The following is a 144,179-nucleotide window of genomic DNA, read 5'->3' as shown; positions in this document are numbered from 1 at the left end:
AGTGATTATCTGCCTTTGATCAATGAGGCCATATGGACAGCAATTATTCACCTTTTCTCAATGAGGCAACATGGTAAGCGATTATCCACCTTTGGTGTTGTTGCACGAGGACTAGCCTAGGACTTAGCTTTGTTCTTCTATCCATTCCAAGCTTTTGGGATCACCCAATATAGGTTACCTTAAGCTTCCCCATGGAATGGTTACCATATCCTTGGTGGATGAGGGCAACCATATCCTTGGTGGATGAGGGCACCCCACACCTATCATGGTAAGCGAATATCCACATTTGGTGTTGTTGTACGAGGACTAGCCTAGGACTTAGCTTTGTTCTTCTATCCATTCCAAGCTTTTGGGATCACCCAATACAGGTTACCTTAAGCTTCCCCATGGAATGGTTACCATATCCTTGGTGGATGAGGGCACACCACATCTATCAAAATTTCAAGCCATGGTTATAGATGTTACCACAGTAATGGCTACCCTCGAGCTTCCCCATGGAATGGTTACCCTCGAGCTTCCCCGTTGACCCTTGTTGGATGAGGACATGCCACACCTATCAAAATTCCAAGCCACATCCTCCACTTATAAGCCATCACCTCACACCTGTCAAAATCGAAGCTACATCCTCCACTTACAAGCCATCACTTTAAGTAACTCCTAACACTCAACACTCCTCTTGCCCTCACCATATCGACTACCCCCTCAAACCATTATGGAGATCCAAAACCTCATTGGTGAAGACGAGAAGACCACCCCCCAAACTTCAACCTCAACATTTCTCGAGGGACATCACTAAGAAGGAGTTGGGTACCGAAGAGTACCTTGCCTAGCCAAGGAAAATACGATGTCTATGTAAAGACTTGGTATCTAACATTTAGCGAGAAGCCTATCCATGAGCAGAGATTTGCCAAGCGAGAGTCCCATATAATAGAGTTTTACCTAACCCCCCCCCAAGCCCCGTTGCATCCTTATTTCAAGGCTTCCTATGATGGAAACCCTTCTATTTAGGTGCCAAAAACCTCACAAATTGCACCCCAATTTCTAAGCCCAAAGAGAATCAGGTGACAGCCTTGAACACCATTTCGAGCGTACTAGCCAATATTTCGTTGGGTCCCAACCAAGTTGCTCTAGAAGTTCAAGGCCTCTATGAAGGGAACTCCTACCGTTGAGTTTTGAAGTCAAGAAAACCTACACCCTAGAAACCTTTACAACCACACTATTTAATGTCATAAAAGCCATGCCTCTGACACCAACTTAAAATTTAAGAAGGAATGGAGAGAGTAGTGGGTGTGACACCACCTTCAGAGAAGTCGGAGGAGTCCAATGCGAAGCAGGAAGAGACAGTGGTACCTTACCCTTGTGGAATCATACCTATTCTCATCAAAGAAGAGAGCCACCAAGGAGCCAACCCCAAAGAGTGTTGTACATACACTTTCCTGTCACCCATCATCCCTGTTTGCATTAAAGAAGAGCAACCATGGAGCTAAACCCATCATCCATATTCCCCTAAAAGAAGAGCCACCCATGGAGCCAAATGGCCTTACCCATCATCCATGTTCCCATCATCAAAGAAGAGATACCATAGAACCAAACCCCAAAGAGTGCCGTGCATACACTTCTGTGGCACCATCCAGCAACCCCAAGGCTCAAAAAGATCACCACAACCCCACAATAGCTGTGTGCCATGCCACAACTGAAATTAGAATGAAAAAGCTTAATAAAGCATGCCTGTTATAAAGCCGATGGGCAAGCGACTATCCGCCTCCTTTGCTCAATTAGGCCACATGGTAAGTGATTATCCGCCTTTGATCAATGAGGCCATATGGACAGCAATCATTCACCTTTTCTCAATGTGGCAACATGGTAAGCGATTATCCACATTTGGTGTTGTTGCATGAGGAATAGCCTAGGACTTAGCTTTGTTCTTCTATCCATTCCAAGCTTTTGGGATCACCCAATATAGGTTACCTTAAGCTTCCGCATGGAATGGTTACGATATCCTTGGTGGATGAGGGCACCCCACACCTATCAAAATTTCAAGCCATGGTTATAGATTTTACCACAGTAATGGATACCCTCAAGCTTTCTCATGGAATGGTTGTCATAGTAATGGTTACCCTCAAGCTTCCCCATGGACTGTTTATCACAGTAATGGTTACCCTCAAGCTTCCCCATGGAATGGTTATCATAGTAATGGTTACCCTCGAGCTTCCCCATGGACCCTTGTTGGATGAGGACATGCCACACCTATAAAAATTCCAAGCCACATCCTCCACTTATAAGCCATCACCTCACACCTGTCAAAATCCAAGCTACATCCTCCACTTACAAGCCATCACTTTAAGTAACTCCTAACACTCAACACTCCTCTTGCCCTCACCATATTGACTACCCGCTCAAACCATTATGGAGATCCAAAACCTCATTGGTGAAGACGAATACCACCCCCCAAACTTCAACCTCAACAACCCTTGAGGGACGTCACTAAGAAGTAGTTGGGTACCGAACAGTACCCTGCCTAGCCAAGGAAAATACGATGTCCATGTAAAGACTTGGTATCTAACATTAGCGAGAAGCCTATATATGAGCAGAGATCCCATATAATAGAGTTTTACCTAACCCCCAAGGCCCGTTGGATCCTTATTTCAAGGCTTCTACGATGGAAACCCTTCTATTTAGGTGCCAAAAACCTCACAATTGGCACCCCAATTTCTAAGCCCAAAGAGAATCATGCGAAAGCCTTGAGCACCATTTCGAGCGTAGTAGCCAATATTTCGTTGGGTCCCAACCAAGTTGCTCTAGAGGTTCAAGGCCTCTACGAAGGGAACTCCTACAGTTGAGTTTTGAAGTCAAGAAAACCTACACCCCACAAACCTCTACAACCACACCATTAAATGTCATAAAAGCCATGCCTCCGACACACCAACTTAAAACTTAAGTAGGAATGGAGAGAGTAGCGGGCGACACCACCTTGAGAGAAGTCGGAGGAGTCCATATGCGAAGCAGGAAAAGGCAGTAGTACCTTGCCCTTGTGCAATCATACCTATTCTCATCAAAGAAGAGAGCCACCAGGGAGCCAAACCCCAAAGAGTGTTGTACATACGCTTTCGTGGCACCCATCATCCCTATTTGCATTAAAGAAGAGCCACCATGGCGCTAAATCCATCATCCATATTCCCCTCAAAGAAGAGCCACCCATGGAGCCGAATGGCCTTACCCATCATCCATGTTCCCATCATCAACAAAGAAGAGATACCATGGAGCCATACCCCAAAGAGTGCTGTGCATACACTTTCGTGGCACGGTCAAGCAACCCCAAAGCTCAAAAATATCACCACAACCCCACAATAGCTGTGTGTGCCATGCCATAACTGAAATTAGAATGAAAAAGCTTAATAAAGCATGCCTGTTATAAAGCCAGTGGCAATGATGTCAAGGCTTTCACTATGGATGGGCAAGCGACTATCCGCCTAAGTGATTATCCGCCTTTGATCAATGAGGCCATATGGACAGTAATTATTTACCTTTTCTCAATGAGGCAACATGGTAAGCGATTATCCACATTTGGTGTTGTTGCATGAGGACTAGCCTAGGACTTAGCTTTGTTCTTCTATCCATTCCAAGATTTTGGGATCACCCAATATAGGTTACCTTAAGCTTCCCCATGGAATGGTTACCATATCCTTGGTGGATGAGGGCACCCACACCTATCAAAATTTCAAGCCTTGGTTATAGATTTTACCACAGTAATGGATACCCTCAAGCTTCCCCATGGAATGGTTATCATAGTAATGGCTGCCCTCGAGCTTCCCCATGGACCCTTGTTGGATGAGGACATGCCACACCTAACAAAATTCCAAGCCACATCCTCTAGTTATAAGCCATCACCTCACACCTGTCAAAATCCAAGCTACATCCTCCACTTACAAGCCATCACTTTAAGTAACTCCTAACACTCAACACTTCTCTTTCCCTCGCCATATCCACTACCCCTCAAACCATTATGGAGATCCAAAACCTCATTGGTGAAGACGAAGACCACCCCCCAAACTTCAACCTCAACATTCCTCGAGGGACGTTGATGGCACGGAAGCGGTAGAGCTGTCTACGCCTTTATAGGATGCCACACTTCCACACACGCATGCAAACACACTAGAACACCAGACTAGAGAGCATGAACAAGAGTTATATTTCAGAAAGGACCTTGACCTTTACAGAGGTGGATATCCCAAGATATCCCAGACACTAGCTTCATCAAGCACCCGCTCGCAATTAGCCCTCTCCAGCTCCTGGTCGCTCCAAATCCCTTTGCTCCTTGCTTCTCTGCAGCCGACCTCTTCGTTCTTTGCACTGCACCTCAGCTGAAGTCCTCTCTGCTACACCACCAGCTCACTGCCAGTCCCCAAAGCAAAGCACTCTCTGTCGCCTACACAACAGCCAGCCCAAACGGCTTCTTCTTCTTACGCGTGCCTTCCACGCTTAACCAGCCTGTCGGTTGTCCACTCTGTGTCTCACGTTCACCCTTTAGCGCCTTCTGCGCCCTACACTTTAAAGCCTTCCTTCCGGCTTTCTCTGTGAGCAGCATAGCCACACCTTCTTCTCTTTATGACTAGGGCGTCTCCCCAATCACCAACCAGCCCCATGTTTCTTTAGTCGCCAACCAGCTGCGCCTACCACCTGCTTGCCGACTTCACTCCACTCTGGCGCCAGCCATACCAGTCTTCACAGCAGCTCGCCTCTCCCCCACACACGTGAGCTCCACGCTTCAGCCCTGCTCCAGAGCTCCGTTGCTCTTCACTCCGCGGCCAGCACACTTCTGCGCTTGTGGCTATAGCTAGCCACACAAGAAACACACAAGGGGCCTTCTCTCCCCCGTCAGCTCCCAGCCGAATCCACCCACGGCTGCTCCAGCCACTACACAAAGCACCAGCGCCCCCCAGAGCTTTCTCTCCTGGCATCCAACCCCTTGCCAGGCAATTCCTCTGGCAGATCCTTGGCTTTTGTCCTGTGGCTACACCAGAGAGCCCACACCACTGCAACACCTGCAGTCCCCTTCCCTGAGTCTGTGGGTGCAGCTCACCACCCAAACACACGCGGGGCCTTCTCTTCCCCATCGGCTTCCAGCCGAATCCCCAAACAACACCTTCTCCCTCTGTACTTGGTTCGGCGCCCTCCAACAGAATCACCAGCTTCCAGAATGTCGTGCTGGCAGCTGGGTGAAGCTCCACGCCAACTTTCCAGAAGAAGGCCACGTTCATCATTTTATTTATTTTATTTTGAAAAAAAAGGCCACCATGTTCTCTTTTCACACCATGTCCAAGACAACTTTGGCCCCTCATTACCTTTTTTCTGCCCATGCCCTCCACCAACTTCACATGCGACCTTCCAAGTGCCCATTATACTTTTTGAGGCGCCCACACATATTCACACATCTGAGCAGCTGACATCTTCTCCAGCCGACCACGCTCCAGACAAGCTTGTGCTTGCTCACATCAATACCATCTACTCTGTACACCTGGCAATGCTCCCAAAAGCAAAACTTCACACACGCCATGCACACGTCCAAGCCACATCCTCCACTTATAAGCCATCACCTCACACCTGTCAAAATCCAAGCTACATCCTCCACTTACAAGCCATCACTTTAAGTAACTCCTAACACTCAACACTCCTCTTGCCCTCACCATATCGACTACCCCCTCAAACCATTATGGAGATCCAAAACCTCATTGGTGAAGACGAGAAGACCACCCCCCATACACATTATCAGCCTCTATTTTTAGCCACACATATTTAGCAACCCCCTTACTTCTGCTGAGACATTTATGTCCAGCAGCTGCACAAACAGAAACCATTTATCCCCCTAGATCAAACAGAAACCTCGGTGCATCTACCTTCCAATCCTTCAAGCATTTTCCTCCATCAAACAACCATTGATAGATCCTGTCATGACCTACTTTCAGCAACCCCCTTGGCTCTTCAAATATGGCCTCATCACCATATTCTACTGCATTTCCTCCTCCATACCAGCTCACATAACCTCGTGATGGAGACAACCACTCCTCACCTCTACTCCCCTCTAACACATCTGATTCCCACTCATAATCATATACCAAAATAACAAACATCTGATCATCAACTTCCACCTCACGGTCATCCAATCTGCAGCCCACATCATTGGCTTCCAACTGACCCTTGTTGGATGAGGACATGCCACACCTATCAAAATTCCTCGAGGGACATCACTAAGAAGGAGTTGGGTACCGAAGAGTACCCTGCCTAGCCAAGGAAAATACGATGTCTATGTAAAGACTTGGTATCTAACATTTAGCGAGAAGCCTATCCATGAGCAGAGATTTTCCAAGCGAGAGTCCCATATAATAGAGTTTTACCTAACCCCCAAGCCCCGTTGCATCCTTATTTCAAGGCTTCCTATGATGGAAACCCTTCTATTTAGGTGCCAAAAACTTCACAAATTGCACCCCAATTTCTAAGCCCAAAGAGAATCAGGTGACAGCCTTGAACACCATTTCGAGCGTACTAGCCAATATTTCGTTGGGTCCCAACCAAGTTGCTCTAGAAGTTCAAGGCCTCTATGAAGGGAACTCCTACCGTTGAGTTCTGAAGTCAAGAAAACCTACACCCTAGAAACCTTTACAACCACACTATTTAATGTCATAAAAGCCATGCCTCTGACACCAACTTAAAATTTAAGAAGGAATGGAGAGAGTAGTGGGTGTGACACCACCTTCAGAGAAGTCGGAGGAGTCCAATGCGAAGCAGGAAGAGACAGTAGTACCTTACCCTTGTGGAATCATACCTATTCTCATCAAAGAAGAGAGCCACCAGGGAGCCAAACCCCAAAGAGTGTTGTACATACACTTTCCTGTCACACCCATCATCCCTGTTCGCATGAAAGAAGAGCCACCATGGAGCTAAACCCATCAATCATATTCCCCTAAAAGAAGAGCCACCCATGGAGCCAAATGGCCTTACCCATCATCCATGTTCCCATCATCAAAGAAGAGATACCATAGAACCAAACCCCAAAGAGTGCCGTGCATACACTTTCGTGGCACCATCCAACAACCCGAAGGCTCAAAAAGATCACCACAACCCCACAATAGCTATGTGTGCCATGCCACAACTGAAATTAGAATGAAAAAATTTAATAAAGCATGCCTGTTATAAAGCCGATGGGCAAGCGACTATCTGCCTCCTTTGCTTGATTAGGCCACATGGTAAGTGATTATCCGCCTTTGATCAATGAGGCCATATGGACAGCAATTATTCACCTTTTCTCAATGTGGCAACATGGTAAGCGATTATCCACATTTGGTGTTGTTGCATGAGGAATAGCCTAGGACTTAGCTTTGTTCTTCTATCCATTCCAAGCTTTTGGGATCACCCAATATAGGTTACCTTAAGCTTCCGCATGGAATGGTTACCATATCCTTGGTGGATGAGGGCACCCCACACCTATCAAAATTTCAAGCCATGGTTATAGATTTTACCACAGTAATGGATACCCTCAAGCTTCCTCATAGAATGGTTATCATAGTAATGGTTACCCTCGAGCTTCCCCATGGACTGTTTATCACAGTAATGGTTACCCTCAAGCTTCCCCATGGAATGGTTATCATAGTAATGGTTACCCTAGAGCTTCCCCATGGACCCTTGTCGGATGAGGACATGCCACACCTATCAAAATTCCAAGCCACATCCTCCACTTATAAGCCATCACCTCACACCTGTCAAAATCCAAGCTACATCCTCCACTTACAAGCCATCACTTTAAGTAACTCCTAACACTCAACACTCCTCTTGCCCTCACCATATTGACTACCCCCTCAAACCATTATGGAGATCCAAAACCTCATTGGTGAAGACGAAGACCACCCCCCAAACTTCAACCTCAACAACCCTTGAGAGACGTCACTAAGAAGTAGTTGGGTACTGAACAGTACCCTGCCTAGCTAAGGATAATACGATGTCCATGTAAAGACATTTAGCGAGAAGCCTATCCTTGATCAGAGATTTGACAAGCGAGAGCCCGATATAATAGAGTTTTACCTAACCCCCAAGGCCCGTTGGATCCTTATTTAAGGCTTCTACGATGAAAACCCTTCTATTTAGGTGCCAAAAACCTCACAAATTGCACCCCAATTTCTAAGCCCAAAGAGAATCAGGCGACAGCCTTGAACACCATTTCGAGCGTAGTAGCCAATATTTCGTTGGGTCCCAACCAAGTTGCTCTAGAAGTTCAAGGCCTCTACGAAGGGAACTCCTACAGTTGAGTTCTGAATTCAAGAAAACCTACACCCGACAAACCTCTACAACCACACCATTAAATGTCATAAAAGCCATGCCTCCGACACCAACTTAAAACTTAAGTAGAAATGGAGAGAGTAGCCGGCGACACCACCTTCAGAGAAGTTGGAGGAGGCCATATGCGAAGTAGGAAGAGGCAATAGTACCTTGCCCTTGTGCAATCATACCTATTCTCATCAAAGAAGAGAGCCACCAGGGAGCCAAACCCCAAAGAGTGTTGTACATACACTTTTGTTTCACCCATCATCCCTGTTTGCATCAAAGAAGAGCCACCATGGAGCTAAACCCATCATCCATATTCCCCTAAAAGAAGAGCCACCCATGGAGCCAAATGGCCTTACCCATCATCCATGTTCCCATCATCAAAGAAGAGATACCATGGAGCCAAACCCCAAAGAGTGCCGTGCATACACTTTCGTGGCACCATCCAGCAACCCCAAGGCTCAAAAAGATCACCACCACCCCACAATAGCTGTGTGTGCCATGCCACAACTGAAATTAGAATGAAAAAGCTTAATAAAGCATGCCTCTTATAAAGCCAATGGGCAAGCGACTATCCGCCTCCTTTGCTCAATTAGGCCACATGGTAAGTGATTATCCGCCTTTGATCAATGAGGCCATATGGATAGCAATCATTCACCTTTTCTCAATGTGGCAACATGGTAAGCGATTATCCACATTTGGTGTTGTTGCATGAGGAATAGCCTAGGACTTAGCTTTGTTCTTCTATCCATTCCAAGCTTTTGGGATCACCCAATATAGGTTACCTTAAGCTTCCGCATGGAATGGTTACGATATCCTTGGTGGATGGGGCACCCCACACCTATCAAAATTTCAAGCCATGGTTATAGATTTTACCACAGTAATGGATACCCTCAAGCTTCCTCATAGAATGGTTATCATAGTAATGGTTACCCTCGAGCTTCCCCATGGACTGTTTATCACAGTAATGGTTACCCTCAAGCTTCCCCATGGAATGGTTATCATAGTAATGGTTACCCTCAAGCTTCCCCATGGACCCTTGTTGGATGAGGACATGCCACACCTATCAAAATTCCAAGCCACATCCTCCACTTATAAGCCATCACCTTACACCTGTCAAAATCCAAGCTACATCCTCCACTTACAAGCCATCACTTTAAGTAACTCCTAACACTCAACACTCCTCTTTCCCTCACCATATCGACTACCCCCTCAAACCATTATGGAGATCCAAAACCTCATTGGTGAAGATGAAGACCACCCCCAAACTTCAACCTCAACAACCCTTGGGGGATGTCACTAAGAAGGAGTGGGGTACCGAACAGTACCCTGCCTAGCCAAGGAAAATACGATGTCCATGTAAAGACTTGGTATCTAACATTTAGCGAGAAGCCTATCCTTGATCAGAGATTTGCCAAGCAACAGTCCCATATAATAGAGTTTTACCTAACCCCCAAGGCCTGTTGGATCCTTATTTCAAGGCTTCTACGATGGAAACCCTTCTATTTAGGTGCCAAAATTCTCACAAATTGCACCCCAATTTCTAAGCCCAAAGAGAATCAGGCGACAGCCTTGAACACCATTTCGAGCGTAGCAGCCAATATTTCGTTGGGTCCCAACCAAGTTGCTCTAGAAGTTCAAGGCCTCTACGAAGGGAACTCCTACAGTTGAGTTCTGAAGTCAAGAAAACCTACAACCGACAAACCTCCACAACCACACCATTAAATGTCATAAAAGCCATGCCTCCGACACCAACTTAAAACTTAAGTAGGAATGGAGAGAGTAGCGGGCGGTACCACCTTCAGAGAAGTTGGAGGAGGCCATATGCGAAGCAGGAAGAGGCAATAGTACCTTGCCCTTGTGCAATCATACCTATTCTCATCAAAGAAGAGAGCCACCAGGGAGCCAAACCCCAAAGAGTGTTGTACATACACTTTCGTTTCACCCATCATCCCTGTTCCCATCAAAGAAGAGCCACCATGGAGCTAAACCCATCATCCATATTCCCCTCAAAGAAGAGCCACCCATGGAGCCAAATGGCCTTACCCATCATCCATGTTCCCATCATCAAAGAAGAGATACCATGGAGCCAAACCCCAAAGAGTGCCGTGCATACACTTTCGTGGCACCGTCTAGCAACTCCAAGGCTTAAAAAGATCACCACAACCCCACAATAGCTGTGTGTGCTGTGCCACAACTGAAATTAGAATGAAAAAGCTTAATAAAGCATGCCTCTTATAAAGGCGATGGATGTCAAGGCTTTCACTGTGGATGGGCAAGCGACTATCTGCCTCCTTTGCTCAATTAGGCCACATGGTAACTGATTATCCACCTTTGATCAATTAGGCCATATGTTCGTGGCACCGTCGAGCAATCTCCCAAGGCTTAAAAAGATCACCACCACAACCCCACAATAGCTGTGTGTGCCATGCCACAACTTAAATTAGAATGAAAAAGCTTAATAAAGCATGCCTGTTATAAAGCCGATGGTAATGATGTCCATGCTTTCACTAGGGATGGGCAAGCGACTATCCGCCTCCTGTCCTTAATTAGGCCACATGGTAAGTGATTATCCACCTTCGATCAATGAGGCCATATGGACAGCAATTATTCACCTTTTCTCAATGAGGCAACATGGTAAGCGATTATCCACATTTGGTGTTGTTGCACGAGGACTAGCCTAGGACTTAGCTTTGTTCTTCTATCCATTCCAAGCATTTGGGATCACCCAATATAGGTTACCTTAACCTTCCCCATGGAATGGTTACCATATCCTTGGTGGATGAGGGCACCCCACACCTATCAAAATTTCAAGCCTCAAGTATGTTTACCCTCAAGCTTCCCCATGGAATGGTTATCATAGTAATGGTTACCCTCGAGCTTCCCCATGGACCCTTGTTGGATGAGGACATGACACACCTATCAAAATTCCAAGCCACATCCTCCACTTATAAGCCATCACCTCACACCACTCAAAATCCAAGCTACATCCTCCACTTACAAGCCATCACTTTAAGTAACTCCTAACACTCAACACTCCTCTTTCCCTCACCATATCCACTACCCCCTCAAACCATTATGGAGATCCAAAACCTCATTGGTGAAGACGAAGACCACACCCTAAACTTCAACCTCAACAACCCTTGAGGGACGTCACTAAGAAGGAGTGGGGTACCAAAAAGTACCCTGCCTGGCCAATGAAATTACAATGTCCATGTAAAGACTTGGTATCTAACATTTAGCGAGAAGCCTATCCATGAGCAGAGATTTGCCAAGCGATTGTCCCATATAATAGAGTTTTACCTAACCCCCAAGCCCCGTTGGATCCTTTTTTCAAGGCTTCTACAATGGAAACCCTTCTATTTAGGTGCCAAAAACCTCACAAATTGCACCCCAATTTCTAAGCCCAAAGAGAATAAGGCGACAGCCTTGAACACCATTTCGAGCGTAGTAACAAATATTTTGTTGGGTCCCAACCAAGTGTCTCTAGAAGTTCAAGGCCTCTACAAAGGGAACTCCTACAGTTGAGTTCTAGAAAGTCAAGAAAACCTACACCCCACAAACCTCTACAACCACACCATTAAATGTCATAAAAGCCATGCCTCCGACACACCAACTTAAAACTTAAGTAGGAATGGAGAGAGTAGCAGGTGACACCACCTTCAGAGAAGTCGGAGGAGTCCATATGTGAAGCAAGAAAAGGCAGTAGTACCTTGCCCTTGTGCAATCATACCTATTCTCATCAAAGAAGAGAGCCACCAGGGAGCCAAACCCCAAAGAGTGTTGTACATACGCTTTCGTGGCACCCATCATCCCTATTTGCATTAAAGAAGAGCCACCATGGCGCTAAATCCATCATCCATATTCCCCTCAAAGAAGAGCCACCCATGGAGCCGAATGGCCTTACCCATCATCCATGTTCCCATCATCAACAAAGAAGAGATACCATGGAGCCATACCCCAAAGAGTGCTGTGCATACACTTTCGTGGCACGGTCAAGCAACCCCAAAGCTCAAAAATATCACCACAACCCCACAATAGCTGTGTGTGCCATGCCATAACTGAAATTAGAATGAAAAAGCTTAATAAAGCATGCCTGTTTTATAAAGTCGGTGGCAATGATGTCAAGGCTTTCACTATGCATGGGCAAGCGACTATCCGCCTCCTTTGCTCAATTAGGCCACATGGTAAGTGATTATCTGCCTTTGATCAATGAGGACAAATGGACAGCAATTATTCACCTTTTCTCAATGAGGCAACATGGTAAGCGATTATCCACCTTTGGTGTTGTTGCACGAGGACTAGCCTAGGACTTAGCTTTGTTCTTCTATCCATTCCAAGCTTTTGGGATCACCCAATATAGGTTACCTTAAGCTTCCCCATGGAATGGTTACCATATCCTTGGTGGATGAGGGCAACCATATCCTTGGTGGATGAGGGCACCCCACACCTATCATGGTAAGCGAATATCCACATTTGGTGTTGTTGTACGAGGACTAGCCTAGGACTTAGCTTTGTTCTTCTATCCATTCCAAGCTTTTGGGATCACCCAATACAGGTTACCTTAAGCTTCCCCATGGAATGGTTACCATATCCTTGGTGGATGAGGGCACACCACATCTATCAAAATTTCAAGCCATGGTTATAGATGTTACCACAGTAATGGCTACCCTCGAGCTTCCCCATGGAATGGTTACCCTCGAGCTTCCCCGTTGACCCTTGTTGGATGAGGACATGCCACACCTATCAAAATTCCAAGCCACATCCTCCACTTATAAGCCATCACCTCACACCTGTCAAAATCCAAGCTACATCCTCCACTTACAAGCCATCACTTTAAGTAACTCCTAACACTCAACACTCCTCTTGCCCTCACCATATCGACTACCCCCTCAAACCATTATGGAGATCCAAAACCTCATTGGTGAAGACGAGAAGACCACCCCCCAAACTTCAACCTCAACATTTCTCGAGGGACATCACTAAGAAGGAGTTGGGTACCGAAGAGTACCCTGCCTAGCCAAGGAAAATACGATGTCTATGTAAAGACTTGGTATCTAACATTTAGCGAGAAGCCTATCCATGAGCAGAGATTTGCCAAGCGAGAGTCCCATATAATAGAGTTTTACCTAACCCCCCCCCAAGCCCCGTTGCATCCTTATTTCAAGGCTTCCTATGATGGAAACCCTTCTATTTAGGTGCCAAAAACCTCACAAATTGCACCCCAATTTCTAAGCCCAAAGAGAATCAGGTGACAGCCTTGAACACCATTTCGAGCGTACTAGCCAATATTTCGTTGGGTCCCAACCAAGTTGCTCTAGAAGTTCAAGGCCTCGTTGAGTTTTGAAGTCAAGAAAACCTACACCCTAGAAACCTTTACAACCACACTATTTAATGTCATAAAAGCCATGCCTCTGACACCAACTTAAAATTTAAGAAGGAATGGAGAGAGTAGTGGGTGTGACACCACCTTCAGAGAAGTCGGAGGAGTCCAATGCGAAGCAGGAAGAGACAGTAGTACCTTACCCTTGTGGAATCATACCTATTCTCATCAAAGAAGAGAGCCACCAAGGAGCCAACCCCAAAGAGTGTTGTACATACACTTTCCTGTCACCCATCATCCCTGTTTGCATTAAAGAAGAGCCACCATGGAGCTAAACCCATCATCCATATTCCCCTAAAAGAAGAGCCACCCATGGAGCCAAATGGCCTTACCCATCATCCATGTTCCCATCATCAAAGAAGAGATACCATAGAACCAAACCCCAAAGAGTGCCGTGCATACACTTCTGTGGCACCATCCAGCAACCCCAAGGCTCAAAAAGATCACCACAACCCCACAATAGCTGTGTGCCATGCCACAACTGAAATTAGAATGAAAAAGCTTAATAAAGCATGCCTGTTATAAAGCCGATGGGCAAGCGACTATCCGCCTCCTTTGCTCAATCAGGCCACATGGTAAGTGATTATCCGCCTTTGATCAATGAGGCCATATGGACAGCAATCATTCACCTTTTCTCAATGTGGCAACATGGTAAGCGATTATCCACATTTGGTGTTGTTGCATGAGGAATAGCCTAGGACTTAGCTTTGTTCTTCTATCCATTCCAAGCTTTTGGGATCACCCAATATAGGTTACCTTAAGCTTCCGCATGGAATGGTTACGATATCCTTGGTGGATGAGGGCACCCCACACCTATCAAAATTTCAAGCCATGGTTATAGATTTTACCACAGTAATGGATACCCTCAAGCTTTCTCATGGAATGGTTGTCATAGTAATGGTTACCCTCAAGCTTCCCCATGGACTGTTTATCACAGTAATGGTTACCCTCAAGCTTCCCCATGGAATGGTTATCATAGTAATGGTTACCCTCGAGCTTCCCCATGGACCCTTGTTGGATGAGGACATGCCACACCTATAAAAATTCCAAGCCACATCCTCCACTTATAAGCCATCACCTCACACCTGTCAAAATCCAAGCTACATCCTCCACTTACAAGCCATCACTTTAAGTAACTCCTAACACTCAACACTCCTCTTGCCCTCACCATATTGACTACCCGCTCAAACCATTATGGAGATCCAAAACCTCATTGGTGAAGACGAATACCACCCCCCAAACTTCAACCTCAACAACCCTTGAGGGACGTCACTAAGAAGTAGTTGGGTACCGAACAGTACCCTGCCTAGCCAAGGAAAATACGATGTCCATGTAAAGACTTGGTATCTAACATTAGCGAGAAGCCTATATATGAGCAGAGATCCCATATAATAGAGTTTTACCTAACCCCCAAGGCCCGTTGGATCCTTATTTCAAGGCTTCTACGATGGAAACCCTTCTATTTAGGTGCCAAAAACCTCACAATTGGCACCCCAATTTCTAAGCCCAAAGAGAATCATGCGAAAGCCTTGAGCACCATTTCGAGCGTAGTAGCCAATATTTCGTTGGGTCCCAACCAAGTTGCTCTAGAGGTTCAAGGCCTCTACGAAGGGAACTCCTACAGTTGAGTTCTGAAGTCAAGAAAACCTACACCCCACAAACCTCTACAACCACACCATTAAATGTCATAAAAGCCATGCCTCCGACACACCAACTTAAAACTTAAGTAGGAATGGAGAGAGTAGCGGGCGACACCACCTTGAGAGAAGTCGGAGGAGTCCATATGCGAAGCAGGAAAAGGCAGTAGTACCTTGCCCTTGTGCAATCATACCTATTCTCATCAAAGAAGAGAGCCACCAGGGAGCCAAACCCCAAAGAGTGTTGTACATACGCTTTCGTGGCACCCATCATCCCTATTCGAATTAAAGAAGAGCCACCATGGAGCTAAATCCATCATCCATATTCCCCTCAAAGAAGAGCCACCCATGGAGCCGAATGGCCTTACCCATCATCCATGTTCCCATCATCAAAGAAGAGATACCATGGAGCCATACCCCAAAGAGTGCTGTGCATACACTTTCGTGGCACGGTCAAGCAACCCCAAAGCTCAAAAATATCACCACAACCCCACAATAGCTGTGTGTGCCATGCCATAACTGAAATTAGAATGAAAAAGCTTAATAAAGCATGCCTGTTATAAAGCCAGTGGCAATGATGTCAAGGCTTTCACTATGGATGGGCAAGCGACTATCCGCCTAAGTGATTATCCGCCTTTGATCAATGAGGCCATATGGACAGTAATTATTTACCTTTTCTCAATGAGGCAACATGGTAAGCGATTATCCACATTTGGTGTTGTTGCATGAGGACTAGCCTAGGACTTAGCTTTGTTCTTCTATCCATTCCAAGATTTTGGGATCACCCAATATAGGTTACCTTAAGCTTCCCCATGGAATGGTTACCATATCCTTGGTGGATGAGGGCACCCACACCTATCAAAATTTCAAGCCTTGGTTATAGATTTTACCACAGTAATGGATACCCTCAAGCTTCCCCATGGAATGGTTATCATAGTAATGGTTGCCCTCGAGCTTCCCCATGGACCCTTGTTGGATGAGGACATGCCACACCTAACAAAATTCCAAGCCACATCCTCTAGTTATAAGCCATCACCTCACACCTGTCAAAATCCAAGCTACATCCTCCACTTACAAGCCATCACTTTAAGTAACTCCTAACACTCAACACTTCTCTTTCCCTCGCCATATCCACTACCCCTCAAACCATTATGGAGATCCAAAACCTCATTGGTGAAGACGAAGACCACCCCCCAAACTTCAACCTCAACATTCCTCGAGGGACGTTGATGGCACGGAAGCGGTAGAGCTGTCTACGCCTTTATAGGATGCCACACTTCCACACACGCATGCAAACACACTAGAACACCAGTCTAGAGAGCATGAACAAGAGTTATATTTCAGAAAGGACCTTGACCTTTACAGAGGTGGATATCCCAAGATATCCCAGACACTAGCTTCATCAAGCACCCGCTCGCAATTAGCCCTCTCCAGCTCCTGGTCGCTCCAAATCCCTTCGCTCCTTGCTTCTCTGCAGCCGACCTCTTCGTTCTTTGCACTGCACCTCAGCTGAAGTCCTCTCTGCTACACCACCAGCTCACTGCCAGTCCCCAAAGCAAAGCACTCTCTGTCGCCTACACAACAGCCAGCCCAAACGGCTTCTTCTTCTTACGCGTGCCTTCCACGCTTAACCAGCCTGTCGGTTGTCCACTCTGTGTCTCACGTTCACCCTTTAGCGCCTTCTGTGCCCTACACTTTAAAGCCTTCCTTCCGACTTTCTCTGTGAGCAGCATAGCCACACCTTCTTCTCTTTATGACTAGGGCGTCTCCCCAATCGCCAACCAGCCCCACGTTTCTTTAGTCGCCAACCAGATGCGCCTACCACCTGCTTGCCGACTTCACTCCACTCTGGCGCCAGCCATACCAGTCTTCACAGCAGCTCGCCTCTCCCCCACACACGTGAGCTCCACGCTTCAACCCTGCTCCAGAGCTCCGTTGCTCTTCACTCCGCGGCCAGCACACTTCTGCGCTTGTGGCTATAGCTAGCCACACAAGAAACACACAAGGGGCCTTCTCTCCCCCGTCAGCTCCCAGCCGAATCCACCCGCGGCTGCTCCAGCCACTACACAAAGCACCAGCGCCCCCCAGAGCTTTCTCTCCTGGCATCCAACCCCTTGCCAGGCAATTCCTCTGGCAGATCCTTGGCTTTTGTCCTGTGGCTACACCAGAGAGCCCACACCACTGCAACACCTGCAGTCCCCTTCCCTGAGTCTGTGGGTGCAGCTCACCACCCAAACACACGCGGGGCCTTCTCTTCCCCGTCGACTTCCAGCCGAATCCCCAAACAACACCTTCTCCCTCTGTACTTGGTTCGGCGCCCTCCAGCAGAATCACCAGCTTCCAAAATGTCGTGCTGGCAGCTGGGTGAAGCTCCATGCCAACTTTCCAGAAGAAGGCCACGTTCATCATTTTATTTATTTTATTTTGAAAAAAAAGGCCACCATGTTCTCTTTTCACACCATGTCCAAGACAACTTTGGCCCCTCATTACCTTTTTTCTGCCCATGCCCTCCACCAACTTCACATGCGACCTTCCAAGTGCCCATTATACTTTTTGAGGCGCCCACACATATTCACACATCTGAGCAGCTGACATCTTCTCCAGCCGACCACGCTCCAGACAAGCTTGTGCTTGCTCACATCAATACCATCTACTCTGTACACCTGGCAATGCTCCCAAAAGCAAAACTTCACACACGCCATGCACACGTATGTACACATTATCAGCCTCTATTTTTAGCCACACATATTTAGCAACCCCCTTACTTCTGCTGAGACATTTATGTCCAGCAGCTGCACAAACAGAAACCATTTATCCCCCTGGATCAAACAGAAACCTCGGTGCATCTACCTTCCAATCCTTCAAGCATTTTCCTCCATCAAACAACCATTGATAGATCCTGTCATGACCTACTTTCAGCAACCCCCTTGGCTCTTCAAATATGGCCTCATCACCATATTCTACTGCATTTCCTCCTCCATACCAGCTCACATAACCTCGTGATGGAGACAACCACTCCTCACCTCTACTCCCCTCTAACACATCTGATTCCCACTCATAATCATATACCAAAATAACAAACATCTGATCATCAACTTCCACCTCACGGTCATCCAATCTGCAGCCCACATCATTGGCTTCCAACTGACCCTTGTTGGATGAGGACATGCCACACCTATCAAAATTCCAAGCCACATCCTCCACTTATAAGCCATCACCTCACACCTGTCAAAATCCAAGCTACATCCTCCACTTACAAGCCATCACTTTAAGTAACTCCTAACACTCAACACTCCTCTTGCCCTCACCATATCGACTACCCCCTCAAACCATTATGGAGATCCAAAACCTCATTGGTGAAGACGAGAAGACCACCCCCCAAACTTCAACCTCAACATTCCTCGAGGGACATCACTAAGAAGGAGTTGGGTACCGAAGAGTACCCTGCCTAGCCAAGGAAAATACGATGTCTATGTAAAGACTTGGTATCTAACATTTAGCGAGAAGCCTATCCATGAGCAGAGATTTTCCAAGCGAGAGTCCCATATAATAGAGTTTTACCTAACCCCCAAGCCCCGTTGCATCCTTATTTCAAGGCTTCCTATGATGGAAACCCTTCTATTTAGGTGCCAAAAACTTCACAAATTGCACCCCAATTTCTAAGCCCAAAGAGAATCAGGTGACAGCCTTGAACACCATTTCGAGCGTACTAGCCAATATTTCGTTGGGTCCCAACCAAGTTGCTCTAGAAGTTCAAGGCCTCTATGAAGGGAACTCCTACCGTTGAGTTCTGAAGTCAAGAAAACCTACACCCTAGAAACCTTTACAACCACACTATTTAATGTCATAAAAGCCATGCCTCTGACACCAACTTAAAATTTAAGAAGGAATGGAGAGAGTAGTGGGTGTGACACCACCTTCAGAGAAGTCGGAGGAGTCCAATGCGAAGCAGGAAGAGACAGTAGTACCTTACCCTTGTGGAATCATACCTATTCTCATCAAAGAAGAGAGCCACCAGGGAGCCAAACCCCAAAGAGTGTTGTACATACACTTTCCTGTCACACCCATCATCCCTGTTCGCATGAAAGAAGAGCCACCATGGAGCTAAACCCATCAATCATATTCCCCTAAAAGAAGAGCCACCCATGGAGCCAAATGGCCTTACCCATCATCCATGTTCCCATCATCAAAGAAGAGATACCATAGAACCAAACCCCAAAGAGTGCCGTGCATACACTTTCGTGGCACCATCCAGCAACCCGAAGGCTCAAAAAGATCACCACAACCCCACAATAGCCATATGTGCCATGCCACAACTGAAATTAGAATGAAAAAATTTAATAAAGCATGCCTGTTATAAAGCCGATGGGCAAGCGACTATCTGCCTCCTTTGCTTGATTAGGCCACATGGTAAGTGATTATCCGCCTTTGATCAATGAGGCCATATGGACAGAAATTATTCACCTTTTCTCAATGTGGCAACATGGTAAGCGATTATCCACATTTGGTGTTGTTGCATGAGGAATAGCCTAGGACTTAGCTTTGTTCTTCTATCCATTCCAAGCTTTTGGGATCACCCAATATAGGTTACCTTAAGCTTCCGCATGGAATGGTTACCATATCCTTGGTGGATGAGGGCACCCCACACCTATCAAAATTTCAAGCCATGGTTATAGATTTTACCACAGTAATGGATACCCTCAAGCTTCCTCATGGAATGGTTATCATAGTAATGGTTACCCTCGAGCTTCCCCATGGACTGTTTATCACAGTAATGGTTACCCTCAAGCTTCCCCATGGAATGGTTATCATAGTAATGGTTACCCTAGAGCTTCCCCATGGACCCTTGTCGGATGAGGACATGCCACACCTATCAAAATTCCAAGCCACATCCTCCACTTATAAGCCATCACCTCACACCTGTCAAAATCCAAGCTACATCCTCCACTTACAAGCCATCACTTTAAGTAACTCCTAACACTCAACACTCCTCTTGCCCTCACCATATTGACTACCCCCTCAAACCATTATGGAGATCCAAAACCTCATTGGTGAAGACGAAGACCACCCCCTAAACTTCAACCTCAACAACCCTTGAGAGACGTCACTAAGAAGTAGTTGGGTACTGAACAGTACCCTGCCTAGCTAAGGATAATACGATGTCCATGTAAAGACATTTAGCTAGAAGCCTATCCTTGATCAGAGATTTGACAAGCGAGAGCCCGATATAATAGAGTTTTACCTAACCCCCAAGGCCCGTTGGATCCTTATTTAAGGCTTCTACGATGAAAACCCTTCTATTTAGGTGCCAAAAACCTCACAAATTGCACCCCAATTTCTAAGCCCAAACAAAATCAGGCGACAGCCTTGAACACAATTTCGAGCGTAGTAGCCAATATTTTGTTGGGTCCCAACCAAGTTGCTCTAGAAGTTCAAGGCCTCTACGAAGGGAACTCCTACAGTTGAGTTCTGAAGTCAAGAAAACCTACACCCGACAAACCTCTACAACCACACCATTAAATGTCATAAAAGCCATGCCTCCGACACCAACTTAAAACTTAAGTAGAAATGGAGAGAGTAGCGGGCGACACCACCTTCAGAGAAGTTGGAGGAGGCCATATGCGAAGCAGGAAGAGGCAATAGTACCTTGCCCTTGTGCAATCATACCTATTCTCATCAAAGAAGAGAGCCACCAGGGAGCCAAACGCCAAAGAGTGTTGTACATACACTTTTGTTTCACCCATCATCCCTGTTTGCATCAAACAAGAGCCACCATGGAGCTAAACCCATCATCCATATTCCCCTAAAAGAAGAGCCACCCATGGAGCCAAATGGCCTTACCCATCATCCATGTTCCCATCATCAAAGAAGAGATACCATGGAGCCAAACCCCAAAGAGTGCCGTGCATACACTTTTGCGGCACCGTCCAGCAACCCCAAGGCTCAAAAAGATCACCACAACCCCACAATAGATGTGTGTGCCGTGCCACAACTGCAATTAGAATGAAAAAGCTTAATAAAGCATGCCTATTATAAAGCCGATGGGCATATGATGTCAAGGCTTTCATTGTGGATAGGCAAGCGACTATCTGCCTCCTTTGCTCAATTAGGCCACATGGTAAGTGATTATCCGCCTTTGATCAATGAGGCCATATGGACAGCAATTATTTACCTTTTCTCAATGAGGCAACATGGTAAGCGATTATCCACATTTGGAGTTGTTGCATGAGGACTAGCCTAGGACTTAGCTTTGTTCTTCTATCCATTCCAAGTTTTTGGGATCACCCACTATAGGCTACCTTAAGCTTCCCCATGGAATGGTTACCATATCCTTGGTGGATGAGGGCACCCCACACCTATCAAAATTTCAAGCCATGGTTATAGATTTTACCACAGTAATGGATACCCTCCAGCTCCCCCATGGAATGGTTATCATAGTAATGGTTACCCTTGTTGGATGAGGACATGCCACACCTATCGAAATTCCAAGCAACATCCTCCACTTATAAGCCATCACCTCACACCTGTCAAAATCCAAGCAACATCCTCCACTTACAAGCCATCACTTTAAGTAACTCCTAACACTCAACACTCCTCTTTCCCTCGCCATATCCACTACCCCCTCAAACCATTATGGAGATCCAAAACCTCATTGGTGAAGACGAAGACCACCCCCCAAACTTCAACCTCAACATTCCTCGAGGGACGTCACTAAGAAGGAGTGGGGTACCGAAGAGTACCCTGCCTAGCTAAGGAAAATACGATGTCCATGTAAAGACTTGGTATCTAACATTTAGCGAGAAGCCTATCCATGAGCAGAGATTTGCCAAGCGAGAGTCCCATATAATAGAAATTTACCTAACTCCCAAGCCCGGTTGCATCCTTATTTCAAGGCTTCTACGATGGAATCCCTTCTATTTAGGTGCCAAAAACCTCACAAATTGCACCCCAATTTCTAAGCCCAAAGAGAATCAGGCGACAGCCTTGAACACCATTTCGAGCATAGTAGCCAATATTTCGTTAGGTCCTAACCAAGTTGCTCTAGAAGTTCAAGGCCTCTATGAAGGAAACTCCTACAGTTGAGTTTTGAAGTCAAGAAAACCTACACCCCACAAACCTCTACAACCACACCATTAAATGTCATAAAAGCCATGCCTCCGACACCAACTTAAAACTTAAGTAGGAATGGAGAGAGTAGTGGGTGACACCACGTTTAGAGAAGTCGGAGGAGTCCATATGCAAAGCAAGAAGAGGCAATAGTACCTTGCCCTTGTGCAATCATACCTATTCTCATCAAAGAAGAGAGCCACCAGGGAGCCAAAACCCCAAAGAGTGTTGTACATACACTTTTGTGGCACCCATCATCCCTGTTCGCATCAAAGAAGAGCCACCATGGAGCTAAACCCATCATCCATATTCCCCTCAAAGAAGAGCCACCCATGGAGCCAAATGGCCTTACCCATCATCCATGTTCCCATCATCAAAGAATAGATACCATGGAGCCAAACCCCAAAGAGTGCCATGCATACACTTTCGGGGCACCGTCGAGCAACCCCAAGGCTTAAAAAGATCACCACAACCCCACAATAGCTGTGTGTGCCATGCCATAACTGAAATTAGAATGAAAAAGCTTAATAAAGCATGCCTGCCGATGGATGTCAAGGCTTTCACTGTGGATGGGCAAGCGACTATCCGCCTCCTTTGCTCAATTAGGCCACATGGTAACTGATTATCCACCTTTGATCAATTAGGCCATATGTTCGTGGCACCGTCGAGCAATCTCCCAAGGCTTAAAAAGATCACCACCACAACCCCACAATAGCTGTGTGTGCCATGCCACAACGTAAATTAGAATGAAAAAGCTTAATAAAGCATGCCTGTTATAAAGCCGATGGTAATGATGTCCAGGCTTTCACTGGGGATGGGCAAGCGACTATCCGCCTCCTTTCCTTAATTAGGCCACATGGTAAGTGATTATCCACCTTCGATCAATGAGGCCATATGGACAGCAATTATTCACCTTTTCTCAATGAGGCAACATGGTAAGCGATTATCCACATTTGGTGTTGTTGCACGACGACTAGCCTAGGACTTAACTTTGTTCTTCTATCCATTCCAAGCTTTTGGGATCACCCAATATAGGTTACCTTAAGCTTCCCCATGGAATGGTTACCATATCCTTGGTGGATGAGGGCACCCCACACCTATCAAAATTTCAAGCCATGGTTATAGATTTTACCACAGTAATGTTTACCCTCAAGCTTCCCCATGGAATGGTTATCATAGTAATGGTTACCCTCAAGCTTCCCCATGGACCCTTGTTGGATGAGGACATGCCACACCTATCAAAATTCCAAGCCACATCCTCCACTTATAAGCCATCACATCACACCTGTCAAAATCCAAGCTACATCCTCCACTTACAAGCCATCACTTTAAGTAACTCCTAACACTCAACACTCCTCTTTCCCTCACCATATCCACTACCCCCTCAAACCATTATGGAGATCCAAAACCTCATTGGTGAAGACGAAGACCACCCCCTAAACTTCAACCTCAACAACCCTTGAGGGACGTCACTAAGAAGGAGTGGGGTACCAAAACCTGCCTAGCCAAGGAAAATACGATGTCCATGTAAAGACTTGGTATCTAACATTTAGCGAGAAGCCTATCCATGAGCAGAGATTTGCCAAGCAATTGTCCCATATAATTGAGTTTTACCTAACTCCCAAGCCCCGTTGGATCCTTATTTCAAGGCTTCTACGATGGAAACCCTTCTATTTAGGTGCCAAAAACCTCACAAATTGCACCCCAATTTCTAAGCCCAAAGAGAATAAGGCGACAGCCTTGAACACCATTTCGAGCGTAGTAGCGAATATTTTGTTGGGTCCCAACCAAGTGTCTCTAGAAGTTCAAGGCCTCTATGAAGGGAACTCCTACAGTTGAGTTCTGGAAAGTCAAGAAAACCTACACCCCACAAACCTCTACAACCACACCATTAAATGTCATAAAAGCCATGCCTCCGACACCAACTTAAAACTTAAGCAGGAATGGAGAGAGTAGCAGGCAACACCACCTTCAGAGAAGTCGGAGGAGTCCATATGCGAAGCAGGAAGAGGCAGTAGTACCTTGCCCTTGTGCAATCATACCTATTCTCATCAAAGAAGAGAGCCACCAGGGAGCCAAACCCCAAAGAGTGTTCTACATACACTTTCAGTTCACCCATCATCCCTGTTTGCATTAAAGAAGAGCCACCATGGAGCTAAACCCATCATCCATATTCCCCTAAAAGAAGAGCCACCGATGGAGCCATATGGCCTTACCCATCGACCATGTTCCCATCATCAAATAAGAGATACCATGGAGCCAAACCACAAAGAGTGCTGTGCATACACTTTCGTGGCACCGTCAAGCAACCCCAAAGCTCAAAAATTCTACCACAACCCCACAATAGCTGTGTGTGCCATGCCATAACGGAAATTAGAATGAAAAAGCTTAATAAAGCATGCCTGTTATAAAGCCAGTGGTGGCAATGATGTCAAGGCTTTCACTATGGATGGGCAAGCGACTATCCGCCTCCTTTGCTCAATTAGGCCACATGGTAAGTGATTATCCGCCTTTGATCAATGAGGCCATATGGACAACAATTATGCACCTTTTCTCAATGAGGCAACATGGTAAGCGATTATCCACATTTGGTGTTGTTGCACGAGGACTAGCCTAGGACTTAGCTTTGTTCTTCTATCCATTCCAATCTTTTGGGATCACCCAATATAGGTTAGCTTAAGCTTCCCCATGGAATGGTTACCATATCCTTGGTGGATGAGGGCACCCCACACCTATCGAAATTTCAAGCCATGGTTATAGATTTTACCACAGTAATTTTTACCCTCAAGCTTCCCCATGGAATGGTTATCATAGTAATGGTTACCCTTGAGCTTCCCCATGGACCCATGAGGACATGCCACACCTATCAAAATTCCAAGCCACATCCTCCACTTATAAGCCATCACCTCACACCTGTCAAAATCCAAGCTACATCCTCCACTTACAAGCCATCACTTTAAGTAACTCCTAACACTTAACACTCCTCTTGCCCTCAACATATCCACTACCCCCTCAAACCATTATGGAGATTCAAAATCTCATTGGTGAAGACGAAGACCACCCCCCAAACTTCATTCCTCGAGGGACGTCACTAAGAAGGAGTGGGGTACCGAAGAGTACCCTGCCTAGCCAAGGAAAATACGATGTCCATGTAAAGACTTGGTATCTAACATTTAGCGAGAAGCGTATCCATGAGCAGAGATTTGCCAAGCAAGAGTCCCAAATAATAGAGTTTTACCTAACCCCCAAGCCCCGTTGCATCCTTTTTTGAAGGCTTCCTACAATGGAAACCCTTCTATTTAGGTGCCAAAAACCTCACAATTTGCGCACCAATTTCTAAGCCCAAAGAGAATCAGGCGACAGCCTTGAACACCATTTCGAGCATAGTAGCCAATATTTCATTGGGTCCCAACCATGTTGCTCTAGAAGTTCAAGGCCTCTACAAAGGAAACTCCTACGGTTGAGTTCTGAAGTCAAGAAAACCTGCACCCCAGAAACCTCTACAACCACACCATTAAATGTTATAAAAGCCATGCCTCCGACACCAACTTAAAACTTAAGTAGGAATGGAGAGAGTAGTTAGTGACACGACCTTCAGAGAAGTCGGAGGAGTCCATATGCGAAGCAAGAAGATTGAGTAGTACCTTGCCCTTGTGCAATCATACCTATTCTCATCAAAGAAGAGAGCCACCAGGGAGCCAAACCCCAAAGAGTGTTGTACATACACTTTCGTGTCACCCATCATCCCTGTTCACATCAAAGAAGAGCCACCATGGAGCTAAACCCATCATCCATATTCCCCTAAAAATCCTTTGCTCAATTAGGCCACATGGTAAGTGATTATCCGCCTTTGATCAATGAGGCCATATGGACAGCAATTTTTCACCTTTTCTCAATGAGGCAACATGGTAAGCGATTATCGACATTTGGTGTTGTTGCATGAAGACTAGCCTAGGACTTAGCTTTGTTCTTCTATCCTTTCCAAGCTTTTGGGATCACCCAATATAGGTTACCTTAAGCTTCCCCATGGAATGGTTACCATATCCTTGGTGGATGAGGGCACCCCACACCTATCAAAATTTCAAGCCATGGTTATAGATTTTACCACAGTAATGGTTACCCTCAAGCTTCCCCATGGAATGGTTATCATAGTAACGGTTACCCCCTCGAGCTTCCCCATGGACCCTTGTTGGATGAGGACATGCCACACCTATCAAAATTCCAAGCCACATCCTCCACTTATAAGCCATCACCTCACACCTGTCAAAATCCAAGCTACATCCTCCACTTACAAGCCATCACTTTAAGTAACTCCTAACACAACACTCCTCTTTCCATCACCATATCTACTACCCCCTCAAACCATTATGGAGATCCAAAACCTCATTGGTGAAGACGAAGACCACCCCCCAAACTTCAACCTCAACATTCCTCGAGGGATGTCACTAAGAAGGAGTGGGGTACCGAAGAGTACCCTGCCTAGCCAAGGAAAATACGATGTCCATGCAGAGACTTGGTATCTAACATTTAGCGAGAAGCCTATCCATGAGCAGAGATTTGCCAAGTGAGAGTCCCATATAATAGAGTTTTACCTAACTCCCAAGCGCCGTTGCATCCTTATTTCAAGGCTTCTACGATGGAAACCATTCTATTTAGGTGCCAAAAACCTCACAAATTGCACCCCAATTTCTAAGCCCAAAGAGAATAAGGTGACAGCCTTGAACACCATTTCGAGCGTAGTAGCCAATATTTCGTTGGGTCCCAACCAAGTTGCTCTAGAAGTTCAAGGCCTCTATGAAGGGAACTCCTACAGTTGAGTTCTAAAGTCAAGTAAACCTACACCCCGCAAACCTCTACAACCACACCATTAAATGTCATAAAAGCCATGCCTCCAACACCAACTTAAAACTTAAGTAGGAATGGAGAGAGTAGTGGGTGACACCACCTTCAGAGAAGTCGGAGGAATCCATATGCAAAGCAAGAAGAGCCAGTAGTACCTTGCCCTTGTGCAATCATACCTATTCTCGTCAAAGAAGAGAGCCACCAGGGAGCCAAACCCCGAAGAGTGTTGTACATACACTTTCGTGGCACCCATCGTCCCCGTTCACATCAAAGAAGAGCCACCATAGAGCTAAACCCATCATCCATATTCCCCTCAAAGAAGAGCCACCCATCGAGCCAAATGGCCTTACCCATCATCCATGTTCCCATCATCAAAGAAGAGATACTATGGAGCCAAACTCCAAAGAGTGCCGTGCACACACTTTCAGGGAGCCAAACCCCAAAGAGTGTTGTACATACACTTTCGTGTCACCCATCATCCCTGTTCGCATCAACGAAGAGCCACCATGGAGCTAAACCCCAAAGAGTGTTGTACATACACTTTCGTGTCACCCATCATCCCTGTTCGCATCAACGAAGAGCCACCATGGAGCTAAACCCATCATCCATATTCCCCTAAAACAAGAGCCACCCATGGAGCCAAATGGCCTTACCCATCATCCATGTTCCCATCATCAAAGAAGAGATACCATAGAGCCAAACCCCAAAGAGTGCCGTGCATACACTTTCGTGGCACCGTCCAGCAACCCGAAGGCTCAAAAAGATCACCACAACCCCACAATAGCTTTGTGTGCCATGCCACAAGTAAAATTAGAATGAAAAGGCTTAATAAAGCAGGCCTGTTTTATAAGGCCGATGGGCATATGATGTCAAGGCTTTCATTGTGGATGGGCAAGCGACTATCTGCCTCCTTTGCTCATATAGGCCACATGGTAAGTGATTATCCGCCTTTGATCAATGAGGCCATATGGACAGCAATTATTCACCTTTTCTCAATGAGGCAACATGGTAAGCGATTATCCACATTTGGTGTTGTTGCATGAGGACTACCCTAGGACTTAGCTTTGTTCTCCTATCCATTCCAAGCTTTTGGGATCACCCACTATAGGTTACCTTAAGCTTCCCCATGGAATGGTTACCATATCCTTGGTGGATGAGGGCACCCCACACCTATCAAAATTTCAAGCCATGGTTATAGATTTTACCACAGTAATGGTTACCCTCAAGCTTCCCCATGGAATGGTTATCATAGTAATGGTTACCCTCTCGACCTTCCCCATGGACCCTTGTTGGATGAGGACATGCCACACCTATCAAAATTACAAGCCAGATCCTCCACTTATAAGCCATCACCTCACACCTGTCAAAATCCAAGCTACATCCTCCACTTACAAGCCATCACTTTAAGTAACTCCTAACACTCAACACTCCTCTTGCCCTCAACATATCAACTACCCCCTCAAACCATTATGGAGATTCAAAACCTCATTGGTGAAGACGAAGACCACCCCCCAAACTTCATTCCTCGAGGGACGTCACTAAGAAGGAGTGGGGTACCGAAGAGTACCCTGCCTAGCCAAGGAAAATACGATGTCCATGTAAAGACTTGGTATCTAACATTTAGCGAGAAGCCTATCCATGAGCAGAGATTTGCCAAGCAAGAGTCCCATATAATAGAGTTTTACCTAACCCCCAAGCCCTGTTGCATCCTTATTTCAAGGCTTCTATGATGGAAACCCTTCTATTTAGGTGCCAAAAACCTCACAAATTGCACCCCAATTTCTAAGCCCAAAGAGAATCAGGCGACAGGCTTAAACACCATTTCGAGCGTAGTAGCCAATATTTCGTTGGGTCCCAACCAAGTTGCTCTAGAAGTTCAAGGCCTCTACGAAGGGAACTCCTACAATTGAGTTCTGAAGTAACGAAAACCTGGTCAAGGCTTTCACTGTGGACGGGCAAGCGACTATCCGCCTCCTTTCCTCAATTAGGCCACATGGTAACTGATTATCCGCCTTTGATCCATGAGGCCATATGTTCGTGGCACCGTCGAGCAATCTCCCAAGGCTTAAATAGATCACCACAACCCCACAATAGCTGTGTGTGCCATCATGCCACAACTTAAATTAGAATGAAAAAGCTTAATAAAACATGCCTGTTATAAAGCTGATGGTAATGATGTCAAGGCTTTCACTATGGATGGGCAAGCGACTATCCGCCTCCTTTGCTCAATTAGGCCACATGGTAAGTGATTATCCGCCTTTGATCAATGAGGCCATATGGACAGCAATTATGCACCTTTTCTCAATGAGGCAACATGGTAAGCGATTATCCACATTTGGTGTTGTTGCATGAGGACTAGCCTAGGACTTAGCTTTGTTCTTCTATCCATTCCAAGCTTTTGGGATCACCCAATATAGGTTACCTTAAGCTTCCCCATGGAATGGTTACCATATCCTTGGTGGATGAGGGCACCCCACACCTATCAAAATTTCAAGCCATGGTTATAGATTTTACCACAGTAATGTTTACCCTCAAGCTTCCCCATGGAATGGTTATCATAGTAATGGTTACCCTCGAGCTTCCCCATGCACCCTTGTTGGATGAGGACATGCCACACCTATCAAAATTCCAAGCCACATCCTCCACTTATAAGCCATCACCTCACACCACTCAAAATCCAAGCTACATCCTCCCCTTACAAGCCATCACTTTAAGTAACTCCTAACACTCAACACTCCTCTTTCCCTCACCATATCCACTAACCCCTCAAACCATTATGGAGATCGAAAACCTCATTGGTGAAGACGAAGACCACCCCCCAAACTTCAACCTCAACAACCCTTGAGGGACGTCACTAAGAAGGAGTGGGGTACCAAAAGAGTACCCTGCCTAGCCAAGGAAAATACGAGGTCCATGTAAAGACTTGGTATCTAACATTTAGCGAGAAGCCTATCCATGAGCAGAAATTTGCCAAGCGAGAGTCCCATATAATAGAGTTTTACCTAACCGCCAAGCCCCATTGCATCCTTATTTCAAGGCTTCTACGATAGAAACCCTTCTATTTAGGTGCCAAAAACCTCACAAATTGCACCCCAGTTTCTAAGCCCAAAGAGAATCAGCCGACAGCCTTGAACACCAATTCGAGCATAGTAGCAAATATTTCGTTGGGTCCCAACCAAGTTTCTCTAGAAGTTCAAGGCCTCTACAAAGGGAACTCCTACAGTTGAGTTCTGAAAAGTCAAGAAAACCACCCCACAAACCTCTACAACCACACCATTAAATGTCATAAAAGCCATGCCTCTGACACCAAATTAAAACTTAAGTAGGAATGGAGAGATTAGCGGGTGACACCACCTTTAGAGAAGTCGGAGGAGTCCATATGTGAAGCAGGAAGAGGCAATAGTACCTTGCCCTTGTGCAATCATACCTATTCTCATCAAAGAAGAGAGCCACCAGGGAGCCAAACCCCAAAGAGTGTTGTACATACACTTTCGTTTCACCCATCATCCCTGTTTGCATCAAAGAAGAGCCACCATGGAGCTAAACCCATCATCCATATTCCCCTAAAAGAAGAGCCACCCATGGAGCCAAATGGCCTTACCCATCATCCATGTTCCCATCATCAAAGAAGAGATACCATGGAGCCAAACCCCAAAGAGTGCCGTGCATACACTTTCGTGGCACCGTCGAGCAACCCCAAGGCCCAAAAAGATCACCACAACCCCACAATAGCTGTGTGTGCCATGCCACAACTGAAATTAGAATTAAAAAGCTTAATAAAGCATGCCTATTATAAAGCCCCGATGGGCATATAATGTCAAGGCTTTCATTGTGGATGGGCAAGCGACTATCCGCCTCCTTTGCTCAATTAGGCCACATAGTAAGTGATTATCCGCCTTTGATCAATAAGGCCATATGGACAGCAATTATTTACCTTTTCTCAATGAGGCAACATGGTAAGCGATTATCCACATTTGGTGTTGTTGCATGAGGACTAGCCTAGGACTTAGCTTTGTTCTTCTATCCATTCCAAGCTTTTGGGATCACCCAATATAGGTTACCTTAAGCTTCCCCATGGAATGGTTACCATATCCTTGGTGGATGAGGGCACCCCACACCTATCAAAATTTCAAGCCATGGTTATAGATTTTACCACAGTAATGGATACCCTCAAGCTTCCTCATGGAATGGTTATCATAGTAATGGTTACCCTCTCGAGCTTCCCCATGGACTCTTTATCACAGTAATGGTTACCCTCAAGCTTCCCCATGGAATGGTTATCATAGTAATGGTTACCCTCGAGCTTCCCCATGAACCCTTGTTGGATGAGGACATGCCACACCTATCAAAATTCCAAGCGACATCCTCCACTTATAAGCCATCACCTCACACCTGTCAAAATCCAAGCTACATCCTCCACTTACAAGCCATCACTTTAAGTAACTCCTAACACTAACCACTCCTCTTTCCCTCCCCTTATCCACTACCCCCTCAAACCATTATGGAGATCCAAAACCTCATTGGTGAAGACGAAGACCAGCCCCCAAACTTCAACCTCAACATTCCTCGAGGGACGTCACTAAGAAGGAGTGGGGTACCGAAGAGTACCCTGCCTAGCTAAGGAAAATACGATGTCCATGTAAAGACTTGGTATCTAACATTTAGCGAGAAGCCTATCCATGAGCAGAGATTTGCCAAGCAAGAGTCCCATATAATAGAGTTTTACCTAACCCCCAAGCCCCGTTGCATCCTTATTTCAAGGCTTCTACGATGAAAACCCTTCTATTTAGGTGCCAAAAACCTTACAAATTGCACCCCAATTTCTAAACCCAAAGAGAATCAGGCGACAGCCTTAAAACCCATTTCGAGCGTAGTAGCCAATATTTCGTTGGGTCCCAACCAAGTTGCGCTAAAAGTTCAAGGCCTCTACGAAGGGAATTCTGAAGTCAAGAAAACCTACACCCCACAAACCTCTACAGCCACACCATTAAATGTCATAAAAGCCATGCCTCTGACACCAACTGAAAACTTAAGTAGGAATGGAAAGAGTAGTGGGTGACACCACCTTCAGAAAAGTCGGAGGAGTCCATATGCAAAGCAGAAAGAGGCAGTAGTACCTTGCCCTTGTCATCCAATATACGTTACCTTAGGCTTCCCCATGAAATGGTTACCATATCCTTGGTGGATGATGGCACCCACACCTATCAAAATTTCAAGCCATGGTTATAGATTTTACCACAGTAATGGTTACCCTTAAGCTTCCCCATGGAATGGTTATCATAGTAATGGCTACCCTCAAGCTTTCCATGGACCCTTGTTGGATGAGGACATGCCACACCTATCAAAATTCCAAGCCACATCCTCCACTTATAAGCCATCACCACCACCTGTCAAAATCCAAGCTACATCCTCCACTTACAAGCCATCACTTTAAGTAACTCCTAACACTCAACACTCCTCTTGCCCTCACCATATCGACTACCCCCTCAAACCATTATGGAGATCCAAAACCTCATTGGTGAAGACGAAGACCAGCCCCCAAACTTCAACCTCAACATTCCTCGAGGGACGTCACTAAGAAGGAGTGGGGTACCGAAGAGTACCCTGCCTAGCTAAGGAAAATACGATGTCCATGTAAAGACTTGGTATCTAACATTTAGCGAGAAGCCTATCCATGAGCAGAGATTTGCCAAGCAAGAGTCCCATATAATAGAGTTTTACCTAACCCCCAAGCCCCGTTGCATCCTTATTTCAAGGCTTCTACGATGAAAACCCTTCTATTTAGGTGCCAAAAACCTTACAAATTGCACCCCAATTTCTAAACCCAAAGAGAATCAGGCGACAGCCTTAAAACCCATTTCGAGCGTAGTAGCCAATATTTCGTTGGGTCCCAACCAAGTTGCGCTAAAAGTTCAAGGCCTCTACGAAGGGAATTCTGAAGTCAAGAAAACCTACACCCCACAAACCTCTACAGCCACACCATTAAATGTCATAAAAGCCATGCCTCTGACACCAACTTAAAACTTAAGTAGGAATGGAAAGAGTAGTGGGTGACACCACCTTCAGAAAAGTCGGAGGAGTCCATATGCAAAGCAGAAAGAGGCAGTAGTACCTTGCCCTTGTCATCCAATATACGTTACCTTAGGCTTCCCCATGAAATGGTTACCATATCCTTGGTGGATGATGGCACCCACACCTATCAAAATTTCAAGCCATGGTTATAGATTTTACCACAGTAATGGTTACCCTTAAGCTTCCCCATGGAATGGTTATCATAGTAATGGCTACCCTCGAGCTTTCCATGGACCCTTGTTGGATGAGGACATGCCACACCTATCAAAATTCCAAGCCACATCCTCCACTTATAAGCCATCACCACCACCTGTCAAAATCCAAGCTACATCCTCCACTTACAAGCCATCACTTTAAGTAACTCCTAACACTCAACACTCCTCTTGCCCTCACCATATCGACTACCCCCTCAAACCATTATGGAGATCCAAAACCTCATTGGTGAAGACGAGAAGACCACTCCCCAAACTTCAACCTCAACATTCCTCAAGGGACGTCACTAAGAAGGAGTGGGGTACCGAAGAGTACCCTGCCTAGCTAAGGAAAATACGATGTAGATGTAAAGACTTGGTATCTAACATATAGCGAGAAGCCTATCCATGAGCAGAGATTTGCCAAGCAAGAGTCCCATATAATAGAGTTTTACCTAACCCCCAAGCCCCGTTGCATCCTTATTTCAAGGCTTCTATGATGGAAACCCTTCTATTTAGGTGCCAAAAACCTCACAAATTGCACCCCAATGTCTAAGCCCAAAGAGAATCAGGCGATAGCCTTGAACACCATTTCGAGTGTAGTAGCCGATATTTCGTTGGGTCCCAACCAAGTTGCTCTAGAAGTTCAAGGCCTCTACGAAGGAAACTCCTACAGTTGAGTTCTGAAGTCAAGAAAACCTACACCCCACAAACCTCTACAACCACACCATTAAATGTCATAAAAGCCATGCCTCCGACATCAACTTAAAACTTAAGTAGGAATGGAGAGAGTAGTGGGTGACACCACATTTAGAGAAGTCGGAGGAGTGCATATGCAAAGCAAGAAGAGGTAGTAGTACCTTGCCCTTGTGCAATCATACCTATTCTCATCAAAGAAGAGAGCCACCAGGGAGCCAAACCCCAAAGAGTGTTGTACATACACTTTTGTGGCACCCATCATCCCTGTTCGCATCAAAGAAGAGCCACCATGGAGCTAAACCCATCATCCATATTCCCCTCAAAGAAGAGCCATCCATGGAGCCAAATGGCCTTACCCATCATCCATGTTCCCATCATCAAAGAAGAGATACCATGGAGCCAAACCCCAAAGAGTGCCGTGCATACACTTTCGGGGCACCGTCGAGCAACCCCAAGCCTTAAAAAGATCACCACAACCCCACAATAGCTGTGTGTGCCATGCCACAACTGAAATTAGAATGAAAAAGCTTAATAAAGCATGTTTGTTATAAAGTCGGTGGATGTCAAGGCTTTCACTGTGGAAGGGCAAGCGACTATCCGCCTCCTTTGCTCAATTAGGCCACATGGTAACTGATTATCCGCCTTTGATCAATGAGGCCATATGTTCGTCGCACCGTCGAGCAATCTCCCAAGGATTAAAAAGATCACCACAACCCCACAATAGCTGTGTGTGCCATGCCAGAACTTAAATTATAATGAAAAAGCTTAATAAAGCATGCCTCTTATAAAGCCGATCGTAATGATGTCCAGGCTTTCACTAGGGATGGGCAAGCGACTATCCGCCTCCTTTCCTTAATTAGGCCACATGGTAAGTGATTATCCGCCTTCGATCAATGAGGCCATATGGACAGCAATTATTCACCTTTTCTCAATGAGGCAACATGGTAAGCGATTATCCACATTTGGTGTTGTTGCACGAGGACTAGCCTAGGACTTAGCTTTGTTCTTCTATCCATTCCAAGCTTTTGGGATCACCCAATATAGGTTACCTTAAGCTTCCCCATGGAATGGTTACCATATCCTTGGTGGATGAGGGCACCCCACACCTATCAAAATTTCAAGCCATGGTTATAGATTTTACCAAAGTAATGTTTACCCTCAAGATTCCCCATGGAATGGTTATCATAGTAATGGTTACCCTCGAGCTTCCCCATGGACCCCTGTTGGATGAGGACATGCCACACCTATCAAAATTCCAAGCCACATCCTCCACTTATAAGCCATCACCTCACACCACTCAAAATCCAAGCTACATCCTCCACTTACAAGCCATCACTTTAAGTAACTCCTAACACTCAACGCTCCTCTTTCCCTCACCATATCCACTACCCCCTCAAACCATTATGGAGATCCAAAACCTCATTGGTGAAGACGAAGACTGTTGAGATATCGAGCTCTAGTGAGGCGGTGGACACTGATGACCCGCCTGGGGGATAGGCCCCACACTTACACCACTGGCATGGTTGGTGAGATCTTGGGTGATATGCGGCCAGTGGGATGACAGGCTGTGTGACAGCCATTCTAGAGACTGGCATAGTTATAGCGCCAGCTCACTTAGTCGGGTTCACACTATAGAGAACCCGTGTATGTATTGGTTGAGTACCTTTCATATTATTGTGTACTCTTATCTTGTATATGTGTGTTGAGTGTTGAGTAGAGAAGAAGAAGATTTTCAGCCTCTCACCTTGTGTGTTCTCTATTAGGGTTTTGTGAGTGTGTGTGTGTGCTTGCAAGAGCTCAAGCTCTCTTCCCCCCTGCATCTTTTCATGGTATCAGAGCCCGGTTTGTGCTAAGGGCTGAGCTGCAAGCAAGAGAACCACAGGAAGCGGTACGAGGGTAAGAGCTTCAACTACTCTTCCCTATTTGTGTTGGTGACTACACCCTTGTCGGGAGCTCTACGGGAGGCACCGGCAACGATCTCTGATTGAGGAGCTTTCTTCGCGGGAGTAAAGCTATAGGGCAACTATACAGTCCTACGGACTACATTTTTCGGGCCGAAAACGCGTTTCGGGCGCGTCTGGACCTCCGTTTTTCAGAAAGCAGGCGATTTCGAGCACTGCGGGTAAGTCATCGATTCTCTGCAGTACTCTGTTTTAAGAACTGCAGGAAGACAGATTGACTGTGCAGACACTGTGGGTGCTGCAAAGAGGTCTACAGTTGCCATTGGGTGTATGTATGCACATTGAAGTCACTGGTTGTGACATTTGAGAGTACAACAGTACCGCTGCAGAAAATACAGCATTTGTGCAGGAAAAACCAGAGTGCAGTTTCTGGTGAAATTGTGTGTTTGGCAAGATGTCAAATGATGGGATAACTCAGATTGTGGCTGAGAAGCTGGATAAGAATAACTTCCATGCTTGGAGGTTCAGGTTGACGAATTTCCTGATGGGAAAAGGCTATTGGGACTACATAGAAGGTGAGCATGAAGAGGCACCGGAGATACCGGATATAAATCCGACTGCTGCAGATGTGAAAGAGTTTAAAGACTGGAACCAAGGAGCCAGGAAAGTTATGTACTGGCTTTCCATTAGTATACAGGACACCATGATTGGGCATATTCAGGATGCCAAGTCCCCCAAGGAGGCGTGGGACACCTTGGTAAAGCTCTATGAAACAAATACCAAGGCACGCAAGATACAGTTGAAGAATGAGCTTCATACTGTGGAGAAAAAGAGCATGTCTGTGAATGACTATGCATTGAAGATAAAGGGTATTGTGGAATCCCTTGCATCTATTGGTGTGTCAGTAGATGATGATGACAAGGTGGAAGTCTGTCTACGTGGTCTCAGGCCACAATACAAGGCGTTCAAGACGTCTATTCAGACTCGGGAAAACATTCCCAACTTTACAGATTTGGTGTCTATGCTGATTATCGAAGAGAAGAGCTTGGGTGAAGACCAACAGTCTTCACAAAGCAAAAATAGTTCAGAGCAACAGGCCTTCTACACGAGTTCAGGAAGGGGACGAGGTAGAGGAGGCCGTGGACCCGGTCAAGGAGGTGGCCGAATAGGTAATCAGAATTATGGTCAGCAGCAACAACAACAGTCCCAGAATCAACAACAACAACAACAACACGCAGGTGGAAGAGGCAAATTCAGAGGCAGGGGGAGTCAAAGAGGCCGTGGAAATTGGCAAAGGCAATATAATGATGCACGTGAATGCTATTATTGTGCTAAGCCTGGTCATGTGCAGTCAGAATGTTATAAGAAGCAGGCTGACATGCAGAATGGGAAAGTGCAGCAAAACAACTATGCATCCTCAAGCAGAAATAATGAGGATAATGAAAGGTTGTTTGTTATGCAGCATGTCGTGAATGCCATGTCTGAAAATGTTGATGCAGCACAAAAAGATAATGTGTGGTATGTGGATTCAGGCGCTTCGAACCACATGACAAGTCATGGGGAGTGGTTCAAGGAGATGAAAAACCCGGAAAGACCAGGTTTTGTGGAAACAGGGGATGACACTGCTCATCCAATTGCCCACGTTGGAGATGTGCCATTGTCTATGCAGGATGGCAAAGTGAAGTACCTTGCAGATGTACTTCATGTACCGAACATAACAAAGAATCTGGTTTCAGTTGGCCAGATGATTGAGCAGGGTTTGCAGGTTCGGTTTAACCCTGATGGATGTTATGTTGAAGATTTTAAAGACAAGTGCAGGTTGGTTGCAAAAGGCAACAGAGTGGGCAGAATGTTTACGTTGGATGTAGACATGCCTGAAATGAGTGCTGCAATGTTTGCAAATGGTTCAGGAGTTGTTGCAGACACAGACATATGGCATAAAAGGATTGGTCATGTGAATGTGCAGAGATTGAAGTCTATGCAGACAAAAGGAATTGTGACAGGGCTGCCAAAACTTAAAGTGGAAGGTATGCAGAAAATATGTGAAGCATGCCAATTTGGGAAACAAACAAAGCATGTGTTTCCACGTAACAGATATGTGAGCAGAAATGCACTAGATGTTGTGCATTTAGATGTATGGGGTCCTACGAAGACCGTGTCTATGGGAGGCTGCAGGTACTATGTCACTTTCATTGATGACCACACAAGGAAAGTGTGGGTATATTTCATGAAGGAGAAGAGTGAGGTGTTCACTCACTTTCAGAATTTCAGAGTTTTGGTTGAAAAGCAAACAGGGAAATATGTAAAGTGCCTAAGGTCAGATGGAGGGGGAGAGTACTTCTCCAATGAGTTCTCTGAATTCTTGAAGAAGAATGGTATTCAGAGACAGTTCACATGCAGATATACTCCGCAGCAAAATGGAGTTGCTGAGCGGAAAAACAGGCACATTGCTGAGATTGCGTGAGCATTGATGGAAGAGAAGAATATGCCGCATTGCTATTGGGCTGAGGCTGTTTCTACAGCAGTATACATCATGAATAGGACTCCAACTGCAGCCATACATGATGTAACTCTAGAGGAGAGGTTTACTGGCAGAAAACCAGATTTGTCTCATCTGAAAGTTTTTGGATGCATTGCATATGTGCATGTGCCGGATGAGCTGAGAACTAAGCTAAATCCGAAAGCTGAAAAATGTGTGTTTATTGGATATTCCCTTGAGCAAAAGGGATACAGGTGTTATAACCCTGCTACACGTGAGTTGAGGGTAAGCAGGGATGTTGTGTTTGATGAGATGAGCAGCTGGTATGCTGCTGAAAAAGAAGCTATTGGGGCTGATGTGAGTGGAAGTGTGGTTGCACAGAATGCAGGTCAGCAATCACAGTCTCTGAGTGGACCAGGAGAGTCCTCATCTAGTGGGTCTGTTGATAGACCATGGAGTGGCAGGCTGCGTCATAATACCAGCCCTGCAAATGTGATTAGTACATCACGTAAAGGAAAAGAGAAAGTGGTTGAGCCCCTTGGTATGCCTGACATTTCTGCAGGGCATTCTCATGTTGATGGAGAGTCTAGTGGCTCAGATATGAGCCTTGATGAGGAGCTTGGGATCCCAGCTATGAGAACACCTGGTGTAAAGAAGGCTATGGAAGCCATGAATGAAAAGCTGCGAAGATCAGGGAGAGTGAAGAACCCTGTGCAGAGATTTACATATGATGGTTATGTGGCACATCACTATGCATATATGGCAAAGGTTGTGCAGGTTGTTGAGCCTACATGCATTGATGAGGCTGTTGGAAATGTGCATTGGGAGAAAGCTATGGATGAGGAGATGGATGCACTATATGGAAATGAAACTTGGGATTTAGTGCAATTGCCTGAAGGCAAGAAGGCCATTGGATGCAAGTGGGTGTACAAAGTTAAACATAACAGTGTAACAGTGATGGAAGCATAAACATGTACAAGGCTAGATTGGTAGCCAAAGGATATGCGCAGACATATGGGATTGATTATGAGGAAACTTTCAGCCCAGTTGCCAAGATGGCAACGGTGAGAGTTGTGATAGCAGTGGCTGCGTCAAAGCAATGGTCTTTACATCAGATGGATGTAAAGAATGCATTCTTGCATGGGGATTTGCAAGAAGAGGTGTATATGTTGCAGCCACCTGGATATGAGGATGTGGGTCACCCCGAGCATGTTTGCAGGTTGAAGAAAGCCTTGTATGGCTTAAAGCAAGCACCAAGAGCATGGTCTGACAAGATTTCTGAATATCTTGTCACTATTGGCTTTCATGTAGCCAATGCAGATTTCTCATTGTATGTGAGACATGGTGATAGAGGAGTTGTGCTTGTTGTCATCTATGTAGATGACTTGATCATTACGGGGGACCATGATGCAGAGATCTTTGATGTAAAGATCTTGCTAAGACAGAAGTTTGAGATGAAGGATCTGGGGGAGCTCAGATATTTCTTGGGCATTGAGGTGATTAGGTCACCACATGGTATTGGATTACTGCAGAGACAGTATGGCTTGGACATGTTGTCCAAGTATGGTATGACAGGCTGTAAGCGTATTCCTGTGCCATTGGATCAGAATGGCAAGTTGAGTGCAGATTCAAGAGAGATCTTGGAGGATCCTACTATGTATAGACGCATAGTAGGAAGTTTGATCTACATGACGATCACCAGACCAGATTTGAGCTATGCTGTTGGGTTGGTGAGTCAGTTTATGCAGGTTCCACGGAAACCGCATTTGGATGCAGTGAGACGCATACTGAGGTATGTGAGGTCTACTTTGCATTGTGGACTATTCTATGAGACTGGGACAGAGATATGTGTACATGGGTACACAGATGCTGATTGGGCTGGTAGTATCTCAGATAGAAGATCTACCAGTGGATTCATGTTTTCTTTGGGGAGTGCTGCTGTGACTTGGAGCAGCAAGAAGCAGCCTACGGTTGCTCTATCGAGTACAGAGGAGCTGCTATGGCAGCATGTGAGGTAGCTTGGTTGAGGAAGCTACTTGCAGATTTGGGTCTATCAGTGGATAGACAAGTTGTCATTTTCTGTGACAACATTAGCAGTATACAGTTGGCCAGGAACCCAGTCTTTCATGCTCGTACGAAGCACATAGAGGTTCACTACCATTTCGTCAGAGAAAAGGTCTTGGCAGGAGACCTTGACCTTGTTTATGTCAGCACAGAGGATCAGGTAGCTGACATCTTCACCAAAGCATTGGGTACAGAGAAGCTCCGCAGATTCAGGGCTTCGCTTGGTGTACATGAGATGGAGTTGACCTCGAGGGGGAGTGTTGAGATATCGAGCTCTAGTGAGGCGGTGGACACTGATGACCCGCCTGGGGGATAGGCCCCACACTTACACCACTGGCATGGTTGGTGAGATCTTGGGTGATATGCGGCCAGTGGGATGACAGGCTGTGTGACAGCCATTCTAGAGACTGGCATAGTTATAGCGCCAGCTCACTTAGTCGGGTTCACACTATAGAGAACCCGTGTATGTATTGGTTGAGTACCTTTCATATTATTGTGTACTCTTATCTTGTATATGTGTGTTGAGTGTTGAGTAGAGAAGAAGAAGATTTTCAGCCTCTCACCTTGTGTGTTCTCTATTAGGGTTTTGTGAGTGTGTGTGTGTGCTTGCAAGAGCTCAAGCTCTCTTCCCCCCTGCATCTTTTCAAAGACCAACCCCCAAACTTTTCAAAGGCATCTTGGGTTTTCTGAGCGGGTCTTCTTACTGGCGTGTTTTCTTCCTCATGAGAAGATATGCCTTTACCCCGTTTTTGGCTTACCTCTTAGAGGTCCTTTTGTTGGATCACCTCATACCACTGAGATAGGTGCGGCAATAACCAGCAGAATCATTCCCATAGATGAGTTACCCTATACTTGTGCAGCTTGTGAGGACTGTTTTTGTGACCATATGATGGACGGGCTTATGGAAGTGTAAAGAGTTCTTCTATCTTTACTGTATAAGTTCCGTGAATGAATAAAGTTTAAATCTTGTTCTTATTTTGAATCTTGCTCTCTTTAAGACTTTTCTTGGTGGTTAATTGTGATTAAAATTTTTCTCTAAGTCTCATATTCGTGCATCTTGCGAAATTATCCCAAGTTGCGAGATGAGGACATCTCGCGTTTTTTAAGTGGGGTAGAATGTAAGATTCCTCCCCCAACCCCTTTTGATGTCTAGTATCTTCCCCTGTAATCAATCCCTCTTCAGAAATATAAAGACCTTGTTTTTAACTGTTTTAACCTAGAGAGAGAAAATTATTCTAGAGTGAGAATATTCAGATTTTGAATATTTTGGATAGAAAAATATCTCATATAATTAAGATGAATTCCCCTGAAACAGAAATTCAAAAAGAATTTTCCAATGTGCAATTGGAATTAATTAGAAATAGGTATAAAGAACCTTAGTCTAAGGGTCTAGATTTTCATAAATCTTTGGATTATGGTCCAATTAAGGTTCCTATGGGCCAATAGCTTCAATCCGTGTGTGTAGGGAGAAGATAAATCCAAATTGTAAAAAAAAGATACCCAAAAATGAGTAAATGCTCACATAAGATGAAGAGTTGAAAATGTACAAGGTTTATTAGTAAAAAACTATGAGCAATATTAAAAATATGAGATATTTTGGGAATAATGATTTTATTATGACACATATGTAAGGAAGGGGAGTCCCTTAAATGCTCACATAAGATGAAGAGTTAAAAATGTACAAGGTTTATTAGTAAAAAACTATGAGCAATATTAAAATGATTCCATTATGACACATATGTAAGGAAGGGGAGTTCTTTAAAGGAGGTGCATATTTCACATAAGATGAAGAGTTGAAAATGTACAAGGTTTATTAATAAAAAAACTATGACACATATGTAAGGAAGGAGAGTTCTTTAAAGGAGGTGCATATTTCACATGCTTGAATGAGTTTTAAACTCATAAAAATTGAGATATTTCATCTCTCCTCTCTCCTCATTCAAGTCTAGTTCCAAAAGTTAGCTTAACTGACCTAAAAATGGTCAAAAAGTGACCAAACTGACTTGGAAAATTCTAGAATCAGTTTGTTTGGTTAGGAGCTCAAATTTTCCTATAAATAGAAGCCTCCCCTTGTTGAAAAATATATAGTGTCTTATGCCTTGTTACTCTACTCCACCTAAGCCAAAATATATAGTGTCTTATGCCTTGTTACTCTACTCCACCTAAGCCAAAATAGATAGTGTCTTATGCTTTGTTACTCTACTCCACCTAAGCCAAAATAGATAGTGTCTTATGCTTTGTTACTCTACTCCACCTAAGCCAAAATATATAGTGTCTTATGCTTTGTTATTCTACTCCACCTAAGCCAAAATATATAGTGTCTTATGCCTTGTTACTCTACTCCACCTAAGCCAAAATAGATAGTGTCTTATGCTTTGTTACTCTACTCCACCTAAGCCAAAATAGATAGTGTCTTATGCTTTGTTACTCTACTCCACCTAAGCCAAAATATATAGTGTCTTATGCTTTGTTACTCTACTCCACCTAAGCCAAAATATAGAGTGTCTTATGCATTGTTACTCTACTCTACCTAAGCCAAGAACTGTGAATTCTTTAATAACTCACTAGTTTTTGATACTTCTCTCTTTCTTCAATCCCCATTGGTGGCTCCATCAACATACTAAACCAATTGATTGGTTGGGGGCCTCTACCGTGAATAAAGAATCAAGAAAATCATAAGGTAAGTATATTGAATTTTGATCTTTTCTATAATTTCTCAATGATTCTCTCTTCTCAACCCCTCTCAAGCTTGAGAAGCTTAATTGGTATGGTTTTTTTTAAATGCTATTGAAGTTAATTGGTGAATAGTAGTGAAGAGTTACATAATTTAATAAATGCTATTGAAGTTAATTTCCATTTATGTTTAAATTCTAATGGTTTTTATGTAATTTCTCTCTCTCACTCAAGAAATGGTCATACTCATGACCCATTCTCAATCCAAATGAAGCTTTTCATAAAGCTTTTCCTTAATCCAAGATTAAGCTATGCTTGAGGCCAAATTAATGGCTTTTTGCTATGCTTTTAGTTTATGCACATTGATGATTCAATCCATTATGGATTGATGACCCAATTAGAGACCATTCTAATTATTTCCTTAATGATAAGCTTTATCCCTTAGAAAAAAATTGAGATCTATCAGTCATAGTAGCGGAGCTATGGCAAAATTTTTATAGAAATTACGCATAAAATAAATTCATTCAAAGCATAAAAAGAGGACTTCCTACCATATTCTAGGAACTATCATCCTAGATTAATTAAAAGAATTTTATTATGCATGGAGATGTGGATGTTTGCATGTAGATGTAGATGTATGGATGTGAGTGTGAATGTGGAGGTGGATGTATGAATGGAGATGTGGCTGTATGCATGTAGAAGTAGATGTATAGATGAGGATGTAAATAGAGATGTGGATGGATGCATGTAGATGTAGATGTATAGATGTGGATGTGAATGGAGATGTAGATGTAGGCATGTAGATGTAGATGTATAGATGTGGATGTGGATGTATGCATGTAGATGTAGATGTATAGATATGGATGTGGATGTGGAGGTGGATGTATACATGTAGATGTAGATGTGGATGTGGATGTGGAGATGGATGTATGCATGTAGATGTAGATGTATAGATGTGGATGTGAATGTGGAGGTGGACGTATGCATGTAGATGTAGATGTATGAGGAGAATGTGGATGTGGATGTGGATGTGGATGTATGCATAGAGATGTGGATGTATGCATGTAGATGAGAATGAACGCATATAGATGTAGATGTATGGATGTGAATGTGCATGTAGATGTGGATGTATGGATGTGGATGCATGAATGTGCATGTAGATGTGGATGTGAAAATAGATGTATGGATGTAGATGTGGATGTGTGGATGTGAATGTGGATGTGGATGTGGAGATGTGAATATATGTATGAATGTGAATATACGATATGTGATGTGAAGGAATATGAAGTGTTGAGATGGAAAATGATGTGAGGGGATGAGTATACATATAAATGGAATATGGAATAAGTAATGTGGATTGATGAGAGATAATGTGGAAAAACGAAAGTAAAAATAGAAACTGTATTGTAAACTGTTTGTAAATGCTGTTTGTAAATGACTGTTTTATGTCAAGATTGCTGGGGGAGCATTGTGACTATCTTGTGATTAAGGTCGTGAGACCTAACTGTTAATGTTGCAACTGCTGACGGAGAGTCAATGAAGGACGTCTCGCGTAGCAAGGTCGGCCGAGGTCTTGACCAGCCTCGGTGCGATTAAAATGGTGAGCTTCCGGTACGGTGGATGAGGGGCCAAGGAAGCGGCCTATGAGTGAAGCGCTAGGTCACCTGCGAAGGATCCTAGAGGGTGCTGACCATACGGTGCTCGGGCTCTGGGTCGCCTAGGATACCCACGCGTGCGTCGAGGAAGATATTGGAGCAGAGTTGGAGTTGTTTTCTGAAATCGAGCATGGATCTGGTTGATTGACCTTGCTGGTCTTCAATGGATGAGTCCATGGCTCCTTATATGGATCCGTTGGTTGATCTTGCTGATCTTCAACGAGAGTCCATCTTGATAAGTGATTATATTGCCGAGTATTAAGGGCTAGGAACTAAGAAACGGCCCCTGAGTGGACAGGTGGTGAGCGTCCTAGTTGCCAATGATGCCATAGATACTCTGATGAAGGAATGATGGAAAAATTAAGAATCAACTGGATAAATTGGAAGATGGTGATCAGTGATACCATGGTTTTATTAAAGGATTGTTTTAAACTGGTTGAATCTGTGAAAAGGCAATTTCATATTGGGTGTGTGAGTGGTGTGACTAGTTTTATGTTTGCATGAACTTCCGGCTAGGGGGCCTTGGAACTCTTTTCCTTGGTACCCGGGACAAAACCTAACCAAATTTTTAATTGGATCCCATCACTACAGTGGTTGGGCGGTTGGCTAACCCATGGGATTGTTGGATGGGGTTAGGCTGGACTGATGGATCCGTAAATCGAGACTCAAACTTTTGTTTTTACGATAGAAAAAAAAAATCCCGGATAGTAACTGTTCTATGGATAGAAATCAATGGCTGTGCCTCTTGAATGGGGAAAAAAGCGTTGATCCCAATGATCCAAGTGCAAGTTTCTTCCTTGAACTGACTAAGTATCTTATAGATGTAATTGGATCATCTCGATCAGAAATGATCTTGACTACGTTAGAGTAAAAAGTTATCTTGGTGGAATCGCCCGTGCTTCCGGTTAAGAAAGTTTTTCCGGGTTCGGTTTTGGAACAACCGACGGATTAGTCTCTTATCCGAATATCCGTGGGCGAGGCCCCGAGTGTGGGACCCCTGTCCCGCGCGAGAAGCGCTACTTCCGCTCTGCCAGTACCCTGAATCCGTTGCTCGGTGGGAACAGGGATCTTACAGTTGGTATCAGAGCCAGGTTAATAAAGATCAACTGAGAAGACAAATATATCAAAAATTTATCAAGAAACACAAAAAGGTTATAATTGTGTGATATAATTCATACAATTTGATATTCAAACTGAAACTCGTAATTTGGTAATTGGGTCTTCAGATGGAAGTGCCGCAATTATATAAAATCCCTGACTTGCTTGAGGCCTAGACATGATAGTATTTACCTTATAATTCCAATGGCCGTGACTACCCGTATATACCGATAGTATACTGCAGCTCTTTACTGACAGTATATACGAGTAAATCTAAGACTTGAAATTATAAGTGTTAATGCTATCCAGATGATGATTTTGAATGTGATTGATATGATTTTTTATTCTGTTTGAGAATTGATGAATTGATTTGGATTCTGATTGAAAATGCTGATTGAAAAATATTAATTTTAAAAATTAGTTGAAATATAATGAAACCACAATGAGGGGGAATGGGACGAGTCCCTGTGATGATATTCATAACTAGAATGACGATAATGAATTCAGCAAATCACTATGAGATTAGTGGGTTGTGCTGTCAGATTGCTACTGTTAATACTTGATCGGTAGATGAAGTTAAGGGATATCAAATTGAGGACTAGCTTAACTGAAATTCTCGTGAAGGAATGTTCAGAAGGAAATTTTTCGGTCTAATGGACCATTATCATGTTAAAGATATGAATGATAAGATCTGAATGAATTGTTATTTAATTATGAGTTCTATATAAGGGATATTTATCCCAGTATTCTGTTGGGTTGACTAGAAAATAAGGAACCCCAGAATAAAATTGGATCTTAAGAAAAAGAGTTGTCCTCTACCTTGCGAGATGAGGACATCTCGCACTTTTTAAGTGGGGTAGGATGTAAGATTCCTCCCCAGCCTTTGAGGTATACAGGAGTAAGAATCTTCCTTTCTGATCTTATAATTATTTCCTCTCTAAAATAAAAGAAAGTTTCTGTTTTAAAAAAAAGGAAGACCCTTTTCCTAGAGTACTTCTCAGGAGTCACGCCTATTTTAAGGATTCAGAACAATGAGTTCAGAAGTGAAAAATCGGTATTTTGGATACCAAGGTTTTGGTTTTCATTCGAGTACGGCCCAAAAGAAGTTCTTTATCTCTTGGGGAGTATAAGAAGTTATCCCCCAGATATTGTGATCCTTATATCTAAATTCAATGAAAGTAGGTGACTTAGCCTACAAGTTTCTTTTATCTCCTCATCTCAAAATTCTTAATGCCTTCTATAGAAAAATGTGTCAAACTCAAATCATGGAAAGACGGTAAAACTTCAGTGGCAAGTTACTGTTGGCTTCTAGGTTACGCTAGCTCCTTCCTTTATATAAGTCGTAACTTTTACTTATCGCTCACAGTAATCTTACTCCCATCAATCTCCTTTCTTTCTTAATCTCCCTCCTGGCTTGGCAACAGGAATTAGTTTTATCCCTGATGATTCCTCACCTTCAAGACGCAAGAGAGTCTGTGAAGAAAGACTTTATAGAACAATATGAGCGCTCACTTTTTCCTCACCTAGGAACTTCTGTAGCGCAGACCAAATGGCGGACCTATCAAAACATAACTAGGGTAACACCCTGGGGTCAGCAGCACTTTCGTAACAATGTCCGCTTGGCCATGGTTATCGAAGCCTTGGGTTTGGGTCCCCGATACTACTGCGTCATGAGATCAAGGCATCTTGGGTTTTCTGAGCGGGTCTTCTTACTGGCGTGTTTTCTTCCTCATGAGAAGATATGCCTTTACCCCGTTTTTGGCTTGCCTCTCAGAGGTCCTTTTGTTGGATCACCTCATACCACTGAGATAGGTGCGGCAATAACCAGCAGAATCATTCCCATAGATGAGTTACCCTATACTTGTGCAGCTTGTGAGGACTGCTTTTGTGACCATATGATGGACGGGCTTATGGAAGTGTAAAGAGTTCTTCTATCTTTACTGTATAAGTTCCGTGAATGAATAAAGTTTAAATCTTGTTCTTATTTTAAATCTTGCTCTCTTTAAGACTTTTCTTGTTGGTGGTTAATCGTGATTAAAATTTTTCTCTAAGTCTCATATTCGTGCATCTTGCGAAATTATCCCAAGTTGCGAGATGAGGACATCTCGCGTTTTTTAAGTGGGGTAGAATGTAAGATTCCTCCCCCAACCCCTTTTGATGTCTAGTATCTTCCCCTGTAATCAATCCCTCTTCAGAAATATAAAGACCTTGTTTTTAACTGTTTTAACCTAGAGAGAGAAAATTATTCTAGAGTGAGAATATTCAGATTTTGAATATTTTGGATAGAAAAATATCTCATATAATTAAGATGAATTCCCCTGAAACAGAAATTCAAAAAGAATTTTCCAATGTGCAATTGGAATTAATTAGAAATAGGTATAAAGAACCTTAGTCTAAGAGTCTAGATTTTCATAAATCTTTGGATTATGGTCCAATTAAGGTTCCTATGGGCCAATAGCTTCAATCCGTGTGTGTAGGGAGGAGATAAATCCAAATTGTAAAAAAAAGATACCCAAAAATGAGTAAATGCTCACATAAGATGAAGAGTTGAAAATGTACAAGGTTTATTAGTAAAAAACTATGAGCAATATTAAAAATATGAGATATTTTGGGAATAATGATTTTATTATGACACATATGTAAGGAAGGGGAGTCCCTTAAATGCTCACATAAGATGAAGAGTTGAAAATGTACAAGGTTTATTCGTAAAAAACTATGAGCAATATTAAAATGATTCCATTATGACACATATGTAAGGAAGGGGAGTTCTTTAAAGGAGGTGCATATTTCACATAAGATGAAGAGTTGAAAATGTACAAGGTTTATTAATAAAAAAACTATGACACATATGTAAGGAAGGAGAGTTCTTTAAAGGAGGTGCATATTTCACATGCTTGAATGAGTTTTAAACTCATAAAAATTGAGATATTTCATCTCTCCTCTCTCCTCATTCAAGTCTAGTTCCAAAAAGTTAGCTTAACTGACCTAAAAATGGTCAAAAAGTGACCAAACTGACTTGGAAAATTCTAGAATCAGTTTGTTTGGTTAGGAGCTCAAATTTTCCTATAAATAGAAGCCTCCCCTTGTTGAAAAATATATAGTGTCTTATGCCTTGTTACTCTACTCCACCTAAGCCAAAATATATAGTGTCTTATGCCTTGTTACTCTACTCCACCTAAGCCAAAATAGATAGTGTCTTATGCTTTGTTACTCTACTCCACCTAAGCCAAAATAGATAGTGTCTTATGCTTTGTTACTCTACTCCACCTAAGCCAAAATATACAGTGTCTTATGCTTTGTTATTCTACTCCACCTAAGCCAAAATATATAGTGTCTTATGCCTTGTTACTCTACTCCACCTAAGCCAAAATAGATAGTGTCTTATGCTTTGTTACTCTACTCCACCTAAGCCAAAATATATAGTGTCTTATGCTTTGTTACTCTACTCCACCTAAGCCAAAATATAGAGTGTCTTATGCATTGTTACTCTACTCTACCTAAGCCAAGAACTGTGAATTCTTTAATAACTCACTAGTTTTTGATACTTCTCTCTTTCTTCAATCCCCATTGGTGGCTCCATCAACATACTAAACCAATTGATTGGTTGGGGGCCTCTATCGTGAATAAAGAATCAAGCAAATCATAAGGTAAGTATATTGAATTTTGATCTTTTCTATAATTTCTCAATGATTCTCTCTTCTCAATCCCTCTCAAGCTTGAGAAGCTTAATTGGTATGGTTTTTTTTAAATGCTATTGAAGTTAATTGGTGAATAGTAGTGAAGAGTTACATAATTTAATAAATGCTATTGAAGTTAATTTCCATTTATGTTTAAATTCTAATGGTTTTTATGTAATTTCTCTCTCTCACTCAAGAAATGGTCATACTCATGACCCATTCTCAATCCAAATGAAGCTTTTCATAAAGCTTTTCCTTAATCCAAGATTAAGCTATGCTTGAGGCCAAATTAATGGCTTTTTGCTATGCTTTTAGTTTATGCACATTGATGATTCAATCCATTATGGATTGATGACCCAATTAGAGACCATTCTAATTATTTCCTTAATGATAAGCTTTATCCCTTAGAAAAAAATTGAGATCTATCAGTCATAGTAGCGGAGCTATGGCAAAATTTTTATAGAAATTACGCATAAAATAAATTCATTCAAAGCATAAAAAGAGGACTTCCTACCATATTCTAGGAACTATCATCCTAGATTAATTAAAAGAATTTTATTATGCATGGAGATGTGGATGTTTGCATGTAGATGTAGATGTATGGATGTGAGTGTGAATGTGGAGGTGGATGTATGCATGGAGATGTGGATGTATGCATGTAGAAGTAGATGTATAGATGAGGATGTAAATAGAGATGTGGATGGATGCATGTAGATGTAGATGTATAGATGTGGATGTGAATGGAGATGTAGATGTAGGCATGTAGATGTAGATGTATAGATGTGGATGTGGATGTATGCATGTAGATGTAGATGTATAGATATGGATGTGGATGTGGAGGTGGATGTATGCATGTAGATGTAGATGTGGATGTGGATGTGGAGATGGATGTATGCATGTAGATGTAGATGTATAGATGTGGATGTGAATGTGGAGGTGGACGTATGCATGTAGATGTAGATGTATGAGGAGAATGTGGATGTGGATGTGGATGTGGATGTATGCATAGAGATGTGGATGTATGCATGTAGATGAGAATGTACGCATATAGATGTAGATGTATGGATGTGAATGTGCATGTAGATGTGGATGTATGGATGTGGATGCATGAATGTGCATGTAGATGTGGATGTGAAAATAGATGTATGGATGTAGATGTGGATGTGTGGATGTGAATGTGGATGTGGATGTGGAGATGTGAATATATGTATGAATGTGAATATACGATATGTGATGTGAAGGAATATGAAGTGTTGAGATGGAAAATGATGTGAGGGGATGAGTATACATATAAATGGAATATGGAATAAGTAATGTGGATTGATGAGGGATAATGTGGAAAAATGAAAGTAAAAATAGAAACTGTATTGTAAACTGTTTGTAAATGCTGTTTGTAAATGACTGTTTTATGTCAAGATTGCTGGGGGAGCATTGTGACTATCTTGTGATTAAGGTCGTGAGACCTAACTGTTAATGTTGCAACTGCTGTGACGGAGAGTCAATGAAGGACGTCTCGCGTAGCAAGGTCGGCCGAGGTCTTGACCAGCCTCGGTGCGATTAAAATGGTGAGCTTCCGGTACGGTGGATGAGGGGCCAAGGAAGCGGCCTATGAGTGAAGCGCTAGGTCACCTGCGAAGGATCCTAGAGAGGGTGCTGACCATACGGTGCTCGGGCTCTGGGTCGCCTAGGATACCCACGCGTGCGTCGAGGAAGATATTGGAGCAGAGTTGGAGTTGTTTTCTGAAATTGAGCATGGATCTGGTTGATTGACCTTGCTGGTCTTCAATGGATGAGTCCATGGCTCCTTATATGGATCCGTTGGTTGATCTTGCTGATCTTCAACGAGAGTCCATCTTGATAAGTGATTATATTGCCGAGTATTAAGGGCTAGGAACTAAGAAACGGCCCCTGAGTGGACAGGTGGTGAGCGTCCTAGTTGCCAATGATGCCATAGATACTCTGATGAAGGAATGATGGAAAAATTAAGAATCAACTGGATAAATTGGAAGATGGTGATCAGTGATACCATGGTTTTATTAAAGGATTGTTTTAAACTGGTTGAATCTGTGAAAAGGCAATTTCATATTGGGTGTGTGAGTGGTGTGACTAGTTTTATGTTTGCATGAACTTCCGGCTAGGGGGCCTTGGAACTCTTTTCCTTGGTACCCGGGACAAAACCTAACCAAATTTTTAATTGGATCCCATCACTACAGTGGTTGGGCGGTTGGCTAACCCATGGGATTGTTGGATGGGGTTAGGCTGGACTGATGGATCCGTAAATCGAGACTCAAACTTTTGTTTTTACGATAGAAAAAAAAAATCCCGGATAGTAACTGTTCTATGGATAGGAATCAATGGCTGTGCCTCTTGAATGGGGAAAAAAGCGTTGATCCCAATGATCCAAGTGCAAGTTTCTTCCTTGAACTGACTAAGTATCTTATAGATGTAATTGGATCATCTCGATCAGAAATGATCTTGACTACGTTAGAGTAAAAAGTTATCTTGGTGGAATCGCCCGTGCTTCCGGTTAAGAAAGTTTTTCCGGGTTCGGTTTTGGAACAACCGACGGATTAGTCTCTTATCCGAATATCCGTGGGCGAGGCCCCGAGTGTGGGACCCCTGTCCCGCGCGAGAAGCGCTACTTCCGCTGCCAGTACCCTGAATCCGTTGCTCGGTGGGAACAGGGATCTTACAGTTGGTATCAGAGCCAGGTTAATAAAGATCAACTGAGAAGACAAATATATCAAAAATTTATCAAGAAACACAAAAAGGTTATAATTGTGTGATATAATTCATACAATTTGATATTCAAACTGAAACTCGTAATTTGGTAATTGGGTCTTCAGATGGAAGTGCCGTAATTATATAGAATCCCTGACTTGCTTGAGGCCTAGACATGATAGTATTTACCTTATAATTCCAATGGCCGTGACTACCCGTATATACCGAGAGTATACTGCAGCTCTTTACTGACAGTATATACGAGTAAATCTAAGACTTGAAATTATAAGTGTTAATGCTATCCAGATGATGATTTTGAATGTGATTGATATGATTTTTTATTCTGTTTGAGAATTGATGAATTGATTTGGATTCTGATTGAAAATGCTGATTGAAAAATGTTAATTTTAAAAATTAGTTGAAATATAATGAAACCACAATGAGGGGGAATGGGACGAGTCCCTGTGATGATATTCATAACTAGAATGACGATAATGAATTCAGCAAATCACTATGAGATTAGTGGGTTGTGCTGTCAGATTGCTACTGTTAATACTTGATCGGTAGATCAAGTTAAGGGATATCAAATTGAGGACTAGCTTAACTGAAATTCTCGTGAAGGAATGTTCAGAAGGAAATTTTTCGGTCTAATGGACCATTATCATGTTAAAGATATGAATGATAAGATCTGAATGAATTGTTATTTAATTATGAGTTCTATATAAGGGATATTTATCCCAGTATTCTGTTGGGTTGACCAGAAAATAAGGAACCCCAGAATAAAATTGGATCTTAAGAAAAAGAGTTGTCCTCTACCTTGCGAGATGAGGACATCTCGCACTTTTTAAGTGGGGTAGGATGTAAGATTCCTCCCCAGCCTTTGAGGTATACAGGAGTAAGAATCTTCCTTTCTGATCTTATAATTATTTCCTCTCTAAAATAAAAGAAAGTTTCTGTTTAAAAAAAAAGGAAGACCCTTTTCCTAGAATACTTCTCAGGAGTCACGCCTATTTTAAGGATTCAGAACAATGAGTTCAGAAGTGAAAAATCGGTGTTTTGGATACCAAGGTTTTGGTTTTCATTCGAGTACGGCCCAAAAGAAGTTCTTTATCTCTTGGGGAGTATAAGAAGTTATCCCCCAGATATTGTGATCCTTATATCTAAATTCAATGAAAGTAGGTGACTTAGCCTACAAGTTTCTTTTATCTCCTCATCTCAAAATTCTTAATGCCTTCTATAGAAAAATGTGTCAAACTCAAATCATGGAAAGACGGTAAAACTTCAGTGGCAAGTTACTGTTGGCTTCTAGGTTACGCTAGCTCCTTCCTTTATATAAGTCGTAACTTTTACTTATCGCTCACAGTAATCTTACTCCCATCAATCTCCTTTCTTTCTTAATCTCCCTCCTGGCTTGGCAACAGGAATTAGTTTTATCCCTGATGATTCCTCACCTTCAAGACGCAAGAGAGTCTGTGAAGAAAGACTTTATAGAACAATATGAGCGCTCACTTTTTCCTCACCTAGGAACTTCTGTAGCGCAGACCAAATGGCGGACCTATCAAAACATAACTAGGGTAACACCCTGGGGTCAGCAGCACTTTCGTAACAATGTCCGCTTGGCCATGGTTATCGAAGCCTTGGGTTTGGGTCCCCGATACTACTGCGTCATGAGATCAAGGCATCTTGGGTTTTCTGAGCGGGTCTTCTTACTGGCGTGTTTTCTTCCTCATGAGAAGATATGCCTTTACCCCGTTTTTGGCTTGCCTCTCAGAGGTCCTTTTGTTGGATCACCTCATACCACTGAGATAGGTGCGGCAATAACCAGCAGAATCATTCCCATAGATGAGTTACCCTATACTTGTGCAGCTTGTGAGGACTGCTTTTGTGACCATATGATGAACGGGCTTATGGAAGTGTAAAGAGTTCTTCTATCTTTACTGTATAAGTTCCGTGAATGAATAAAGTTTAAATCTTGTTCTTATTTTGAATCTTGCTCTCTTTAAGACTTTTCTTGGTGGTTAATCGTGATTAAAATTTTTCTCTAAGTCTCATATTCGTGCATCTTGCGAAATTATCCCAAGTTGCGAGATGAGGACATCTCGCGTTTTTTAAGTGGGGTAGAATGTAAGATTCCTCCCCCAACCCCTTTTGATGTCTAGTATCTTCCCCTGTAAATCAATCCCTCTTCAGAAATATAAAGACCTTGTTTTTAACTGTTTTAACCTAGAGAGAGAAAATTATTCTAGAGTGAGAATATTCAGATTTTGAATATTTTGGATAGAAAAATATCTCATATAATTAAGATGAATTCCCCTGAAACAGAAATTCAAAAAGAATTTTCCAATGTGCAATTGGAATTAATTAGAAATAGGTATAAAGAACCTTAGTCTAAGGGTCTAGATTTTCATAAATCTTTGGATTATGGTCCAATTAAGGTTCCTATGGGCCAATAGCTTCAATCCGTGTGTGTAGGGAGGAGATAAATCCAAATTGTAAAAAAAAGATACCCAAAAATGAGTAAATGCTCACATAAGATGAAGAGTTGAAAATGTACAAGGTTTATTAGTAAAAAACTATGAGCAATATTAAAAATATGAGATATTTTGGGAATAATGATTTTATTATGACACATATGTAAGGAAGGGGAGTCCCTTAAATGCTCACATAAGATGAAGAGTTGAAAATGTACAAGGTTTATTCGTAAAAAACTATGAGCAATATTAAAATGATTCCATTATGACACATATGTAAGGAAGGGGAGTTCTTTAAAGGAGGTGCATATTTCACATAAGATGAAGAGTTGAAAATGTACAAGGTTTATTAATAAAAAAACTATGACACATATGTAAGGAAGGAGAGTTCTTTAAAGGAGGTGCATATTTCACATGCTTGAATGAGTTTTAAACTCATAAAAATTGAGATATTTCATCTCTCCTCTCTCCTCATTCAAGTCTAGTTCCAAAAAGTTAGCTTAACTGACCTAAAAATGGTCAAAAAGTGACCAAACTGACTTGGAAAATTCTAGAATCAGTTTGTTTGGTTAGGAGCTCAAATTTTCCTATAAATAGAAGCCTCCCCTTGTTGAAAAATATATAGTGTCTTATGCCTTGTTACTCTACTCCACCTAAGCCAAAATATATAGTGTCTTATGCCTTGTTACTCTACTCCACCTAAGCCAAAATAGATAGTGTCTTATGCTTTGTTACTCTACTCCACCTAAGCCAAAATAGATAGTGTCTTATGCCTTGTTACTCTACTCCACCTAAGCCAAAATATATAGTGTCTTATGCTTTGTTATTCTACTCCACCTAAGCCAAAATATATAGTGTCTTATGCCTTGTTACTCTACTCCACCTAAGCCAAAATAGATAGTGTCTTATGCTTTGTTACTCTACTCCACCTAAGCCAAAATAGATAGTGTCTTATGCTTTGTTACTCTACTCCACCTAAGCCAAAATATATAGTGTCTTATGCTTTGTTACTCTACTCCACCTAAGCCAAAATATAGAGTGTCTTATGCATTGTTACTCTACTCTACCTAAGCCAAGAACTGTGAATTCTTTAATAACTCACTAGTTTTTGATACTTCTCTCTTTCTTCAATCCCCATTGGTGGCTCCATCAACATACTAAACCAATTGATTGGTTGGGGGCCTCTACCGTGAATAAAGAATCAAGCAAATCATAAGGTAAGTATATTGAATTTTGATCTTTTCTATAATTTCTCAATGATTCTCTCTTCTCAACCCCTCTCAAGCTTGAGAAGCTTAATTGGTATGGTTTTTTTTAAATGCTATTGAAGTTAATTGGTGAATAGTAGTGAAGAGTTACATAATTTAATAAATGCTATTGAAGTTAATTTCCATTTATGTTTAAATTCTAATGGTTTTTATGTAATTTCTCTCTCTCACTCAAGAAATGGTCATACTCATGACCCATTCTCAATCCAAATGAAGCTTTTCATAAAGCTTTTCCTTAATCCAAGATTAAGCTATGCTTGAGGCCAAATTAATGGCTTTTTGCTATGCTTTTAGTTTATGCACATTGATGATTCAATCCATTATGGATTGATGACCCAATTAGAGACCATTCTAATTATTTCCTTAATGATAAGCTTTATCCCTTAGAAAAAAATTGAGATCTATCAGTCATAGTAGCGGAGCTATGGCAAAATTTTTATAGAAATTACGCATAAAATAAATTCATTCAAAGCATAAAAAGAGGACTTCCTACCATATTCTAGGAACTATCATCCTAGATTAATTAAAAGAATTTTATTATGCATGGAGATGTGGATGTTTGCATGTAGATGTAGATGTATGGATGTGAGTGTGAATGTGGAGGTGGATGTATGCATGGAGATGTGGATGTATGCATGTAGAAGTAGATGTATAGATGAGGATGTAAATAGAGATGTGGATGGATGCATGTAGATGTAGATGTATAGATGTGGATGTGAATGGAGATGTAGATGTAGGCATGTAGATGTAGATGTATAGATGTGGATGTGAATGTGGATGTATGCATGTAGATGTAGATGTATAGATATGGATGTGGATGTGGAGGTGGATGTATGCATGTAGATGTAGATGTGGATGTGGATGTGGAGATGGATGTATGCATGTAGATGTAGATGTATAGATGTGGATGTGAATGTGGAGGTGGACGTATGCATGTAGATGTAGATGTATGAGGAGAATGTGGATGTGGATGTGGATGTGGATGTATGCATAGAGATGTGGATGTATGCATGTAGATGAGAATGAACGCATATAGATGTAGATGTATGGATGTGAATGTGCATGTAGATGTGGATGTATGGATGTGGATGCATGAATGTGCATGTAGATGTGGATGTGAAAATAGATGTATGGATGTAGATGTGGATGTGTGGATGTGAATGTGGATGTGGATGTGGAGATGTGAATATATGTATGAATGTGAATATACGATATGTGATGTGAAGGAATATGAAGTGTTGAGATGGAAAATGATGTGAGGGGATGAGTATACATATAAATGGAATATGGAATAAGTAATGTGGATTGATGAGGGATAATGTGGAAAAATGAAAGTAAAAATAGAAACTGTATTGTAAACTGTTTGTAAATGCTGTTTGTAAATGACTGTTTTATGTCAAGATTGCTGGGGGAGCATTGTGACTATCTTGTGATTAAGGTCGTGAGACCTAACTGTTAATGTTGCAACTGCTGTGACGGAGAGTCAATGAAGGACGTCTCGCGTAGCAAGGTCGGCCGAGGTCTTGACCAGCCTCGGTGCGATTAAAATGGTGAGCTTCCGGTACGGTGGATGAGGGGCCAAGGAAGCGGCCTATGAGTGAAGCGCTAGGTCACCTGCGAAGGATCCTAGAGAGGGTGCTGACCATACGGTGCTCGGGCTCTGGGTCGCCTAGGATACCCACGCGTGCGTCGAGGAAGATATTGGAGCAGAGTTGGAGTTGTTTTCTGAAATCGAGCATGGATCTGGTTGATTGACCTTGCTGGTCTTCAATGGATGAGTCCATGGCTCCTTATATGGATCCGTTGGTTGATCTTGCTGATCTTCAACGAGAGTCCATCTTGATAAGTGATTATATTGCCGAGTATTAAGGGCTAGGAACTAAGAAACGGCCCCTGAGTGGACAGGTGGTGAGCGTCCTAGTTGCCAATGATGCCATAGATACTCTGATGAAGGAATGATGGAAAAATTAAGAATCAACTGGATAAATTGGAAGATGGTGATCAGTGATACCATGGTTTTATTAAAGGATTTTTTTAAACTGGTTGAATCTGTGAAAAGGCAATTTCATATTGGGTGTGTGAGTGGTGTGACTAGTTTTATGTTTGCATGAACTTCCGGCTAGGGGGCCTTGGAACTCTTTTCCTTGGTACCCGGGACAAAACCTAACCAAATTTTTAATTGGATCCCATCACTACAGTGGTTGGGCGGTTGGCTAACCCATGGGATTTTTGGATGGGGTTAGGCTGGACTGATGGATCCGTAAATCGAGACTCAAACTTTTGTTTTTACGATAGAAAAAAAAAATCCCGGATAGTAACTGTTCTATGGATAGGAATCAATGGCTGTGCCTCTTGAATGGGGAAAAAAGCGTTGATCCCAATGATCCAAGTGCAAGTTTCTTCCTTGAACTGACTAAGTATCTTATAGATGTAATTGGATCATCTCGATCAGAAATGATCTTGACTACGTTAGAGTAAAAAGTTATCTTGGTGGAATCGCCCGTGCTTCCGGTTAAGAAAGTTTTTCCGGGTTCGGTTTTGGAACAACCGACGGATTAGTCTCTTATCCGAATATCCGTGGGCGAGGCCCCGAGTGTGGGACCCCTGTCCCGTGCGAGAAGCGCTACTTCCGCTGCCAGTACCCTGAATCCGTTGCTCGGTGGGAACAGGGATCTTACAGTTGGTATCAGAGCCAGGTTAATAAAGATCAACTGAGAAGACAAATATATCAAAAATTTATCAAGAAACACAAAAAGGTTATAATTGTGTGATATAATTCATACAATTTGATATTCAAACTGAAACTCGTAATTTGGTAATTGGGTCTTCAGATGGAAGTGCCGCAATTATATAGAATCCCTGACTTGCTTGAGGCCTAGACATGATAGTATTTACCTTATAATTCCAATGGCCGTGACTACCCATATATACCGAGAGTATACTGCAACTCTTTACTGACAGTATATACGAGTAAATCTAAGACTTGAAATTATAAGTGTTAATGCTATCCAGATGATGATTTTGAATGTGATTGATATGATTTTTTATTCTGTTTGAGAATTGATGAATTGATTTGGATTCTGATTGAAAATGCTGATTGAAAAATGTTAATTTTAAAAATTAGTTGAAATATAATGAAACCACAATGAGGGGGAATGGGACGAGTCCCTGTGATGATATTCATAACTAGAATGACGATAATGAATTCAGCAAATCACTATGAGATTAGTGGGTTGTGCTGTCAGATTGCTACTGTTAATACTTGATCGGTAGATCAAGTTAAGGGATATCAAATTGAGGACTAGCTTAACTGAAATTCTCGTGAAGGAATGTTCAGAAGGAAATTTTTCGGTCTAATGGACCATTATCATGTTAAAGATATGAATGATAAGATCTGAATGAATTGTTATTTAATTATGAGTTCTATATAAGGGATATTTATCCCAGTATTCTGTTGGGTTGACCAGAAAATAAGGAACCCCAGAATAAAATTGGATCTTAAGAAAAAGAGTTGTCCTCTACCTTGCGAGATGAGGACATCTCGCACTTTTTAAGTGGGGTAGGATGTAAGATTCCTCCCCAGCCTTTGAGGTATACAGGAGTAAGAATCTTCCTTTCTGATCTTATAATTACTTCCTCTCTAAAATAAAAGAAAGTTTCTGTTTTAAAAAAAAGGAAGACCCTTTTCCTAGAATACTTCTCAGGAGTCACGCCTATTTTAAGGATTCAGAACAATGAGTTCAGAAGTGAAAAATCGGTGTTTTGGATACCAAGGTTTTGGTTTTCATTCGAGTACGGCCCAAAAGAAGTTCTTTATCTCTTGGGGAGTATAAGAAGTTATCCCCCAGATATTGTGATCCTTATATCTAAATTCAATGAAAGTAGGTGACTTAGCCTACAAGTTTCTTTTATCTCCTCATCTCAAAATTCTTAATGCCTTCTATAGAAAAATGTGTCAAACTCAAATCATGGAAAGACGGTAAAACTTCAGTGGCAAGTTACTGTTGGCTTCTAGGTTACGCTAGCTCCTTCCTTTATATAAGTCGTAACTTTTACTTATCGCTCACAGTAATCTTACTCCCATCAATCTCCTTTCTTTCTTAATCTCCCTCCTGGCTTGGCAACAGGAATTAGTTTTATCCCTGATGATTCCTCACCTTCAAGACGCAAGAGAGTCTGTGAAGAAAGACTTTATAGAACAATATGAGCGCTCACTTTTTCCTCACCTAGGAACTTCTGTAGCGCAGACCAAATGGCGGACCTATCAAAACATAACTAGGGTAACACCCTGGGGTCAGCAGCACTTTCGTAACAATGTCCGCTTGGCCATGGTTATCGAAGCCTTGGGTTTGGGTCCCCGATACTACTGCGTCATGAGATCAAGGCATCTTGGGTTTTCTGAGCGGGTCTTCTTACTGGTGTGTTTTCTTCCTCATGAGAAGATATGCCTTTACCCCGTTTTTGGCTTGCCTCTCAGAGGTCCTTTTGTTGGATCACCTCATACCACTGAGATAGGTGCGGCAATAACCAGCAGAATCATTCCCATAGATGAGTTACCCTATACTTGTGCAGCTTGTGAGGACTGCTTTTGTGACCATATGATGGACGGGCTTATGGAAGTGTAAAGAGTTCTTCTATCTTTACTGTATAAGTTCCGTGAATGAATAAAGTTTAAATCTTGTTCTTATTTTGAATCTTGCTCTCTTTAAGACTTTTCTTGGTGGTTAATCGTGATTAAAATTTTTCTCTAAGTCTCATATTCGTGCATCTTGCGAAATTATCCCAAGTTGCGAGATGAGGACATCTCGCGTTTTTTAAGTGGGGTAGAATGTAAGATTCCTCCCCCAACCCCTTTTGATGTCTAGTATCTTCCACTGTAATCAATCCCTCTTCAGAAATATAAAGACCTTGTTTTTAACTGTTTTAACCTAGAGAGAGAAAATTATTCTAGAGTGAGAATATTCAGATTTTGAATATTTTGGATAGAAAAATATCTCATATAATTAAGATGAATTCCCCTGAAACAGAAATTCAAAAAGAATTTTCCAATGTGCAATTGGAATTAATTAGAAATAGGTATAAAGAACCTTAGTCTAAGGGTCTAGATTTTCATAAATCTTTGGATTATGGTCCAATTAAGGTTCCTATGGGCCAATAGCTTCAATCCGTGTGTGTAGGGAGGAGATAAATCCAAATTGTAAAAAAAAGATACCCAAAAATGAGTAAATGCTCACATAAGATGAAGAGTTGAAAATGTACAAGGTTTATTAGTAAAAAACTATGAGCAATATTAAAAATATGAGATATTTTGGGAATAATGATTTTATTATGACACATATGTAAGGAAGGGGAGTCCCTTAAATGCTCACATAAGATGAAGAGTTGAAAATGTACAAGGTTTATTCGTAAAAAACTATGAGCAATATTAAAATGATTCCATTATGACACATATGTAAGGAAGGGGAGTTCTTTAAAGGAGGTGCATATTTCACATAAGATGAAGAGTTGAAAATGTACAAGGTTTATTAATAAAAAAACTATGACACATATGTAAGGAAGGAGAGTTCTTTAAAGGAGGTGCATATTTCACATGCTTGAATGAGTTTTAAACTCATAAAAATTGAGATATTTCATCTCTCCTCTCTCCTCATTCAAGTCTAGTTCCAAAAAGTTAGCTTAACTCACCTAAAAATGGTCAAAAAGTGACCAAACTGACTTGGAAAATTCTAGAATCAGTTTGTTTGGTTAGGAGCTCAAATTTTCCTATAAATAGAAGCCTCCCCTTGTTGAAAAATATATAGTGTCTTATGCCTTGTTACTCTACTCCACCTAAGCCAAAATATATAGTGTCTTATGCCTTGTTACTCTACTCCACCTAAGCCAAAATAGATAGTGTCTTATGCTTTGTTACTCTACTCCACCTAAGCCAAAATAGATAGTGTCTTATGCTTTGTTACTCTACTCCACCTAAGCCAAAATATACAGTGTCTTATGCTTTGTTATTCTACTCCACCTAAGCCAAAATATATAGTGTCTTATGCCTTGTTACTCTACTCCACCTAAGCCAAAATAGATAGTGTCTTATGCTTTGTTACTCTACTCCACCTAAGCCAAAATATATAGTGTCTTATGCTTTGTTACTCTACTCCACCTAAGCCAAAATATAGAGTGTCTTATGCATTGTTAATCTACTCTACCTAAGCCAAGAACTGTGAATTCTTTAATAACTCACTAGTTTTTGATACTTCTCTCTTTCTTCAATCCCCATTGGTGGCTCCATCAACATACTAAACCAATTGATTGGTTGGGGGCCTCTACCCTGAATAAAGAATCAAGCAAATCATAAGGTAAGTATATTGAATTTTGATCTTTTCTATAATTTCTCAATGATTCTCTCTTCTCAACCCCTCTCAAGCTTGAGAAGCTTAATTGGTATGGTTTTTTTTAAATGCTATTGAAGTTAATTGGTGAATAGTAGTGAAGAGTTACATAATTTAATAAATGCTATTGAAGTTAATTTCCATTTATGTTTAAATTCTAATGGTTTTTATGTAATTTCTCTCTCTCACTCAAGAAATGGTCATACTCATGACCCATTCTCAATCCAAATGAAGCTTTTCATAAAGCTTTTCCTTAATCCAAGATTAAGCTATGCTTGAGGCCAAATTAATGGCTTTTTGCTATGCTTTTAGTTTATGCACATTGATGATTCAATCCATTATGGATTGATGACCCAATTAGAGACCATTCTAATTATTTCCTTAATGATAAGCTTTATCCCTTAGAAAAAAATTGAGATCTATCAGTCATAGTAGCGGAGCTATGGCAAAATTTTTATAGAAATTACGCATAAAATAAATTCATTCAAAGCATAAAAAGAGGACTTCCTACCATATTCTAGGAACTATCATCCTAGATTAATTAAAAGAATTTTATTATGCATGGAGATGTGGATTGTAAGATTCCTCCCCCAAACCCCTTTTTGATGTCTAGTATCTTCTTCTATAATCAATCCCTCTTCAGAAATATAAAAGACTTGTTTCTAACTGTTTTAACCTAGAGAGAGAAAATATTCTAGAGAGAGAATATTCAGATTTTTAATATTTTTAGATAGAAAATTATCTCATCTTATTAAAATAAGTTCCCTTGAAACAGAAATTCAAAAAAGAACTTTCCAATGTGCAATTGAAATTAATTAGAAATGTGTATAAAGGACCTTAGTCTAAGGGTCTAGATTTTCAGAAATTTTTGGATTATGGTCCAATTAAGGTTCCTATGGGCCAATAGCATCAATCCATGTGTAGGGAGGAGATAAATCCAATTTGAAAAAGAAGATACCCAAAAATGAGTAAATGCTCACATAAGATGAAGAGTTGAAAATGTACAAGGTTTATTAGTAAAAAATTATGAGCAATATTAAAAGTATGACATATGTAAGGAAGAGGAGTTCTTTAAAGGAGGTGCATATTTCACATAAGATGAAGAGTTGAAAATGTACAAGGTTTATTAGTAAAAAATTATGAGCAATATTAAAAGTATGACATATGTAAGGAAGAGGAGTTCTTTAAAGGAGGTGCATATTTCACATAAGATGAAGAGTTGAAAATGTACAAGGTTTATTAGTAAAAAATTATGAGCAATATTAAAAGTATGACATATGTAAGGAAGAGGAGTTCTTTAAAGGAGGTGCATATTTCACATAAGATGAAGAGTTGAAAATGTACAAGGTTTATTAGTAAAAAATTATGAGCAATATTAAAAGTATGACATATGTAAGGAAGAGGAGTTCTTTAAAGGAGGTGCATATTTCACATAAGATGAAGAGTTGAAAATGTACAAGGTTTATTAGTAAAAAATTATGAGCAATATTAAAAATATGACATATGTAAGGAAGGGGGGTTCTTTAAAGGAGGTGCATATTTCACATGCTTGAATGAGTTTTAAACTCATAAAAATTGAGATATTTCATCTCTCCTCTCTCCTCATTTAAGTCTAGTTCCAAAAAGTTAGCTTAACTGACCTAAAAATGGTCAAATATTGACCAAACTGATTTAGAAAATTCTAGAATCAGTTTGTTTGGTTAGGAGCTCAATTTTTCCTATAAATAGAAGCCTCCCCCTTGTTGAAAAATATATAGTGTTTATGCATCGTTACTCTACTCCACCTAAGCCAGAAACTGTGAATTCATTTAATAATTCACTAGTTTTTGGAGCTTCCCTCTTTCTTCAATTCCCATTAGTGGCTCCATCAACATACTTAACCAATTGATTGGTTGGGGGCCTCTACCGTGAACAAAGAATCAAGCAAGTTGTAAGGTAATTAGTGAATATTGATCTTTCTATAATTTCTCAATGTTTCTCTCTTCTCAACCCCTCTCAAGCTTGAGAAGTTTAATTGGTATGGTTTTTTTTTAATGCTATTGAAGTTTGAATAGTAGTGAAGAGTTACATAATGCTATTGAAGTTAATTTTCATTTATGTTTAAATTCTAATGATTTTTATGTAAATTCTCTCTCTCACTCAAGAAATGGTCATACTCATGAACCGTTCTCAATCCAAATCAAGCTTTTCATAAAGCTTTTCCTTAACCCAAGATTAAGCTATGCTTGAGGCCAAATTAATGGCTTTTTTCTATGCTTTTAGTTTATGTATATTAATGATTCAATCCATTATGGATTGATAATCCAATTAGAGATTATTTTAATTATTTCTTAATGATAAGCATTATCCCTTCAAAAAATTGAGATTTATCAGTCATAGCAGCGGAGCTATGGCAAAATTTTTATAAAAATTATGCATAAAATAATCTCATTCAAAGCATAAAAAGAGGACTTCCTACCATATTCTAGGAATTATCATCCTAGATTAATTGAAAGAATTTCATTACAATCATGGAGAAATTGAATTTTAATATTATGCATAAAGGAAAAATTTTTATATCAAAAGTGTTACTTTTATCATTTTTAATTTTCATGCATAAAAGTATGCATAAAAGAAAATTTTTATATCAAAAGTGTTACTTTTATCATTTTTAATTTTCATGCATAGAAGTAAGCATAAAGGAAAATTTTTATATCAAAAGTGTTACTTTTATCATTTTTAATTTTCATGCATAGAAGTATGCATAAAGGAAAAATTTTTATATCAAAAGTGTTACTTTTATCATATTGGATTTCATGCATATAGGTATGCATAAAAGATATTCTTTTTATACTAAAAGTATGATTTTCCTCATAAATGGATTTTATGCTTAACTTAGATGCATAAGAGAAATTCTTTTATTCTAAAAGTATAATTCCCTACCAAATTGAAATCATGCATAAGAAGATGCATAAAAGATTGATTTTAATTTCGAAAGTGTTAGTCTCCTTAAATGGAATTTATGTATAAATAAATGTGTAGAGAAATCTTATATCAAATAAAAGAATTCTCTTTTTTTTTTAAAAAAAAGATATGAAATGTAATAAGATGTGATAAGAGGTGTATGAGAAGTGATAAGAATTGATAAGATGCGTATGGAAAGTGATAGGATGTGATAAGAGGTGTGATAAGAGGTGATAAGATGCTTATGAAATAAGTTAGGATGTGATAAGATGAATTAAGATGTGTATGGGGGGATGAGGTAAGAAGTGTACGTGATAGGATAAGATGTATATGGGTTGTGATAGGGCGAGAATGGATGTGATGTAAAAGATTAGATGTGAAGGTATATGGGGTTATATAAATGGGAATGTGAAAATGGATGTATGTATGTGGATGTGTGGATATGGAGATGGGAGTGTGGATGTATGAACATGAAAATGGATATATGCATGAAGATGTATATGCATAGATGTAAATGTGGATGTAGATGTGGATGTATAGATGTGAATGAATGTGGATGTATAGATGTGAATGGAAATGTGGATGTGGATGTATGTGAATGTGGATGTAGATGTGGATGTATAGATGTGAATGTGGGATGTGGATGTGGATGTATGTATGTATGTGGATGTAGATGTGGATGTATAGATGTGAATGGGAATGGGGATGTGGATGTATGTGAATGTGAATGTAGATGTGGATGTATAGATGTGAATGTGGAATGTGGATGTGGATGTATGTATGTATGTGGATGTAGATGTGGATATATGGATGTGTATGTATGAATGTGGATATGGGATGTGGATGTATAAATGAGGATGTGAAAATGGAGGTAAGCATGTAGATGTGGATGCATGTATGTGAATGTGAATGTAGATGTGAATGTGGAATGTGGATGTATAGATGTGGATGTATGGGAATGTGGATGTGGATGTATGTGAATGTGAATGTAGATGTGGATGTATAGATGTGAATGTGGAATGTGGATGTGGATGTATGTATGTATGTGGATGTAGATGTGGATGTATGGATGTGTATGTATGAATGTGGATATGGGATGTGGATGTATAAATGAGGATGTGAAAATGGAGGTAAGCATGTAGATGTGGATGCATGGATGTGAATGTGGATGTGGATGTGGATGTGGATATGGATGTGTATGTATGAATGTGGATATGGGATGTGGATGTATAAATGAGGATGTGAAAATGGAGATAAGCATGTAGATGTGGATGTATGGATGTGAATGTGGATGTGGATGTGGATGTATGGATGTGGATATGGATGTGAATATATGATATGTGATGTGAAGGAATCTGAAGTGAAGAGATGGAAAAGGAGGTGATTGGATGAGTACACATATACATGGAATGTGGAATAAGTAATGTGGATTAATGAGGGATAATGTGGAAAAATGAGAGTTAATATAGAAACTGTATTTGTAAACTGTTTGTAAATGCTGTTTGTAAATGGCTGTTTTATGTCAAGAATGCTGGGGAAGCATTTTGACCGTCTTGTGATTAAGGTCGTGGAGACCTAACTGATAAAGTTGCAACTGCTGACGGAGAGTCAATGGAGGACGTCTCGCGTAGCAAGGTCGACCGAGGTCTTGACCAGCCTCGGTTTGATTAAAATGGTGAGCTTCCGGTACGGTGGATGAGGGACCAAGGAAGCGGCCTATGAGTGAAGCGCTAGGTCACCTGCGAAGGATCCTAGAGGGTGCTGACCATACGGTGCTCGGGCTCTGGGTCGCCTAGGATACCCACGCGTGCGTCGAGGAAGATATTGGAACAAGGAGTAAGAGTTGTTTTGTGAAACCGGGCATGGATCTGGTTGACTGACCTTGCTGGTCCTCAACGGATGAGTCCATGGCTCTTTTATATGGATCTGTTGGTTGATCTTGCTGATCTTCAACGAGAGTCCATCTTGATAAATGATTATATTGCCGAGTATTATGGGCTAGGAACTATGGAAACGGCCTCTGTGTGGACAGGTGGTGAGCGTTCTAGTTGCCAATGATGCCATAGATACTCTGATGAAGGAATGATGGGAAATTATGAATCAACCAAATAAATTGGAAGATTGTGATCAGTGGTACTATGGTTTCATTAAAGGATTGTTTTAAAGTTAGCTGATGCTAAGAATAAGGCAATTTCATATTGGGTGTGTAAGTGGTATGCCTAATTTTATGTTTGCATGAACTTCCGGCTAGGGGGCCTTGGAACTCTTTTCCTTGGTACCCGGGACAAAACCTAACCAAATTCCAAATTAGATCCCATCACTACAGTGGTTGGGCGGTTGGCTAACCCATGGGATCGGATGGGGTTAGGCTGGACTGATGGATCCGTAAACCGAGACTCAATTTCTGTTATTACGATAGATGAAGTAAGTCCCGGATAGTAATTGTTCTATGGATAGGAATCAACGGCTGTGCCTCTTGATGGGGAAAAAAGCGTTGATCCCAATGATCCAAGTGCAAGTTTCTTCCTTGATCCGACCGAGTATCTTTATAGGTGCAGTTGGATCAGCGTGATCAGTAATGATCTTGACTACGTTAGAGTAAAAAATTATCCTGGTGGAATCGCCCGTGCTTTCCGGGTAAGGGAAGTTTTTTCCGGGTTCGGTTTTGGAAAAACCGACGGATTAGTCTCTTGTCCGGATATCCGTGGACGAGGCCCCGAATGTGGGACCCCTGTCCCGTGCGAGAAGTGCTACTTCCGCTGCTAGTACCCGAATCCGTTGCTCGGTGGGAACAGGGGGATCTCACAGTTGGTATCAGAGCATTTGGCTAATAAAGATCAACTGAGAAACCATATATGTCAAAAATTTTTCAAGAAGCACAAAAAAGGTTGTAATTGTGTGATATAATTCATACAATTTGATATTCAAACTGAAATTCGTAAATTGGTAATTGGGTCTTCAGATGGAAGTACCGCAATTATATAGAATTCCTGACTTGCTTGAGGCCTAGACATGATGGTATTTACCTTATAATTCCAAGGGCCGTGACTACCGTATATACCGAGAGTATAACTGCAGCTCTTTACTGACAGTATATACGAGTAAATCTAAGACTTGAAATTATAAGCGTTAATGCTATCCAGGTGATGATTTCGAATGTGGTTGATATGATTTTTAGTTCTGTTTGGAAACCGATGAATTGATTTGGATTCTGATTGAAAAATGATGATCCCTGAAAATGGATTGAAATGTAATAAGCTGAGCGAAACCACAAGGTGGATGATTGGGACGAGTCCCTGTAATGATAAATGATGAAAATGATTCAGCAAATCACTATGAGATTAGTGGATTGTGCTGTCAAATTGCTACTGTTAACACTTGACCGTTAGATCAAGTTAAGGGATGACAAATTGAGAACTTACTTGACTGAAATTCCCGTGGAGGAATGCTCAGAAGGAAATTTTTCGGTCTAATGAACCTTTATCATGTTAAAGATATGAATGATATGATCTGAATGAATTGTTATTTAATGATGAGTTCTAAGGGATATTTATCCCAGTATTCTGTTGGGTTGACCAGAATATAAGGAACCCCAGAATAAAATTGGATCTTAAGAAAAAGAGTTGTCCTCTACTTTATGAGATGAGGACATCTCGCACTTTTTAAGTGGGGTAGAATGTAAGATTCTCCCCCAGCCTTCGAGGAATACAGGAGTAAGAATCTCCCTTTTTGATCTTATAATTATTCCCTCTCTAAAATAAAAGAAAGATTCTGTTTAAAAAAGGAAGAACCTTTTTCCTGAATACTTCTCAAGAGTCCCACCTGTTTTAAGGATTCAGAACAACGAGTTCAGAAGTGAGAATCGATGTTTTGGATATCAAGGTTTTGGTCTCGAGTACGACCCAAAAGAAGTTCTTTATCTCTTGGGAAGTATAAGAAGTTATCTCCCAGATATTGTGGACCAAAGAAAGTAGGTGATTTAACTTACGAACTTCTTTTATCTCCTCATCTCAAAGTTCTTAATGCCTTCTATAGAAAATTGTGCCAAACCCAAAACATGGAAAGACGGTAAAACTTCAGTGGCAAGCTACCGTTGGCTTCTAAGTTACGCTAGCTCCTTCCTTTATATAAGTCGTAACTTTTACTTGTCGCTCACAGTAATCTTACTCCCATCGATCTCCTTTCTTCCTAATCTCCTTCATGGCTTGGCAACAAGAATTAGTTTTATCCATAATGATTCCTCACCTTCAAGACGCAAGTGAGTCTGTGAAGAAGGATTTTATAGAACAGTATGAGCGCTCACTTTTCCCTCACTTGGGAACTTCTGTAGCGCAGACCAAATGGCGGACCTATCAAGACATAACTAGGGTAACACCCTAGGGTCAGCAGCACTTTCGCAACAATGTCCGCTTGGCCATGGTTATTGAAGCCTTGGGTTTGGGTCCCCGATACTACTGCGTCATGAGATCAAGGCATCCTGGGTTTTCTGAACGGGTCTTCTTATTGGCGTGTTTTCTTCCTCATGAGAAGATATGCCTTTACCCCGTTTTTGGCTTGCCTCTCAGAGGTCCTTTTGTTAGATCACCTCATACCACTGAGATAGGTGCGGCAATAACCAGCAGAATCATTCCCATAGATGAGTTACCCTATACTTGTGCAGCTTGTGAGTGCTGCTTTTGTGATCATATGATGGACGGGCTTATGGAAGTGTAAAGAGTTCTTCTATCTTTACTGTATAAGTTCCGAGAATGAATAAAGTTTAAATCTTGTTCTTATCTTGAATCTTGCTCTCTTTGAGACTTTTTCTTGGTGGTTAATCCTGATTTAAATTTTTCTCTAAGTCTCATAATTCGTGCATCTTGCGAAATTATCCCAGTTTGCAAGATGAGGACATCTCGCGTTTTTTAAGTGGGGTAGAATGTAAGATTCCTCCCCCAAACCCCTTTTTGATGTCCAGTATCTTCTTCTATAATCAATCCCTCTTCAGAAATATAAAAGACTTGTTTCTAACTGTTTTAACCTAGAGAGAGAAAATATTCTAGAGAGAGAATATTCAGATTTTTAATATTTTTAGATAGAAAATTATCTCATCTTATTAAAATAAGTTCCCCTGAAACAGAAATTCAAAAAAGAACTTTCCAATGTGCAATTGGAATTAATTAGAAATGTGTATAAAGGACCTTAGTCTAAGGGTCTAGATTTTCAGAAATTTTTGGATTATGGTCCAATTAAGGTTCCTATGGGCCAATAGCATCAATCCATGTGTAGGGAGGAGATAAATCCAATTTGAAAAAGAAGATACCCAAAAATGAGTAAATGCTCACATAAGATGAAGAGTTGAAAATGTACAAGGTTTATTAGTAAAAAATTATGAGCAATATTAAAAGTATGACATATGTAAGGAAGAGGAGTTCTTTAAAGGAGGTGCATATTTCACATAAGATGAAGAGTTGAAAATGTACAAGGTTTATTAGTAAAAAATTATGAGCAATATTAAAAGTATGACATATGTAAGGAAGAGGAGTTCTTTAAAGGAGGTGCATATTTCACATAAGATGAAGAGTTGAAAATGTACAAGGTTTATTAGTAAAAAATTATGAGCAATATTAAAAGTATGACATATGTAAGGAAGAGGAGTTCTTTAAAGGAGGTGCATATTTCACATAAGATAAAGAGTTGAAAATGTACAAGGTTTATTAGTAAAAAATTATGAGCAATATTAAAAGTATGACATATGTAAGGAAGAGGAGTTCTTTAAAGGAGGTGCATATTTCACATAAGATGAAGAGTTGAAAATGTACAAGGTTTATTAGTAAAAAATTATGAGCAATATTAAAAATATGACATATGTAAGGAAGGGGAGTTCTTTAAAGGAGGTGCATATTTCACATGCTTGAATGAGTTTTAAACTCATAAAAATTGAGATATTTCATCTCTCCTCTCTCCTCATTTAAGTCTAGTTCCAAAAAGTTAGCTTAACTGACCTAAAAATGGTCAAATATTGACCAAACTGATTTAGAAAATTCTAGAATCAGTTTGTTTGGTTAGGAGCTCAATTTTTCCTATAAATAGAAGCCTCCCCCTTGTTGAAAAATATATAGTGTTTATGCATCGTTACTCTACTCCACCTAAGCCAGAAACTGTGAATTCATTTAATAATTCACTAGTTTTTGGAGCTTCCCTCTTTCTTCAATTCCCATTAGTGGCTCCATCAACATACTTAACCAATTGATTGGTTGGGGGCCTCTACCGTGAACAAAGAATCAAGCAAGTTGTAAGGTAATTAGTGAATATTGATCTTTCTATAATTTCTCAATGTTTCTCTCTTCTCAACCCCTCTCAAGCTTGAGAAGTTTAATTGGTATGGTTTTTTTTTAATGCTATTGAAGTTTGAATAGTAGTGAAGAGTTACATAATGCTATTGAAGTTAATTTTCATTTATGTTTAAATTCTAATGATTTTTATGTAAATTCTCTCTCTCACTCAAGAAATGGTCATACTCATGAACCGTTCTCAATCCAAATCAAGCTTTTCATAAAGCTTTTCCTTAACCCAAGATTAAGCTATGCTTGAGGCCAAATTAATGGCTTTTTTCTATGCTTTTAGTTTATGTATATTAATGATTCAATCCATTATGGATTGATAATCCAATTAGAGATTATTTTAATTATTTCTTAATGATAAGCATTATCCCTTCAAAAAATTGAGATTTATCAGTCATAGCAGCGGAGCTATGGCAAAATTTTTATAAAAATTATGCATAAAATAATCTCATTCAAAGCATAAAAAGAGGACTTCCTACCATATTCTAGGAATTATCATCCTAGATTAATTGAAAGAATTTCATTACAATCATGGAGAAATTAAATTTTAATATTATGCATAAAGGAAAAATTTTTATATCAAAAGTGTTACTTTTATCATTTTTAATTTTCATGCATAAAAGTATGCATAAAAGAAAATTTTTATATCAAAAGTGTTACTTTTATCATTTTTAATTTTCATGCATAGAAGTAAGCATAAAGGAAAATTTTTATATCAAAAGTGTTACTTTTATCATTTTTAATTTTCATGCATAGAAGTATGCATAAAGGAAAAATTTTTATATCAAAAGTGTTACTTTTATCATATTGGATTTCATGCATATAGGTATGCATAAAAGATATTCTTTTTATACTAAAAGTATGATTTTCTTCATAAATGGATTTTATGCTTAACTTAGATGCATAAGAGAAATTCTTTTATTCTAAAAGTATAATTCCCTACCAAATTGAAATCATGCATAAGAAGATGCATAAAAGATTGATTTTAATTTCGAAAGTGTTAGTCTCCTTAAATGGAATTTATGTATAAATAAATGTGTAGAGAAATCTTATATCAAATAAAAGAATTCTCTTTTTTTTAAAAAAAAAAGATATGAAATGTAATAAGATGTGATAAGAGGTGTATGAGAAGTGATAAGAATTGATAAGATGCGTATGGAAAGTGATAGGATGTGATAAGAGGTGTGATAAGAGGTGATAAGATGCTTATGAAATAAGTTAGGATGTGATAAGATGAATTAAGATGTGTATGGGGGGATGAGGTAAGAAGTGTACGTGATAGGATAAGATGTATATGGGTTGTGATAGGGCGAGAATGGATGTGATGTAAAAGATTAGATGTGAAGGTATATGGGGTTATATAAATGGGAATGTGAAAATGGATGTATGTATGTGGATGTGTGGATATGGAGATGGGAGTGTGGATGTATGAACATGAAAATGGATATATGCATGAAGATGTATATGCATAGATGTAAATGTGGATGTAGATGTGGATGTATAGATGTGAATGAATGTGGATGTATAGATGTGAATGGAAATGTGGATGTGGATGTATGTGAATGTGGATGTAGATGTGGATGTATAGATGTGAATGTGGGATGTGGATGTGGATGTATGTATGTATGTGGATGTAGATGTGGATGTATAGATGTGAATGGGAATGGGGATGTGGATGTATGTGAATGTGAATGTAGATGTGGATGTATAGATGTGAATGTGGAATGTGGATGTGGATGTATGTATGTATGTGGATGTAGATGTGGATATATGGATGTGTATGTATGAATGTGGATATGGGATGTGGATGTATAAATGAGGATGTGAAAATGGAGGTAAGCATGTAGATGTGGATGCATGTATGTGAATGTGAATGTAGATGTGAATGTGGAATGTGGATGTATAGATGTGGATGTATGGGAATGTGGATGTGGATGTATGTGAATGTGAATGTAGATGTGGATGTATAGATGTGAATGTGGAATGTGGATGTGGATGTATGTATGTATGTGGATGTAGATGTGGATGTATGGATGTGTATGTATGAATGTGGATATGGGATGTGGATGTATAAATGAGGATGTGAAAATGGAGGTAAGCATGTAGATGTGGATGCATGGATGTGAATGTGGATGTGGATGTGGATGTGGATATGGATGTGTATGTATGAATGTGGATATGGGATGTGGATGTATAAATGAGGATGTGAAAATGGAGATAAGCATGTAGATGTGGATGTATGGATGTGAATGTGGATGTGGATGTGGATGTATGGATGTGGATATGGATATGGATGTGAATATATGATATGTGATGTGAAGGAATCTGAAGTGAAGAGATGGAAAAGGAGGTGATTGGATGAGTACACATATACATGGAATGTGGAATAAGTAATGTGGATTAATGAGGGATAATGTGGAAAAATGAGAGTTAATATAGAAACTGTATTTGTAAACTGTTTGTAAATGCTGTTTGTAAATGGCTGTTTTATGTCAAGAATGCTGGGGAAGCATTTTGACCGTCTTGTGATTAAGGTCGTGGAGACCTAACTGATAAAGTTGCAACTGCTGACGGAGAGTCAATGGAGGACGTCTCGCGTAGCAAGGTCGACCGAGGTCTTGACCAGCCTCGGTTTGATTAAAATGGTGAGCTTCCGGTACGGTGGATGAGGGACCAAGGAAGCGGCCTATGAGTGAAGCGCTAGGTCACCTGCGAAGGATCCTAGAGGGTGCTGACCATACGGTGCTCGGGCTCTGGGTCGCCTAGGATACCCACGCGTGCGTCGAGGAAGATATTGGAACAAGGAGTAAGAGTTGTTTTGTGAAACCGGGCATGGATCTGGTTGACTGACCTTGCTGGTCCTCAACGGATGAGTCCATGGCTCTTTTATATGGATCTGTTGGTTGATCTTGCTGATCTTCAACGAGAGTCCATCTTGATAAATGATTATATTGCCGAGTATTATGGGCTAGGAACTATGGAAACGGCCTCTGTGTGGACAGGTGGTGAGCGTTCTAGTTGCCAATGATGCCATAGATACTCTGATGAAGGAATGATGGGAAATTATGAATCAACCAAATAAATTGGAAGATTGTGATCAGTGGTACTATGGTTTCATTAAAGGATTGTTTTAAAGTTAGCTGATGCTAAGAATAAGGCAATTTCATATTGGGTGTGTAAGTGGTATGCCTAATTTTATGTTTGCATGAACTTCCGGCTAGGGGGCCTTGGAACTCTTTTCCTTGGTACCCGGGACAAAACCTAACCAAATTCCAAATTAGATCCCATCACTACAGTGGTTGGGCGGTTGGCTAACCCATGGGATCGGATGGGGTTAGGCTGGACTGATGGATCCGTAAACCGAGACTCAATTTCTGTTATTACGATAGATGAAGTAAGTCCCGGATAGTAATTGTTCTATGGATAGGAATCAACGGCTGTGCCTCTTGATGGGGAAAAAAGCGTTGATCCCAATGATCCAAGTGCAAGTTTCTTCCTTGATCCGACCGAGTATCTTTATAGGTGCAGTTGGATCAGCGTGATCAGTAATGATCTTGACTACGTTAGAGTAAAAAATTATCCTGGTGGAATCGCCCGTGCTTTCCGGGTAAGGGAAGTTTTTTCCGGGTTCGGTTTTGAAAAAACCGACGGATTAGTCTCTTGTCCGGATATCCGTGGACGAGGCCCCGAATGTGGGACCCCTGTCCCGTGCGAGAAGTGCTACTTCCGCTGCTAGTACCCGAATCCGTTGCTCGGTGGGAACAGGGGGATCTCACAGTTGGTATCAGAGCATTTGGCTAATAAAGATCAACTGAGAAACCATATATGTCAAAAATTTTTCAAGAAGCACAAAAAAAGGTTGTAATTGTGTGATATAATTCATACAATTTGATATTCAAACTGAAATTCGTAAATTGGTAATTGGGTCTTCAGATGGAAGTACCGCAATTTTATAGAATTCCTGACTTGCTTGAGGCCTAGACATGATGGTATTTACCTTATAATTCCAAGGGCCGTGACTACCGTATATACCGAGAGTATAACTGCAGCTCTTTACTGACAGTATATACGAGTAAATCTAAGACTTGAAATTATAAGCGTTAATGCTATCCAGGTGATGATTTCGAATGTGGTTGATATGATTTTTAGTTCTGTTTGGAAACCGATGAATTGATTTGGATTCTGATTGAAAAATGATGATCCCTGAAAATGGATTGAAATGTAATAAGCTGAGCGAAACCACAAGGTGGATGATTGGGACGAGTCCCTGTAATGATAAATGATGAAAATGATTCAGCAAATCACTATGAGATTAGTGGATTGTGCTGTCAAATTGCTACTGTTAACACTTGACCGTTAGATCAAGTTAAGGGATGACAAATTGAGAACTTACTTGACTGAAATTCCCGTGGAGGAATGCTCAGAAGGAAATTTTTCGGTCTAATGAACCTTTATCATGTTAAAGATATGAATGATATGATCTGAATGAATTGTTATTTAATGATGAGTTCTAAGGGATATTTATCCCAGTATTCTGTTGGGTTGACCAGAATATAAGGAACCCCAGAATAAAATTGGATCTTAAGAAAAAGAGTTGTCCTCTACTTTATGAGATGAGGACATCTCGCACTTTTTAAGTGGGGTAGAATGTAAGATTCTCCCCCAGCCTTCGAGGTATACAGGAGTAAGAATCTCCCTTTTTGATCTTATAATTATTCCCTCTCTAAAATAAAAGAAAGATTCTGTTTAAAAAAGGAAGAACCTTTTTCCTGAATACTTCTCAAGAGTCCCACCTGTTTTAAGGATTCAGAACAACGAGTTCAGAAGTGAGAATCGATGTTTTGGATATCAAGGTTTTGGTCTCGAGTACGACCCAAAAGAAGTTCTTTATCTCTTGGGAAGTATAAGAAGTTATCTCCCAGATATTGTGGACCAAAGAAAGTAGGTGATTTAACTTACGAACTTCTTTTATCTCCTCATCTCAAAGTTCTTAATGCCTTCTATAGAAAATTGTGCCAAACCCAAAACATGGAAAGATGGTAAAACTTCAGTGGCAAGCTACCGTTGGCTTCTAAGTTACGCTAGCTCCTTCCTTTATATAAGTCGTAACTTTTACTTGTCGCTCACAGTAATCTTACTCCCATCGATCTCCTTTCTTCCTAATCTCCTTCATGGCTTGGCAACAAGAATTAGTTTTATCCATAATGATTCCTCACCTTCAAGACGCAAGTGAGTCTGTGAAGAAGGATTTTATAGAACAGTATGAGCGCTCACTTTTCCCTCACTTGGGAACTTCTGTAGCGCAGACCAAATGGCGGACCTATCAAGACATAACTAGGGTAACACCCTGGGGTCAGCAACACTTTCGCAACAATGTCCGCTTGGCCATGGTTATTGAAGCCTTGGGTTTGGGTCCCCGATACTACTGCATCATGAGATCAAGGCATCCTGGGTTTTCTGAACGGGTCTTCTTATTGGCGTGTTTTCTTCCTCATGAGAAGATATGCCTTTACCCCGTTTTTGGCTTGCCTCTCAGAGGTCCTTTTGTTAGATCACCTCATACCACTGAGATAGGTGCGGCAATAACCAGCAGAATCATTCCCATAGATGAGTTACCCTGTACTTGTGCAGCTTGTGAGTGCTGCTTTTGTGATCATATGATGGACGGGCTTATGGAAGTGTAAAGAGTTCTTCTATCTTTACTGTATAAGTTCCGAGAATGAATAAAGTTTAAATCTTGTTCTTATCTTGAATCTTGCTCTCTTTGAGACTTTTTCTTGGTGGTTAATCCTGATTTAAATTTTTCTCTAAGTCTCATAATTCGTGCATCTTGCGAAATTATCCCAGTTTGCGAGATGAGGACATCTCGCGTTTTTTAAGTGGGGTAGAATGTAAGATTCCTCCCCCAAACCCCTTTTTGATGTCCAGTATCTTCTTCTATAATCAATCCCTCTTCAGAAATATAAAAGACTTGTTTCTAACTGTTTTAACCTAGAGAGAGAAAATATTCTAGAGAGAGAATATTCAGATTTTTAATATTTTTAGATAGAAAATTATAACATCTTATTAAAATAAGTTCCCCTGAAACAGAAATTCAAAAAAGAACTTTCCAATGTGCAATTGGAATTAATTAGAAATGTGTATAAAGGACCTTAGTCTAAGGGTCTAGATTTTCAGAAATTTTTGGATTATGGTCCAATTAAGGTTCCTATGGGCCAATAGCATCAATCCATGTGTAGGGAGGAGATAAATCCAATTTGAAAAAGAAGATACCCAAAAATGAGTAAATGCTCACATAAGATGAAGATTTGAAAATGTACAAGGTTTATTAGTAAAAAATTATGAGCAATATTAAAAGTATGACATATGTAAGGAAGAGGAGTTCTTTAAAGGAGGTGCATATTTCACATAAGATGAAGAGTTGAAAATGTACAAGGTTTATTAGTAAAAAATTATGAGCAATATTAAAAGTATGACATATGTAAGGAAGAGGAGTTCTTTAAAGGAGGTGCATATTTCACATAAGATGAAGAGTTGAAAATGTACAAGGTTTATTAGTAAAAAATTATGAGCAATATTAAAAGTATGACATATGTAAGGAAGAGGAGTTCTTTAAAGGAGGTGCATATTTCACATAAGATGAAGAGTTGAAAATGTACAAGGTTTATTAGTAAAAAATTATGAGCAATATTAAAAGTATGACATATGTAAGGAAGAGGAGTTCTTTAAAGGAGGTGCATATTTCACATAAGATGAAGAGTTGAAAATGTACAAGGTTTATTAGTAAAAAATTATGAGCAATATTAAAAATATGACATATGTAAGGAAGGGGAGTTCTTTAAAGGAGGTGCATATTTCACATGCTTGAATGAGTTTTAAACTCATAAAAATTGAGATATTTCATCTCTCCTCTCTCCTCATTTAAGTCTAGTTCCAAAAAGTTAGCTTAACTGACCTAAAAATGGTCAAATATTGACCAAACTGATTTAGAAAATTCTAGAATCAGTTTGTTTGGTTAGGAGCTCAATTTTTCCTATAAATAGAAGCCTCCCCCTTGTTGAAAAATATATAGTGTTTATGCATCGTTACTCTACTCCACCTAAGCCAGAAACTGTGAATTCATTTAATAATTCACTAGTTTTTGGAGCTTCCCTCTTTCTTCAATTCCCATTAGTGGCTCCATCAACATACTTAACCAATTGATTGGTTGGGGGCCTCTACCGTGAACAAAGAATCAAGCAAGTTGTAAGGTAATTAGTGAATATTGATCTTTCTATAATTTCTCAATGTTTCTCTCTTCTCAACCCCTCTCAAGCTTGAGAAGTTTAATTGGTATGGTTTTTTTTTAATGCTATTGAAGTTTGAATAGTAGTGAAGAGTTACATAATGCTATTGAAGTTAATTTTCATTTATGTTTAAATTCTAATGATTTTTATGTAAATTCTCTCTCTCACTCAAGAAATGGTCATACTCATGAACCGTTCTCAATCCAAATCAAGCTTTTCATAAAGCTTTTCCTTAACCCAAGATTAAGCTATGCTTGAGGCCAAATTAATGGCTTTTTTCTATGCTTTTAGTTTATGTATATTAATGATTCAATCCATTATGGATTGATAATCCAATTAGAGATTATTTTAATTATTTCTTAATGATAAGCATTATCCCTTCAAAAAATTGAGATTTATCAGTCATAGCAGCGGAGCTATGGCAAAATTTTTATAAAAATTATGCATAAAATAATCTCATTCAAAGCATAAAAAGAGGACTTCCTACCATATTCTAGGAATTATCATCCTAGATTAATTGAAAGAATTTCATTACAATCATGGAGAAATTGAATTTTAATATTATGCATAAAGGAAAAAAATTTATATCAAAAGTGTTACTTTTATCATTTTTAATTTTCATGCATAAAAGTATGCATAAAAGAAAATTTTTATATCAAAAGTGTTACTTTTATCATTTTTAATTTTCATGCATAGAAGTAAGCATAAAGGAAAATTTTTATATCAAAAGTGTTACTTTTATCATTTTTAATTTTCATGCATAGAAGTATGCATAAAGGAAAAATTTTTATATCAAAAGTGTTACTTTTATCATATTGGATTTCATGCATATAGGTATGCATAAAAGATATTCTTTTTATACTAAAAGTATGATTTTCTTCATAAATGGATTTTATGCTTAACTTAGATGCATAAGAGAAATTCTTTTATTCTAAAAGTATAATTCCCTACCAAATTGAAATCATGCATAAGAAGATGCATAAAAGATTGATTTTAATTTCGAAAGTGTTAGTCTCCTTAAATGGAATTTATGTATAAATAAATGTGTAGAGAAATCTTATATCAAATAAAAGAATTCTCTTTTTTTTTTAAAAAAAAGATATGAAATGTAATAAGATGTGATAAGAGGTGTATGAGAAGTGATAAGAATTGATAAGATGCGTATGGAAAGTGATAGGATGTGATAAGAGGTGTGATAAGAGGTGATAAGATGCTTATGAAATAAGTTAGGATGTGATAAGATGAATTAAGATGTGTATGGGGGGATGAGGTAAGAAGTGTACGTGATAGGATAAGATGTATATGGGTTGTGATAGGGCGAGAATGGATGTGATGTAAAAGATTAGATGTGAAGGTATATGGGGTTATATAAATGGGAATGTGAAAATGGATGTATGTATGTGGATGTGTGGATATGGAGATGGGAGTGTGGATGTATGAACATGAAAATGGATATATGCATGAAGATGTATATGCATAGATGTAAATGTGGATGTAGATGTGGATGTATAGATGTGAATGAATGTGGATGTATAGATGTGAATGGAAATGTGGATGTGGATGTATGTGAATGTGGATGTAGATGTGGATGTATAGATGTGAATGTGGGATGTGGATGTGGATGTATGTATGTATGTGGATGTAGATGTGGATGTATAGATGTGAATGGGAATGGGGATGTGGATGTATGTGAATGTGAATGTAGATGTGGATGTATAGATGTGAATGTGGAATGTGGATGTGGATGTATGTATGTATGTGGATGTAGATGTGGATATATGGATGTGTATGTATGAATGTGGATATGGGATGTGGATGTATAAATGAGGATGTGAAAATGGAGGTAAGCATGTAGATGTGGATGCATGTATGTGAATGTGAATGTAGATGTGAATGTGGAATGTGGATGTATAGATGTGGATGTATGGGAATGTGGATGTGGATGTATGTGAATGTGAATGTAGATGTGGATGTATAGATGTGAATGTGGAATGTGGATGTGGATGTATGTATGTATGTGGATGTAGATGTGGATGTATGGATGTGTATGTATGAATGTGGATATGGGATGTGGATGTATAAATGAGGATGTGAAAATGGAGGTAAGCATGTAGATGTGGATGCATGGATGTGAATGTGGATGTGGATGTGGATGTGGATATGGATGTGTATGTATGAATGTGGATATGGGATGTGGATGTATAAATGAGGATGTGAAAATGGAGATAAGCATGTAGATGTGGATGTATGGATGTGAATGTGGATGTGGATGTGGATGTATGGATGTGGATATGGATATGGATGTGAATATATGATATGTGATGTGAAGGAATCTGAAGTGAAGAGATGGAAAAGGAGGTGATTGGATGAGTACACATATACATGGAATGTGGAATAAGTAATGTGGATTAATGAGGGATAATGTGGAAAAATGAGAGTTAATATAGAAACTGTATTTGTAAACTGTTTGTAAATGCTGTTTGTAAATGGCTGTTTTATGTCAAGAATGCTGGGGAAGCATTTTGACCGTCTTGTGATTAAGGTCGTGGAGACCTAACTGATAAAGTTGCAACTGCTGACGGAGAGTCAATGGAGGACGTCTCGCGTAGCAAGGTCGACCGAGGTCTTGACCAGCCTCGGTTTGATTAAAATGGTGAGCTTCCGGTACGGTGGATGAGGGACCAAGGAAGCGGCCTATGAGTGAAGCGCTAGGTCACCTGCGAAGGATCCTAGAGGGTGCTGACCATACGGTGCTCGGGCTCTGGGTCGCCTAGGATACCCACGCGTGCGTCGAGGAAGATATTGGAACAAGGAGTAAGAGTTGTTTTGTGAAACCGGGCATGGATCTGGTTGACTGACCTTGCTGGTCCTCAACGGATGAGTCCATGGCTCTTTTATATGGATCTGTTGGTTGATCTTGCTGATCTTCAACGAGAGTCCATCTTGATAAATGATTATATTGCCGAGTATTATGGGCTAGGAACTATGGAAACGGCCTCTGTGTGGACAGGTGGTGAGCGTTCTAGTTGCCAATGATGCCATAGATACTCTGATGAAGGAATGATGGGAAATTATGAATCAACCAAATAAATTGGAAGATTGTGATCAGTGGTACTATGGTTTCATTAAAGGATTGTTTTAAAGTTAGCTGATGCTAAGAATAAGGCAATTTCATATTGGGTGTGTAAGTGGTATGCCTAATTTTATGTTTGCATGAACTTCCGGCTAGGGGGCCTTGGAACTCTTTTCCTTGGTACCCGGGACAAAACCTAACCAAATTCCAAATTGGATCCCATCACTACAGTGGTTGGGCGGTTGGCTAACCCATGGGATCGGATGGGGTTAGGCTGGACTGATGGATCCGTAAACCGAGACTCAATTTCTGTTATTACGATAGATGAAGTAAGTCCCGGATAGTAATTGTTCTATGGATAGGAATCAACGGCTGTGCCTCTTGATGGGGAAAAAAGCGTTGATCCCAATGATCCAAGTGCAAGTTTCTTCCTTGATCCGACCGAGTATCTTTATAGGTGCAGTTGGATCAGCGTGATCAGTAATGATCTTGACTACGTTAGAGTAAAAAATTATCCTGGTGGAATCGCCCGTGCTTTCCGGGTAAGGGAAGTTTTTTCCGGGTTCGGTTTTGGAAAAACCGACGGATTAGTCTCTTGTCCGGATATCCGTGGACGAGGCCCCGAATGTGGGACCCCTGTCCCGTGCGAGAAGTGCTACTTCCGCTGCTAGTACCCGAATCCGTTGCTCGGTGGGAACAGGGGGATCTCACAGTTGGTATCAGAGCATTTGGCTAATAAAGATCAACTGAGAAACCATATATGTCAAAAATTTTTCAAGAAGCACAAAAAAAGGTTGTAATTGTGTGATATAATTCATACAATTTGATATTCAAACTGAAATTCGTAAATTGGTAATTGGGTCTTCAGATGGAAGTACCGCAATTATATAGAATTCCTGACTTGCTTGAGGCCTAGACATGATGGTATTTACCTTATAATTCCAAGGGCCGTGACTACCGTATATACCGAGAGTATAACTGCAGCTCTTTACTGACAGTATATACGAGTAAATCTAAGACTTGAAATTATAAGCGTTAATGCTATCCAGGTGATGATTTCGAATGTGGTTGATATGATTTTTAGTTCTGTTTGGAAACCGATGAATTGATTTGGATTCTGATTGAAAAATGATGATCCCTGAAAATGGATTGAAATGTAATAAGCTGAGCGAAACCACAAGGTGGATGATTGGGACGAGTCCCTGTAATGATAAATGATGAAAATGATTCAGCAAATCACTATGAGATTAGTGGATTGTGCTGTCAAATTGCTACTGTTAACACTTGACCGTTAGATCAAGTTAAGGGATGACAAATTGAGAACTTACTTGACTGAAATTCCCGTGGAGGAATGCTCAGAAGGAAATTTTTCGGTCTAATGAACCTTTATCATGTTAAAGATATGAATGATATGATCTGAATGAATTGTTATTTAATGATGAGTTCTAAGGGATATTTATCCCAGTATTCTGTTGGGTTGACCAGAATATAAGGAACCCCAGAATAAAATTGGATCTTAAGAAAAAGAGTTGTCCTCTACTTTATGAGATGAGGACATCTCGCACTTTTTAAGTGGGGTAGAATGTAAGATTCTCCCCCAGCCTTCGAGGTATACAGGAGTAAGAATCTCCCTTTTTGATCTTATAATTATTCCCTCTCTAAAATAAAAGAAAGATTCTGTTTAAAAAAGGAAGAACCTTTTTCCTGAATACTTCTCAAGAGTCCCACCTGTTTTAAGGATTCAGAACAACGAGTTCAGAAGTGAGAATCGATGTTTTGGATATCAAGGTTTTGGTCTCGAGTACGACCCAAAAGAAGTTCTTTATCTCTTGGGAAGTATAAGAAGTTATCTCCCAGATATTGTGGACCAAAGAAAGTAGGTGATTTAACTTACGAACTTCTTTTATCTCCTCATCTCAAAGTTCTTAATGCCTTCTATAGAAAATTGTGCCAAACCCAAAACATGGAAAGACGGTAAAACTTCAGTGGCAAGCTACCGTTGGCTTCTAAGTTACGCTAGCTCCTTCCTTTATATAAGTCGTAACTTTTACTTGTCGCTCACAGTAATCTTACTCCCATCGATCTCCTTTCTTCCTAATCTCCTTCATGGCTTGGCAACAAGAATTAGTTTTATCCATAATGATTCCTCACCTTCAAGACGCAAGTGAGTCTGTGAAGAAGGATTTTATAGAACAGTATGAGCGCTCACTTTTCCCTCACTTGGGAACTTCTGTAGCGCAGACCAAATGGCGGACCTATCAAGACATAACTAGGGTAACACCCTGGGGTCAGCAACACTTTCGCAACAATGTCCGCTTGGCCATGGTTATTGAAGCCTTGGGTTTGGGTCCCCGATACTACTGCGTCATGAGATCAAGGCATCCTGGGTTTTCTGAGCGGGTCTTCTTATTGGCGTGTTTTCTTCCTCATGAGAAGATATGCCTTTACCCCGTTTTTGGCTTGCCTCTCAGAGGTCCTTTTGTTAGATCACCTCATACCACTGAGATAGGTGCGGCAATAACCAGCAGAATCATTCCCATAGATGAGTTACCCTATACTTGTGCAGCTTGTGAGTGCTGCTTTTGTGATCATATGATGGACGGGCTTATGGAAGTGTAAAGAGTTCTTCTATCTTTACTGTATAAGTTCCGAGAATGAATAAAGTTTAAATCTTGTTCTTATCTTGAATCTTGCTCTCTTTGAGACTTTTTCTTGGTGGTTAATCCTGATTTAAATTTTTCTCTAAGTCTCATAATTCGTGCATCTTGCGAAATTATCCCAGTTTGCGAGATGAGGACATCTCGCGTTTTTTAAGTGGGGTAGAATGTAAGATTCCTCCCCCAAACCCCTTTTTGATGTCGAGTATCTTCTTCTATAATCAATCCCTCTTCAGAAATATAAAAGACTTGTTTCTAACTGTTTTAACCTAGAGAGAGAAAATATTCTAGAGAGAGAATATTCAGATTTTTAATATTTTTAGATAGAAAATTATCTCATCTTATTAAAATAAGTTCCCCTGAAACAGAAATTCAAAAAAGAACTTTCCAATGTGCAATTGGAATTAATTAGAAATGTGTATAAAGGACCTTAGTCTAAGGGTCTAGATTTTCAGAAATTTTTGGATTATGGTCCAATTAAGGTTCCTATGGGCCAATAGCATCAATCCATGTGTAGGGAGGAGATAAATCCAATTTGAAAAAGAAGATACCCAAAAATGAGTAAATGCTCACATAAGATGAAGAGTTGAAAATGTACAAGGTTTATTAGTAAAAAATTATGAGCAATATTAAAAGTATGACATATGTAAGGAAGAGGAGTTCTTTAAAGGAGGTGCATATTTCACATAAGATGAAGAGTTGAAAATGTACAAGGTTTATTAGTAAAAAATTATGAGCAATATTAAAAGTATGACATATGTAAGGAAGAGGAGTTCTTTAAAGGAGGTGCATATTTCACATAAGATGAAGAGTTGAAAATGTACAAGGTTTATTAGTAAAAAATTATGAGCAATATTAAAAGTATGACATATGTAAGGAAGAGGAGTTCTTTAAAGGAGGTGCATATTTCACATAAGATGAAGAGTTGAAAATGTACAAGGTTTATTAGTAAAAAATTATGAGCAATATTAAAAGTATGACATATGTAAGGAAGAGGAGTTCTTTAAAGGAGGTGCATATTTCACATAAGATGAAGAGTTGAAAATGTACAAGGTTTATTAGTAAAAAATTATGAGCAATATTAAAAATATGACATATGTAAGGAAGGGGAGTTCTTTAAAGGAGGTGCATATTTCACATGCTTGAATGAGTTTTAAACTCATAAAAATTGAGATATTTCATCTCTCCTCTCTCCTCATTTAAGTCTAGTTCCAAAAAGTTAGCTTAACTGACCTAAAAATGGTCAAATATTGACCAAACTGATTTAGAAAATTCTAGAATCAGTTTGTTTGGTTAGGAGCTCAATTTTTCCTATAAATAGAAGCCTCCCCCTTGTTGAAAAATATATAGTGTTTATGCATCGTTACTCTACTCCACCTAAGCCAGAAACTGTGAATTCATTTAATAATTCACTAGTTTTTGGAGCTTCCCTCTTTCTTCAATTCCCATTAGTGGCTCCATCAACATACTTAACCAATTGATTGGTTGGGGGCCTCTACCGTGAACAAAGAATCAAGCAAGTTGTAAGGTAATTAGTGAATATTGATCTTTCTATAATTTCTCAATGTTTCTCTCTTCTCAACCCCTCTCAAGCTTGAGAAGTTTAATTGGTATGGTTTTTTTTTAATGCTATTGAAGTTTGAATAGTAGTGAAGAGTTACATAATGCTATTGAAGTTAATTTTCATTTATGTTTAAATTCTAATGATTTTTATGTAAATTCTCTCTCTCACTCAAGAAATGGTCATACTCATGAACCGTTCTCAATCCAAATCAAGCTTTTCATAAAGCTTTTCCTTAACCCAAGATTAAGCTATGCTTGAGGCCAAATTAATGGCTTTTTTCTATGCTTTTAGTTTATGTATATTAATGATTCAATCCATTATGGATTGATAATCCAATTAGAGATTATTTTAATTATTTCTTAATGATAAGCATTATCCCTTCAAAAAATTGAGATTTATCAGTCATAGCAGCGGAGCTATGGCAAAATTTTTATAAAAATTATGCATAAAATAATCTCATTCAAAGCATAAAAAGAGGACTTCCTACCATATTCTAGGAATTATCATCCTAGATTAATTGAAAGAATTTCATTACAATCATGGAGAAATTGAATTTTAATATTATGCATAAAGGAAAAAATTTTATATCAAAAGTGTTACTTTTATCATTTTTAATTTTCATGCATAAAAGTATGCATAAAAGAAAATTTTTATATCAAAAGTGTTACTTTTATCATTTTTAATTTTCATGCATAGAAGTAAGCATAAAGGAAAATTTTTATATCAAAAGTGTTACTTTTATCATTTTTAATTTTCATGCATAGAAGTATGCATAAAGGAAAAATTTTTATATCAAAAGTGTTACTTTTATCATATTGGATTTCATGCATATAGGTATGCATAAAAGATATTCTTTTTATACTAAAAGTATGATTTTCCTCATAAATGGATTTTATGCTTAACTTAGATGCATAAGAGAAATTCTTTTATTCTAAAAGTATAATTCCCTACCAAATTGAAATCATGCATAAGAAGATGCATAAAAGATTGATTTTAATTTCGAAAGTGTTAGTCTCCTTAAATGGAATTTATGTATAAATAAATGTGTAGAGAAATCTTATATCAAATAAAAGAATTCTCTTTTTTTTTTAAAAAAAAGATATGAAATGTAATAAGATGTGATAAGAGGTGTATGAGAAGTGATAAGAATTGATAAGATGCGTATGGAAAGTGATAGGATGTGATAAGAGGTGTGATAAGAGGTGATAAGATGCTTATGAAATAAGTTAGGATGTGATAAGATGAATTAAGATGTGTATGGGGGGATGAGGTAAGAAGTGTACGTGATAGGATAAGATGTATATGGGTTGTGATAGGGCGAGAATGGATGTGATGTAAAAGATTAGATGTGAAGGTATATGGGGTTATATAAATGGGAATGTGAAAATGGATGTATGTATGTGGATGTGTGGATATGGAGATGGGAGTGTGGATGTATGAACATGAAAATGGATATATGCATGAAGATGTATATGCATAGATGTAAATGTGGATGTAGATGTGGATGTATAGATGTGAATGAATGTGGATGTATAGATGTGAATGGAAATGTGGATGTGGATGTATGTGAATGTGGATGTAGATGTGGATGTATAGATGTGAATGTGGGATGTGGATGTGGATGTATGTATGTATGTGGATGTAGATGTGGATGTATAGATGTGAATGGGAATGGGGATGTGGATGTATGTGAATGTGAATGTAGATGTGGATGTATAGATGTGAATGTGGAATGTGGATGTGGATGTATGTATGTATGTGGATGTAGATGTGGATATATGGATGTGTATGTATGAATGTGGATATGGGATGTGGATGTATAAATGAGGATGTGAAAATGGAGGTAAGCATGTAGATGTGGATGCATGTATGTGAATGTGAATGTAGATGTGAATGTGGAATGTGGATGTATAAATGTGGATGTATGGGAATGTGGATGTGGATGTATGTGAATGTGAATGTAGATGTGGATGTATAGATGTGAATGTGGAATGTGGATGTGGATGTATGTATGTATGTGGATGTAGATGTGGATGTATGGATGTGTATGTATGAATGTGGATATGGGATGTGGATGTATAAATGAGGATGTGAAAATGGAGGTAAGCATGTAGATGTGGATGCATGGATGTGAATGTGGATGTGGATGTGGATGTGGATATGGATGTGTATGTATGAATGTGGATATGGGATGTGGATGTATAAATGAGGATGTGAAAATGGAGATAAGCATGTAGATGTGGATGTATGGATGTGAATGTGGATGTGGATGTGGATGTATGGATGTGGATATGGATATGGATGTGAATATATGATATGTGATGTGAAGGAATCTGAAGTGAAGAGATGGAAAAGGAGGTGATTGGATGAGTACACATATACATGGAATGTGGAATAAGTAATGTGGATTAATGAGGGATAATGTGGAAAAATGAGAGTTAATATAGAAACTGTATTTGTAAACTGTTTGTAAATGCTGTTTGTAAATGGCTGTTTTATGTCAAGAATGCTGGGGAAGCATTTTGACCGTCTTGTGATTAAGGTCGTGGAGACCTAACTGATAAAGTTGCAACTGCTGACGGAGAGTCAATGGAGGACGTCTCGCGTAGCAAGGTCGACCGAGGTCTTGACCAGCCTCGGTTTGATTAAAATGGTGAGCTTCCGGTACGGTGGATGAGGGACCAAGGAAGCGGCCTATGAGTGAAGCGCTAGGTCACCTGCGAAGGATCCTAGAGGGTGCTGACCATACGGTGCTCGGGCTCTGGGTCGCCTAGGATACCCACGCGTGCGTCGAGGAAGATATTGGAACAAGGAGTAAGAGTTGTTTTGTGAAACCGGGCATGGATCTGGTTAACTGACCTTGCTGGTCCTCAACGGATGAGTCCATGGCTCTTTTATATGGATCTGTTGGTTGATCTTGCTGATCTTCAACGAGAGTCCATCTTGATAAATGATTATATTGCTGAGTATTATGGGCTAGGAACTATGGAAACGGCCTCTGTGTGGACAGGTGGTGAGCGTTCTAGTTGCCAATGATGCCATAGATACTCTGATGAAGGAATGATGGGAAATTATGAATCAACCAAATAAATTGGAAGATTGTGATCAGTGGTACTATGGTTTCATTAAAGGATTGTTTTAAAGTTAGTTGATGCTAAGAATAAGGCAATTTCATATTGGGTGTGTAAGTGGTATGCCTAATTTTATGTTTGCATGAACTTCCGGCTAGGGGGCCTTGGAACTCTTTTCCTTGGTACCCGGGACAAAACCTAACCAAATTCCAAATTGGATCCCATCACTACAGTGGTTGGGCGGTTGGCTAACCCATGGGATCGGATGGGGTTAGGCTGGACTGATGGATCCGTAAACCGAGACTCAATTTCTGTTATTACGATAGATGAAGTAAGTCCCGGATAGTAATTGTTCTATGGATAGGAATCAACGGCTGTGCCTCTTGATGGGGAAAAAAGCGTTGATCCCAATGATCCAAGTGCAAGTTTCTTCCTTGATCCGACCGAGTATCTTTATAGGTGCAGTTGGATCAGCGTGATCAGTAATGATCTTGACTACGTTAGAGTAAAAAATTATCCTGGTGGAATCGCCCGTGCTTTCCGGGTAAGGGAAGTTTTTTCCGGGTTCGGTTTTGGAAAAACCGACGGATTAGTCTCTTGTCCGGATATCCGTGGACGAGGCCCCGAATGTGGGACCCCTGTCCCGTGCGAGAAGTGCTACTTCCGCTGCTAGTACCCGAATCCGTTGCTCGGTGGGAACAGGGGGATCTCACAGTTGGTATCAGAGCATTTGGCTAATAAAGATCAACTGAGAAACCATATATGTCAAAATTTTTTCAAGAAGCACAAAAAAAGGTTGTAATTGTGTGATATAATTCATACAATTTGATATTCAAACTGAAATTCGTAAATTGGTAATTGGGTCTTCAGATGGAAGTACCGCAATTATATAGAATTCCTGACTTGCTTGAGGCCTAGACATGATGGTATTTACCTTATAATTCCAAGGGCCGTGACTACCGTATATACCGAGAGTATAACTGCAGCTCTTTACTGATAGTATATACGAGTAAATCTAAGACTTGAAATTATAAGCGTTAATGCTATCCAGGTGATGATTTCGAATGTGGTTGATATGATTTTTAGTTCTGTTTGGAAACCGATGAATTGATTTGGATTCTGATTGAAAAATGATGATCCCTGAAAATGGATTGAAATGTAATAAGCTGAGCGAAACCACAAGGTGGATGATTGGGACGAGTCCCTGTAATGATAAATGATGAAAATGATTCAGCAAATCACTATGAGATTAGTGGATTGTGCTGTCAAATTGCTACTGTTAACACTTGACCGTTAGATCAAGTTAAGGGATGACAAATTGAGAACTTACTTGACTGAAATTCCCGTGGAGGAATGCTCAGAAGGAAATTTTTCGGTCTAATGAACCTTTATCATGTTAAAGATATGAATGATATGATCTGAATGAATTGTTATTTAATGATGAGTTCTAAGGGATATTTATCCCAGTATTCTGTTGGGTTGACCAGAATATAAGGAACCCCAGAATAAAATTGGATCTTAAGAAAAAGAGTTGTCCTCTACTTTATGAGATGAGGACATCTCGCACTTTTTAAGTGGGGTAGAATGTAAGATTCTCCCCCAGCCTTCGAGGTATACAGGAGTAAGAATCTCCCTTTTTGATCTTATAATTATTCCCTCTCTAAAATAAAAGAAAGATTCTGTTTAAAAAAGGAAGAACCTTTTTCCTGAATACTTCTCAAGAGTCCCACCTGTTTTAAGGATTCAGAACAACGAGTTCAGAAGTGAGAATCGATGTTTTGGATATCAAGGTTTTGGTCTCGAGTATGACCCAAAAGAAGTTCTTTATCTCTTGGGAAGTATAAGAAGTTATCTCCCAGATATTGTGGACCAAAGAAAGTAGGTGATTTAACTTACGAACTTCTTTTATCTCCTCATCTCAAAGTTCTTAATGCCTTCTATAGAAAATTGTGCCAAACCCAAAACATGGAAAGACGGTAAAACTTCAGTGGCAAGCTACCGTTGGCTTCTAAGTTACGCTAGCTCCTTCCTTTATATAAGTCGTAACTTTTACTTGTCGCTCACAGTAATCTTACTCCCATCGATCTCCTTTCTTCCTAATCTCCTTCATGGCTTGGCAACAAGAATTAGTTTTATCCATAATGATTCCTCACCTTCAAGACGCAAGTGAGTCTGTGAAGAAGGATTTTATAGAACAGTATGAGCGCTCACTTTTCCCTCACTTGGGAACTTCTGTAGCGCAGACCAAATGGCGGACCTATCAAGACATAACTAGGGTAACACCCTGGGGTCAGCAGCACTTTCGCAACAATGTCCGCTTGGCCATGGTTATTGAAGCCTTGGGTTTGGGTCCCCGATACTACTGCGTCATGAGATCAAGGCATCCTGGGTTTTCTGAGCGGGTCTTCTTATTGGCGTGTTTTCTTCCTCATGAGAAGATATGCCTTTACCCCGTTTTTGGCTTGCCTCTCAGAGGTCCTTTTGTTAGATCACCTCATACCACTGAGATAGGTGCGGAAATAACCAGCAGAATCATTCCCATAGATGAGTTACCCTATACTTGTGCAGCTTGTGAGTGCTGCTTTTGTGATCATATGATGGACGGGCTTATGGAAGTGTAAAGAGTTCTTCTATCTTTACTGTATAAGTTCCGAGAATGAATAAAGTTTAAATCTTGTTCTTATCTTGAATCTTGCTCTCTTTGAGACTTTTTCTTGGTGGTTAATCTTGATTTAAATTTTTCTCTAAGTCTCATAATTCGTGCATCTTGCGAAATTATCCCAGTTTGCGAGATGAGGACATCTCGCGTTTTTTAAGTGGGGTAGAATGTAAGATTCCTCCCCCAAACCCCTTTTTGATGTCCAGTATCTTCTTCTATAATCAATCCCTCTTCAGAAATATAAAAGACTTGTTTCTAACTGTTTTAACCTAGAGAGAGAAAATATTCTAGAGAGAGAATATTCAGATTTTTAATATTTTTAGATAGAAAATTATCTCATCTTATTAAAATAAGTTCCCCTGAAACAGAAATTCAAAAAAGAACTTTCCAATGTGCAATTGGAATTAATTAGAAATGTGTATAAAGGACCTTAGTCTAAGGGTCTAGATTTTCAGAAATTTTTGGATTATGGTCCAATTAAGGTTCCTATGGGCCAATAGCATCAATCCATGTGTAGGGAGGAGATAAATCCAATTTGAAAAAGAAGATACCCAAAAATGAGTAAATGCTCACATAAGATGAAGAGTTGAAAATGTACAAGGTTTATTAGTAAAAAATTATGAGCAATATTAAAAGTATGACATATGTAAGGAAGAGGAGTTCTTTAAAGGAGGTGCATATTTCACATAAGATGAAGAGTTGAAAATGTACAAGGTTTATTAGTAAAAAATTATGAGCAATATTAAAAGTATGACATATGTAAGGAAGAGGAGTTCTTTAAAGGAGGTGCATATTTCACATAAGATGAAGAGTTGAAAATGTACAAGGTTTATTAGTAAAAAATTATGAGCAATATTAAAAGTATGACATATGTAAGGAAGAGGAGTTCTTTAAAGGAGGTGCATATTTCACATAAGATGAAGAGTTGAAAATGTACAAGGTTTATTAGTAAAAAATTATGAGCAATATTAAAAGTATGACATATGTAAGGAAGAGGAGTTCTTTAAAGGAGGTGCATATTTCACATAAGATGAAGAGTTGAAAATGTACAAGGTTTATTAGTAAAAAATTATGAGCAATATTAAAAATATGACATATGTAAGGAAGGGGAGTTCTTTAAAGGAGGTGCATATTTCACATGCTTGAATGAGTTTTAAACTCATAAAAATTGAGATATTTCATCTCTCCTCTCTCCTCATTTAAGTCTAGTTCCAAAAAGTTAGCTTAACTGACCTAAAAATGGTCAAATATTGACCAAACTGATTTAGAAAATTCTAGAATCAGTTTGTTTGGTTAGGAGCTCAATTTTTCCTATAAATAGAAGCCTCCCCCTTGTTGAAAAATATATAGTGTTTATGCATCGTTACTCTACTCCACCTAAGCCAGAAACTGTGAATTCATTTAATAATTCACTAGTTTTTGGAGCTTCCCTCTTTCTTCAATTCCCATTAGTGGCTCCATCAACATACTTAACCAATTGATTGGTTGGGGGCCTCTACCGTGAACAAAGAATCAAGCAAGTTGTAAGGTAATTAGTGAATATTGATCTTTCTATAATTTCTCAATGTTTCTCTCTTCTCAACCCCTCTCAAGCTTGAGAAGTTTAATTGGTATGGTTTTTTTTTAATGCTATTGAAGTTTGAATAGTAGTGAAGAGTTACATAATGCTATTGAAGTTAATTTTCATTTATGTTTAAATTCTAATGATTTTTATGTAAATTCTCTCTCTCACTCAAGAAATGGTCATACTCATGAACCGTTCTCAATCCAAATCAAGCTTTTCATAAAGCTTTTCCTTAACCCAAGATTAAGCTATGCTTGAGGCCAAATTAATGGCTTTTTTCTATGCTTTTAGTTTATGTATATTAATGATTCAATCCATTATGGATTGATAATCCAATTAGAGATTATTTTAATTATTTCTTAATGATAAGCATTATCCCTTCAAAAAATTGAGATTTATCAGTCATAGCAGCGGAGCTATGGCAAAATTTTTATAAAAATTATGCATAAAATAATCTCATTCAAAGCATAAAAAGAGGACTTCCTACCATATTCTAGGAATTATCATCCTAGATTAATTGAAAGAATTTCATTACAATCATGGAGAAATTGAATTTTAATATTATGCATAAAGGAAAAAATTTTATATCAAAAGTGTTACTTTTATCATTTTTAATTTTCATGCATAAAAGTATGCATAAAAGAAAATTTTTATATCAAAAGTGTTACTTTTATCATTTTTAATTTTCATGCATAGAAGTAAGCATAAAGGAAAATTTTTATATCAAAAGTGTTACTTTTATCATTTTTAATTTTCATGCATAGAAGTATGCATAAAGGAAAAATTTTTATATCAAAAGTGTTACTTTTATCATATTGGATTTCATGCATATAGGTATGCATAAAAGATATTCTTTTTATACTAAAAGTATGATTTTCCTCATAAATGGATTTTATGCTTAACTTAGATGCATAAGAGAAATTCTTTTATTCTAAAAGTATAATTCCCTACCAAATTGAAATCATGCATAAGAAGATGCATAAAAGATTGATTTTAATTTCGAAAGTGTTAGTCTCCTTAAATGGAATTTATGTATAAATAAATGTGTAGAGAAATCTTATATCAAATAAAAGAATTCTCTTTTTTTTTAAAAAAAAAGATATGAAATGTAATAAGATGTGATAAGAGGTGTATGAGAAGTGATAAGAATTGATAAGATGCGTATGGAAAGTGATAGGATGTGATAAGAGGTGTGATAAGAGGTGATAAGATGCTTACGAAATAAGTTAGGATGTGATAAGATGAATTAAGATGTGTATGGGGGGATGAGGTAAGAAGTGTACGTGATAGGATAAGATGTATATGGGTTGTGATAGGGCGAGAATGGATGTGATGTAAAAGATTAGATGTGAAGGTATATGGGGTTATATAAATGGGAATGTGAAAATGGATGTATGTATGTGGATGTGTGGATATGGAGATGGGAGTGTGGATGTATGAACATGAAAATGGATATATGCATGAAGATGTATATGCATAGATGTAAATGTGGATGTAGATGTGGATGTATAGATGTGAATGAATGTGGATGTATAGATGTGAATGGAAATGTGGATGTGGATGTATGTGAATGTGGATGTAGATGTGGATGTATAGATGTGAATGTGGGATGTGGATGTGGATGTATGTATGTATGTGGATGTAGATGTGGATGTATAGATGTGAATGGGAATGGGGATGTGGATGTATGTGAATGTGAATGTAGATGTGGATGTATAGATGTGAATGTGGAATGTGGATGTGGATGTATGTATGTATGTGGATGTAGATGTGGATATATGGATGTGTATGTATGAATGTGGATATGGGATGTGGATGTATAAATGAGGATGTGAAAATGGAGGTAAGCATGTAGATGTGGATGCATGTATGTGAATGTGAATGTAGATGTGAATGTGGAATGTGGATGTATAGATGTGGATGTATGGGAATGTGGATGTGGATGTATGTGAATGTGAATGTAGATGTGGATGTATAGATGTGAATGTGGAATGTGGATGTGGATGTATGTATGTATGTGGATGTAGATGTGGATGTATGGATGTGTATGTATGAATGTGGATATGGGATGTGGATGTATAAATGAGGATGTGAAAATGGAGGTAAGCATGTAGATGTGGATGCATGGATGTGAATGTGGATGTGGATGTGGATGTGGATATGGATGTGTATGTATGAATGTGGATATGGGATGTGGATGTATAAATGAGGATGTGAAAATGGAGATAAGCATGTAGATGTGGATGTATGGATGTGAATGTGGATGTGGATGTGGATGTATGGATGTGGATATGGATGTGAATATATGATATGTGATGTGAAGGAATCTGAAGTGAAGAGATGGAAAAGGAGGTGATTGGATGAGTACACATATACATGGAATGTGGAATAAGTAATGTGGATTAATGAGGGATAATGTGGAAAAATGAGAGTTAATATAGAAACTGTATTTGTAAACTGTTTGTAAATGCTGTTTGTAAATGGCTGTTTTATGTCAAGAATGCTGGGGAAGCATTTTGACCGTCTTGTGATTAAGGTCATGGAGACCTAACTGATAAAGTTGCAACTGCTGACGGAGAGTCAATGGAGGACGTCTCGCGTAGCAAGGTCGACCGAGGTCTTGACCAGCCTCGGTTTGATTAAAATGGTGAGCTTCCGGTACGGTGGATGAGGGACCAAGGAAGCGGCCTATGAGTGAAGCGCTAGGTCACCTGCGAAGGATCCTAGAGGGTGCTGACCATACGGTGCTCGGGCTCTGGGTCGCCTAGGATACCCACGCGTGCATCGAGGAAGATATTGGAACAAGGAGTAAGAGTTGTTTTGTGAAACCGGGCATGGATCTGGTTGACTGACCTTGCTGGTCCTCAACGGATGAGTCCATGGCTCTTTTATATGGATCTGTTGGTTGATCTTGCTGATCTTCAACGAGAGTCCATCTTGATAAATGATTATATTGCCGAGTATTATGGGCTAGGAACTATGGAAACGGCCTCTGTGTGGACAGGTGGTGAGCGTTCTAGTTGCCAATGATGCCATAGATACTCTGATGAAGGAATGATGGGAAATTATGAATCAACCAAATAAATTGGAAGATTGTGATCAGTGGTACTATGGTTTCATTAAAGGATTGTTTTAAAGTTAGCTGATGCTAAGAATAAGGCAATTTCATATTGGGTGTGTAAGTGGTATGCCTAATTTTATGTTTGCATGAACTTCCGGCTAGGGGGCCTTGGAACTCTTTTCCTTGGTACCCGGGACAAAACCTAACCAAATTCCAAATTGGATCCCATCACTACAGTGGTTGGGCGGTTGGCTAACCCATGGGATCGGATGGGGTTAGGCTGGACTAATGGATCCGTAAACCGAGACTCAATTTCTGTTATTACGATAGATGAAGTAAGTCCCGGATAGTAATTGTTCTATGGATATGAATCAACGGCTGTGCCTCTTGATGGGGAAAAAAGCGTTGATCCCAATGATCCAAGTGCAAGTTTCTTCCTTGATCCGACCGAGTATCTTTATAGGTGCAGTTGGATCAGCGTGATCAGTAATGATCTTGACTACGTTAGAGTAAAAAATTATCCTGGTGGAATCGCCCGTGCTTTCCGGGTAAGGGAAGTTTTTTCCGGGTTCGGTTTTGGAAAAACCGACGGATTAGTCTCTTGTCCGGATATCCGTGGACGAGGCCCCGAATGTGGGACCCCTGTCCCGTGCGAGAAGTGCTACTTCCGCTGCTAGTACCCGAATCCGTTGCTCGGTGGGAACAGGGGGATCTCACAGTTGGTATCAGAGCATTTGGCTAATAAAGATCAACTGAGAAACCATATATGTCAAAAATTTTTCAAGAAGCACAAAAAAAGGTTGTAATTGTGTGATATAATTCATACAATTTGATATTCAAACTGAAATTCGTAAATTGGTAATTGGGTCTTCAGATGGAAGTACCGCAATTATATAGAATTCCTGACTTGCTTGAGGCCTAGACATGATGGTATTTACCTTATAATTCCAAGGGCCGTGACTACCGTATATACCGAGAGTATAACTGCAGCTCTTTACTGACAGTATATACGAGTAAATCTAAGACTTGAAATTATAAGCGTTAATGCTATCCAGGTGATGATTTCGAATGTGGTTGATATGATTTTTAGTTCTGTTTGGAAACCGATGAATTGATTTGGATTCTGATTGAAAAATGATGATCCCTGAAAATGGATTGAAATGTAATAAGCTGAGCGAAACCACAAGGTGGATGATTGGGACGAGTCCCTGTAATGATAAATGATGAAAATGATTCAGCAAATCACTATGAGATTAGTGGATTGTGCTGTCAAATTGCTACTGTTAACACTTGACCGTTAGATCAAGTTAAGGGATGACAAATTGAGAACTTACTTGACTGAAATTCCCGTGGAGGAATGCTCAGAAGGAAATTTTTCGGTCTAATGAACCTTTATCATGTTAAAGATATGAATGATATGATCTGAATGAATTGTTATTTAATGATGAGTTCTAAGGGATATTTATCCCAGTATTCTGTTGGGTTGACCAGAATATAAGGAACCCCAGAATAAAATTGGATCTTAAGAAAAAGAGTTGTCCTCTACTTTATGAGATGAGGACATCTCGCACTTTTTAAGTGGGGTAGAATGTAAGATTCTCCCCCAGCCTTCGAGGTATACAGGAGTAAGAATCTCCCTTTTTGATCTTATAATTATTCCCTCTCTAAAATAAAAGAAAGATTCTGTTTAAAAAAGGAAGAACCTTTTTCCTGAATACTTCTCAAGAGTCCCACCTGTTTTAAGGATTCAGAACAACGAGTTCAGAAGTGAGAATCGATGTTTTGGATATCAAGGTTTTGGTCTCGAGTACGACCCAAAAGAAGTTCTTTATCTCTTGGGAAGTATAAGAAGTTATCTCCCAGATATTGTGGACCAAAGAAAGTAGGTGATTTAACTTACGAACTTCTTTTATCTCCTCATCTCAAAGTTCTTAATGCCTTCTATAGAAAATTGTGCCAAACCCAAAACATGGAAAGACGGTAAAACTTCAGTGGCAAGCTACCGTTGGCTTCTAAGTTACGCTAGCTCCTTCCTTTATATAAGTCGTAACTTTTACTTGTCGCTCACAGTAATCTTACTCCCATTGATCTCCTTTCTTCCTAATCTCCTTCATGGCTTGGCAACAAGAATTAGTTTTATCCATAATGATTCCTCACCTTCAAGACGCAAGTGAGTCTGTGAAGAAGGATTTTATAGAACAGTATGAGCGCTCACTTTTCCCTCACTTGGGAACTTCTGTAGCGCAGACCAAATGGCGGACCTATCAAGACATAACTAGGGTAACACCCTGGGGTCAGCAGCACTTTCGCAACAATGTCCGCTTGGCCATGGTTATTGAAGCCTTGGGTTTGGGTCCCCGATACTACTGCGTCATGAGATCAAGGCATCCTGGGTTTTCTGAGCGGGTCTTCTTATTGGCGTGTTTTCTTCCTCATGAGAAGATATGCCTTTACCCCGTTTTTGGCTTGCCTCTCAGAGGTCCTTTTGTTAGATCACCTCATACCACTGAGATAGGTGCGGCAATAACCAGCAGAATCATTCCCATAGATGAGTTACCCTATACTTGTGCAGCTTGTGAGTGCTGCTTTTGTGATCATATGATGGACGGGCTTATGGAAGTGTAAAGAGTTCTTCTATCTTTACTGTATAAGTTCCGAGAATGAATAAAGTTTAAATCTTGTTCTTATCTTGAATCTTGCTCTCTTTGAGACTTTTTCTTGGTGGTTAATCCTGATTTAAATTTTTCTCTAAGTCTCATAATTCGTGCATCTTGCGAAATTATCCCAGTTTGCGAGATGAGGACATCTCGCGTTTTTTAAGTGGGGTAGAATGTAAGATTCCTCCCCCAAACCCCTTTTTGATGTCCAGTATCTTCTTCTATAATCAATCCCTCTTCAGAAATATAAAAGACTTGTTTCTAACTGTTTTAACCTAGAGAGAGAAAATATTCTAGAGAGAGAATATTCAGATTTTTAATATTTTTAGATAGAAAATTATAACATCTTATTAAAATAAGTTCCCCTGAAACAGAAATTCAAAAAAGAACTTTCCAATGTGCAATTGGAATTAATTAGAAATGTGTATAAAGGACCTTAGTCTAAGGGTCTAGATTTTCAGAAATTTTTGGATTATGGTCCAATTAAGGTTCCTATGGGCCAATAGCATCAATCCATGTGTAGGGAGGAGATAAATCCAATTTGAAAAAGAAGATACCCAAAAATGAGTAAATGCTCACATAAGATGAAGATTTGAAAATGTACAAGGTTTATTAGTAAAAAATTATGAGCAATATTAAAAGTATGACATATGTAAGGAAGAGGAGTTCTTTAAAGGAGGTGCATATTTCACATAAGATGAAGAGTTGAAAATGTACAAGGTTTATTAGTAAAAAATTATGAGCAATATTAAAAGTATGACATATGTAAGGAAGAGGAGTTCTTTAAAGGAGGTGCATATTTCACATAAGATGAAGAGTTGAAAATGTACAAGGTTTATTAGTAAAAAATTATGAGCAATATTAAAAGTATGACATATGTAAGGAAGAGGAGTTCTTTAAAGGAGGTGCATATTTCACATAAGATGAAGAGTTGAAAATGTACAAGGTTTATTAGTAAAAAATTATGAGCAATATTAAAAGTATGACATATGTAAGGAAGAGGAGTTCTTTAAAGGAGGTGCATATTTCACATAAGATGAAGAGTTGAAAATGTACAAGGTTTATTAGTAAAAAATTATGAGCAATATTAAAAATATGACATATGTAAGGAAGGGGAGTTCTTTAAAGGAGGTGCATATTTCACATGCTTGAATGAGTTTTAAACTCATAAAAATTGAGATATTTCATCTCTCCTCTCTCCTCATTTAAGTCTAGTTCCAAAAAGTTAGCTTAACTGACCTAAAAATGGTCAAATATTGACCAAACTGATTTAGAAAATTCTAGAATCAGTTTGTTTGGTTAGGAGCTCAATTTTTCCTATAAATAGAAGCCTCCCCCTTGTTGAAAAATATATAGTGTTTATGCATCGTTACTCTACTCCACCTAAGCCAGAAACTGTGAATTCATTTAATAATTCACTAGTTTTTGGAGCTTCCCTCTTTCTTCAATTCCCATTAGTGGCTCCATCAACATACTTAACCAATTGATTGGTTGGGGGCCTCTACCGTGAACAAAGAATCAAGCAAGTTGTAAGGTAATTAGTGAATATTGATCTTTCTATAATTTCTCAATGTTTCTCTCTTCTCAACCCCTCTCAAGCTTGAGAAGTTTAATTGGTATGGTTTTTTTTTAATGCTATTGAAGTTTGAATAGTAGTGAAGAGTTACATAATGCTATTGAAGTTAATTTTCATTTATGTTTAAATTCTAATGATTTTTATGTAAATTCTCTCTCTCACTCAAGAAATGGTCATACTCATGAACCGTTCTCAATCCAAATCAAGCTTTTCATAAAGCTTTTCCTTAACCCAAGATTAAGCTATGCTTGAGGCCAAATTAATGGCTTTTTTCTATGCTTTTAGTTTATGTATATTAATGATTCAATCCATTATGGATTGATAATCCAATTAGAGATTATTTTAATTATTTCTTAATGATAAGCATTATCCCTTCAAAAAATTGAGATTTATCAGTCATAGCAGCGGAGCTATGGCAAAATTTTTATAAAAATTATGCATAAAATAATCTCATTCAAAGCATAAAAAGAGGACTTCCTACCATATTCTAGGAATTATCATCCTAGATTAATTGAAAGAATTTCATTACAATCATGGAGAAATTGAATTTTAATATTATGCATAAAGGAAAAAATTTTATATCAAAAGTGTTACTTTTATCATTTTTAATTTTCATGCATAAAAGTATGCATAAAAGAAAATTTTTATATCAAAAGTGTTACTTTTATCATTTTTAATTTTCATGCATAGAAGTAAGCATAAAGGAAAATTTTTATATCAAAAGTGTTACTTTTATCATTTTTAATTTTCATGCATAGAAGTATGCATAAAGGAAAAATTTTTATATCAAAAGTGTTACTTTTATCATATTGGATTTCATGCATATAGGTATGCATAAAAGATATTCTTTTTATACTAAAAGTATGATTTTCCTCATAAATGGATTTTATGCTTAACTTAGATGCATAAGAGAAATTCTTTTATTCTAAAAGTATAATTCCCTACCAAATTGAAATCATGCATAAGAAGATGCATAAAAGATTGATTTTAATTTCGAAAGTGTTAGTCTCCTTAAATGGAATTTATGTATAAATAAATGTGTAGAGAAATCTTATATCAAATAAAAGAATTCTCTTTTTTTTTTTAAAAAAAGATATGAAATGTAATAAGATGTGATAAGAGGTGTATGAGAAGTGATAAGAATTGATAAGATGCGTATGGAAAGTGATAGGATGTGATAAGAGGTGTGATAAGAGGTGATAAGATGCTTATGAAATAAGTTAGGATGTGATAAGATGAATTAAGATGTGTATGGGGGGATGAGGTAAGAAGTGTACGTGATAGGATAAGATGTATATGGGTTGTGATAGGGCGAGAATGGATGTGATGTAAAAGATTAGATGTGAAGGTATATGGGGTTATATAAATGGGAATGTGAAAATGGATGTATGTATGTGGATGTGTGGATATGGAGATGGGAGTGTGGATGTATGAACATGAAAATGGATATATGCATGAAGATGTATATGCATAGATGTAAATGTGGATGTAGATGTGGATGTATAGATGTGAATGAATGTGGATGTATAGATGTGAATGGAAATGTGGATGTGGATGTATGTGAATGTGGATGTAGATGTGGATGTATAGATGTGAATGTGGGATGTGGATGTGGATGTATGTATGTATGTGGATGTAGATGTGGATGTATAGATGTGAATGGGAATGGGGATGTGGATGTATGTGAATGTGAATGTAGATGTGGATGTATAGATGTGAATGTGGAATGTGGATGTGGATGTATGTATGTATGTGGATGTAGATGTGGATATATGGATGTGTATGTATGAATGTGGATATGGGATGTGGATGTATAAATGAGGATGTGAAAATGGAGGTAAGCATGTAGATGTGGATGCATGTATGTGAATGTGAATGTAGATGTGAATGTGGAATGTGGATGTATAGATGTGGATGTATGGGAATGTGGATGTGGATGTATGTGAATGTGAATGTAGATGTGGATGTATAGATGTGAATGTGGAATGTGGATGTGGATGTATGTATGTATGTGGATGTAGATGTGGATGTATGGATGTGTATGTATGAATGTGGATATGGGATGTGGATGTATAAATGAGGATGTGAAAATGGAGGTAAGCATGTAGATGTGGATGCATGGATGTGAATGTGGATGTGGATGTGGATGTGGATATGGATGTGTATGTATGAATGTGGATATGGGATGTGGATGTATAAATGAGGATGTGAAAATGGAGATAAGCATGTAGATGTGGATGTATGGATGTGAATGTGGATGTGGATGTGGATGTATGGATGTGGATATGGATGTGAATATATGATATGTGATGTGAAGGAATCTGAAGTGAAGAGATGGAAAAGGAGGTGATTGGATGAGTACACATATACATGGAATGTGGAATAAGTAATGTGGATTAATGAGGGATAATGTGGAAAAATGAGAGTTAATATAGAAACTGTATTTGTAAACTGTTTGTAAATGCTGTTTGTAAATGGCTGTTTTATGTCAAGAATGCTGGGGAAGCATTTTGACCGTCTTGTGATTAAGGTCATGGAGACCTAACTGATAAAGTTGCAACTGCTGACGGAGAGTCAATGGAGGACGTCTCGCGTAGCAAGGTCGACCGAGGTCTTGACCAGCCTCGGTTTGATTAAAATGGTGAGCTTCCGGTACGGTGGATGAGGGACCAAGGAAGCGGCCTATGAGTGAAGCGCTAGGTCACCTGCGAAGGATCCTAGAGGGTGCTGACCATACGGTGCTCGGGCTCTGGGTCGCCTAGGATACCCACGCGTGCATCGAGGAAGATATTGGAACAAGGAGTAAGAGTTGTTTTGTGAAACCGGGCATGGATCTGGTTGACTGACCTTGCTGGTCCTCAACGGATGAGTCCATGGCTCTTTTATATGGATCTGTTGGTTGATCTTGCTGATCTTCAACGAGAGTCCATCTTGATAAATGATTATATTGCCGAGTATTATGGGCTAGGAACTATGGAAACGGCCTCTGTGTGGACAGGTGGTGAGCGTTCTAGTTGCCAATGATGCCATAGATACTCTGATGAAGGAATGATGGGAAATTATGAATCAACCAAATAAATTGGAAGATTGTGATCAGTGGTACTATGGTTTCATTAAAGGATTGTTTTAAAGTTAGCTGATGCTAAGAATAAGGCAATTTCATATTGGGTGTGTAAGTGGTATGCCTAATTTTATGTTTGCATGAACTTCCGGCTAGGGGGCCTTGGAACTCTTTTCCTTGGTACCCGGGACAAAACCTAACCAAATTCCAAATTGGATCCCATCACTACAGTGGTTGGGCGGTTGGCTAACCCATGGGATCGGATGGGGTTAGGCTGGACTAATGGATCCGTAAACCGAGACTCAATTTCTGTTATTACGATAGATGAAGTAAGTCCCGGATAGTAATTGTTCTATGGATATGAATCAACGGCTGTGCCTCTTGATGGGGAAAAAAGCGTTGATCCCAATGATCCAAGTGCAAGTTTCTTCCTTGATCCGACCGAGTATCTTTATAGGTGCAGTTGGATCAGCGTGATCAGTAATGATCTTGACTACGTTAGAGTAAAAAATTATCCTGGTGGAATCGCCCGTGCTTTCCGGGTAAGGGAAGTTTTTTCCGGGTTCGGTTTTGGAAAAACCGACGGATTAGTCTCTTGTCCGGATATCCGTGGACGAGGCCCCGAATGTGGGACCCCTGTCCCGTGCGAGAAGTGCTACTTCCGCTGCTAGTACCCGAATCCGTTGCTCGGTGGGAACAGGGGGATCTCACAGTTGGTATCAGAGCATTTGGCTAATAAAGATCAACTGAGAAACCATATATGTCAAAAATTTTTCAAGAAGCACAAAAAAAGGTTGTAATTGTGTGATATAATTCATACAATTTGATATTCAAACTGAAATTCGTAAATTGGTAATTGGGTCTTCAGATGGAAGTACCGCAATTATATAGAATTCCTGACTTGCTTGAGGCCTAGACATGATGGTATTTACCTTATAATTCCAAGGGCCGTGACTACCGTATATACCGAGAGTATAACTGCAGCTCTTTACTGACAGTATATACGAGTAAATCTAAGACTTGAAATTATAAGCGTTAATGCTATCCAGGTGATGATTTCGAATGTGGTTGATATGATTTTTAGTTCTGTTTGGAAACCGATGAATTGATTTGGATTCTGATTGAAAAATGATGATCCCTGAAAATGGATTGAAATGTAATAAGCTGAGCGAAACCACAAGGTGGATGATTGGGACGAGTCCCTGTAATGATAAATGATGAAAATGATTCAGCAAATCACTATGAGATTAGTGGATTGTGCTGTCAAATTGCTACTGTTAACACTTGACCGTTAGATCAAGTTAAGGGATGACAAATTGAGAACTTACTTGACTGAAATTCCCGTGGAGGAATGCTCAGAAGGAAATTTTTCGGTCTAATGAACCTTTATCATGTTAAAGATATGAATGATATGATCTGAATGAATTGTTATTTAATGATGAGTTCTAAGGGATATTTATCCCAGTATTCTGTTGGGTTGACCAGAATATAAGGAACCCCAGAATAAAATTGGATCTTAAGAAAAAGAGTTGTCCTCTACTTTATGAGATGAGGACATCTCGCACTTTTTAAGTGGGGTAGAATGTAAGATTCTCCCCCAGCCTTCGAGGTATACAGGAGTAAGAATCTCCCTTTTTGATCTTATAATTATTCCCTCTCTAAAATAAAAGAAAGATTCTGTTTAAAAAAGGAAGAACCTTTTTCCTGAATACTTCTCAAGAGTCCCACCTGTTTTAAGGATTCAGAACAACGAGTTCAGAAGTGAGAATCGATGTTTTGGATATCAAGGTTTTGGTCTCGAGTACGACCCAAAAGAAGTTCTTTATCTCTTGGGAAGTATAAGAAGTTATCTCCCAGATATTGTGGACCAAAGAAAGTAGGTGATTTAACTTACGAACTTCTTTTATCTCCTCATCTCAAAGTTCTTAATGCCTTCTATAGAAAATTGTGCCAAACCCAAAACATGGAAAGACGGTAAAACTTCAGTGGCAAGCTACCGTTGGCTTCTAAGTTACGCTAGCTCCTTCCTTTATATAAGTCGTAACTTTTACTTGTCGCTCACAGTAATCTTACTCCCATCGATCTCCTTTCTTCCTAATCTCCTTCATGGCTTGGCAACAAGAATTAGTTTTATCCATAATGATTCCTCACCTTCAAGACGCAAGTGAGTCTGTGAAGAAGGATTTTATAGAACAGTATGAGCGCTCACTTTTCCCTCACTTGGGAACTTCTGTAGCGCAGACCAAATGGCGGACCTATCAAGACATAACTAGGGTAACACCCTGGGGTCAGCAGCACTTTCGCAACAATGTCCGCTTGGCCATGGTTATTGAAGCCTTGGGTTTGGGTCCCCGATACTACTGCGTCATGAGATCAAGGCATCCTGGGTTTTCTGAGCGGGTCTTCTTATTGGCGTGTTTTCTTCCTCATGAGAAGATATGCCTTTACCCCGTTTTTGGCTTGCCTCTCAGAGGTCCTTTTGTTAGATCACCTCATACCACTGAGATAGGTGCGGCAATAACCAGCAGAATCATTCCCATAGATGAGTTACCCTATACTTGTGCAGCTTGTGAGTGCTGCTTTTGTGATCATATGATGGACGGGCTTATGGAAGTGTAAAGAGTTCTTCTATCTTTACTGTATAAGTTCCGAGAATGAATAAAGTTTAAATCTTGTTCTTATCTTGAATCTTGCTCTCTTTGAGACTTTTTCTTGGTGGTTAATCCTGATTTAAATTTTTCTCTAAGTCTCATAATTCGTGCATCTTGCGAAATTATCCCAGTTTGCGAGATGAGGACATCTCGCGTTTTTTAAGTGGGGTAGAATGTAAGATTCCTCCCCCAAACCCCTTTTTGATGTCCAGTATCTTCTTCTATAATCAATCCCTCTTCAGAAATATAAAAGACTTGTTTCTAACTGTTTTAACCTAGAGAGAGAAAATATTCTAGAGAGAGAATATTCAGATTTTTAATATTTTTAGATAGAAAATTATCTCATCTTATTAAAATAAGTTCCCCTGAAACAGAAATTCAAAAAAGAACTTTCCAATGTGCAATTGGAATTAATTAGAAATGTGTATAAAGGACCTTAGTCTAAGGGTCTAGATTTTCAGAAATTTTTGGATTATGGTCCAATTAAGGTTCCTATGGGCCAATAGCATCAATCCATGTGTAGGGAGGAGATAAATCCAATTTGAAAAAGAAGATACCCAAAAATGAGTAAATGCTCACATAAGATGAAGAGTTGAAAATGTACAAGGTTTATTAGTAAAAAATTATGAGCAATATTAAAAGTATGACATATGTAAGGAAGAGGAGTTCTTTAAAGGAGGTGCATATTTCACATAAGATGAAGAGTTGAAAATGTACAAGGTTTATTAGTAAAAAATTATGAGCAATATTAAAAGTATGACATATGTAAGGAAGAGGAGTTCTTTAAAGGAGGTGCATATTTCACATAAGATGAAGAGTTGAAAATGTACAAGGTTTATTAGTAAAAAATTATGAGCAATATTAAAAGTATGACATATGTAAGGAAGAGGAGTTCTTTAAAGGAGGTGCATATTTCACATAAGATGAAGAGTTGAAAATGTACAAGGTTTATTAGTAAAAAATTATGAGCAATATTAAAAGTATGACATATGTAAGGAAGAGGAGTTCTTTAAAGGAGGTGCATATTTCACATAAGATGAAGAGTTGAAAATGTACAAGGTTTATTAGTAAAAAATTATGAGCAATATTAAAAATATGACATATGTAAGGAAGGGGAGTTCTTTAAAGGAGGTGCATATTTCACATGCTTGAATGAGTTTTAAACTCATAAAAATTGAGATATTTCATCTCTCCTCTCTCCTCATTTAAGTCTAGTTCCAAAAAGTTAGCTTAACTGACCTAAAAATGGTCAAATATTGACCAAACTGATTTAGAAAATTCTAGAATCAGTTTGTTTGGTTAGGAGCTCAATTTTTCCTATAAATAGAAGCCTCCCCCTTGTTGAAAAATATATAGTGTTTATGCATCGTTACTCTACTCCACCTAAGCCAGAAACTGTGAATTCATTTAATAATTCACTAGTTTTTGGAGCTTCCCTCTTTCTTCAATTCCCATTAGTGGCTCCATCAACATACTTAACCAATTGATTGGTTGGGGGCCTCTACCGTGAACAAAGAATCAAGCAAGTTGTAAGGTAATTAGTGAATATTGATCTTTCTATAATTTCTCAATGTTTCTCTCTTCTCAACCCCTCTCAAGCTTGAGAAGTTTAATTGGTATGGTTTTTTTTTAATGCTATTGAAGTTTGAATAGTAGTGAAGAGTTACATAATGCTATTGAAGTTAATTTTCATTTATGTTTAAATTCTAATGATTTTTATGTAAATTCTCTCTCTCACTCAAGAAATGGTCATACTCATGAACCGTTCTCAATCCAAATCAAGCTTTTCATAAAGCTTTTCCTTAACCCAAGATTAAGCTATGCTTGAGGCCAAATTAATGGCTTTTTTCTATGCTTTTAGTTTATGTATATTAATGATTCAATCCATTATGGATTGATAATCCAATTAGAGATTATTTTAATTATTTCTTAATGATAAGCATTATCCCTTCAAAAAATTGAGATTTATCAGTCATAGCAGCGGAGCTATGGCAAAATTTTTATAAAAATTATGCATAAAATAATCTCATTCAAAGCATAAAAAGAGGACTTCCTACCATATTCTAGGAATTATCATCCTAGATTAATTGAAAGAATTTCATTACAATCATGGAGAAATTGAATTTTAATATTATGCATAAAGGAAAAAATTTTATATCAAAAGTGTTACTTTTATCATTTTTAATTTTCATGCATAAAAGTATGCATAAAAGAAAATTTTTATATCAAAAGTGTTACTTTTATCATTTTTAATTTTCATGCATAGAAGTAAGCATAAAGGAAAATTTTTATATCAAAAGTGTTACTTTTATCATTTTTAATTTTCATGCATAGAAGTATGCATAAAGGAAAAATTTTTATATCAAAAGTGTTACTTTTATCATATTGGATTTCATGCATATAGGTATGCATAAAAGATATTCTTTTTATACTAAAAGTATGATTTTCCTCATAAATGGATTTTATGCTTAACTTAGATGCATAAGAGAAATTCTTTTATTCTAAAAGTATAATTCCCTACCAAATTGAAATCATGCATAAGAAGATGCATAAAAGATTGATTTTAATTTCGAAAGTGTTAGTCTCCTTAAATGGAATTTATGTATAAATAAATGTGTAGAGAAATCTTATATCAAATAAAAGAATTCTCTTTTTTTTTTAAAAAAAGATATGAAATGTAATAAGATGTGATAAGAGGTGTATGAGAAGTGATAAGAATTGATAAGATGCGTATGGAAAGTGATAGGATGTGATAAGAGGTGTGATAAGAGGTGATAAGATGCTTATGAAATAAGTTAGGATGTGATAAGATGAATTAAGATGTGTATGGGGGGATGAGGTAAGAAGTGTACGTGATAGGATAAGATGTATATGGGTTGTGATAGGGCGAGAATGGATGTGATGTAAAAGATTAGATGTGAAGGTATATGGGGTTATATAAATGGGAATGTGAAAATGGATGTATGTATGTGGATGTGTGGATATGGAGATGGGAGTGTGGATGTATGAACATGAAAATGGATATATGCATGAAGATGTATATGCATAGATGTAAATGTGGATGTAGATGTGGATGTATAGATGTGAATGAATGTGGATGTATAGATGTGAATGGAAATGTGGATGTGGATGTATGTGAATGTGGATGTAGATGTGGATGTATAGATGTGAATGTGGGATGTGGATGTGGATGTATGTATGTATGTGGATGTAGATGTGGATGTATAGATGTGAATGGGAATGGGGATGTGGATGTATGTGAATGTGAATGTAGATGTGGATGTATAGATGTGAATGTGGAATGTGGATGTGGATGTATGTATGTATGTGGATGTAGATGTGGATATATGGATGTGTATGTATGAATGTGGATATGGGATGTGGATGTATAAATGAGGATGTGAAAATGGAGGTAAGCATGTATATGTGGATGCATGTATGTGAATGTGAATGTAGATGTGAATGTGGAATGTGGATGTATAGATGTGGATGTATGGGAATGTGGATGTGGATGTATGTGAATGTGAATGTAGATGTGGATGTATAGATGTGAATGTGGAATGTGGATGTGGATGTATGTATGTATGTGGATGTAGATGTGGATGTATGGATGTGTATGTATGAATGTGGATATGGGATGTGGATGTATAAATGAGGATGTGAAAATGGAGGTAAGCATGTAGATGTGGATGCATGGATGTGAATGTGGATGTGGATGTGGATGTGGATATGGATGTGTATGTATGAATGTGGATATGGGATGTGGATGTATAAATGAGGATGTGAAAATGGAGATAAGCATGTAGATGTGGATGTATGGATGTGAATGTGGATGTGGATGTGGATGTATGGATGTGGATATGGATGTGAATATATGATATGTGATGTGAAGGAATCTGAAGTGAAGAGATGGAAAAGGAGGTGATTGGATGAGTACACATATACATGGAATGTGGAATAAGTAATGTGGATTAATGAGGGATAATGTGGAAAAATGAGAGTTAATATAGAAACTGTATTTGTAAACTGTTTGTAAATGCTGTTTGTAAATGGCTGTTTTATGTCAAGAATGTTGGGGAAGCATTTTGACCGTCTTGTGATTAAGGTCGTGGAGACCTAACTGATAAAGTTGCAACTGCTGACGGAGAGTCAATGGAGGACGTCTCGCGTAGCAAGGTCGACCGAGGTCTTGACCAGCCTCGGTTTGATTAAAATGGTGAGCTTCCGGTACGGTGGATGAGGGACCAAGGAAGCGGCCTATGAGTGAAGCGCTAGGTCACTTGCGAAGGATCCTAGAGGGTGCTGACCATACGGTGCTCGGGCTCTAGGTCGCCTAGGATACCCACGCGTGCGTCGAGGAAGATATTGGAACAAGGAGTAAGAGTTGTTTTGTGAAACCGGGCATGGATCTGGTTGACTGACCTTGCTGGTCCTCAACGGATGAGTCCATGGCTCTTTTATATGGATCTGTTGGTTGATCTTGCTGATCTTCAACGAGAGTCCATCTTGATAAATGATTATATTGCCGAGTATTATGGGCTAGGAACTATGGAAACGGCCTCTGTGTGGACAGGTGGTGAGCGTTCTAGTTGCCAATGATGCCATAGATACTCTGATGAAGGAATGATGGGAAATTATGAATCAACCAAATAAATTGGAAGATTGTGATCAGTGGTACTATGGTTTCATTAAAGGATTGTTTTAAAGTTAGCTGATGCTAAGAATAAGGCAATTTCATATTGGGTGTGTAAGTGGTATGCCTAATTTTATGTTTGCATGAACTTCCGGCTAGGGGGCCTTGGAACTCTTTTCCTTGGTACCCGGGACAAAACCTAACCAAATTCCAAATTGGATCCCATCACTACAGTGGTTGGGCGGTTGGCTAACCCATGGGATCGGATGGGGTTAGGCTGGACTGATGGATCCGTAAACCGAGACTCAATTTCTGTTATTACGATAGATGAAGTAAGTCCCGGATAGTAATTGTTCTATGGATATGAATCAACGACTGTGCCTCTTGATGGGGAAAAAAGCGTTGATCCCAATGATCCAAGTGCAAGTTTCTTCCTTGATCCGACCGAGTATCTTTATAGGTGCAGTTGGATCAGCGTGATCAGTAATGATCTTGACTACGTTAGAGTAAAAAATTATCCTGGTGGAATCGCCCGTGCTTTCCGGGTAAGGGAAGTTTTTTCCGGGTTCGGTTTTGGAAAAACCGACGGATTAGTCTCTTGTCCGGATATCCGTGGACGAGGCCCCGAATGTGGGACCCCTGTCCCGTGCGAGAAGTGCTACTTCCGCTGCTAGTACCCGAATCCGTTGCTCGGTGGGAACAGGGGGATCTCACAGTTGGTATCAGAGCATTTGGCTAATAAAGATCAACTGAGAAACCATATATGTCAAAAATTTTTCAAGAAGCACAAAAAAAGGTTGTAATTGTGTGATATAATTCATACAATTTGATATTCAAACTGAAATTCGTAAATTGGTAATTGGGTCTTCAGATGGAAGTACCGCAATTATATAGAATTCCTGACTTGCTTGAGGCCTAGACATGATGGTATTTACCTTATAATTCCAAGGGCCGTGACTACCGTATATACCGAGAGTATAACTGCAGCTCTTTACTGACAGTATATACGAGTAAATCTAAGACTTGAAATTATAAGCGTTAATGCTATCCAGGTGATGATTTCGAATGTGGTTGATATGATTTTTAGTTCTGTTTGGAAACCGATGAATTGATTTGGATTCTGATTGAAAAATGATGATCCCTGAAAATGGATTGAAATGTAATAAGCTGAGCGAAACCACAAGGTGGATGATTGGGACGAGTCCCTGTAATGATAAATGATGAAAATGATTCAGCAAATCACTATGAGATTAGTGGATTGTGCTGTCAAATTGCTACTGTTAACACTTGACCGTTAGATCAAGTTAAGGGATGACAAATTGAGAACTTACTTGACTGAAATTCCCGTGGAGGAATGCTCAGAAGGAAATTTTTCGGTCTAATGAACCTTTATCATGTTAAAGATATGAATGATATGATCTGAATGAATTGTTATTTAATGATGAGTTCTAAGGGATATTTATCCCAGTATTCTGTTGGGTTGACCAGAATATAAGGAACCCCAGAATAAAATTGGATCTTAAGAAAAAGAGTTGTCCTCTACTTTATGAGATGAGGACATCTCGCACTTTTTAAGTGGGGTAGAATGTAAGATTCTCCCCCAGCCTTCGAGGTATACAGGAGTAAGAATCTCCCTTTTTGATCTTATAATTATTCCCTCTCTAAAATAAAAGAAAGATTCTGTTTAAAAAAGGAAGAACCTTTTTCCTGAATACTTCTCAAGAGTCCCACCTGTTTTAAGGATTCAGAACAACGAGTTCAGAAGTGAGAATCGATGTTTTGGATATCAAGGTTTTGGTCTCGAGTACGACCCAAAAGAAGTTCTTTATCTCTTGGGAAGTATAAGAAGTTATCTCCCAGATATTGTGGACCAAAGAAAGTAGGTGATTTAACTTACGAACTTCTTTTATCTCCTCATCTCAAAGTTCTTAATGCCTTCTATAGAAAATTGTGCCAAACCCAAAACATGGAAAGACGGTAAAACTTCAGTGGCAAGCTACCGTTGGCTTCTAAGTTACGCTAGCTCCTTCTTTTATATAAGTCGTAACTTTTACTTGTCGCTCACAGTAATCTTACTCCCATCGATCTCCTTTCTTCCTAATCTCCTTCATGGCTTGGCAACAAGAATTAGTTTTATCCATAATGATTCCTCACCTTCAAGACGCAAGTGAGTCTGTGAAGAAGGATTTTATAGAACAGTATGAGCGCTCACTTTTCCCTCACTTGGGAACTTCTGTAGCGCAGACCAAATGGCGGACCTATCAAGACATAACTAGGGTAACACCCTGGGGTCAGCAGCACTTTCGCAACAATGTCCGCTTGGCCATGGTTATTGAAGCCTTGGGTTTGGGTCCCCGATACTACTGCGTCATGAGATCAAGGCATCCTGGGTTTTCTGAGCGGGTCTTCTTATTGGCGTGTTTTCTTCCTCATGAGAAGATATGCCTTTACCCCGTTTTTGGCTTGCCTCTCAGAGGTCCTTTTGTTAGATCACCTCATACCACTGAGATAGGTGCGGCAATAACCAGCAGAATCATTCCCATAGATGAGTTACCCTATACTTGTGCAGCTTGTGAGTGCTGCTTTTGTGATCATATGATGGACGGGCTTATGGAAGTGTAAAGAGTTCTTCTATCTTTACTGTATAAGTTCCGAGAATGAATAAAGTTTAAATCTTGTTCTTATCTTGAATCTTGCTCTCTTTGAGACTTTTTCTTGGTGGTTAATCCTGATTTAAATTTTTCTCTAAGTCTCATAATTCGTGCATCTTGCGAAATTATCCCAGTTTGCGAGATGAGGACATCTCGCGTTTTTTAAGTGGGGTAGAATGTAAGATTCCTCCCCCAAACCCCTTTTTGATGTCCAGTATCTTCTTCTATAATCAATCCCTCTTCAGAAATATAAAAGACTTGTTTCTAACTGTTTTAACCTAGAGAGAGAAAATATTCTAGAGAGAGAATATTCAGATTTTTAATATTTTTAGATAGAAAATTATCTCATCTTATTAAAATAAGTTCCCCTGAAACAGAAATTCAAAAAAGAACTTTCCAATGTGCAATTGGAATTAATTAGAAATGTGTATAAAGGACCTTAGTCTAAGGGTCTAGATTTTCAGAAATTTTTGGATTATGGTCCAATTAAGGTTCCTATGGGCCAATAGCATCAATCCATGTGTAGGGAGGAGATAAATCCAATTTAAAAAAGAAGATACCCAAAAATGAGTAAATGCTCACATAAGATGAAGAGTTAAAAATGTACAAGGTTTATTAGTAAAAAATTATGAGCAATATTAAAAGTATGACATATGTAAGGAAGAGGAGTTCTTTAAAGGAGGTGCATATTTCACATAAGATGAAGAGTTGAAAATGTACAAGGTTTATTAGTAAAAAATTATGAGCAATATTAAAAGTATGACATATGTAAGGAAGAGGAGTTCTTTAAAGGAGGTGCATATTTCACATAAGATGAAGAGTTGAAAATGTACAAGGTTTATTAGTAAAAAATTATGAGCAATATTAAAAGTATGACATATGTAAGGAAGAGGAGTTCTTTAAAGGAGGTGCATATTTCACATAAGATGAAGAGTTGAAAATGTACAAGGTTTATTAGTAAAAAATTATGAGCAATATTAAAAGTATGACATATGTAAGGAAGAGGAGTTCTTTAAAGGAGGTGCATATTTCACATAAGATGAAGAGTTGAAAATGTACAAGGTTTATTAGTAAAAAATTATGAGCAATATTAAAAATATGACATATGTAAGGAAGGGGAGTTCTTTAAAGGAGGTGCATATTTCACATGCTTGAATGAGTTTTAAACTCATAAAAATTGAGATATTTCATCTCTCCTCTCTCCTCATTTAAGTCTAGTTCCAAAAAGTTAGCTTAACTGACCTAAAAATGGTCAAATATTGACCAAACTGATTTAGAAAATTCTAGAATCAGTTTGTTTGGTTAGGAGCTCAATTTTTCCTATAAATAGAAGCCTCCCCCTTGTTGAAAAATATATAGTGTTTATGCATCGTTACTCTACTCCACCTAAGCCAGAAACTGTGAATTCATTTAATAATTCACTAGTTTTTGGAGCTTCCCTCTTTCTTCAATTCCCATTAGTGGCTCCATCAACATACTTAACCAATTGATTGGTTGGGGGCCTCTACCGTGAACAAAGAATCAAGCAAGTTGTAAGGTAATTAGTGAATATTGATCTTTCTATAATTTCTCAATGTTTCTCTCTTCTCAACCCCTCTCAAGCTTGAGAAGTTTAATTGGTATGGTTTTTTTTTAATGCTATTGAAGTTTGAATAGTAGTGAAGAGTTACATAATGCTATTGAAGTTAATTTTCATTTATGTTTAAATTCTAATGATTTTTATGTAAATTCTCTCTCTCACTCAAGAAATGGTCATACTCATGAACCGTTCTCAATCCAAATCAAGCTTTTCATAAAGCTTTTCCTTAACCCAAGATTAAGCTATGCTTGAGGCCAAATTAATGGCTTTTTTCTATGCTTTTAGTTTATGTATATTAATGATTCAATCCATTATGGATTGATAATCCAATTAGAGATTATTTTAATTATTTCTTAATGATAAGCATTATCCCTTCAAAAAATTGAGATTTATCAGTCATAGCAGCGGAGCTATGGCAAAATTTTTATAAAAATTATGCATAAAATAATCTCATTCAAAGCATAAAAAGAGGACTTCCTACCATATTCTAGGAATTATCATCCTAGATTAATTGAAAGAATTTCATTACAATCATGGAGAAATTGAATTTTAATATTATGCATAAAGGAAAAATTTTTATATCAAAAGTGTTACTTTTATCATTTTTAATTTTCATGCATAAAAGTATGCATAAAAGAAAATTTTTATATCAAAAGTGTTACTTTTATCATTTTTAATTTTCATGCATAGAAGTAAGCATAAAGGAAAATTTTTATATCAAAAGTGTTACTTTTATCATTTTTAATTTTCATGCATAGAAGTATGCATAAAGGAAAAATTTTTATATCAAAAGTGTTACTTTTATCATATTGGATTTCATGCATATAGGTATGCATAAAAGATATTCTTTTTATACTAAAAGTATGATTTTCCTCATAAATGGATTTTATGCTTAACTTAGATGCATAAGAGAAATTCTTTTATTCTAAAAGTATAATTCCCTACCAAATTGAAATCATGCATAAGAAGATGCATAAAAGATTGATTTTAATTTCGAAAGTGTTAGTCTCCTTAAATGGAATTTATGTATAAATAAATGTGTAGAGAAATCTTATATCAAATAAAAGAATTCTCTTTTTTTTTAAAAAAAAAAGATATGAAATGTAATAAGATGTGATAAGAGGTGTATGAGATGTGATAAGAATTGATAAGATGCATATGGAAAGTGATAGGATGTGATAAGAGGTGTGATAAGAGGTGATAAGATGCTTATGAAATAAGTTAGGATGTGATAAGATGAATTAAGATGTGTATGGGGGGATGAGGTAAGAAGTGTACGTGATAGGATAAGATGTATATGGGTTGTGATAGGGCGAGAATGGATGTGATGTAAAAGATTAGATGTGAAGGTATATGGGGTTATATAAATGGGAATGTGAAAATGGATGTATGTATGTGGATGTGTGGATATGGAGATGGGAGTGTGGATGTATGAACATGAAAATGGATATATGCATGAAGATGTATATGCATAGATGTAAATGTGGATGTAGATGTGGATGTATAGATGTGAATGAATGTGGATGTATAGATGTGAATGGAAATGTGGATGTGGATGTATGTGAATGTGGATGTAGATGTGGATGTATAGATGTGAATGTGGGATGTGGATGTGGATGTATGTATGTATGTGGATGTAGATGTGGATGTATAGATGTGAATGGGAATGGGGATGTGGATGTATGTGAATGTGAATGTAGATGTGGATGTATAGATGTGAATGTGGAATGTGGATGTGGATGTATGTATGTATGTGGATGTAGATGTGGATATATGGATGTGTATGTATGAATGTGGATATGGGATGTGGATGTATAAATGAGGATGTGAAAATGGAGGTAAGCATGTAGATGTGGATGCATGTATGTGAATGTGAATGTAGATGTGAATGTGGAATGTGGATGTATAGATGTGGATGTATGGGAATGTGGATGTGGATGTATGTGAATGTGAATGTAGATGTGGATGTATAGATGTGAATGTGGAATGTGGATGTGGATGTATGTATGTATGTGGATGTAGATGTGGATGTATGGATGTGTATGTATGAATGTGGATATGGGATGTGGATGTATAAATGAGGATGTGAAAATGGAGGTAAGCATGTAGATGTGGATGCATGGATGTGAATGTGGATGTGGATGTGGATGTGGATATGGATGTGTATGTATGAATGTGGATATGGGATGTGGATGTATAAATGAGGATGTGAAAATGGAGATAAGCATGTAGATGTGGATGTATGGATGTGAATGTGGATGTGGATGTGGATGTATGGATGTGGATATGGATGTGAATATATGATATGTGATGTGAAGGAATCTGAAGTGAAGAGATGGAAAAGGAGGTGATTGGATGAGTACACATATACATGGAATGTGGAATAAGTAATGTGGATTAATGAGGGATAATGTGGAAAAATGAGAGTTAATATAGAAACTGTATTTGTAAACTGTTTGTAAATGCTGTTTGTAAATGGCTGTTTTATGTCAAGAATGTTGGGGAAGCATTTTGACCGTCTTGTGATTAAGGTCGTGGAGACCTAACTGATAAAGTTGCAACTGCTGACGGAGAGTCAATGGAGGACGTCTCGCGTAGCAAGGTCGACCGAGGTCTTGACCAGCCTCGGTTTGATTAAAATGGTGAGCTTCCGGTACGGTGGATGAGGGACCAAGGAAGCGGCCTATGAGTGAAGCGCTAGGTCACCTGCGAAGGATCCTAGAGGGTGCTGACCATACGGTGCTCGGGCTCTGGGTCGCCTAGGATACCCACGCGTGCGTCGAGGAAGATATTGGAACAAGGAGTAAGAGTTGTTTTGTGAAACCGGGCATGGATCTGGTTGACTGACCTTGCTGGTCCTCAACGGATGAGTCCATGGCTCTTTTATATGGATCTGTTGGTTGATCTTGCTGATCTTCAACGAGAGTCCATCTTGATAAATGATTATATTGCCGAGTATTATGGGCTAGGAACTATGGAAACGGCCTCTGTGTGGACAGGTGGTGAGCGTTCTAGTTGCCAATGATGCCATAGATACTCTGATGAAGGAATGATGGGAAATTATGAATCAACCAAATAAATTGGAAGATTGTGATCAGTGGTACTATGGTTTCATTAAAGGATTGTTTTAAAGTTAGCTGATGCTAAGAATAAGGCAATTTCATATTGGGTGTGTAAGTGGTATGCCTAATTTTATGTTTGCATGAACTTCCGGCTAGGGGGCCTTGGAACTCTTTTCCTTGGTACCCGGGACAAAACCTAACCAAATTCCAAATTGGATCCCATCACTACAGTGGTTGGGCGGTTGGCTAACCCATGGGATCGGATGGGGTTAGGCTGGACTGATGGATCCGTAAACCGAGACTCAATTTCTATTATTACGATAGATGAAGTAAGTCCCGGATAGTAATTGTTCTATGGATAGGAATCAACGGCTGTGCCTCTTGATGGGAAAAAAAGCGTTGATCCCAATGATCCAAGTGCAAGTTTCTTCCTTGATCCGACCGAGTATCTTTATAGGTGCAGTTGGATCAGCGTGATCAGTAATGATCTTGACTACGTTAGAGTAAAAAATTATCCTGGTGGAATCGCCCGTGCTTTCCGGGTAAGGGAAGTTTTTTCCGGGTTCGGTTTTGGAAAAACCGACGGATTAGTCTCTTGTCCGGATATCCGTGGACGAGGCCCCGAATGTGGGACCCATGTCCCGTGCGAGAAGTGCTACTTCCGCTGCTAGTACCCGAATCCGTTGCTCGGTGGGAACAGGGGGATCTCACATGGATGTTTGCATGTAGATGTAGATGTATGGATGTGAGTGTGAATGTGGAGGTGGATGTATGCATGGAGATGTGGATGTATGCATGTAGAAGTAGATGTATAGATGAGGATGTAAATAGAGATGTGGATGGATGCATGTAGATGTAGATGTATAGATGTGGATGTGAATGGAGATGTAGATGTAGGCATGTAGATGTAGATGTATAGATGTGGATGTGGATGTATGCATGTAGATGTAGATGTATAGATATGGATGTGGATGTGGAGGTGGATGTATGCATGTAGATGTAGATGTGGATGTGGATGTGGAGATGGATGTATGCATGTAGATGTAGATGTATAGATGTGGATGTGAATGTGGAGGTGGACGTATGCATGTAGATGTAGATGTATGAGGAGAATGTGGATGTGGATGTGGATGTGGATGTATGCATAGAGATGTGGATGTATGCATGTAGATGAGAATGTACGCATATAGATGTAGATGTATGGATGTGAATGTGCATGTAGATGTGGATGTATGGATGTGGATGCATGAATGTGCATGTAGATGTGGATGTGAAAATAGATGTATGGATGTAGATGTGGATGTGTGGATGTGAATGTGGATGTGGATGTGGAGATGTGAATATATGTATGAATGTGAATATACGATATGTGATGTGAAGGAATATGAAGTGTTGAGATGGAAAATGATGTGAGGGGATGAGTATACATATAAATGGAATATGGAATAAGTAATGTGGATTGATGAGGGATAATGTGGAAAAATGAAAGTAAAAATAGAAACTGTATTGTAAACTGTTTGTAAATGACTGTTTTATGTCAAGATTGCTGGGGGAGCATTGTGACTATCTTGTGATTAAGGTCGTGAGACCTAACTGTTAATGTTGCAACTGCTGACGGAGAGTCAATGAAGGACGTCTCGCGTAGCAAGGTCGGTCGAGGTCTTGACCAGCCTCGGTGCGATTAAAATGGTGAGCTTCCGGTACGGTGGATGAGGGGCCAAGGAAGCCGCCTATGAGTGAAGCGCTAGGTCACCTGCGAAGGATCCTAGAGGGTGCGACCATACGGTGCTCGGGCTCTGGGTCGTCTAGGATACCCACGCGTGCGTCGAGGAAGATATTGGAGCAGAGTTGGAGTTGTTTTCTGAAATCGAGCATGGATCTGGTTGATTGACCTTGCTGGTCTTCAATGGATGAGTCCATGGCTCCTTATATGGATCCGTTGGTTGATCTTGCTGATCTTCAACGAGAGTCCATCTTGATAAGTGATTATATTGCCGAGTATTAAGGGCTAGGAACTAAGAAACGGCCCCTGAGTGGACAGGTGGTGAGCGTCCTAGTTGCCAATGATGCCATAGATACTCTGATGAAGGAATGATGGAAAAATTAAGAATCAACTGGATAAATTGGAAGATGGTGATCAGTGATACCATGGTTTTATTAAAGGATTGTTTTAAACTGGTTGAATCTGTGAAAAGGCAATTTCATATTGGGTGTGTGAGTGGTGTGACTAGTTTTATGTTTGCATGAACTTCCGGCTAGGGGGCCTTGGAACTCTTTTCCTTGGTACCCGGGACAAAACCTAACCAAATTTTTAATTGGATCCCATCACTACAGTGGTTGGGCGGTTGGCTAACCCATGGGATTTTTGGATGGGGTTAGGCTGGACTGATGGATCCGTAAATCGAGACTCAAACTTTTGTTTTTACGATAGAAAAAAAAAATAATCCCGGATAGTAACTGTTCTATGGATAGGAATCAATGGCTGTGCCTCTTGAATGGGGAAAAAAGCGTTGATCCCAATGATCCAAGTGCAAGTTTCTTCCTTGAACTGACTAAGTATCTTATAGATGTAATTGGATCATCTCGATCAGAAATGATCTTGACTACGTTAGAGTAAAAAGTTATCTTGGTGGAATCGCCCGTGCTTCCGGTTAAGAAAGTTTTTCCGGGTTCGGTTTTGGAACAACCGACGGATTAGTCTCTTATCCGGATATCCGTGGGCGAGGCCCCGAGTGTGGGACCCCTGTCCCGCGCGAGAAGCGCTACTTCCGCTGCCAGTACCCTGAATCCGTTGCTCGGTGGGAACAGGGATCTTACAGTTGGTATCAGAGCCAGGTTAATAAAGATCAATTGAGAAGACAAATATATCAAAAATTTATCAAGAAACACAAAAAGGTTATAATTGTGTGATATAATTCATACAATTTGATATTCAAACTGAAACTCGTAATTTGGTAATTGGGTCTTCAGATGGAAGTGCCGCAATTATATAGAATCCCTGACTTGCTTGAGGCCTAGACATGATAGTATTTACCTTATAATTCCAATGGCCGTGACTACCCGTATATACCGAGAGTATACTGCAGCTCTTTACTGACAGTATATACGAGTAAATCTAAGACTTGAAATTATAAGTGTTAATGCTATCCAGATGATGATTTTGAATGTGATTGATATGATTTTTTATTCTGTTTGAGAATTGATGAATTGATTTGGATTCTGATTGAAAATGCTGATTGAAAAATGTTAATTTTAAAAATTAGTTGAAATATAATGAAACCACAATGAGGGGGAATGGGACGAGTCCCTGTGATGATATTCATAACTAGAATGATGATAATGAATTCAGAAAATCACTATGAGATTAGTGGGTTGTGCTGTCAGATTGCTACTGTTAATACTTGATCGGTAGATCAAGTTAAGGGATATCAAATTGAGGACTAGCTTAACTGAAATTCTCGTGAAGGAATGTTCAGAAGGAAATTTTTCGGTCTAATGGACCATTACCATGTTAAAGATATGAATGATAAGATCTGAATGAATTGTTATTTAATTATGAGTTCTATATAAGGGATATTTATCCCAGTATTCTATTGGGTTGACCAGAAAATAAGGAACCCCAGAATAAAATTGGATCTTAAGAAAAAGAGTTGTCCTCTACCTTGCGAGATGAGGACATCTCGCACTTTTTAAGTGGGGTAGGATGTAAGATTCCTCCCCAGCCTTTGAGGTATACAGGAGTAAGAATCTTCCTTTCTGATCTTATAATTATTTCCTCTCTAAAATAAAAGAAAGTTTCTGTTTAAAAAAAAAGGAAGACCCTTTTCCTAGAATACTTCTCAGGAGTCACGCCTATTTTAAGGATTCAGAACAATGAGTTCAGAAGTGAAAGATCGGTGTTTTGGATACCAAGGTTTTGGTTTTCATTCGAGTACGGCCCAAAAGAAGTTCTTTATCTCTTGGGGAGTATAAGAAGTTATCCCCCAGATATTGTGATCCTTATATCTAAATTCAATGAAAGTAGGTGACTTAGCCTACAAGTTTCTTTTATCTCCTCATCTCAAAATTCTTAATGCCTTCTATAGAAAAATGTGTCAAACTCAAATCATGGAAAGACGGTAAAACTTCAGTGGCAAGTTACTGTTGGCTTCTAGGTTACGCTAGCTCCTTCCTTTATATAAGTCGTAACTTTTACTTATCGCTCACAGTAATCGTACTCCCATCAATCTCCTTTCTTTCTTAATCTCCCTCCTGGCTTGGCAACAGGAATTAGTTTTATCCCTGATGATTCCTCACCTTCAAGATGCAAGAGAGTCTGTGAAGAAAGACTTTATAGAACAATATGAGCGCTCACTTTTTCCTCACCTAGGAACTTCTGTAGCGCAGACCAAATGGCGGACCTATCAAAACATAACTAGGGTAACACCCTGGGGTCAGCAGCACTTTCGTAACAATGTCCGCTTGGCCATGGTTATTGAAGCCTTGGGTTTGGGTCCCCGATACTACTGCGTCATGAGATCAAGGCATCTTGGGTTTTCTGAGCGGGTCTTCTTACTGGCGTGTTTTCTTCCTCATGAGAAGATATGCCTTTACCTCGTTTTTGGCTTGCCTCTCAGAGGTCCTTTTGTTGGATCACCTCATACCACTGAGATAGGTGCGGCAATAACCAGCAGAATCATTCCCATAGATGAGCTACCCTATACTTGTGCAGCTTGTGAGGACTGCTTTTGTGACCATATGATGGACGGGCTTATGGAAGTGTAAAGAGTTCTTCTATTTTTACTGTATAAGTTCCGTGAATGAATAAAGTTTAAATCTTGTTCTTATTTTGAATCTTGCTCTCTTTAAGACTTTTCTTGGTGGTTAATCGTGATTAAAATTTTTCTCTAAGTCTCATATTCGTGCATCTTGCGAAATTATCCCAAGTTGCGAGATGAGGACATCTCGCGTTTTTTAAGTGGGGTAGAATGTAAGATTCCTCCCCCAACCCCTTTTGATGTCTAGTATCTTCCCCTGTAATCAATCCCTCTTCAGAAATATAAAGACCTTGTTTTTAACTGTTTTAACCTAGAGAGAGAAAATTATTCTAGAGTGAGAATATTCAGATTTTGAATATTTTGGATAGAAAAATATCTCATATAATTAAGATGAATTCCCCTGAAACAGAAATATCTCATATAATTAAGTTATCTTGGTGGAATCGCCCGTGCTTCCGGTTAAGAAAGTTTTTCCGGGTTCGGTTTTGGAACAACCGAAGGATTAGTCTCTTATCCGGATATCCGTGGGCGAGGCCCCGAGTGTGGGACCCCTGTCCCGCGCGAGAAGCGCTACTTCCGCTGCCAGTACCCTGAATCCGTTGCTCGGTGGGAATAGGGATCTTACACAATATTTCATTGGGTCCCAACCAAGTTGCTCTAGAAGTTCAAGGCCTCTACGAAGGGAACTCCTACGGTTGAGTTCTGAAGTCAAGAAAACCTACACCCCAGAAACCTCTACAACCACACCATTAAATGTTATAAAAGCCATGCCTCCGACACCAACTTAAAACTTAAGTAGGAATGGAGAGAGTAGTTTGTGACACGACCTTCAGAGAAGTGGGAGGAGTCCATATGCGAAGCAAGAAGAGGCAGTAGTACCTTGCCCTTGTGCAATCATACCTATTCTCATCAAAGAAGAGAGCCACCAGGGAGCCAAACCCCAAAGAGTGTTGTACATACACTTTCGTGTCACCCATCATCCCTGTTCACATCAAAGAAGAGCCACCATGAAGCTAAACCCATCATCCATATTCCCCTAAAAGAAGAGCCACCCATGGAGCCAAATGGCCTTACCCATCATCCATGTTCCCATCATCAAAGAAGAGATACCATAGAGCCAAACCCCAAAGAGTGTCGTGCATACACTTTCATGGCACTGTCCAGCAACCCCAAGGCTCAAAACGATCACCACAACCCCACAATAGCTGTGTGTGCCATGCCACAACTGAAATTAGAATGAAAAAGCTTAATAAAGCATGCCTGTTATAAAGCTGATGGGCATATGATGTCAAGGCTTTCATTGTGGATGGGCAAGAAAATATCTGCCTCCTTTGCTCAATTAGGCCACACGGTAAGTGATTATCCGCCTTTGATCAATGAGGCCATATGGACAGCAATTATTCACCTTTTCTCAATGAGGCAACATGGTAAGCCACTCCTCTTTCCCTCACCATATCCACTACCCCCTCAAACCATTATGGAGATCCAAGACCTCATTGGTGAAGACAAAGACCACCCCCCAAACTTCAACCTCAACATTCCTTGAGGGACGTCACTAAGAAGGAGTGGGGTACCGAAGAGTACCCTGCCTAGCCAAGGAAAATACGATTTCCATGTAAAGACTTGGTATCTAACATTTAGCGAGAAGCCTATCCATGAGCAGAGTTTTGCCAAGAGAGAGTTCTATATAATAGAGTTTTACCTAACTCCCAAGCCCCATTGCATCTTTATTTCAAGGCTTCTACGATGGAAACCGTTCTATTTAGGTGCCAAAAACCTCACAAATTGCACCCCAATTTCTAAGCCCAAAGAGAATCATGCGACAGCCTTGAACACCATTTCGAGCGTAGTAGCCAATATTTTGTTGGGTCCCAACCAAGTTGCTCTAGAAGTTCAAGGCTTCTACGAAGGGAACTCTTACAGTTGAGTTCTGAAGTCAAGAAAACCTACACCCCACAAACCTCTACAACCACACCATTAGATGTCATAAAAGCCATGCCTCCGACACCAACTTAAAACTTAAGTAGGAATGGAGAGAGTAGTGGGTGACACCACCTTCAAAGAAGTCGAAGGAGTCCATATGCGAAGCAAGAAGAGGCAGTAGAACCTTGCCCTTGTGCAATCATACCTATTCTCATCAAAGAAGAGAGCCACCAGGGAGCCAAACCCCAAAGAGTGTTGTACATACACTTTCGTGGCACCCATCATCCCCGTTCACATCAAAGAAGAACCACCATGGAGCTAAACCCATCATCCATATTCCCCTCAAAGAAGAGCCACCCATGGAGCCAAATGGCCTTACCCATCATCCATGTTCCCATCATCAAAGAAGAGATACTATGGAGCCAAACTCCAAAGAGTGCCGTGCATACACTTTCGTGGCACCGTCGAGTAACCCCAAGGCTCAAAAAGATCACCACAACCCCACAATAGCTGTGTGTGCCATGCCACAACTGAAATTAGAATGAAAAAGCTTAATAAAGCATGCCTGTTATAAAGGTGATGGCAATGATGTCAAGGCTTTCACTGTGGATGGGCAAGCGACTATCCGGCTCCTTTGCTCAATTAGGCCACATGGTAAGTGATTATCTGCCTTTGATCAATGAGGCCATATCGACAGCAATTATTCACGTTTTCTCAATGAGGCAACATGGAAGCGATTATCCACATTTGTTGTTGTTGCACGAGGACTAGCCTAGGACTTAGCTTTGTTCTTCTATCCATTCCAATCTTTTGGGATCACCCAATATAGGTTACCTTAAGCTTCCCCATGGAATGGTTACCATATCCTTGGTGGATGAGGGCACCCCACACCTATCAAAATTTCCAGCCATGGTTATAGATTTTACCACAGTAATGGTTACCCTCAAGCTTCCCCATGGAATGGTTATCATAGTAATGGTTACCCTCGAGCTTCCCCATGGACCCATGAGGACATGCCACACCTATCAGAATTACAAGCCACATCCTCCACTTATAAGTCATCACCTCACACCTGTCGAAATCCAAGCTACATCCTCCACTTATAAGTCATCACCTCACACCTGTCGAAATCCAAGCTACATCCTCCACTTACAAGCCATCACTTTAAGTAACTCCTAACACTCAACACTCCTCTTGCCCTCAACATATCGACTACCCCCTCAAACCATATTGGAGATTTAAAACCTCATTGGTGAAGACGAAGAACACCCCCCAAAATTCAACCTTAACAACCCTTGAGGGACGTCACTAAGAAGGAGTGGGGTACCGAAGAGTACCCTTCTTAGCCAAGGAAAATATGATGTCCATGTAAAGACTTGGTATCTAACATTTAGCCAGAAGCCTATCCATGAGCAGAGATTTGCCAAGCAAGAGTCCCACATAATAGAGTTTTACCTAACCCGCAAGCCCCGTTGCATCCTTATTTCAAGGCTTCCTACGATTAAAACCCTTCTATTTAGGTGCCAAAAACCTCACAAATTCCACCCCAATTTCTAAGCCCAAAGAGAATCAGGCGACAACCTTGAACACCATTTCGAGCATAGTAGCCAATATTTCATTGGGTCCCAACCAAGTTGCTCTAGAAGTTCAAGGCCTCTACAAAGGGAACTCCTACGGTTGAGTTCTGAAGTCAAGAAAACCTGCACCCTAGAAACCTCTACGACCACACCATTAAATGTTATAAAAGCCATGCCTCCGACACCAACTTAAAACTTAAGCAGGAATGGAGAGAGTAGTTTGTGACACGACCTTCAGAGAAGTCGGAGGAGTCCATATGCGAAGCAAGAAGAGGCAGTAGTACCTTGCCCTTGTGCAATCATACCTATTCTCATCAAAGAAGAGAGCCACCAGGGAGCCAAACCCCAAAGAGTGTTGTACATACACTTTCGTGTCACCCATCATCCCTGTTCACATCAAAGAAGAGGCACCATGGAGCTAAACCCATCATCCATATTCCACTCAAAGAAGTGCCACCCATGGAGCCAAATGGCCTTACCCATCATCCATTTTCCCATCATCAAAGAAAAGATACCATAGAGCCAAACCCCAAAGAGTGCCGTGCATACACTTTTGTGGCACCGTCCAGCAACCGCAACGCTCAAAAAGATCACCACAACCCCACAATAGCTGTGTGTGCCATGCCACAAGTGAAATTAGAATGAAAAAGCTTAATAAAGCATGCCTGTTATAAAGCCGATGGGCATATGATGTCAAGGCTTTCATTGTGGATGGGCAAGCGATTATCCGCCTCCTTTACTCAATTAGGCCACATGGTAAGTGATTATCCGCCTTCGATCAATGAGGCCATATGTATAGCAATTATTCACCTTTTCTCAATGAGGCAACATGGTAAGTGATTATCCACATTTGGTGTTGTTGCACGAGGACTAGCCTAGGACTTAGCTTTGTTCTTCTGTCCATTCCAAGCTTTTGGGATCACCCAATATAGGTTACCTTAAGCTTCCCCATGGAATGGTTACCATATCCTTGGTGGATGAGGGCACCCCACACCTATCAAAATTTCAAGCCATGGTTATAGATTTTACCACAGTAATGTTTACCCTCAAGCTTCCCCATGGAATGGTTTGTTGAGATATCGAGCTCTAGTGAGGCGGTGGACACTGATGACCCGCCTGGGGGATAGGCCCCACACTTACACCACTGACATGGTTGGTGAGATCTTGGGTGATATGCAGCCAGTGGGATGACAGGCTGTGTGTGACAGCCATTCTAGAGACTGGCATAGTTATAGCGCCAGCTCATTTAGTCGGGTTCACACTATAGAGAACCCGTGTATGTATTGGTTGAGTACCTTTCATATTGTGTGTACTCTTATCTTTGTATATGGTGTGTTGAGTGTTGAGTAGAGAAGAAGAAGATTTTCAGCCTCTCACTTTGTGTGTTCTCTATTAGGGTTTGTGAGTGTGTGTGTGTGCTTGCAAGAGCTCAAGCTCTCTTCCCCCGTGCATCTTTTCATGGTATCAGAGCCTGGTTCGTGCTAAGGGCTGAGCTGCAAGCAAGAGAACCACAGGAAGCGGTACGAGGGTAAGAGCTTCAACTACTCTTCCCTATTGTGTTGGTGACTACACCCTTGTCGGGAGCTCTACGGGAGGCACCGGCAACGATCTCTGATTGAGGAGCTTTCTTCGCGGGAGTAAAGCTATAGGGCAATTGAAGACAGATTGACTGTGCAGACACTGTGGGTGCTGCAAAGAGGTCTACAGTTGCCATTGGGTGTATGTATGTGCATTGAAGTCACTGGTTGTGACATTTGAGAGTACTACAGTACCGCTGCAGAAAATACAGCATTTGTGCAGGAAAAACCAGAGTGCAGTTTCTGGTGAAATTGTGTGTTTGGCAAGATGTCTAATGATGGCATAACACAGATTGTGGCTGAGAAGCTGGATAAGAATAACTTCCATGCTTGGAGGTTCAGGTTGACGAATTTCTTGATGGGAAAAGGCTATTGGGACTACATAGAAGGTGAGCATGAAGAGGCACCGGAGATACCGGATATAAATCCGACTGCTGCAGATGTGAAAGAGTTTAAAGACTGGAACCAAGGAGCGAGGAAAGTCATGTATTGGCTCTCCATTAGTATACAAGACACCATGATTGGGCATATTCAGGATGCCAAGTCCCCCAAGGAGGCATGGGACACCTTGGTAAAGCTCTGAAACAAATACCAAGGCACGCAAGATACAGTTGAAGAATGAGCTTCATACTGTGGAGAAAAAGAGCATGTCTGTGAATGACTATGCATTGAAGATAAAGGGTATTGTGGAATCCCTTGCATCTATTGGTGTGTCAGTAGATGATGATGACAAGGTGGAAGTCTGTCTACGTGGTCTCGGGCCACAATACAAGGCGTTCAAGACGTCTATTCAGACTCGGGAAAACATTCCCAACTTTACAGATTTGGTGTCTATGCTGATTATCGAAGAGAAGAGCTTGGGTGAAGACCAACAGTCTTCACAAAGTAAAAACAGTTCAGAGCAACAGGCCTTCTACACGAGTTCAGGAAGAGGACGAGGTAGAGGAGGCCGTGGACGCGGTCAAGGAGGTGGCCGAACAGGTAATCAGAATTATGGCCAGCAGCAGCAACAACAACAACAGTCCCAGAATCAACAACAACAACAACACGCAGGTGGAAGAGGCAAATTCAGAGGCAGGGGGAGTCAAAGAGGCCGTGGAAATTGGCAAAGGCAATATAATGATGCACATGAATGTTATTATTGTGGTAAGCCTGGACATGTGCAGTCAGAATGTTATAAGAAGCAGGCTGACATGCAAAATGGGAAAGTGCAGCAAAACAACTATGCATCCTCAAGCAGAAATAATGAGGATAATGAAAGGTTGTTTGTTATGCAGCATGTCGTGAATGCCATGTCTGAAAATGTGGATGCAGCACAAAAAGATAATGTATGGTATGTGGATTCAGGCGCTTCGAACCACATGACGAGTCATGGGGAGTGGTTCAAGGAGATGAAAAACCCGAAAAGACCAGGTTTTGTGGAAACAGGGGATGACACTGCTCATCCAATTGCCCACGTTGGAGATGTGCCATTGTCTATGCAGAATGGCAAAGTGAAGTACCTTGCAGATGTACTTCATGTACCGAACATAACAAAGAATCTGGTTTCAGTTGGCCAGATGATTGAGCAGGGTTTGCAGGTTCGGTTTAACCCTGATGGGTGTTATGTTGAAGATTTCAAAGACAAGTGCAGGTTGGTTGCAAAAGGCAACAGAGTGGGCAGAATGTTTACGTTGGATGTAGACATGCCTGAAATGAGTGCTGCAATGTTTGCAAATGGTTCAGGAGTTGTTGCAGACACAGACATATGGCATAAAAGGATTGGTCATGTGAATGTGCAGAGATTGAAGTCTATGCAGACAAAAGGAATTGTGACAGGGCTGCCAAAATTTAAAGTGGAAGGTATGCAGAAAATATGTGAAGCATGCCAATTTGGGAAGCAAACAAAGCATGTGTTTCCACGTAACAGATATGTGAGCAGAAATGCACTAGATGTTGTGCATTCAGATGTATGGGGTCCTACGAAGACCGTGTCTATGGGAGGCTGCAGGTACTATGTCACTTTCATTGATGACCACACAAGGAAAGTGTGGGTATATTTCATGAAGGAGAAGAGTGAGGTGTTCACTCACTTTCAGAATTTCAGAGTTTTGGTTGAAAAGCAAACAGGGAAATATGTAAAGTGCCTAAGGTCAGATGGAGGGGGAGAGTACTTCTCCAATGAGTTCTCTGAATTCTTGAAGAAGAATGGTATTCGGAGACAGTTCACATGCAGATATACTCCGCAGCAAAATGGAGTTGCTGAGCGGAAAAACAGGCACATTGCTGAGATTGCACGAGCATTGATGGAAGAGAAGAATATGCCGCATTGCTATTGGGCTGAGGCTGTTTCTACAGCAGTATACATCATGAACAGGACTCCAACTGCAGCCATACATGATGTAACTCCAGAGGAGAGGTTTACTGGAAGAAAACCAGATTTGTCTCATCTGAAAGTCTTTGGATGCATTGCATATGTGCATGTGCCAGATGAGCTAAGAACTAAGCTGGATCCGAAAGCTGAAAAATGTGTGTTTATTGGATATTCCCTTGAGCAAAAGGGATACAAGTGTTATAACCCTGCTACACGTGAGTTGAGGGTAAGCAGGGATGTTGTCTTTGATGAGATGAGCAGCTGGTATGCTGCTGAAAAAGAAGCTATTGGGGCTGATTTGAGTGGAAGTGTGGTTGCACAGAATGCTGGTCAGCAATCACAGTCTTTGAGTGGACCAGGAGAGTCCTCATCTAGTGGGTCTGTTGATAGACCATGGAGTGGCAGGCTGCGTCATAATACCAGCCCTGCAAATGTAATTAGTACATCACGTAAAGGAAAAGAGAAAGTGGTTGAGCCCCTTGGTATGCCTGACATTTCTGCAGGGCATTCTCATGTTGATGGAGAGTCTAGTGGCTCAGATATGAGTCTTGATGAGGAGCTTGGGATCCCAGCTATGAGAACACCTGGTGTAAAGAAGGCTATGGAGGCCATGAATGAAAAGCTGCGAAGATCAGGGAGAGTGAAGAACCCTGTGCAGAGATTTACATATGATGGTTATGTGGCACATCACTATGCATATATGGCAAAGGTTGTGCAGGTTGTTGAACCCACATGCATTGATGAGGCTATTGGAAATGTGAATTGGGAGAAAGCTATGGATGAGGAGATGGATGCACTTTATGGAAATGAAACTTGGGATTTAGTGCAATTGCCAGAAGGCAAGAAAGCCATTGGATGCAAGTGGGTGTACAAAGTTAAACATAACAGTGATGGGAGCATAAACAAGTACAAGGCTAGATTGGTAGCCAAAGGATATGCGCAGACATATGGGATTGATTATGAGGAAACTTTCAGCCCAGTTGCCAAGATGGCAACGGTGAGAGTTGTGATAGCAGTGGCTGCGTCAAAGCAATGGTCTTTACATCAGATGGATGTAAAGAATGCATTCTTGCATGGGGATTTGCAAGAAGAGGTGTATATGTTGCAGCCACCTGGATATGAGGATATGGGTCACCCCGAGCATGTTTGCAGGTTGAAGAAAGCCTTGTATGGCTTAAAGCAAGCACCAAGAGCATGGTCTGACAAGATTTCTGAATATCTTGTCACTATTGGCTTTCATGTAGCCAATGCAGATTTCTCGCTATATGTGAGACATGGTGATAGAGGAGTTGTGCTTGTTGTCATCTATGTAGATGACTTGATCATTACGGGGGACCATGATGCAGAGATCTTTGATGTAAAGATCTTGCTTAGACAGAAGTTTGAGATGAAAGATCTGGGGGAGCTCAGATATTTCTTGGGCATTGAGGTGATTAGGTCACCACATGGTATTGGATTACTGCAGAGACAGTATGGCTTGGACATGTTGTCCAAGTATGGTATGACAGGCTGTAAGCCTATTTCTGTGCCATTGGATCAGAATGGCAAGTTGAGTGCAGATTCAGGAGAGATCTTGGAGGATCCTACTATGTATAGGAGCATAGTAGGAAGCTTGATCTACATGACGATCACCAGACCAGATTTGAGCTATGCTGTTGGGTTGGTGAGTCAGTTTATGCAGGTTCCACGGAAACCGCATTTGGATGCAGTAAGACGCATACTGAGGTATGTGAGGTCTACTTTGCATTGTGGACTATTCTATGAGACTGGGACAGAGATATGTGTACATGGGTACACAGATGCTGATTGGGCTGGTAGTATCTCAGATAGAAGATCTACCAGTGGATTCATGTTTTCTTTGGGGAGTGCTGCTGTGACTTGGAGCAGCAAGAAGCAGCCTACGATTGCTCTATCGAGTACAGAGGCCGAGTACAGAGGAGCTGCTATGGCAGCATGTGAGGTAGCTTGGTTGAGAAAGCTACTTGCAGATTTGGGTCTATCAGTGGATAGACAAGTTGTCATTTTCTGTGACAACATTAGCAGTATATAGTTGGCCAGGAACCCAGTCTTTCATGCTCGTACGAAGCACATAGAGGTCCACTACCACTTCGTCAGAGAGAAGGTCTTGGCAGGAGACCTTGACCTTGTTTATGTCACCACAGAGGATCAGGTAGCTGACATCTTCACCAAAGCATTGGGTACAGAGAAGCTCCGCAGATTCAGAGCTTCGCTTGGTGTACATGAGATGGAGTTGAGCTCGAGGGGGAGTGTTGAGATATCGAGCTCTAGTGACGCGGTGGACACTGATGACCCGCCTGGGGGATAGGCCCCACACTTACACCACTGGCATGGTTGGTGAGATCTTGGGTGATATGCAGCCAGTGGGATGACAGGCTGTGTGTGACAGCCATTCTAGAGACTGGCATAGTTATAGCGCCAGCTCATTTAGTCGGGTTCACACTATAGAGAACCCGTGTATGTATTGGTTGAGTACCTTTCATATTGTGTGTACTCTTATCTTTGTATATGGTGTGTTGAGTGTTGAGTAGAGAAGAAGAAGATTTTTAGCCTCTCACTTTGTGTGTTCTCTATTAGGGTTTGTGAGTGTGTGTGTGTGCTTGCAAGAGCTCAAGCTCTCTTCCCCCCTGCATCTTTTCATGGTTATCATAGTAATGGTTACCCTCGAGCTTCGCCATGGACCCTTGTTGGATGAGGACATGCCACAGCTATCAAAATTCCAAGAAACCTCTACAACCACACCATTCAATGTCATAAAAGCCATGCCTCCGACACCAACTTAAAACTTAAGTACGAATGGAGAGAGTAGTGGGTGACACCACCTTCAGAGAAGTCGGAGGAGTCCATATGCAAAGCAAGAAGAGGCAGTAGTACCTTGCCCTTGTGCAATCATACCTATTCTCATCAAAGAAGAGAGCCACCAGGGAGCCAAACCCCAAAGAGTGTTGTACATACACTTCGTGGCACCCATCATCCCCGTTCACATCAAAGAACAGCCACCATGGAGCTAAACCCATCATCCATATTCCCCTCAAAGAAGAGCCACCCATAGAGCCAAATGGCCTTACCCATCATCCATGTTCCCATAATTAAAGAAGAGATACTATGGAGCCAAACTCCAAAGAGTGCCGTGCATACACTTTCGTGGCACCATCGAGTAACCCCAAGGCTCAAAAAGATCACCACAACCCCACAATAGCTGTGTGTGCCATGCCACAACTGAAATTAGAATGAAAAAGCTTAATAAAGCATGCCTATTATAAAGCTGATGGCAATGATGTCAAGGCTTTCACTGTGGATGGGCAAGCGATTATCCGGCTCCTTTGCTCAATTAGGCCACATGGTAAGTCATTATCCGCCTTTGATCAATGAGGCCATATCGACAGCAATTATTCACGTTTTCTCAATGAGGCAACATGGAAGCGATTATCCACATTTGTTGTTGTTGCACGAGGACTAGCTTAGGACTTAGCTTTGTTCTTCTATCCATTCCAATCTTTTGGGATCACCCAATATAGGTTACCTTAAGCTTCCCCATGGAATGGTTACCATATCCTTGGTGGATGAGGGCACACCTATCAAAATTTCCAGCCATGGTTATAGATTTTACCACAGTAATGGTTACCCTCAAGCTTCCCCATGGAATGGTTATCATAGTAATGGTTACCCTCGAGCTTCCCCATGGACCCATGAGGACATGCCACACCTATCAGAATTACAAGCCACATCCTCCACTTATAAGTCATCACCTCACACCTGTCGAAATCCAAGCTACATCCTCCACTTACAAGCCATCACTTTAAGTAACTCCTAACACTCAACACTCCTCTTGCCCTCAACATATCGACTACCCCCTCAAACCATTATGGAGATTCAAACCTCATTGGTGAAGACGAAGACCACCCTCCAAACTTCAACCTCAACAACCCTTGAGGGACGTCACTAAGAAGGAGTGGGGTACCGAAGAGTGCCTTGCCTAGCCAAAAAAATTACGATGTCCATGTAAAGACTTGGTATCTAACATTTAGCAAGAAGCCTATCCATGAGCAGAGATTTGCCAAGCGAGAGTCCCATATAATAGAGTTTTACCTAACCCCCAAGCCCCGTTGCATCCTTATTTCAAGGCTTCCTACGATGGAAACCCTTCTATTTAGGTGCCAAAAACCTCACAAATTGCACCCCAATTTCTAAGCCCAAAGAGAATCAGGCGACAGCCTTGAACACAATTTCGAGCATAGTATCAGATATTTCATTGGGTCCCAACAAAGGTACTCTAGAAGTTCAAGGCCTCTACGAAGGGAACTCCTACAGTTGAGTTCTGAAGTCAAGAAAACCTACACCCCAGAAACCCCTACAACCACACCATTAAATGTTATAAAAGCCATGCCTCCGACACCAACTTAAAAACTTAAGCAGGAATGGAGAGAGTAGTGGGTGACACCACCTTCAGAGAAGTCGGAGGAGTCCATATGCAAAGCAAGAAGAGGCAGTAGTACCTTGCCCTTGTGCAATCATACCTATTCTCATCAAAGAAGAGAGCCACCAGGGAGCCAAACCCCAAAGAGTGTTGTACATACACTTCGTGGCACCCATCATCCCCGTTCACATCAAAGAATAGCCACCATGGAGCTAAACCCATCATCCATATTCCCCTCAAAGAAGAGCCACCCATAGAGCCAAATGGCCTTACCCATCATCCATGTTCCCATAATTAAAGAAGAGATACTATGGAGCCAAACTCCAAAGAGTGCCGTGCATACACTTTCGTGGCACCATCGAGTAACCCCAAGGCTCAAAAAGATCACCACAACCCCACAATAGCTGTGTGTGCCATGCCACAACTGAAATTAGAATGAAAAAGCTTAATAAAGCATGCCTATTATAAAGCTGATGGCAATGATGTCAAGGCTTTCACTGTGGATGGGCAAGCGACTATCCGGCTCCTTTGCTCAATTAGGCCACATGGTAAGTCATTATCCGCCTTTGATCAATGAGGCCATATCGACAGCAATTATTCACGTTTTCTCAATGAGGCAACATGGAAGCGATTATCCACATTTGTTGTTGTTGCACGAGGACTAGCTTAGGACTTAGCTTTGTTCTTCTATCCATTCCAATCTTTTGGGATCACCCAATATAGGTTACCTTAAGCTTCCCCATGGAATGGTTACCATATCCTTGGTGGATGAGGGCACCCCACACCTATCAAAATTTCCAGCCATGGTTAAAGATTTTACCACAGTAATGGTTACCCTCAAGCTTCCCCATGGAATGGTTATCATAGTAATGGTTACCCTCGAGCTTCCCCATGGACCCATGAGGACATGCAACACCTAGCAAAATTACAAGCCACATCCTCCACTTATAAGCCATCACCTCACACCTGTCAGAATCCAAGCTACATCCTCCTCTTACAAGCCATCACTTTAAGTAACTCCTAACACTCAACACTCCTCTTGCCCTCAACATATCGACTACCCCCTCAAACCATTATGGAGATTCAAACCTCATTGGTGAAGATGAAGACCACCCTCCAAACTTCAACCTCAACAACCCTTGAGGGACGTCACTAAGAAGGAGTGGGGTACCGAAGAGTGCCTTGCCTAGCCAAAAAAATTACGATGTCCATGTAAAGACTTGGTATCTAACATTTAGCAAGAAGCTATCCATGAGCAGAGATTTGCCAAGCGAGAGTCCCATATAATAGAGTTTTACCTAACCCCCAAGCCCCGTTGCATCCTTATTTCAAGGCTTCCTACGATGGAAACCCTTCTATTTAGGTGCCAAAAACCTCACAAATTGCACCCCAATTTCTAAGCCCAAAGAGAATCAGGCGACAGCCTTGAACACAATTTCGAGCATAGTATCAGATATTTCATTGGGTCCCAACAAAGGTACTCTAGAAGTTCAAGGCCTCTACGAAGGGAACTCCTACAGTTGAGTTCTGAAGTCAAGAAAACCTACACCCCAGAAACCCCTACAACCACACCATTAAATGTTATAAAAGCCATGCCTCCGACACCAACTTAAAACTTAAGCAGGAATGGAGAGAGTAGTTTGTGACACGACCTTCAGAGAAGTCGGAGGAGTCCATATGCGAAGCAAGAAGAGGCAGTAGTACCTTGCCCTTGTGCAATCATACCTATTCTCATCAAAGAAGAGAGCCACCAGGGAGCCAAACCCCAAAGAGTGTTGTACATACACTTTTGTGTCACCCATCATCCCTGTTCACATCAAAGAAGAGGCACCATGGAGCTAAACCCATCATCCATATTCCCCTAAAAGAAGAGCCACCCATGGAGCCAAATGGCCTTACCCATCATCCATGTTCCCATCATCAAAGAAGAGATACCATAGAGCCAAACCCCAAAGAGTGCCGTGCATACACTTTCGTGGCACCGTCCAGCAACCCCAAGGCTCAAAAAGATCACCACAACCCCACAATAGCTGTGTGTGCCATGCCACAACTGAAATTAAAATGAAAGAGCTTAATAAAGCATGCCTGTTATAAAGCTGATGGGCATATGATGTCAAGGCTTTCATTGTGGATGGGCAAGCGACTATCCGCCTCCTTTGCTCAATTAGGCCACATGGTAAGTCATTATCCGCCTTTGATCAATGAGGCCATATGGACAGCAATTATTCACCTTTTCTCAATGAGGCAACATGGTAAGCGATTATCCACATTTGGTGTTGTTGCATGAGGACTAGCCTAGGACTTAGCTTTGTTCTTCTATCCTTTCGAAGCTTTTGGGATCACCCAATATAGGTTACCGTAAGCTTCCCCATGGAATGGTTACCATATCCTTAGTGGATGAGGGCACCCCACACCTATCAAAATTTCAAGCCATGGTTATAGATTTTACCACAATAATGGATACCCTCAAGCTTCCCCATGGAATGGTTATCATAGTAATGGTTACCCTCGAGCTTCCCCATGGACCCTTGTTGGATGAGGACATGCCACACCTATCGAAATTCCAAGCCACATCCTCCACTTATAAGCCATCACCTCACACCTATCAAAATCCAAGCTATATCCTCCACTTACAAGCCATCGCTTTAAGTAACTCCTAACACTTAACACTCCTCTTTCCCTCACCATATCCACTACCCCCTCAAACAATTATGGAGATCCAAAACCTCATTGGTGAAGACGAAGACCACCCCCCAAACTTCAACCTCAATATTCCTCGAGGGACGTCACTAAGAAGGAGTGGGGTACCGAAGAGTACCCTGCCTAGCCAAGGAAAATACGATTTCCATGTAAAGACTTGGTATCTAACATTTAGCGAGAAGCCTATCCATGAGCAGAGTTTTGCCAAGAGAGAGTTCTATGTAATAGAGTTTTACCTAACTCCCAAGCCCCATTGCATCTTTATTTCAAGGCTTCTACGATGGAAACCGTTCTATTTAGGTGCCAGAAACCTCACAAATTGCACCCCAATTTCTAAGCCCAAAGAGAATCATGCGACAGCCTTGAACACCATTTCGAGCGTAGTAGCCAATATTTTGTTGGGTCCCAACCAAGTTGCTCTAGAAGTTCAAGGCCTCTACAAAGGGAACTCTTACAGTTGAGTTTTGAAGTCAAGAAAACCTACACCCCACAAACCTCTACAACCACACCATTAGATGTCATAAAAGCCATGCCTCCGACACCAACTTAAAACTTAAGTAGGAATGGAGAGAGTAGTGGTGGGTGACACCACCTTCAAAGAAGTCGGAGGAGTCCATATGCGAAGCAAGAAGAGGCAGTAGAACCATGCCCTTGTGCAATCATACCTATTCTCATCAAAAAAGAGAGCCACCAGGGAGCCAAACCCCAAAGAGTGTTGTACATACACTTTCGTGGCACCCATCATCCCCGTTCACATCAAAGAAGAACCACCATGGAGCTAAACCCATCATCCATATTCCCCTCAAAGAAGAGCCACCCATGGAGCCAAATGGCCTTACCCATCATCCATGTTCCCATCATCAAAGAAGAGATACTATGGAGCCAAACTCCAAAGAGTGCCATGCATACACTTTTGTGGCACCGTCGAGTAACACCAAGGCTCAAAAAGATCACCACAACCCCACAATAGCTGTGTGTGCCATGCCACACAACTGAAATTAGAATGAAAAAGCTTAATAAAGCATGCCTGTTATAAAGCTGATGGCAATGATGTCAAGGCTTTCACTGTGGATGGCAAGCGACTATCCGCCTCCTTTGCTCGATTAGGCCACATGGTAAGTGATTATCTGCCTTTGATCAATGAGGCCATATCGACAGCAATTATTCACGTTTTCTCAATGAGGCAACATGGAAGCGATTATCCACATTTGTTGTTGTTGCACGAGGACTAGCCTAGGACTTAGCTTTGTTCTTCTATCCATTCCAATCTTTTGGGATCACCCAATATAGGTTACCTTAAGCTTCCCCATGGAATGGTTACCATATCCTTGGTGGATGAGGGCACCCCACACCTATCAAAATTTCCAGCCATGGTTATAGATTTTACCACAGTAATGGTTACCCTCAAGCTTCCCCATGGAATGGTTATCATAGTAATGGTTACCCTCGAGCTTCCCCATGGACCCATGAGGACATGCCACACCTATCAAAATTACAAGCCACATCCTCCACTTATAAGTCATCACCTCACACCTGTCGAAATCCAAGCTACATCCTCCACTTACAAGCCATCACTTTAAGTAACTCCTAACACTCAACACTCCTCTTGCCCTCAACATGTCGACTACCCCCTCAAACCATATTGGAGATTTAAAACCTCATTGGTGAAGACGAAGAACACCCCGCAAACTTCAACCTTAACAACCCTTGAGGGACATCACTAAGAAGGAGTGGGGTACCGAAGAGTACCCTGCTTAGCCAAGGAAAATACGATGTCCATGTAAAGACTTGGTATCTAACATTTAGCCAGAAGCCTATCCATGAGCAGAGATTTGCCAAGCAAGAGTCCCACATAATAGAGTTTTACCTAACCCCCAAGCCCCGTTGCATCCTTATTTCAAGGCTTCCTACGATTAAAACCCTTTTATTTAGGTGCCAAAAACCTCACAAATTCCACCCCAATTTCTAAGCCCAAAGAGAATCAGGCGACAACCTTGAACACCATTTCGAGCATAGTAGCCAATATTTCATTGGGTCCCAACCAAGTTGCTCTAGAAGTTCAAGGCCTCTACGAAGGGAACTCCTACGGTTGAGTTCTGAAGTCAAGAAAACCTACACCCCAGAAACCTCTACGACCACACCATTAAATGTTATAAAAGCCATGCCTCCGACACCAACTTAAAATTTAAGTAGGAATGGAGAGAGTAGTTTGTGACACGACCTTCAGAGAAGTGGGAGGAGTCCATATGTGAAGCAAGAAGAGGCAGTAGTACCTTGCCCTTGTGCAATCATACCTATTCTCATCAAAGAAGAGAGCCACCAGGGAGCCAAACCCCAAAGAGTGTTGTACATACACTTTCGTGTCACCCATCATCCCTGTTCACATCAAAGAAGAGGCACCATGGAGCTAAACCCATCATCCATATTCCACTCAAAGAAGAGCCACCCCTGGAGCCAAATGGCCTTACCCATCATCCATTTTCCCATCATCAAAGAAAAGATACCATAGAGCCAAACCCCAAAGAGTGCCGTGCATACACTTTCGTGGCACCGTCCAGCAGCCGCAAGGCTCAAAAAGATCACCACAACCCCACAATAGCTGTGTGTGCCATGCCACAAGTGAAATTAGAATGAAAAAGCTTAATAAAGCATGTCTGTTATAAAGCCGATGGGCATATGATGTCAAGGCTTTCATTGTGGATGGGCAAGTGACTATCCGCCTCCTTTGCTCAATTAGGCCACATGGTAAGTGATTATCCGCCTTCGATCAATGAGGCCATATGTATAGCAATTATTCACCTTTTCTCAATGAGGCAACATGGTAAGTGATTATCCACATTTGGTGTTGTTGCACGAGGACTAGCCTAGGACTTAGCTTTGTTCTTCTGTCCATTCCAAGCTTTTGGGATCACCCAATATAGGTTACCTTAAGCTTCCCCATGGAATGGTTACCATATCCTTGTTGGATGAGGGCACCCCACACCTATCAAAATTTCAAGCCATGGTTTTGGATTTTACCACAGTAATGTTTACCCTCAAGCTTCCCCATGGAATGGTTATCATAGTAATGGTTACCCTCGAGCTTCCCCATGGACCCTTGTTGGATGAGGGAGGACATGCCACAGCTATCAAAATTCCAAGAAACCTCTACAACCACACCATTCAATGTCATAAAAGCCATGCCTCTGACACCAACTTAAAACTTGAGTAGGAATGGAGAGAGTAGTGGGTGACACCACCTTCAGAGAAGTCGGAGGAGTCCATATGCAAAGCAAGAAGAGGCAATAGTACCTTGCCCTTGTGCAATCATACCTATTCTCATCAAAGAAGAGAGCCACCAGGGAGCCAAACCCCAAAGAGTGTTGTACATACACTTCGTGGCACCCATCATCCCCGTTCACATCAAAGAACATCCACCATGGAGCTAAACCCATCATCCATATTCCCCTCAAAGAAGAGCCACCCATAGAGCCAAATGGCCTTACCCATCATCCATGTTCCCATCGTTGAAGAAGAGATACTATGGAGCCAAACTCCAAAGAGTGCCATGCATACACTTTCGTGGCACCGTCGAGTAACCCCAAGGCTCAAAAAGATCACCACAACCCCACAATAGCTGTGTGTGCCATGCCACAACTGAAATTAGAATGAAAAAGCTTAATAAAGCATGCCTATTATAAAGCTGATGGCAATGATGTCAAGGCTTTCACTGTGGATGGGCAAGCGACTATCCGGCTCCTTTGCTCAATTAGGCCACATGGTAAGTCATTATCCGCCTTTGATCCATGAGGCCATATCAGAAATTATTCACGTTTTCTCAATGAGGCAACATGGAAGCGATTATCCACATTTGTTGTTGTTGCACGAGGACTAGCTTAGGACTTAGCTTTGTTCTTCTATCCATTCCAATCTTTTGGGATCACCCAATATAGGTTACCTTAAGCTTCCCCATGGAATGGTTACCATATCCTTGGTGGATGAGGGCACCCCACACCTATCAAACTTTCCAGCCATGGTTATAGATTTTACCACAGTAATGGTTACCCTCAAGCTTCCCCATGGAATGGTTATCATAGTAATGGTTACCCTCGAGCTTCCCCATGGACCCATGAGGACATGCAACAACCAGCAAAGTTACAAGCCACATCCTCCACTTATAAGCCATCACCTCACACCTGTCAAAATCCAAGCTACATCATCCTCTTACAAGCCATCACTTTAAGTAACTCCTAACACTCAACACTCCTCTTGCCCTCAACATATCGACTACCCCCTCAAACCATTATGGAGATTCAAACCTCATTGGTGAAGACGAAGACCGCCCTCCAAACTTCAACCTCAACAACCCTTGAGGGACGTCACTAAGAAGGAGTGGGGTACCGAAGAGTACCTTGCCTAGCCAAAAAAATTACGATGTCCATGTAAAGACTTGGTATCTAACATTAAGCGAGAAGCCTATCCATGAGCAAAGATTTGCCAAGCGAGAGTCCCATATAATAGAGTTTTACCTAACTCCCAAGCCCCGTTGCATCCTTATTTCAAGGCTTCCTACGATGGAAACCCTTCTATTTAGGTGCCAAAAACCTCACAAATTGCACCCCAATTTCTAAGCCTAAAGAGAATCAGGCGACAGCCTTGAACACCATTTCGAGCATAGTAGCCAATATTTCATTGGGTCCCAACCAAGTTGCTCTAGAAGTTCAAGGCCTCTACAAAGGGAACTCCTACGGTTGAGTTCTGAAGTCAAGAAAACCTACACCCCAGAAACCTCTACAACCACACCATTAAATGTTATAAAAGCCATTCCTCTGACACCAACTTAAAACTTAAGTAGGAATGGAGAGAGTAGTTTGTGACACGACCTTCAGAGAAGTCGGAGGAGTCCATATGCGAAGCAAGAAGAGGCAGTAGTACCTTGCCCTTGTGCACTCATACCTATTCTCATCAAAGAAGAGAGCCACCAGGGAGCCAAACCCCGAAGAGTGTTGTACATACACTTTCGTGTCACCCATCATCCCTGGTCACATCAAAGAAGAGCCACCATGGAGCTAAGCCATCATCCATATTCCCCTCAAAGAAGAGCCACCCATGGAGCCAAATGGCCTTACCCATCATCCATGTTCCCATCGTTGAAGAAGAGATACCATAGAGCCAAACCCCAAAGAGTGCCCTGCATACACTTTCGTGGCACCGTCCAGCAACCGCAAGGCTCAAAAAGATCACCACAACCCCACAATAGCTGTGTGTGCCATGCCACAACTGAAATTAGAATGAAAAAGCTTAATAAAGCATGCCTGTTATAAAGCCGATGGGCATATAATGTCAAGGCTTTCATTGTGGATGGGCAAGTGACTATCCGCCTCCTTTCCTTAATTAGGCCACATGGTAAGTGATTATCCGCCTTCGATCAATGAGGCCATATGGACAGCAATTATTCACCTTTTCTCAATGAGGCAACATGGTAAGTGATTATCCACATTTGGTGTTGTTGCACGAGGACTAGCCTAGGACTTAGCTTTGTTCTTCTATTCGTTCCAAGCTTTTGGGATCACCCAATATAGGTTACCTTAAGCTTCCCCATGGAATGGTTACCATATCCTTGGTGGATGAGGGCACCCCACACCTATCAAATTTTCAAGCCATGGTTTTAGATCTTACCACAGTAATGTTTACCCTCAAGCTTCCCCATGGAATGGTTATCATAGTAATGGTTACCCTCAAGCTTCCCCATGGACCCTTGTTGGATGAGGACATGCCACACCTATCAAAATTCCAAGCCACATCCTCCACTTATAAGCCATCACCTCACACCACTCAAAATCCAAGCTACATCCTCCACTTACAAGCCATCACTTTAAGTAACTCCTAACACTCAACACTCCTCTTTCCCTCACCATATCCACTACCCCCTCAAACAAACCATTATGGAGATCCAAAACCTCATTGGTGAAGACGAAGACTACCCCCCAAACTTCAACCTCAACAACCCTTGAGGGACGTCACTAAGAAGGAGTAGGGTACCAAAAAAGTACCCTGCCTAGCCAAGGAAAATACGATGTCCATGTAAAGACTTGGTATCTAACATTTAGCGAGAAGCCTATCCTTGAGCAGAGATTTGCCAAGCGAGAGTCCCATATAATAGAGTTTTACCTAAC

This window comes from Cibotium barometz, chromosome 61 (assembly GCF_041138505.1).
Source record: "Cibotium barometz isolate CiBa-2024 chromosome 61, ASM4113850v1, whole genome shotgun sequence".
NCBI classification, from domain to species: domain Eukaryota; kingdom Viridiplantae; phylum Streptophyta; class Polypodiopsida; order Cyatheales; family Cibotiaceae; genus Cibotium; species Cibotium barometz.
Note: the sequence above shows the minus strand (reverse complement) of the source record.